This window comes from Engystomops pustulosus, chromosome 3 (genome assembly GCF_040894005.1).
Source record: "Engystomops pustulosus chromosome 3, aEngPut4.maternal, whole genome shotgun sequence".
NCBI classification, from domain to species: Eukaryota; Metazoa; Chordata; class Amphibia; order Anura; family Leptodactylidae; genus Engystomops; species Engystomops pustulosus.
This window is the reverse complement of record NC_092413.1, coordinates 145076467-145220645: the sequence shown is the minus strand read 5'-3', so window position 1 is coordinate 145220645 and position 144179 is coordinate 145076467. Positions and strand designations below refer to the sequence as shown.

Here is a 144179-nt window from a genome sequence, read left to right as displayed (position 1 = left end):
CGACATTCGGATGGTATGGTCCGGATTTTTTGGCGTCAACAACATGAAAGCATGGATCCATCCTGCCTTGTATCAACGGTTCAGGCTGGTGGTGGTGTCAAGGTGTGGGGAATATTTTCTTGGCACTCTTTGGGCCCCTTGGTACCAATTGAGCATCGTTGCAACGCCACAGCCTACCTGAGTATTGTTGCTGACCATGTCTATCCCTTTATGACCACAATGTACCCAACATCTGATGGCTACTTTCAGCAGGATAATGCGCCATGTCATAAAGCTGGAATCATCTCAGACTGGTTTCTTGAACATGACAATGAGTTCACTGTACTCAAATGGCCTCCACCGTCACCAGATCTCAATCCAATAGAGCATCTTTGGGATGTGGTGGAACGGGAGATTCGCATCATGGATGTGCAGCCGACAAATCTGCGGCAACTGTGTGATGCCATCATGTCAATATGGACCAAAATCTCTGAGGAATGCTTCCAGCACCTTGTTGAATCTATGCCATGAAGAATTGAGGCAGTTCTGAAGGCAAAAGGGGGTCCAACCCGTTACTAGCATGGTGTACCTAATAAAGTGGCCGGTGAGTGTATATAAAAGGAGGAAAGAGTGGCAACAAGTATAGTAGATTCCCTAATGTTTTAATCCATTGTGTAACTGTATATGGTGTCCATACAAAATCCATACATTTTTTTATTTTTCGGTGTGGAGCTGTATGAGGGCTTATTTTTTGCATAAAAAATTGTACTTCCTAGTGATGATATTTAATATTACATGTTGTGTTCTAGGAAGCTAGAAAAAATAACCAAATGCCAGGAAATTGACAAAAAAAAACACATTTGCACAATTTTCTTTTGGACCTTGGTCTTATGGCTTTCATTGTGTGCTCCAAATGGAGTTTTTGTAGATCTAAAAAAATCTTCATTTTGCCTATTCTAAGGCCATTAACTTTTAGGTTTTTATTAAAATATTTCTGTGAAGGAAACCGTGATGTTCCAGACCCCTGAAGGGTACACAAGGTCACTTAGTTATCCTTTTATAGACAATCCCAGAACGCACGGGATATTGTCCACACAACTTCTGGATATGGCACAACAATAAATCACAACCCTGAACCCAATATAACCCTATATAATTCGGACCTTTAATATAAGCCCGGTCCGGATTATATAGGGTGAGGAACCAACCAGGTGGCATGTATAGAAGTGAGAAACTCAGACGTGAGATTTGTAAATCGAGATAAAAGAGCGACACAGGTTAAATTATATATTTAATTGTCTTAGGGGCACATTAGACAATACAGTACACACAATAGATACATACAGTAAACAGAGTACAAAAGAAAAAGGTAGCACTACAAGTCTCAGCAGTCTCAGCTAGTTACCTTCTGTGTGGGCCTAATGGGGATGGATAGTCCATAATTTAAGATCCTCCATGCGCTTGGTGATGGAAAGATTTCCCCCAGGTGAAAGACGATGTGGCCTTAGAGGTGCCGGATTATATCAGGTGCAGACTCACCTCTACCGACCCAACAGGGCCCCTCCTACCTGATATCACATTCTGAACACTGGAGAAGCCGTAGCTTCTCAAGGCTCTTTGTCTCATGTTTGAAAATGGGGGAGAGATGCATGGAGATTATTCAGCTGCAGAGGTCGTGAAGCTACCCCTCCTAGTGTAATGATAAACAACCTAGCTCAATGAGGCCAATTAAGGTGAGGCGAGGGGGAAAGTGAGGAACTTTAGTAGGATAAGGCCCCCTGATCACAATTTCATATATTTTTTTTTTTTTTAACTATATTTATTGATTCCTAACAACAGTATGGCAGCATATGTGAATCGTCTTAAAGAACATCTACCATCATTTTACTGGTGCTAGAGTGTCCCAATTAGACTGCTCCTTCAGTCGAAGGGATGGGGGGGGGAGACCATTTTTAATTTTTTTTCGGGCATCTTTATTAATGAAATATGAACTTTGTGCCAGAGGTGCTCAGGCTTATGGCTCCTGAGTGCCTCTTGGCTTCTCTGGCTTTTAATTTATGCACGCCCCCACTGCAAGCCTCCTCCTGCTCCCAGCCGGGTAATTACAATCCGGCAAGTGACATCAGAGTCTAAGGGCGTGAAGACAGCGGGGTGTGTGCTCTCTCCTAGTTACCTGGCCGGGAGCAGGAGGCAGCGTGCATATTAGCCGAGAGACGCTTGGGCACCGTCAACCTGATCGCCTCCGGCATTTTTACAAAGTTCATATTTAAATAATAAAGATGCCTGAAAACATGTTAAAAATGGTCCCCCTATCCACTAGACTGAACGAGCAGTCTAATTAGGACACTCTACCACCAGTAAACTGGTGCTCGATATCCTTCATTGATCCATAACAGTGTCCTGGGGGGGGGGGGGGGACAATCCGGCCCAAGATTCCGGCATTTTGAATGGTTAACACCCCATGCAAACACCCAATGGGGCACATTTACTTACCCTGTGCCGTGGAGTTCACGAAAGTGCATTGTCCGACGATAATGCACTGTGCCACGATTCACTAAGATCGTGCGCTTGATGTCCTGCATGTGTCACTTCCCTGCTCAGGTCTTACAGAGTTCACCTTCTTCTTCCTGGTGCATGTAAGTGCATGGTCTTGTCATGCATGTATTTTTAGGTATAGGTAACTGTTCATACATAATATATGCCGTAACAGACATGTACAAGTCCTGGGCTATATAGAAAGGAATGGGGTGCTGCCTGACAGGGGCAGAGACAGGGGTACATGGCTGTTAGAAATAGTTGGAGAAAGGAACAGCTCCTGAAATATAATAAGGCCTGTTTCTCCTCTAAAATAACTATTGTTGGTATTGCTCCAGGACCTCCACTGGGCAAATTACAGCTCCTGAAATTGAAATTTATTTGAAATGATTGATAAAGTAAATCTCGTGTGCACATATACAGATTTCTTTGCTTTGGCCCTGGAAAAGTATAACCAGTGGCCAATATGCCATACACATGACCAGATTTTTAAGCAAGTCCAAACAAAAGTTTCTTGTGACATGGAAGGAGCATAAAAGAATCATTGTCATGACAACAGGAATAAATCCCATGAAAATATGCTTGAACACAGTCCAAAAAGCAGTGAATGCTAAATTGTCTTCAGGAAGACCGTTGATCTTTTACGTTGAAATTCCCTGCACTGTTCTGTGACATATTTGTTATTTGCTTTCTTTAGAGAGGTTTTCCAGCCTTCTTTACTAGTAATGATCTAGGAAAAGTAGTTGAATTGCAGGGGGTCCACATCGAGACCCCTGTTGAATAGCTGAGTGCAGCAATGCTGGATTACAGCGATACACTATGGTTAGAGTAGTGCAGACAGCTTTACTTATACTTCCAGTATCATACCCAGATAAAAAATTTTGATTTCTGCAAACTTTACATGCAAGCGATAGGTAAATAATAATTTAATGTGTGATCTGATTACTGTATATACTTAAATATAAGCCGACCCGAGTATTTTAATACAAAAAAACTGGGAAAACCTATTGACTCCAGTATAAGCCGAGGGTGGAAAATGAATCGGTCATAGTCTTCCCAGTATAAATCCTGCCTGCCCCCCCCCCCCAAGTATATAGCCAAACCGTGCCCACTAGTATAAAACCCGTAACTCCCTGCCCCAAGTATATAGTCAGGAGCCCCCTTGTATACAGCCAGTGCCTGTCCCTTTTATATCGCCAGCAGCCCCCTTGTATATAGCCAGTGCATCTCCCCCCAGTATATAGCCAGTGCTTGTTGCCCCCCCTTGCCTTGCCGTTAGTGGAGTTGGAGGAAGGTGAGTAGAATTTTATTATTTTACCGAGGACTGTATAGTTATTATGGGTGGGGATTTATTTTGTTATAATAGGGGGACTGTATGCAGGCATTATGGGATGGTGTATATAGTTATAATAGGGGAGCGGTATATAGTGATTGTTGGGGGGCTGTGTACAGCAATTGCTGGGGGGGAGGTGTATACAGCAATGATTGCTGGAGGGGGGAAAGGTGTATACAGCAATGATTGCTGGAGGGGGGAAAGGTGTATACAGCAATGATTGCTGGGGGGAGAAAGTGTATACAGCAATGATTACTGGGGGGGAAAGGTATATACAGCAAGGATTGCTGGGGTGGAAGGTGTATACAGCGATTGCTGGGGGGGGAAGGTGTATACAGCGATTGCTGGGGGGGGAAGGTGTATACAGCGATTGCTGGGGGGGGAAGGTGTATACAGCGATTGCTGGGGGGGGGAGGTGTATACAGCGATTGCTGGGGGGGGAAGGTGTATACAGCGATTGCTGGGGGGGGAAGGTGTATACAGCGATTGCTGGGGGGGGGAAGGTGTATACAGCGATTGCTGGGGGGGAAGGTGTATACAGCGATTGCTGGGGGGGGGGGAAGGTGTATACAGCGATTGCTGTGGGGGGGGGAAGGTGTATACAGCGATTGCTGGGGGAAGGTGTATACAGTGATTGCTGGGGGGGGGGGAAGGTGTATACAGCGATTGCTGGGGGGGGGGAAGGTGTATACAGCGATTGCTGGGGGGGGGGGGAAGGTGTATACAGCGATTGCTGGGGGGGGGGGAAGGTGTATACAGCGATTGCTGGGGGGGGGGGGAAGGTGTATACAGCGATTGCTGGGGGGAAGGTGTATACAGCGATTGCTGGGGGGTGGTGTATACAGCAATGATTGCTGGGGGGGGGAGGTGTATACAGCAATGATTGCTGGGGGGGGAGGTGTATACAGCAATGATTGCTGGAGGGGGGAAAGGTGTATACAGCAATGATTGCTGGAGGGGGGAAAGGTGTATACAGCAATGATTGCTGGGGGCGGGGGAAAGGTGTATACAGCAATGATTGCTGGGGGGGGAGGTGTATACAGCAATGATTGCTGGAGGGGGGAAAGGTGTATACAGCAATGATTGCTGGAGGGGGGAAAGGTGTATACAGCAATGATTGCTGGGGGCGGGGGAAAGGTGTATACAGCAATGATTGCTGGGGGGGGAGGTGTATACAGCAATGATTGCTGGGGGGGGGGGAGGTGTATACAGCAATGATTGCTGGGGGGGTGGGGAAGGTGTATACAGCAATGATTGCTGGGGGGGTGGTGTATACAGCAATGATTGCTGGGGGGGGGCGCTGTATACAGCAATGATTGCTGGGGGGGGGGAGGTGTATACAGCAATGATTGCTGGAGGGGGGAAAGGTGTATACAGCAATGATTGCTGGGGGCGGGGGAAAGGTGTATACAGCAATGATTGCTGGGGGGGGGGGAGGTGTATACAGCGACGATTGCTGGGGGGGGGGGTGTATACAGCGACGATTGCTGGGGGGGGAGGTGTATACAGCGATGATTGCTGCGGGGGAAAGGTGTGGGGAAGGTGTATCCACCGATTGCTGGGGGGGGGGGAAGGTGTATCCACCGATTACTGGGGGGGGGGGGGGAGGTGTATTCACCGATTGCTGGGGGGGGGGAAAGGTGTATTCACCGATTGCTGGGGGGGGGGGAGGTGTATTCACCGATTGCTGGGGGGGGGGGAGGTGTATTCACCGATTGCTGGGGGGGGGGAGGTGTATTCACCGATTGCTGGGGGGGGTGTATTCACCGATTGCTGGGGGGGGGGGGGGAAAGGTGTATTCACCGATTGCTGGGGGGGGGGAAAAGGTGTATTCACCGATTGCTGGGGGGGGGGAAAAGGTGTATTCACCGATTGCTGGGGGGGGAGGGGAGGTGTATTCACCGATTGCTGGGGGGGGAGGGGAGGTGTATTCACCGATTGCTGGGGGGGGTGTATTCACCGATTGCTGGGGGGGGGGGGGAAGGTGTATTCACCGATTGCTGGGGGGGGGGGAGGTGTATTCACCGATTGCTGGGGGGGGGGGGGGAAGGTGTATTCACCGATTGCTGGGGGGGGGGGGGAGGTGTATTCACCGATTGCTGGGGGGGGGGTGTATTCACCGATTGCTGGGGGGGGGGGGAGGTGTATTCACCGATTGCTGGGGGGGGAAAGGTGTATACAGCGATTCTTGGGGGGGGGGGTGTAAACAGCAATTGCTGGGAGGGGCTGTATATAGCGATTACGGGGGGGGGTGTATATTGTTATTGCTGGGGGGGGGGCAGCATATAGTGATTGCTGTACCTTGTCTGGACTACATTCAATGGGGGCCTCCACCAAACTTAATCCAGCCCTGTTAGGGGTTCTGCGAACATGATATGGCACTCCAAATCCAAACGAATGAAAATTTTGCTCCTTCCCTTCTCAGCCCTGAGAAGGGCTCATGCAACCCCACATTAATTCCTTGAGGGGTAAATGAGAATTTTCTCATACAAAAATTGAAATGTAAAAATTTCCAATCCATTTTTGTTTGATTCCTGAGCAAGATTTAAAGCGTTAACATCTCAAACTATTCAAGTCAACAAATCTGTTAAGTTTAGAAAATGGTGTTACTTGTTGGGGTTTATAGTACATAAGCCTTTCTAGGGTACTTCCAAACTAAATTGGTCCCCAAAAATGTAGCTTTATTTAAATATCTTGATCTGCTTCTAAAAAGGTAGAATATTTGAAACTTTGAAAATTGAAATTTTTTTTCATGTTTTTCCTAAATTACTGATTTTTTTACCCCCCAAAAAACTAACTGATCAGTGAAATTATACTACTTACATAAACAGCAATGTCTCACGAGAAAACAAACAAATCTTAAAATCACAGGGAGGTATAATGGAAAAAAATGGCTTTTTAGACTTTGAGGCAATTATTGAGTTGCATGTATTTTGATATGGAAAAAAAAAAAAAAAAGCCAATATGTATTTATTCAATGTTTGGCTTTTGTCATAAGTATATATGATGGGGAAGCCCTTTACATTCTAGCATACAGCTAGGACCTCCCAGGTCCCTTCATTGTACAGAACAGTTCCAGTTGTCAACTACAGAGCAATACCTACAATGAGGCAAAACTTGTAGGGAAAGTGGATAGGGGTTTTGACTGAGCAGCTTTCTGGCACACACAAAAAAAATGAACTGTCCAATGGAGAATCCAGACTGCTCCAAAATCAGGTTACTAAATAAGCTTTCTTTGTAGAGTGACTCACACCCAGACATGACCTTTGTATTCCTAGGATATATATTTTATTTTACTAGAAGTTTCATGTTAACAAGCACGTCAGTTCTGCATCACATGATCCTGTAGTACATCCTGGAATGTATTACTACTACACCCAAGTCATGCTCACTACACTTTACAAAACTAACTTTGCTGTAATCTATTTCCAATTGTAAAAAGGTTTAAAAAAAAAAACTGAAATATTTGCGCAGTTGGTATACAATTTATTTCCAACATATAAAGTATATACTATACACAGCCTAGATATGTTATTGCACCTCAGAATACACGTCAGAGGTGACAATTTTCCAACTATTTAAACGGGCTGTGAAACTATATTTTCTTTTATTTACAAGCTTTACTGCATCAAAGAAGAACCAGAATCCAGTACTACCAGTAAGCTCAAAAGGGAAAAAACAAAATGCTTATAGCAAAAGTACAATATCTTAGCAGCAATACTTGGTCCATGGCAATTCACATACAAACTGAAGTAGTAGGTGGTCTAACGGAAAACAGTGGTTGCTGTCCATATCCAGTTCAGTAGATACTGCGATGTTGTCACAGCCCTCGCCTTATAGGTCTTTATGATAAAGTGGCAACGTAGATTACTTAGAGGACAGTTCTGCAGATTAACACTTCATTCATGGTCCTCCCAAACAGAGATCTCAGGCATCAGCTGTATTCTCAGAACAGTCTCCATTAGGATAGTTCAGGACAGTCAAAGCTGTTCCTTCCTCTAGGTGCTCTGAAAGGATAGGGTGATGATACGGTTACATTTTCCATAGACAGAGGTTTTAGCCAAAATTTGTATTTGCATCAGATCAGCTTTGGCGAGCAGAGGCCTTACTCCAATTGTTTCTTCTGATTAGGTTATTACTCTATAATGTCTTGTTTTATTTGTATATGTACCCCATGATCTTTACAGCGCTGCGGAATATGATGCCACTATATAAATAAAGATTAATATTATGCATCATTATTCACACCAATCTGTATTGGATGAGTCTAATAAAGAGCTGGGATTCTACAGAAACTATGTACACATCACATAAAGGCCTTTTGTACGTGATTGCATAAAGGAATCGTCAACTTGCCATTGTTTCAGTGACTAGCACACATCCCCATTAACGTCTATGGGCTTATGCCCTGGACAACTGCTTCTCCTGACACTCACATGTCACTGGCGGACAGGACGCAAACAAAGGACCACAGGCCTGTGTGCATGCGCTTAAAGAGATACTATGTAGCATGAAAGTTAGACAAGGGCGATTCCTGTGAATTTCATTCTCAAAAACAGTAATAACTGAACTTCAGATTTCCACTGTTTTCCAGTATTATTACATACACACACATCCCAAAAACTGCTCTGTATGCATATGGTACCACTCTACTATTTTCTTACATGAACAACTCCTGTCCATATTCCCCATCATGGCTCCCATACTCGGCTCTGCTCTATTAGCCACAAAAAAAAAAAATTGCCCTTTGTGTTTATATCTTAATTTCCATCATGTAATGCAGCATTTCCCCTGTCCCTCTTATGACCATCACACACAACCTACATATGCAGCCTGTGCTTTCTTTAAGGTCTATAAACACAATGATCTAACAAAGTGATTTGAAACCACAACATGTGGCGGGTCATGCATCATACCTTTCTGAACAGTGTCCTCTTGTCTCCATCTTCTCCATGCGAAGCATCGGCTTTTCACATTTGGCTTGTTCCGTCGTTGTTCATCTATAGGAAAGTAGGAGACAGAAACTTGTGTTATTAGTTAGGGTGCATGAAGAGGCACGTGAACCATTTCCAAATTTATATAACTCAAATGTTACTTAATATTGAATGTGACCGGACTGATCGATTTGGACCCTAACCAACCACAGGTTCTAATGGACGTATAGTTTAGGGTCCCAAATCGACCTGCGTGAGAAAAATTAAAATAATGTACTTAGATGAGAGTCCGATGAGGCACAACTCCAGGACCTGCGCAATAATCCATCAATATCAAATATGTGGGTTAGCTTTGCGATTTTATGGGATATAGAAGGGGTTAATACTTACAGTCGGCCGTATCTCCAATCATGGGTAATATACAGCTGAAATCCGCGGTTCTAGCATCATCTCCCATTGGGAGACGTTGCCAGAAGCTTGACGTAAGAGTACTGCATGGGTCGGTAAGTCACTTCGGCCTGTGCAGTGCTATTATATCCTGTGCCAGGGATGGGTTAAAGGAAATGTACCAGATGGAAGCAGTGCTCCTAAACCAAGCACACTTGCATGCTGGTGTGTGCCTCCTGAAATCGAATTTGTTCTTTTTGCTTCTATTAGCTTAGTTTTTGAGAAAAAAGTCTTTCAAAACTATGAAAATGACCCAGAAGGGTGAGAATAATTAGCAGATGATGGAGCCAGAAGGACTCTTGTGTCAGATAGGAGCACCTGACGCTCATGTACGTAGTTTTAAAAGCCATTTTTCTAAAAAACTAAGCTATCAGAAGCAAAAAGTAGAATAGATCCTGTTTCAGGAGGCACATGCCAGCATGTAAGAGTACTTGGATTAGAAGTACTGCATGCATGTGGTAGATTTCCTTTAACATAGCCAAAACGTTACGTATAATCGATTTGCACATGTGTATGGATACTTCACAGAACCAGAGATATCCACTCTTACATTTGTAGTAAAAACTATATACAGCTTTCTATTTCCTAACTTTAAGAGTGGAGCCTCCATACAAAATCCAGATATTGTATTCAAGGTTTAGTACGACACCTGGATTGTGTTTCTAGGTACCAGGGTTCAAGAGATATAAGCTCCAGCCGAAGGCAGAATGTAGGAGTAGCTGCAGGAAAGAATAAGCTTACAGAAATACATGCAACCTCTGCATCTGAGCTTGTGGAAATGATGATGGAATGATATATGAATATAACAGTACACATCTTCCACAGCATGAATCGGCAGCTCAGATAAGAAAAGTTGTGGGTGACAGAGGGGAAAGCGAAACAACAGGACTAGGGATCTCATATCCAATTGCTGCCGTCTACTTCCCCTATGTGGTCAGCAGCTACTGGGATGGATGTGTGTAAGTGTATAAATGTATATATTAGTCCATAAATGTATGCAACAGTGTATAAATGTTGGAGTATACAAATATGTATATTTTCTGAGGGGATAGGGGGCCCCATTCAGAAGTCTGCCATGAGATCCCATCTCTCTACCCTGTTTTTCCCCCCACTCACCGATCTCCGTCAGCTTCATAGAGATTAAATGGAGCAGAACGGTCATGCGCAGCCATCTGCTCCATTAGTCTCAGGAGCGGCCAGGGGTCGGTCGGACCCCTCGTTCTGGCAATCCGCGGGGGTCTCAGCACTGAGAGACTGATCAGCAAGTTGGGCCCTTTCTCATGGATAGGGACTAGCTTGCCTTCATGGGAAAACTCCTTTAATTCAGTCAAGTCAGTGGTAAGGGAAGGTCTTCTGTTTATCATCAGTTTTAGGCATCTGTTATTCTATTTCATAAAAAAAGCAATAGGAAAATCAAAAATTGGACGGTTCCTTGGGCAATATCTCCTAGGAAGTAACCAAAATACAGATTCAGGGGTGCTCACCTGATTGCCACTTGGACATAGGCCAAATGCTCCAATGGGGGTAGCTATAGAATCCACAATGCCAATTTTAGCGATAAAAGACATTTTCCACCTGCCTCTTTTCCAACAAACACAGTTCCAGATATGGGGATAGAAACAATGTAGTGAAAAATCTAGGCAGACTGCAGAGCTAATGTCTTTAAAAGTGTTGTATCTACATCAAGATACAGGACTCAACTCCGTATAAAAGGACGATTCTAACGTAAAATAAAATCATATAGCAAAAATCTGTTGTAATATGGTCATTGTTAACACATTTCGGGGTTTAACGCCTTTCTCAAAACCTCGGGAAGCAAGTGATACAAAATATTGATAAGCTTATAAATACGAAAGGTCGTTCACATCAATAGCAAATAACCAATAAAATAGCCAGATGCTTAAAGGATACTCCACAAAAAGTTAGCACAGCCTACATATACAGAAGTGTGTGTGCACTTAGCCTTACAGTGCATTGTAGCTGCTGTCACTGCAAACAAACTTTTCACTGGTGGCTGTCTGGCAGCGCGAGATCCGCAGAGGACACGCATGGTGTGCACACTGACTAGCAGCCATCATGGCTCTGATGGCTTGTTACACAGCTCTGGTGTGTACAGAGGATGCAGCAGCTGCCAATCACATTGGAGCTCTCTTGTAACTCAATGAATGAAGCAATCTGATTGGCCAGTAATGGCATCTGCTAGAAGAGCCGGGGGAAGGAGCGGTGCCGTACCTGCCGCAGTGAGCGCCTCACACGCCGCTCTCTGCACGTCTCTTCTGCTTTCCTCATGTCCCGGTAAGAGCGCGGCAGCCCGGACCTCAGAGCAGCGTCCTCCCTTACTGTTCTCCGGGAAGACAGAGCGCAGCAGAGAGAGCAGAGCGGAGACCGCACACACCGGGCTCTCCTCACCATTCACTTTATCAGCGGGCAGCATGACCACCCCGACCACAGCGCCCCCTGCAGGGAGGCGCTTGCGGATGTCTCTCAGTATCTCCCGCAGCTGGCGCTGTGATGCCGGCAGTGTCAAGGACTGCGGCCGGCACAGGAAGAACACTAGTCCGAAGCGGATAGTCCGGTTTGTAGGTCGGTCGGAGGCCGGATTCTCGCCTTTGCATGGCCGGTCAGGCTCCGTGGCCCCATGCGGAGGGGGCGCCTTATTCTTGAATAGATCTCCTCCGCTGAGCAGCTCGGCCGGGAAGAGCTCCCGCAGAAAGTTCTCCAGCAGAGCCCGGCTCTCCGCCCTCTCCCACAGCTCCCCGACCAGCAGCACCTGCTGCGCGCCCCCGTAGCGCTCCAGCACCTCCCTGAAGCGGCTCTCCGTGCAGTCTCTCGCCATGCCGGCTCCTCCGGCCAGCAGCATCCCGTGCGGAGAGCCACAGCTCCAGGCACACAGCTCAATGGGATCCCTGCCCCGGCCATAGGACACACGGGACACGCCCATCGTCCAGTCCGGAGCCGCCTATAGGCCGGGACCTGACCACACCCCGCAGCCTAGATCCACCTGTCACTATCACAGAGGGACTGCCGTTCCCAAGTCATCTACTCACTAGTGACAAGTACCGCAGGTTGTGAACACAGCAAAAGGGTGTCCTGCAGGGTCAGACATGGTGCTGACCTTGGGATGTGACTGCATGTTCATGGTCACATAAATATGTGCTCCAGGTGTAAGGAAGAATAGGTAGTGCTGGAATGTCCTTTTAACATTACAGGCGGTCCCCTACTTAAGGACACCTCACTTACAGACGGCAACGGCCCACTGTGACCTCTGGTGAAGGTCTCTGGACGCTTAACTTTGCCAATAAAAATCAATTTAGTTGGTGTATTCTATGATGCTTTATTATAATACATTAGATGGGCCACACAGTGTATGTTTTAATATAGTCTAGTTTAGGATATATACTATTTAGGGGCCCTGTTATGCAGGTGATGTTATGTACCATATGTACTTGTGTATAAGCCAAGTTTTTCAGCACATAAAAATGAGCTGAAAAACCTCACCTCGGCTTATACACAAGTCAATAAAAACATACCTTACGGCACCCCCGATGCTCGTTGCGGCTCCTTTACTGTCTTCTCATCTTTTTTTTGAGTGCGGGGAAAACTGGGGGCTCGCTGGCTACTAAAGGGTGCTGGCTGGCTGTATACTACAGGGGGCTGGCTGTATAATACTGAAGGCTTGCTGACTATATACTGGGAGGCTGTGACCAATGTATTTCCCACCCGCAGCTTATACTCGAGTCAATAGGTTTTCCCAGTTTTTGTTGGTAAAATTAGGGGCCTCGGCTTATGCTCGGGTTGGCTTATACTTGAGTATATATGATAAGTGACTGTGGTATGTTTAGGCGCACAGTGTGGGGGATTTACTGCACAAAGCTGAAGACATCTGGTGACGAATTCAGCATTGATAAGTCACATCTGAGAGAAATTGTAGCAGATCGTCACCTGTGAGGTACTAGATGCCACTATTGTCTGGATCACTGATTGTTACTAGTATGTGAGACATTATCAGCCTGTTTAGTGTCAGTCACAGGGTGTCAGTCATCTAGTGGTGCAGTGTGGGGATCTTTCTAGTGATGTTAGCACATTTTAATCATGTTTACACATCTACCAAGAGATTACCTGATGATGGTAGATGCTTCAACTCACCTCCCCGTCTTGTCACCATCGGCAGTCACCTTCTTTTTCTATCTTTTAGAAGTGGTAGATTTTTTAGAAATAAAGCTTTATAAACTATAGACATTTGTGCCTAAGGTGGAGCGCCTCTTGGCTCCATGATAAGTAATTTATGCATGCTCCTAAGATTACAGGCTCTGCCTACATCACTGGTCCTCTCACTGCTATTCTAGCGATATGTGTGATCATATCATAGTGTATAGAGTGCGTATGAGTGTGAGAATTGCTGTAGTAGTGCCGGTGACGTCACCAGCTCTCATAGCTTAGTGTAGGCAGAGCCAGTTTGCAGAGGGATATGCGTCAATTATCGGTAGAGCCAAGAGGCCATTTATTTCAATGAAATCTGGCACTTCTAAAAGATAGAAAACGGTCACTGGGGATGGGGAGGTGAGTTGAAGCACCTCACATCAAGTAATCTGTTTGTTTAGTCTAGGAGGGTGTCCATGTTTTCAGAATTATGCATTATATAATTATACTATAATGGTGATGTTACTATGCAGGAAAACAGGCACAGCCTTAGGTTACGCAAACAAGTGTGCAAAATTAAAATAGACCAGTGATGGCTACCTATGACGCGTGTTATAGGTGACATACTGAGACGATTTAGCTGGCATCCAGCAAGAGGGGCAACTCTCCTGCTGATAGTGGCACAAACAGCAGGCATTTAGTTAAGCAGTGAAGCCTGAACTTTTTTGTGATTAGAGCTACAAATATAAAAAATGTATGGATCCATAAGTGACACAACAACCAAGCTATGCAGTTTTAAAAAAAAAAAATTTTGACATGCCAAACTCAAAAGGTTGGCCATCGCTGGACTAGACAGTCTGATACTATGCCAGATCTATCATTCAGCAGCAGACACTTATAATAAATATGACCTTTTGTGTTAAATTGTCAATTGATCATACTTGCCTCAAGCATCGGACTGGCCCATCGGTGTACTGATTAAAACACTGGTGGGCAACAACTTTCGTCTCTGCTCCCCACTGTTTTGGGACTTGAACTCTATCTGCGACCCGAAAGGCGTGATGTGATGATGTCATTAAATCTGCTGACATCACTACACACAGCAACTGCAGCAGTGGAAGAAAAGATGCTGGGAAACAGGTACAAGTATCTTGCGTTTATTATTTTTTTAAATTAAGTTGTAAAAAGGAAAGTAGTAAAGGGGCCCACAAGATGAGAGGGAGATGATGGGGGCCCAGAGGATGAGGAGCAGATGAGTGTGGCCTATAGGTTGAGGGCAGAAGGGATATGCAGAATATTTGTATGCAAGGTAGGACAAGGAGTTGAAATAAACACTGCTGGCCACTGCATACATCAAGATGCAGGAACCTCGGGCTTCAAAGGAAGAACTGCACCATTATCATACGATGGCGCACGAGTGTATAGTAAATAACTGCCTATGTGTTTGCATTGCATTCTAAAACACATTGCCACAAAAAAAACTGAAAAATGCTACTCTAAATAAAACTTCCCATCATAAATACTGAGTTTTGTGACACATTTTGCCTGATGCATTGACTAAACATGGCCTAAGAATGTACAGATAATATTTCCATGTAGCATTTGGTGGGCCCATATTTAATATAACTAGTGGCCATTAGGACCCCCAGGCCTACACTGCTGGCCTCAATCATCTAAGGAGTATTCCTAAACAGTTGACCTCCATTCTTCATGCTGGTCTAAGCCAGGCAGAAAAGAATGGGAAGCTCTGTGATCCAATATGAAAGGTTATGTCAGGGGAGTTTTTAATAGAATGCATATGGCAGCTGTCTCTCCAAAGAGTTAATTCTTTTCTTCTTCAACATAGAGTTTATTCTTTACAGGATTTGAGGAAGTGCTAATAAGTGCCTGAGGCATTGGATGGCACATCCCTAGCATATAAACACTACTTGTTTGCCAAAGACAACAATGCACATTTCCTCAGGTCCATGCACCAGTTTTCTGTCAGACTTTGCACGTTCTCTCAAGCGCAAACTGCTTGCAGAGGTATTTCAGAAGTGTCCAAACAACATATGTGTCACACGCGACCCTTTTGTGGCTGCACTATTCCTTATGCGACACAAGTTTCTGCACTGAAGGGGGCGTTCTGGAGCTCAGTCGGACCCATGCGCCAGATTTACTATGCAGAGTCAGAAACAATTGTGTTGCAAGCCCCATGTTGAAGGTGCACCACGTTTTTTTTGGTGCACTCTGTTGGAGCATTGTAGGGGTGCCAGATTCATGAAGAACGTGCCAGAAATCCTGAATCTGGCGCCCTCTGCACTGTACTGCACTGTTCTTAGTAAATGTTCCCCAACATCTAAATCTCTGTTGTCGCATCTCATGTTTGTCCCTGCTATGGTGTAGGAGCTGTACATATCACTCACTTAGATTCCTATGTACCTGCTTAAGTTGATTAAAGATATTGCACATTATTGATACTGATTAAAATTTGGGCAGGTTATTTCATTTCCATATATGGGATATTTGGCCTCATTGCAGTAAAATCTCTTTATCTTTCTACTTAGAAGCTGCTGTCAAACTATTGAGAATTTGTTCAATCTAGCAGCAGACCGTCAATAAGAAATTTTACAAGATATAATTCTACATATACTGTACTCTACCCATCCTCCCCCCAGTGAATTTTGTGGCTACCTTAGAATATCTCTTTCTCTGTCATGTGTAAACACAAAAGATCTAATCTCTCCAAATGATAGATCTAGTTTATTTACACTTTATCACTCATTAACAGAAGTAAATCTGAGAGTAAAACCTGACTCTCAAATCAGGGTCAAATTCATAACACCAGAAGTAAAAATGAAAGGTCTTCTACTACAGTTCAACGGGGTACATCTTGAAATAACAAGCTACTGAGTAACCAGATACACAGCTATGGTCTTCTCAATAACATGACAGTAGTTTAAATAGATTTGTTTTAATAATTGTTTTTTTTAAAACCCGTTACCACATTTTACTTCCAAATAGTTGTAATCGTTGCGAAATGTGTGACTGTTTAAGTAAAAACACAGTGATTTGAGATATTTTTTTCCTGCTACAGCATTAACTATATGGAATCACTATAATTTTTAATAGTTTGGGAAATTTTAGGTGTTTGATCCCTTTACAATACACAAATATTTTTAATTACCATTATAGGTTCATGGAAATTTATCGGATTATAGAGACTTTTATGCACTACCAAAAGCCATAACTGTCAGAGAGGAAGCTCCGCAAGTAAAAGGTGTGTGGTGGGAGTGCCCCTTACTAATATGAAAACATTCCTATTAACAGCCATCCCTTCTCCAGGGCCATTGATAGTGTAGCTTAAAGGGAACATTTTAGGACGATTTGAGACACTAATCCACCCAAAGTTCATTATGAACCGATGATTCAGTGTCCCAAATCACTCAGTGTTACCGACTACATTGAGGTACCAGTGGCAAGATCTCATTGGAATCACATCTAGGTGAGTAAAAATGTTTGTTTGTTTTACGTTGCACCCCCACACAGCTAAAATAAAGGTCAACTTTGGACTATACGGACCTGCTTTGGTTAAGGGTCCCAAATCAACCTGACAGGTTCTCTTTAAGAGGTGGGGGGACACTAAGCATACTATAGTAAGGGAGGAAAAGTCACCAGTAGGAACTGCTTAACAATAAAAAATAATTCTACAGGTTTTTTTGCCCATTTGCCAAAGTTCAATGTGGTATCAAAGAATTTTTTGGCAAGCATTGGTGCTGGAGATTATCAGGACATTTATCAATGCTTCTATAAAGAACTGAATTAGTTGATTATTCTTGCAAATATGCCACCTCCATACCAGGGGATACATCATGAGGGGGATACATCATGAGTTCAGGGGGGGGGGGGGTAGGGCTTTATAATAGGTTGGCGCATGGAGCATATGATAAATTTTCTCCTATGTCTATAGATTTAAATGTTAATTTTTAACCTAACAGTTCATAGAGTAAAGAAAATAGACAGCTACTATAAAAAAATACCATTTTTACTGCCTAAAAATGACCAAATCCAACTAATTGTAATATAAGTTATTACTTAGGGGTATCCATACATTTATTTATCGTCAATAAAATTAAATGTGTTTATGATTTTCCTAGAAAGTGTCAATTATGGAATTTTGAGCTGCAGAGCAGGAACTTAAAATTAATTTTTCACCAAAAATGCAGTATGAACAGGCAGCATGTTACAGAGAAAGAGTAGTTGTATATCACTTCCAATAATTTATGTAGTAATGGAAGTGAACCATCAATGATTGACTGACCTCCATATGATCATACAGACATACAAGTGCTTCTCTAGAATCATTACAAACAAGAACTTTCTCAAGTGTTAATGTTGATGATTATGGCTTACGGCAAAGAAAAACCCAAAAGTCATTATCTCAGAAAATTAGAATACTTAACCCGAAACACCTGCAAAGGCTTACTAAGTGTTTTGAAAGATTCCTAAGGCCTCATGCACAGGAACATAGCCCGGTCGTAGATACAGCTAGGTGAAGGAAAGAGGAGGGGAGCATGGAAAGCCTTGCGACTACTGTCATAATACGTTATGACTGGGTCCCATAGACATCTATGGGGGCTGTAATCCATCCGAATCATGGCCCACCATATGATTCAGGCCTTATCAGTCAAAACATAGGGGGGGGGGGGCTATGTAGGTGACACGATCGTTGGAAGGCTGTTGACTGGACAAATGTCCAGAAGGCAGTCATTGACACACACCACAAGGAGGGTAAGCCACAAAAGGTCTGTGCTGTATCAAAGCATATTCATGGAAATTATAAAAACACAGTGCAGCACACTTCCATACCACAGGAGCTAACACCACAGTCCGAGACCGATCCAACAAGTCCCACTTTAAACAATAAAGAAAGGAGTATAAAAAACCCTGACCGGAGCTCCCAATGATTCCAATACGGCTGTTGTTCAAAATTCCTTCAAAGATTTTCAATTATATTCTACCGATGAGGAAAGTTTTGCAACAAGATGTAGGTCACTATTCAGAACGTCCTTAAGGTGCAGTTTTCTCCTTAAACTCACTCAACAGTGTGGTAGCAAAAACTAAAAGAGAAAGTAGGTACCAAATCGCATAGTACGTTCTTAAAACCTTGGATTTTATTCTTAAAAGTTATACTCACAAGAGTATGTTTAAAATGCGCATAAAACAGTATACACTCGCCCAGCGAGGGGAGCAGGCGTCCCATTTTGTATACTGTTTTATGCACATTTTAAACATACAGCCGTATTGGAATCATTGGGAGCTCCGGTCAGAGTTTTTTTATATTCATGGAAAGTTGAGTGGAAGAAAATCGGGTTGGTAGAAAATGGTGCACAAGCAACTGTTCTTACTGCAGCCCTGATATAATTGTTAAGAAGAGGCCATTCAAAAATTTGGCCAGCGCACAATTGTAATGTCAGCAGCGGCTGACATCACAGTTGTGCGCCGGCCAGCCCATGCGCACGGAGCTGTCGCGAACCTGGAGCTGGCACCCTCACACATGAAGACAGAAGAGGTGCTGCCCGGGGCATCGGAATGGTGAGTTCTCCGTTTGTTTGAATGTGCTAGCCATACTGGGGGTTGCCAGGCTATATACTACAGGGGACTGTGTATATACTAAAGGGGGGTGGCTGGCTATATACTACTGAGGGCTAACTATATACTACTGGGGCTGCCTGGCTATATACTACTGGGAGCTGGCTGGCTTATATGCAGGGGCTGGCTGGCTATATACTGGGGAGGTTGTGACCAATGCATTTTCCACCCTCGGCTTATACTCAGGTCAACAGGTTTTCCTAGTTTTTGATGGTAAAATTAGGTACCTGGGCTTACACTTAGCTCGGATTATACTCAAGCATATACAGTATTTAGATCCCTTTCAATTTTTCACTCTTTGTTTCATTGCATCTAATTGGTAAGATCAAAAAAGTGCTTTTTATGCTCATTAATGTACAATCTGCTCCCAAATATCTTGACAGAAAAAAAACAGAAATGTAAATAATTTTCTGACTTATTAAACAAGAAAAATTGAAATATCGCATGGTCATAAGTATTCAGACCCTTTGCTGTGACACTTTGCTATTTAACTCACATGTTGTGCATTTCCTTCTCATCCTCATTAAGACAGTTATACTCCTTCATTGTGTCCAGCTGTGTATAATTTTACTGATTGGACCTCATTAGGAAGGCACACACCTGTCTATATAAGAATTCACAACTCACAATGCATGTCAGAGCACATGAGAAACATGAGCTCTAAGGAACTGCCTAAGGAGCTCAGAAATAGAATTGTGGCAAGGCACAGATCTGGCCAAGGTTACAAAAGAATTTCATCAGCAATAAAGGTTCCTAAGAGCATACTGGCCTCCATAATCCTTAAGTGGAAGAATTTTGGAAGAACCACAACTCTTCCTCAACCTGGCCATCCAGCCGATCTAAGCAATCGTGGGAGAAGAGCCTTGGTGAAAGGTAAAGAAGAACGCCAAGATCACTGTGGCTGAGCTCCAAAGATGCAGGTGGCAGATGGGAGAAAGTTCCACAAAAGCCAACTATGACTGCAGTCCTCCACCAGTTGGGGCTTTATGGCAGAGTGTACAGACAGAAGCCTCTGCCATATGAAAATATCAAATGAGATATATATGAAAACCTCTTCCAGAGTGCTCTGGGCCAAAGGTTCACCTTCCAACAAGACAATGACCCTAAGCACACAGCTAAAATAACAAAGCAATGACTTCAGAACAACTCTGTCACCATTCTTGACTGGACCAAGAGCTAAACCCATTTGAGCATTCAAAAGGTCTGTCAACCAATGTTCACCATCCAGCCTGAGGGAACTGGAGAGGATCTTCAAGGAAGAGGAAGAGGATCTCCAAATCCAGGTGTGAAAAACTTGTTGGGTCATTCCCAAGAAGACTTGTGGCCGTCCTAGCTCAAAAGTTGCTTCTACTCAATACTGAGCAAAGGGTCTGAACACTTATGACCATGTGATATTTCAGTTTTTCTTGTTTAATAAATAAGCGACAATATTCACATTTCTGCTTTTTTCTGTTAACCCCTTAACACCGACACTAGTTTTCAGCTCAATGACCAGACTCGATTTTTCGAAACTGACGTATCACGATAATTGGTTTGAACTTCGGAACGCTTTAACATATCCCGGTGATTTTGAGATTGTTTTTCCATGACACATTGTACTTCATGTTAGTTGTAAAATTTAAGTGATAAGTTTTGCGTTTCGTTCCGAAAAAAAATAAAAATTTGGCAAAAGTGTGTAAAATTTCTTCATTTTCGAAGTTTGAAATGTTCTGCTTTCCAGAGAGGAAATAAAACTACCCAAAAAGCTAGATAATTAACATTTCCGGAATGTTGAGATGATATTTTATGCATCCTCTCACTTTTCTAGTATGTTATGAGGTGCAGAACTTTAGGTGCAATTTTTCTCATTTTCATGAAAATCGCTAAAACTCACATTTTGAGGGAAAACTCAGCTTCCAAGTGACTTTGAAAGGCCTAAATAATAGTAAAACCCCATAAATTACCCCACTATAGAAACTACACCCCTCAACGTATGTAAAACAACTTCTATTAAGTCTATTAACCCTTTAAGTGTTTCACATGGGTTTAAACAATATGAACCTGCGATTTAGAAATTTTAGAATTTTTGGGGAAAATACATTCATTTAGGCCAAAATTGACAGTTTTATAATGAATAAAATGATGAAACGCTCTGCAAAGTTGGATGCCCATTGCTCCCAAGTGTACCGATACCCATATGTGGTGGCAAACCTCTGTACTGGCACAAGGCCGGGCATAGGATCAAAGAAGCACCATTCACAGCAGATTTCTATTGTCACAATGTACAAGCTATAAAATTTTAATTTTTTTGTAATGTGAACATATGAGGCTTATTATGTACGGGATGAGATACAATGTAAAGATAATTCATTTGGTGGGTCTGTAGCTTATTCATGAGATTTTATTAACTATTTAAAGGGGGACACAAACAAAATCCTAAATTTTTATTTTGGATTTTTAGCACTTTTTTTCCCCCCTGCTGATCATAATGTAAAGATAATATTATATCTTTATTCTCTGGTTTGTGGTCTCTAACATAGACCATAGAAAGCTTTTTAGAAAAAACTATTTATTCCACTTTACTTCATCATTAGTAGGTACAAATCATTCCTCTTGGTATCATAAAATCATTTAATTATCATGTATGTACAATATAGGCAAGCCGTCTGCTGCATGTTATGCTGTGGCTACTTTATTAGACCATACTTCTGCTTTCAAGTTTAAATGAATTCATAATTATAGACGCCAAACATTAGGAAAGGTGCAAGATAACTGATATGTTGTCACTCTTTTTCCCAAAGTGACGCACTGCAGAGGATTATTTAAGCTGCACATCCTCCCATGGGGCATGCCACAACGGTCAGCAGTACCAGTTATTCCACATACTAAAGCTCTCTAGCTCACCTCATCAATTTTAATTAGTTAAACAAGACTTGATTAACAAGGTTCCTGGAAAAAAAAGTGAAAACTGTGAAGTCTTGCTGATATTATTATACACATTACCAGGGCCAACAGTTACACACGTTGCCACATTGGCCATAGTTTTGGTTTTAACCTCTTGCCTACCCATGATGTACAGGAACGTCAAGGTGCTGCGAGGAATGTGTAAAGAAGGCTCACGGGCTGAGCCCTCTTCATACAGACTGGGTGTTTGCTGCATATTGAAGCAAACACCCACTGCTAATACCTGCGATTGGCACTTTTTTGCCATTTTAAAAAATTCAATAAAAAGTGATCAAAAGGTTGTACAGTCCTAAAAATGGTAGATTTGAAAACGTCATCAAAAGTTGCAAAAAATTATACCACCCACTAAAAATTATTATTTGATATTCCCGTGACTGTACCGACCCAAATAATAAAGTAGACATGTCATTTGGGGTGCATAGAGAAATCACAGTGAAATTTTAATCCAACAAAAAAAATGCAACAAGAAATGTGTTAATAATATATTGCACATATTCCCTCATTTTTGAAGAGGATTTTAAAACATCTCTGCAAAATAATCTAGAAAATTCTAGTAAAAAGTGGACGTCGATGGGAAACCAATCCGTCTGTTCACAAAGGTGAGGATTTTTTCTCCAGGTTTTAAAAACCACAGAAAAAAAAACAGAAGTTACATGTCAATTATTGGTGGGGATTCTGCAGGAATTCCATAAAAATTAATATGACAGGAAGGCTGAAAAAGGCTAAAAAGATCAAAAACCCTTCCAAAAAACTATTGGGAATTATCAAGTGGTGGCACATCACTCCCCACCTTGCAGGTTGCAGCAAATATGCTTAGAGTCTCCATCCTGGAGCTCCAGAGAATCCGTTCAGGCTCCAGAGAATTGTGCTTTGATGCCCTTTTTCGATTTAATGTTTCCGCTTTCTGCTTCCCTTGTTAAAAAAATCCATAACTTTTTTATTTTTCCATGTACGGAGCGTTATAAGGGCTTGTTTTCTGTGTAACCAATTATACTTACCACGGGCAATATTTAATTTTCTATGCCGTGCACTGGGAAACGGAAACAAAATTCAAAATGCAGTAAACTTGGAAAAAAAAAAAAGCTTATGCGACATTTACTTGTGGACTATCGTTGGACCTTCTTTCGGTTGGTGCTTATAAGGGGATACCAAATTTGTATGGGCTTTATTTGGCTTTAGGTGTTAAAAAAATTGAAATCTTTTGTACAAAAAATAATTTCTTAATTTTGTCTGATGCTAATGACCTTTTCATACAGTGTATGGAGCTGTGTAAGGTGTCATTTTTACCCGGACATGATAACATTTTCATTACCATTTGTTACCATTTTAGGAACTATATGACCTTATTTCACTCTTTCATCAATTTTTAAAGTATTGCAAAATGACCAAAAGTACAATTTCGGACACTTAGGTGGTATTACAAGGTTCACTGCTGGGAATAGCCGGTTTTATATATTGATAGATCAGGAATTTTGGGATGCAATGGTACGTAACATCTTTATGATTTTTATTGTTTGTTTTTATATCAGTTCTAGTGAAATTAAATGTATTTATATATTTATGTTTTTACTGAATTTATAGACCCCTGCAGTGCTTTAACCCTAGAAGTTCTGATCACTTATACAATATACTGCAACACTACAGTATTGCAGTATATTGTATATTCACTAGATCTGTAAAAGAGGAGTCAGACTGAGAGCTAAGCCATCTCCTGTGGAAGTGTGAAAATCCTTATGTTCACTGTTTACAGGATCTGCTATGACTGTTTGGAAACCAAGGTCCCCCCTGGTAGGTTGCAAAGAGATTTTATGCCAGCCTAGCCTAGGATTTGTAAATTAGGATTGCAATTTTGGCAGGGCACAAAAATAAAAGAGAATACAATTTCTGTAATATAACCACAGGGGGCAACAGAGAGGGTTGCAGATTAGCACAGCGTTCTCACTTAGTAATTGCTATGACTATAGCATCAAAAGGGAAACAAAAGTGTTTTTGCTACATTGACAATGAATCGTTTGATGCTGCACTCTTTGCTTCCTTTGAAGTTAATAGTGATGAAAAAGAATTATGGGAGTATCATTGAGGATGACATGTGCTGACATTTTATAAAGCCTATAATCTGCCTCAAGCTTAAAGGAAGAAAAAATACATCAGTAAAAGGTGTGGCTCCTGTCAGAAAACGCACCTTTAAAAACATATTTAATATAACATTTCAGTAATTCTCCATATCCCACCTTGTCATGTCTCCTCCATTCTAGGCATGCGCACTGTGCTGTGTAGTGCTGAGCCCAACATAATGATCAGTGAAGGGTTTTTTTTCTATGAACTGTACCCTAATATTTAAATATATTTATGGTTTAAAAAAAACACCTACAAAGTAAACAAGCTACTTCCAAACAAAAAAAGTAAAAATATAAAAGTTGTCCTTATTTTGTACTCTTCATTAAATAAAATGAGGAATTAATATCAGGGAAATGTGAGGACATCACAAACGGACACACAATTAATCATGGGGACACATACCAAATAGATATGCAACATCCCCCACCGGGGCCTAGCCTTTTTCTCGGAGCCTGGAGTCAGCCGGGGGCCCGCAGTACCTGAGTGGCGGGCGGTTGCGGCCTAGGCGCGCTAGTGTCACGGTGCTTTGTATGGGGAACCGGAGGGCTGTCCTACAGCCTGGCAGGTCTCCAGTAGGGTGGTGTTGGCAAGAAATGATGAGGGAGAGGCTGCTATAGCGGATCTCCCTGGGGCAACCCTTTGGTGTCTAGAGTATAAGTCTCTGTGTAGTGGACAGGGTGCCTGTGATGATGGCAGCCGTAGTAGCAGGGACCAGACGGAGGCAGAGGTTGAACAAAAACAACTTACAGTTCTTTATTGGAACCGACAGGAACCGCAGCAACGTGCCTTTAACAGAGTAGTGGAGTGCTGAGATGCAGTTGGAGGGAGCCACAGGATGTAGAGCGCCATCCTGGATGCAGAGGGCAGGCTGGGAGGTAGCTGTGTCCTAAAAGGAAGCTTTAGCTTGTCCTGGGTTGCTTCAGGTATCACCCTTGAAGGTAGGATGATACCCCTTTCCTCACTAAACTAGCTATTAGTTCCACTCTTCAGGCAGGGGCTAGGCTCTTCCTGCTCTGGTCTGGTATGCTAGCTGTACAGAGTCTGTACTGGAGTAACTCCAGTCTGCTTCTGCAGACTCCTAGTCTGACTGCTCTCTACTAGTGTCCTGCAGACCCTCTGGTCTGACTGGAACTGCGCTCTAGAACATTCCTGGCCAGGGGTTTTGTTACTCCCGCTGGTCAGGTGGTGGCTGCTCCTCCAATTACATCTCAGCTTACAGAAACAGTGTGTAACACATGTGATTGGATGACACATCTTACATCACATAAAACAGTTAACTCCTGCCTTGCCAGACAGGATCTACCACTGCCATGTTCCCCTGTATCCTATAAGGACTATGTAGTGTGATGTAGTGACATGCTGTGGGGCTGACTAGACCCTACACAGGCTGCAAGCTACATGGTGGGACGTATTCGCAACCACTCCTCCGCCTTGCATCGGCGAGGGTGTTGCACATACATGGGCAGTAACTTGTAGTATAAAAAGGGGCCAGGAAGATCATATCATAATGACACATGGTATATTATCTCATGCAGCAAAATACATAATAAAGGGGCAGTGCATACAAAACAAACAATAAGCTGTTGGTTAATAGCGCCACAAATTGGTATGTATAAAATTATTGCTGGGTGCTGGTTTAAAAATAGCAACCTACTCCTAAATCACTTGGGCTAAAGGCTTTTCAAAATATTAGGTCAAAGTATACAGTCCAGAATCAGAGATCAGATTCACCTATAGTAGTTTAACTACTACAATATATACTGGTGATATGTGCTGTGCAGATCCTATGTTAATCAATATTTAACTAAATCCCTCCTGTATAGAAACTAATATGCTGCTAAAACCTCCCGATCATCAAGTTACAAATCTGCCTTTGATACCTCATATTAAATTGCCTTTACAAGGCTGCCACAACAAAGCTATAGTGTAAAATCCAGTTAACTGCAATAGTTGGCCTCTTGTCATTGGGTGACCCCCCCTCCATTTGAAGTAAATGTGATCATACACATTACATTAACATTGGACAAACTCTTCAATTTTGACTTAGGACAGCTGCACACTAGAAGGAACAAGCTTGATTGTTTTAATTTGGATAGTTACAGTTGGAAACACTCACAGCATATGCTCAGCAGAGGCTGGGGATGAATGTTATTAAGTTGCATCAGTCCCCTATCGCCTCTACTGGCCTCCACTAAGCTTTTACTACGCTCTTCAGCAGGAATAAAAAACTGCATGCATAAACATGTGAAGACACAGAAAAAAGGTAACATGATGAATATTTGATTGTATGCGTTTCTACATTACTTTTTAAACCACATTCACTTGCAGAGGTCTGCAACAAAATCTGCATGTAATTTTCCTTTTGTTGGAATTCCATCCAGCATATGATAAGAAATACAAGTGTGTATAAGGACTTTATACCTAAACCAAGTGAACACTGAGAGGTGACAACTCAGCTCAAGCAAGGAAGGAACTGCACAGAACTGTCCTCTAGTGGTCATTCAGCAGAACTGCATAACAAAAAAATCTAATAGTAAATGTAAACTAAATAATCTACCATCAAAATGTAGGCTGATAAACCAGGGACCAGGGATCGGGGATCTAAAATCAACTTTTAAAATTATGTTGATTCTGAGGGGCTTGGTAGGTGATTCCAGAGCCCCTCAGTGCTGTATTTATACAGACAGCTGCAATAAGCCAAAGGGTTTTTTTTTAAACTGTCCTTTACTGATTAAAAGGAAAGTTAGATGAAATATTACCTTTCTCTCTGCAGAGCAGTGTCCCATGGGAGCGGCCAGAGAGAAGCAGCCCCCATCTTCAGGAAAACAGTCATGCAGCTATTTTAAATTTTAAAAACACCCATATGTCTCCTATTTCAAATAGACGCATGATGGAGCGGTTTCCCGGGGGGTGGGTGAAAGGTAAACTTTCATCTGAAAAAAATCCAGCTTTATTGTAAAACACTTTGGCCATGTGCAAACTATACTTCATGGCAGTGATGGCGAACCTTTTGGAGTGCCCAAGCTACAACCAAAATACACTTGTAAGTCGCAAAGTGCCAAGATGACAATTTAAGCAGTAACTTATTGATCCCTTATTAATCACAGGTTTTAATCGTATTGGTGTCCTGAGTTCACCAATACAATAGAAAGATGGAAAAATTTGGATTGAAGCTTCCCTCCAGGACCCCCTGAATAGGAAGAATCAGGGGACCCAGAGCAGGAGCTCAAATGACAATCCATCTCTATCCACACCTTCTCGCTCCTCCTATAGTCCTGGCAGGCAGGGATGTTGCTTTAAAATAGTGCTGAGCATGGCACGCCCTGGGCTGTATTGGATCACAGGAGAAAGAATTGAGTCCTAGCTGGCAAACTCTTTGTTGGGGTGAAGGCCTGGGTGCCCACAAAAAGGGCTTTGAGTGCCACGCCACCTCCGGCACCCTTGCCATAGGTTCGCCACCACTGCTCTATGGGGACGACAGAAAAAGGGCTCCTGATGACTGACAGGTTCCCTTTAAGTATCAAAAGATTCCTTTTTCACCTACAAGCCCCTCTTGTATACATATAATAATGAGGCTCTTGAAGAGATTGGCATTACCTACGTAACTCCCTTCAAGTTTTATTCAAAAAAATAAAATTGCAGCATGCCCTCTAACCACAGCAGAAGGATGTCACTTGAAAAACAGATTTTGTCAGCCAAAATCGGGGTTGGATTGACATATTGGGGCAGATTTACTTACCAGGTCCATTCGCGATCCAGCGGCGCGCTCTCTGCGGTAGATTCGGGTCCGGCCGGGATTCACAAAGGTAGTTCCTCCGACGTCCACCAGGTGTCGCTGCTGCGCTGAAGAGGATCGGAATGCACTGGAGTTCACCATTTTTTTAATGGGGTTTTTCCGAATCCATCAGGTTTTTTTTATGGTCAACCGACCCCCCCCCCCCCCCCCCCGATTTCCGTCGCGTGCATGCCGGCACAAATCGGAAATATTCGTGTAACACGACGCAAAAACGTAAATCGGGCCCTTTATGACCCCCATTATGGTGAACCATGTAGAACCTACTAGCTGTCTGGGATGGTGGGCTTTTATAGTGTCATTTAATTTCCTTATGTACTTTATTGCCTTAACCCCTTAAGGACGCAGGGTATTTTCGCTAATTTCTCGCTCTCCATCTTCAAAAATCCATAACTTTTTCATTTTTCTGTGTATAGAGCTGTGTGAGGGCTTATTTTGTGCGTAACAAATTTTACTTTACCATGATGTTATTTATTATTCCATGCCATGTAGTGGGAAGCCGCAAAAAAATTCCAAATGTGGAAAAATTGAAAAAAACTGCATGTGCGTCATGTTCTTGTGGGCTTAGTTTTTACGACTTTCACTCTGCGCTCCAAATAACACCTCTACTTTATTCTTTGGTTCGGTACGATCGCGCTGATACTAAATTTATACAGGTTTTATTGCGTTTTAATACATTTTCAAAAAATTAACGAATGTGTACAAAAAAGAAGAAAATTTTTTTGCCATCTTCTGACGCGAATAACTTTTTCATACTTTTTTGCAAAATGATGCGACTTTTTCATTGCTACCATTTTGAGGTCTGTGCGACATTTTGATCATTTTTAATTTCATTTTTTATGTGATGTAAAAAGGTGTAAAAGTCGCATTTCGGACATTTGGGCGCCATTTCCCGCCTCGGAGGTCGTAACCGTTTTTATACCTACCTGAGTGAAGTTGGCCCCCCACACCTTGTTCAAATCATACAAAATTGGTGTGAAACGTTTGTGCAGCAAAAATTTTCGTTTGTGCCTCTATCGTTTTTAAGATATAAATGAAAGTTCCCAGAGGTCTTCAGAGGTCAACCAGCCCACCCCCCACATTGCCCAAACCAAACCAAACTGGTGCCGAACAATTCTGCTATGTTTGTGCTGCTCAAATTTTTGAATATATGAACAAAAAAATTTAAAAGTCAAAAGTTCAAGCTGAATCAAACAAAACTAGTGTCAAACTTAAGTGCTACGTTTGCGCCTCTATCATTTTTAATATATTCATACTTTTTTCCAGAGGTCATCAGAGTTCATTTCTTCCAAAGTACAATGTGTTTGCTAGCTCCCCCTGGTGATCAACCCAGGGAAGTGTCACTAGGTTTGTTTTTTACCAGTTCATCCTAACTCCTCTCGGACCGCCCGCTGACTTTAGGTCCGGAGTCCGGAGTCTGCAGCGACGTCTTTAGACGTCGCTGTAGTTTCTGCTGCTCCCACGCTAATCTCGGGAGCAGGACCCGGTCTCAGGGTGTCAGAGGCACCCGTAGACCCTAGGGAGAAGGGAGATGCTGAATTAGCACGATGCATAGAGGAGCTGAGCGGCGCGGCCGGCGACTCCATAGACTCGGCGGTCACGTGACCGCCGGGTCTAAAAGGGTTAATCAGAGCTGTTGGGCCAAATTAGACCCAGTACAGCTCTAATCACCTGTCCCCAGTGACAGGTGATCATTTCCCCTGTAACTGAGGCTCTTATAGATGCCTCTTCTGTAGAAGAGTAGTAATAGCATGGAGGAGTAAGCGTTCTGTTGTGGAGCAGGCGTAGCGTGGAGGAGCAGGCGTAGCGTGGTGGAGCAGGAGTTCTGTGGGGGAGCAGGCGTTCTGTGGGGGAGCAGGCGTAGCGTGGGGGATCAGGCATTGCGTGGGGGAGCAGGCGTTGCGTGGGGGAGCAGGCGTTGCGTGGGGGAGTAGGCGTAGCGTGGGGGAGCAGGCGTAGCGTGGAGGAGTAGGCGTTCTGTGGAGGAGTAGTAATAGTATGGAGGAGTAAGCGTTCTGTGCAGGAGTAAGCGTTCTGTGGTGGAGCAGGCGTAGCGTGGAGGAGTAGGCGTTCTGTGGGGGAGTAGGCATTGTGTGGAGGAGCAGGCGTAGCGTGGAGGAGTAGGCGTTCTGTGGGGGAGTAGGCGTTGTGTGGAGGGGCAGGCGTTGTTCTGTGTTGTTCTGCGTAAGTTGTGTACTACCCCCACCATGTCCCAGAAGTCATACACTGACTTGGAGGTATATAATTATATGGCCTCCGATATGGAGTCTGCTAGTGGGGAAGAGTGTGGGGACGTTTTGTTTGTGCACCTCTTCCTCATAAAGCGACTCTGAGGAACCCCCGAGAAGTCGCTTTCGTAGTAGTGCTGAAGTACCTAGGTACAAGGACAAGAGAGAGGTTGCATCATGATTCTTGGGGTGTTTGTCTCCCGTGGCAGGAGCTGGGCACAAGATGACATAATAGATATTTTGTACTATGCACTATCCATTATGCATCATCCTTGGGGTTCACCTGTGGGGTTAAAATGCTCACTACACCCCTAGATTAATTCATGGAGGGATATCATTTTCAAATAGGGTCCGTTCTCAGGGGTTTCTACTGTACTGATCCATAAGGGCATCTACAAATGTTTCATGGTGCCAGAAAAAATGTAAATGTCGGTACTCCAAATGCCATTCTCTTCCGAGCCCTGCCCTGTCTCCATCTTTGAGATTATTGGCATGTACCCGGGAGAACTTGCATGATGATTTTTGGGGTGTTTGCCTCCAGTTACATGAATTGGGTTAAATACTTTTAACACTACAATTACAAATTTAGAGAAATTGCAAAACAAATTTTACTCAACACCGTTCAATTTGTGTTACATTTGAGCCAGGATCTTATGGGTTAAAATGCGCATACAACCCTAAATAAATTCTTTGAGGGTTGCTCTTTCCTAAAATGGGGTCACTACACGGGGGTTTCTATTATACTGGTAGCTCAGGGGCACCCCAACACCAGTCTAGTGAAACGGGTGCTCCAAAAGCTAGATTTTGCTTGTCCCTTCTCCGGCCTGCTGTGTCCCCAGCCTGTAGACTATTGCTACACATGGGGCATTGCCATACCCGAAGTAACCCACTGAATGATTTTTGGGGTGTTTATCCACAGTGGGATGAGTTGGGCTGAATACATTTCTTCCTATTTTGGCACATTTGAGAAAACAATGCAATTTTTACACTGCCCCCATCATTTTGTATTACATTTGACCCAGCATCTCAGGGGTTGAAATGTTCATACAACCCTAGATAAATTTTTTGAAGGGTGCCCTTTCCTAAAATGGGGTCAATACTTTGGGGTTTCTATTGTACTGGTACACCCCAACACCAGTCTAGTGACAAGGGTGCTCCAAAAGCAAAATTTCGCTCCTTCCCTTCTGTGCCCAGCCTGTCAATTTTTGGCACATGTGTGGTATTGCCGTACTCGGAACAACCCAAAGAATTATTTTTGTGGTGTTTGCCTGAAGTATACAGTATATTAGTTGCTAAAATGACATTTTTGAGATAAAAACTCAATTTTTAAAATGCACCATTTACTTTGCATTAAATTTTGACCATCATGTTGGGGGTTAAAATGCGCACCACACGCCAAGATAAATTCTTTGAGGGGTGTAGTTTCTAAAATGGTATAATTTCTTGGGGGTTTCTATTGCACTGGTACCTCAAGGGCCCTGCGAACATGACATGACCCTCTAAATGCAAACGCGTGAAAGCGGAGCTGCAAAATCCAAATTTTGCTCCTTCCCTTCTCAGCCCTGCTGTGTGCCCAGCCTGTCATTTTTTGGCACATGTGTGGTATTGCCGTACTCAGTACAACCGAAAGAATGTTTTTTGGGGTGTTTGTCTAAAGTGGCATGGGTTTGGCACAGTATATTAGGTGCTAAAATGACATTTTTGAGATAAATACGCAATTTTTAATATGTACCATTTACTTTGCATTAAATTTTGACCATCATGTTGGGGGTTAAAATGCTCACCACACCCCATGATAAATTCTTTGAGGGGTCTAGTTTCTAAAATGGTATAATTTCTCAGGGGTTTCTATTGCACTGGTACCTCACGGGCCCTGTGAACATGACATGGCACTCCAAATCCAGACAGGTGAAAATGGAGCTTCAAAAGCAAAATTTTGCTCCTTCCCTTCTCATCCCTGCTGAGTACCCAGCCTGTCAATTTTTGGCACATGTGTGGTATTGCCATACTCGGGGCGACCCGCATGATGATTTTTGGGGTGTTTGTCTAAAGTGGCATGGGTGAGATACAATATATTAGGCAGTAAAATTAAATTTTTGAGATAAAAACACATTTTTTACTCTGCACTTTGCATTAGATTTTGGCCAGCATGTTGGGGGTTAAAATGCTCACCTCCAACCCCAGATAAGTCTTTGAGGGGTGTAGTTTCCAAAATGGTATAATTTCTCGGGGGTTTCTATTGCACTGATAACTCACAGGCCCTGCGAACATGACATTGCACTCTAAATCCAAACGTGTAAAAACGGAGCTGCAAAAGCAAAATTTAGCTCCTTCCCTTCTCAGCCCTGCTTTGTGCCCAGCCTGTCAATTATTGGCACATATGTGGTATTGCCATACGCGGGACAACCTGCAGAATGATTTTTGGGGTGTTTGTCTAAAGTGCCATGGGTTGGGCACAATATATTAGGCACTAAAATGACATTTTTGAGATAAAAATGCATCTTTTACTCTGCACCATTTATTTTGCATTAGATTTTGGCCAGCATGTTGGGGGTTAAAATGCTCACCCCCCCCAGATAAATTCTTTGAGGGGTCTAGTTTCCTAAATGGTGAAATCTTTGGGAGTTTTATATTATACTGTTACTTCAGGGGCTCTTCAAGTACACTGTGGCACCACAAAACATTTGCAGTCAAATTGGCCTTCCAAAAACCCAATGGTACAAACTCTGTTCTGGACATTACTGTGCGACTGAAGAGCAGTTGACATCCACATGTCTGGTATTACCGTACTCGGAAGAAGCAGGGCAAAAATTTTGGGATGTATATTTACCTCAAATTCCTTCTGAATTTGTCCATTTTAGGGCTAAATGAAAATAATCTTATTCAAAAAATGAAATTTCAAAATTTTCAATCCATTTTTGTTTGCTTCCAGAGAAAGATTTAAAGGGTTAACAGACTTCTCAAATGCTGAGTTTGAGATGTTAGGTTCATAAAATGGTGTCACTTGTGGGGGTATATAGTACATAAGCCTTTATAGAGCACTTCCAAACTGAATTGGTCACTAAATGTATCATTTTTCAAATCTCTTGAAAATCTGAGAAGTTGCTACTAAAACTTCAAACCTTCTCAGATCCGTAAAAAAAATGGAAATGTAAAACAAATTATGATAATAAAAATAAGACCAATGGCAAAAGGTTTCTACAAAAAAAAAATAAAATTGTGGTATGACTTTTTGTCTAAAAAGTATAACATTTGAAATTTGAAAATTGTCATTTTATTTCAAATTTTTCCTAAATTATTGAATTTTTACCCCCCAAAAAAGGAAAGGATCACCGAAATGATAATACTAAAATAAACTACAATATCTCACGAGAATACAATCTCAAAATCACAAGGTTATCAAGGAAGCGTTGAAAAGTTATTACCACAGGAAGAGAAACTGGTCAAATTTTAAGAAAAAGGTCTGAGCATTAACTTAAAAACCGGCTGCATCATTAACCCCTTAATGACCGCCCGTATTAATCTGTACAATAAATCTAAATCAATATTGAACCCGCTCGGTGAACTACGTAAAAAAAAAACCTCAAACACCATCACAAAAAATGTTCTAAAAAGTGATCAAAAAAAGTTACGTTCCCTAATATGATACGACTGAAAAGAACAACTGTTTTCGCAAAAAATAAGCCCTCAACGAGAACTGACAACAGAAAAATACAGAAGTTATGGCCCTGAAAAGTTGTCAATAGTAAAAACAATGCGATTTTCTCCAATATTGGTTTTGCTCAGGAAAATTGAGCAAAAATAAGAAAAACTATATAAATGAGGTATCACCGCAATCGTAGTGAACCAGAGAATAAAGATAAAATATTATTTTTACGTTACGGTGAGAGGGGGGAAAAAATTGCTGATTTTGTTTGTGTCCCCCTTGAAATAGTTAATAAAATCTCATGAATTAGCTTTAGACTCCCAAAATAAATTATCTATACATTGTATCTCATCCCGTACATAATAAGCCCTCATATGTTCGCATTACCAAAAAGAAAAAAAATGTATAGGTCGTACAATGTGACAATACAAATCTGCTGTGAATGGCGCCTCCATTCATTCTATACTCAGCCGTGCGCCCGTACAGCAGTTTACCACCACATATGGGGTATCAGTACACTCCGGAGGAATTGGGCATCAAGCGTTGCAGTGCGTTTCATCATTTAATTTATTCTGAAAATGTCAGTTTTGGCCTAAATGAATGTATTTTCCAAAAAAAATTCTATAGTTTCTAAATCACAGGTCCATATTTTTTAACCCATGTGAAACACTTAAAGGGTTAATGGACTTAATAGAAGTTGTTTTACATATGTTGAGGGGTGAACTTTCTATAGTGGGGTAATTTATGGGGTTTTACTATTATTAAGGCCTCTCAAAGTCACCTGAAAGCTGAGTTTTCCCTCAAAATGTGAGTTTTGGCAATTTTCATGAAAATTGCCAAAACTCACATTTTAAGTTCTGCGCCTCATAACATCCTAGAAAAATGACCGGACGCATAAAATATCATCCCAACATAAAGCAGATATTCTGTAAATGTTAATTATCAAACTTTTTGGGTAGTTTTACATCTTGTCTGGAAAGCAGAACATTTCAAACTTGGAAAATGAAGAATTTTTACAAACTTTTGCCAAATTTTCACTTTTTTTCAGAACGAAACGCAAAACGTATCACTTAAATTTTATAACTAACATGAAGTACAATGTGTCACGAGAAAACATTCTCAAAATCACCCGAGTAGGGTTAAAGCGTTCCAAAGTTATAACCAATTATCGTGAGACATGTCAGATTTGAAAAATCGAGTCTGGTCATTGAGCTGAAAACTAGTGTCTGTGATAAGGGGTTAAGGAGCTAAACACCTTTAACATATGTAAACACCTGAACATACCTTTAAAAATGATAGCGGCACAAGCAAAAATTTTTGCTGCACAAACGTAGCACTAACGTTTGACACCAGTTTTGGTTGTGATTGTGTGTGTGTGTGTGTGTGTAAGAAGAGGCTGCTTGAACTTTTGACCTTTAATTTTTTGTACATTTATTCAAAACAAAAGCAGCATAACCAAAAATTTGAGCAGCACAAACGTAGCAGAATTGTTCGGCACCAGTTTGGTTTGGGCAATGTGGGGGGCTGGTTGACCTCTGAAAACTTTCATCAATATCTTAAAAACGATAGTGGCAGAAAATTTCTGCTGCACAAACCAGCACAAGCGTTTGACGCCAATTTTGTTTGATTTAAACAAGGTGGGGGGGAGAGGGGGGGGCAACTTCACTCAGGTGCTAATGCTTCCTTAGGCAGACTTCAGCTAATGCTCTTCTACACATTGCATGGGATCATTCAGAGGGCCGTCTGGGGGCAAGTACACACGGCCGCAAATTTGCAACATGTATGTCCCCATAGGCGGCAATGGCCGCCCGCCACCGTACACCTGGAAAAGATAGTGCATATTTTATCTTTTCCCAAGTGCGGCCGTGCACTGCTGTTTGTTATGGAGGAGAGAGGGGTCACCTCCTCCTCCTCTCCAGTACACGGCGGACAACTGTGGTTCCTATTCATCTGATGCCACATAAATGCTGAAGAGGCGGCAGTGCACGGCAGCGTTTACCTATTCCTTAGAATAGTGATGGCGAACCTTTTAGATACAGAGTGCCCAATCTACAACCAAAACCTACTTTTATGTCTCAAAGTGCCAACATGGCAATTTATGGAGTAACCTATTGATCCCAGCTGTATCAATTGTGTTGGCGTCCTAAGGACACCAATACAATAGAAAGATGGAGAAATTTGGATTATAGCTTCCTTCCAGGGTCCCCTGAAGAGGAAGAATCAGGGGACCTAGAGCAGGAGCTCCAATGATAATCCATCTCTGTCTAGACCTTCTCGTGTAGTCCTGACAGCCAAGGAGGTGTCGTTTTAAAATAGTGCTGAGCATTGCTTGTCCATGTCTGTCTTAGACCACAGGAGGATCTAGCAAATTCTGCGCTGGGGTGAAGTTGTAAAGTTAGATTTTGTTAAGTTTTTGCTAAAATGTAAAAAATATACATGCTAGTAATTTTTTTTATACTTCAATACACAGTTGTATCAGAAATCAAAACTGTATTGAATTATACTGCGAATATACAGCTTTTCTACAACTTCCCTTCAGAAGACTAATAGAAAGTGCTCTACGAGAGCCTCCATGAGATCATGGCAACTCAGTGCTCAACATTAAGGGACCAAACATGGCAGGTGTCTTCGGCATAACATGAGCCCTCTCGATACATCCTTAAAGGACACCTACCACCAGGATGAAAGATTGTAAGTTAATGGAGCCCTCAGGCTAATTTGCAATAACCATGTGAAGGACCCGTTTATGTGTTGTGGAATGCCTATCCAGAATTTGGCATGTTAACCCCTTAAAGACCACACCCCTTCTCATTTCTATTTTTCACTGCCCACTTTTTAAAATTTTTCCATGTAAAGAGCTGTGTGGGTTTTCTGCGTAACAAATTGCACTTCATAGTGAAGGTATACTCCATGCCGTGTATTGAGAAGCAGGGAAATAAAATTCTGAATGCAGTGAAAATGATGAAAAAAGGCATTGGCACCATTTCTTCTGTGCACCCCAAATGACATGTCTACTTTATTCTTTGGGTCACTACGATCAATGAGATACCAAACTTGTATAGGTTTTTTAATGTTTTCATATAGTTACAAATTTTTAAATTTGTGGAAAAAAAAAATCTTCATTTTGCCATCTTCTGCCGCTAATAACTTTTTCATACTTCGGTGTACAGAGCTGCAGGTTGTGTAATTTATTGCAACTTTGACGGTTTCAATGCTACCATTTGAGGACTGTACAACCTTTTAAGTACTTCATTGATTTTCTTATATTTTGCAAAAAGGTGCCATTTCGACTTTGATATTTTCCCTTACAGGGTTAAACGCCAGGAAAAACATTTCAATAGATCGGACATTTTGGGGCGATAGAGAACATGTTTATGATTTTTACTGTTCAATTATATCAGTTCTAGGGAAAGAAGGGTAATTAGGATTTTTAGGTTTTTTAAATTTTACCTTTTTTTAAACTATTTTTCAGGCCCCCTAGAGTACTTTAACCTTAGGATATCTGATCCCACCATAAACTGCTGTACTACAGTATGGGGAATTTGCACAACATTACAATGCACAAATCACACATCGTAATAGATAGCATGACAGCCTCTGTCTTTGTATGACCCAAAGCTGTCATGCCAAGGGATCTCCACTCCCACAATAACGTAACAATGCGAGCCAAGATGGGGTTGCCCACATGCAGCCAGAGGCAATGAAAGGGCTAGCACAGATCGTGGGTGTTTGCTCCTCTGTGCAGCAAACACCTGCTGAGTATGAACAGGGCTCAGCCGCTTCATACTTCCCCCTCCACTACAAGACATACAGGAATGTCCAAATGCAGCAAGAGGTTAATACAGTACCGGTGCTGCAGTTCTGCCAGCAGACAAGAAGTCCTTAAATCCCCCTATACCTGCTAAGTAGGTTGAGGGTATTTGGAGTGCAGGGGGCACTTATTGAGACCTTCAACTCTATAGTGGCATCAACCATCTTCTTTGGTGTAGTCTGTTGGGGAAGCAGCATCTCAGCTAAGGAGAGGAGCAGACTTGACAAACTGATAAAGAAAGCCAGCTCCGTCTTTGGGGTGCTATTGACAGTGGTAGCTGAGAGGAGGATACTGTATAAGGTGAAATCTATTCTGGAGAATAGTTCTCATCCCATGCATGAGACTGGTGGCATTAGATAGCACCTTCAGTGACCAACTGCTTCACCCCAAGTGAAAAAAGGGAGCATCATCGGAAGTCATTCCTCCCGGCTGTGAACAGGCTGTTCAACAAACAAGGCCCAAACAGAAGTAATCTGTGCTCAACCACATAACCAGTACCTGCAGTTCCTATCCACATACTGAATACCTAACTGCTGATTGCTTGTCTTTTTATCCCTTTTTTCTTTGTTTTATTTTTCTTTATTTATCCCTAATATTATTGTTCTGCCATTGTTTGTACTGCACTCTCTTTGCTGCAACACTAAATTTCCCCACTGTGGGACTAATAAAGGATTATCTTATTTCTGTATAACGCAAAGACTCACGTCCTGTGTAAGGTGTGCCACATTCATTACAGTCAACCATTAATGAGCTGAGAGAACAAAAGCCACCAACATAAAAAAAGATCCAGAACTTTCTTTTATTTGTACAGAATGTTTAGATCCTTGAAGGGTACAACATCTGCAAAACAAAGGGGAGAAAAATGCATTAAAACCAATTGAAAACATTTAGTTACTTTTAAAGATCTAATAAAATAGGAATTTAGTATCAGAATACGTACAAAAAAATATAATAGTACATCCTGGTGCGCAAAGGAGTTAATTATAAGTATAAATCTGTACAGTAAGGAGAAAGCTAAAAAGAATCTATTATTGATAACATTAAAAAGCTCATCCATGAATAGCCGCTGTACAAAACTTCATTCTGAAGCTCCACCCTCAAGATGTATTAATAAATATTTTGAGTCCAGCGCATGATCAACAACCCTGCTGCACTTCACATACACCCACTGCCTATTTAGATCCTTCCTTCATTTGGTGACTAAATCCTTTCATTACCCTGCACCAATGCAGTAGATCCAGAAGTCTGGTGCATGCACTTGAACAATACTTCCAGGAGTATATTGCACTCTGAAAAAGCTTAGGGGCTCTGACATTGCCTTAATCGATGCAGAGTCCACTACATAAGTAATAACATTTTTATCTTCAGAAGGGATGCCAAATACTCCAACTTATATGTATGACTTGTACTCACCACACGGATTCTATGTCCAATGGCCTTGGCAGGCAGGTTAGAGCGGAACTTGGCACGCACCATGCCACTGTTTCCATGGGCTCTGGTCACCTTACCCCAGATGACACGAGTCTTGTTTGGTTTGCCTCCTGGGGTTACCGTGTTGCTTAAAGAAATAAGGAGAACCACTGTTTAGTACATCCTGTCATTTATCAGTACGCATAGAGTGCTGACATCCTTAACAAACAGACAAGATTACCCCGGTGGTCTTAGCAGGATAGTATTAAGAAATCTGCTGCCATTTCTGCCTTAAAGTTTAAACCATGCTTTAACAAATCTGAAAAATTTGAATAGCAAAATTGTGGCATTGGCTGAATTATTGCCAATTTATAATAGACTGTGTAATTTGGTTTCCCACTAAAACTTCCCTGGACTTTTAAAACTAGAAGTATTAAGAGATTTTGCAAATGATCTCGCATTCCCATTGCTTGTCAATTTCAGTATAAAAAAAAAACCCTGAAAACATTGAATTCTAAAGATTTTCCACTCAAGTGAAGGGTGCTATGTGAGCAGAGGAGAGGTGTCTGACCAATTGACCCTTAACTGAGGCCTGAAAGTGTTCTATACCACTAGAGCAGGGTCTGGCAACATGCAGCCCGCTGAGTATTTTGAAGCAACCTGTGTGAGCGCTTCCCACGATTGTGGTCACATTCCCTGCAATCAGGCGAGGCGGTCAAGTGGGGACAGGGGAACGTACAAGCCCTACTACTGTATGGCACATGTATGTATGCTGCATCCGACTGCTGTTCCGTGATAGAGTAGGAATTAATTCCTGTTCTGCCACTAGGGACTGTACCGCACCACTCCCAGCGCCGGCAACGTAACCATGTCACTGCTGGCTGCCTTACTTCAGCAATGTAGAGGGCTGCCACCAGGTAAGGATTTTTTTTTTTTGCAAAGGGCTTAAGGAGAAGGGGCCAATATAAGAGGGGGAATAAGGAGATGATGACATTTGGTTTTGTATAGAAATTAGTATATTAGTCAGACCCTCAAATAATTCCACTGTGTCATGTGGCCCCATAGGAATATGAATTCCCAGCCCCTGAATTAGAGTGTGGCTGCTCATTCTTAACTAGAGCACACTTCTAAGGGATGCTGCTGATCAGACATATCCTCTATGGCAATCACAAAACCAGGAACCTATGTATACCAGTAAAACAGAAAATAACCGGAGCCATCGCAGTAGTCTCCTAATATCTGGCCATGCAGCGCACCTTCATGAACATAATTACAGGACAGGCACCAATACCAAGCTCAATTTTCACAAGACAAGTGAAAAAACTTAGAGGACTTGTCACCCATATAAAAAGGCACTAGGAGCTGCTTACTAAAAGTCTGGTGTTTCTATCGTACAGCGCGGCAGTGTCTGCTAGAGTTAGAGGTTTCCGATAACGCTAGCAGTGTAACACTGCTACATCTGTTGCTAACTCCTAGTGCCTTTTATATGGATGACTGGAGATAAAGCAACACCATAAAGGTAGCATAAAGAAAACCTTACAAAACAAGCTTTGCCTTCAACAACAGTATGTGCCAAAAAAGTGTGTTAACATGATGGAACATTTACTGGTATTAACTCAATATTAAATCTGGCTACTCTAAGTCCGCAAAAACAAAACAAAAAAAAACTGCAGCAAGTTCCAAACTTACAGGGAATGAAAATTAGAGGGCAAAATCCTGTCCCCAGAAGAACACAGGGAGAGATTCAAAAGAAAATATGGACTGACTTTCCAGTTAAGGATCTATGTATAATGGAGTCTTACGCTTGGTCTGATTTACACTTGAGGACATGATGCTTACTTTTTTGCTTTGTACACATAGGCACATCTCTTGCCCAAGTAGAAATCTGTCTCAGGACGAGCATAGACCCCTTCAATCTTCAGGAGGGCTGTGTGTTCCCTCTGGTTGCGGAGGCCTCTCTTGTAGCCAGCAAAGGTTGCTTTGCACCACAATCTAAAGGATGAAACACACATTAGTCCACTGTTCAGAAGAGAAAGCAATGCAAGCTATCACAAAACTGCATGCACTTACCTGCCGCTAGACATTTTGAGTAGTTAGTATCCAGATGCCGGCTGGACTGCAACAGAAAGCAAACAGTGGGTCAGACAGATTTACTCCATTACTAAAGCCATCGTGTACATATTCAATGGACAGATACCAAGCACTTAAAATGGTTTACAACCAAAGCCAGAAGTGAATTTAAAAAGTAATGAACATAGAACTTCAGGACGCGTTCATACACACAATGCAAAACACCCAGGGACATGGCTTGGTCCAATCGGATTTCCAGTGAAACCCAGAGCGACAAAATCTGCACAACTCATTAATATGCCCCATACCAGGCACTGCATAACCCTGCCTGCTGTTCACCAGTGGCTTCTTGTTTCCACCCTTATAAATAATGGTACAGAATGGTCACATGTGGCAGCTTTGGTAGCATTACTACATTTAGCGGGATTGAAAGCATTTTTCTTCATTGCTAAGAGAGGAAGCAGCTGTATCCCAACCATAACACAGGCGCCTTCCCTTCCAGCAATAACGAAACTTTTTAATAATTTGATTTAATAGCAATCTCATGTTTCAGATGTGATTATAAATGCACCACATCTGAATGCACCTTAACGGAAGCCACTAGCAAACTTTACCAGTAACAGCTCCATCTAATCACTGGAGCCTACAGCCAAAGACTGAGGGACCCTGAACTGCAGCAATGGATCACAGGGCAGTGAGGTGACAAGTGGCACTTCTACAGGTTATAACACATCTTACAGCACTTTATAGGCCACATAGAGAATGACAGGCAGGGGGCTCACGTACTACAGGCCGGGTCCAAAGGACTTGGCCCAGTCATTGATTATTAGACTAGAATACTCCTTGTGCAGCCAGTAAGAGCCGCACGCGTAACGCAGTGCACTGCAGCCGTGTGTACGATGAGATGTGTACTAGAGAAGCCGCAGTGACAGCGCTTCAGTCAGCACCGCCCGGCCGGGGGCTCCTCGGGGCTACCAGCAGGACACGGCCTCTGTAGCACAGGGCCGCCGCAACCGGGCAATACACACTGCACTACCCGCAGCAACAGCAGCTCAGCCCCTGCCGGAGCCGGCGCTCTATCCACCCGATATCACAGCCATCGCTCCGCACACCGCAGCGCTGCACCCCTCAGCCCAGCAGGCGGGGCCCGCCGCACCCTCCTGTGCCACTATTCCGCGGATTACACGGCCACCCACCACAAAACACCCGACTTGTAGCAGACATACAGATCCCCTCACCCGCTCCGGAATCCAAGATGGAGGAAAAGGAAGGGAAAGCGCGCAGCACGCCGGGAAATTAGAAGCGTCCTGTACGTGAGGTGTCTGTGGTATTGCCTGAACGGATTATACGAAAACCACGGGGAGTCATGTAGTTGCATTTACAAATAACGGGTTATACTCGGCCCGCATATACCGGACAATAACCGATATACCGAGATGTATACAAAATAACCGGCGCTAGATAGAGAAGCTATGAAAGGCCCAAGGGGCGGAGCATCGGTGACCATGGAAACAAGACGCGACTTTGTGACTACGGCGGTGTCCGGGACAGGTAACTCACCATCCTGTGGTAGAAGAGCAGTGTCACCCCGGCCACATACTGATAATGGGGCGGAAGTTTATTATTCATCAGTATTTATTCACATGTGTAATTGTCTCTTATAAAGAAACCTCATCTTGATGATAGAAAACTGTAGCCATTATTAGGATTAGCAATTATTATTATTATAGCTGTTATTAGGATTGAGCAGACCCTGCCATCGCATCAAATTTCACTACAATAAACTTGGTGGCTCCTGGAAAAATTTCGTCCGGGCAGGGACTATATGTCCTCCTCCTGCGCTGGAAGACGAATAGGATTAGTGAAGTGATATTCTTGTACACAAACATGCTGAATATGGGCCACAAACAACGGATCCACGTTTTGGCCCACTTGTCATTAGCTGGTGAGGGTTGTGCCACTAACTCAGGCAGGAATAGAACCGGCTCCATAATATATGGTCTGCATTGTCAGCTCATATACGGGGTTGCCAGATGGCTCGATAATCAAAAACTGATGCCTTCAGCTATCACCAGTTACTAACACTAACATTCCTGCACTCTGGACCCATCCAGTGTCTGACACCACTTTCCACAACTTTCTGGGCCATCTTTCTTGAAACAAAGCATCTCCGTGTTTAATGAGGACCTGGAAAAGCTTCTATTAAAGGAAATCTACAATTAAAATCAAGCATGATAAACCAGGACTCATAACCCAGACACTGTTGTAATCTTATAGGCCTTAAAGGAAACCTACCACTTGAAGTGGCAGGTTTCTGATGGCAATACCGAGCACCAGCTCAGGGTGAGCTGGTGCCGGAGCTTATTTTAATTAGTGTTTTAAACCGCGGTATCGCGGTTTAAAACACTTTTTAAACTTTATAGCCGGCGCATGGAGGTACGCGCTCGGCGCTTACCATGCGCGCGGCTCTCATTCACTTCCTATATAGCCGCGCGCACGGTAAGCGCCGAGCGCGTACCTGCCTGCGCCGGCTATAAAGTTTAAAAAGTGTTTTAAACCGCGATACCGCGGTTTAAAACACTAACTAAAATAAGCTCCAGCACCAGCTCAGCCTGAGCTGGTGCTCGGTATTGCCATCGGAAACCTGCCACTACAAGTGGTAGGTTTCCTTTAAGCTATAAAATGGCTACGTCAAGAAGGGGTTAAGTAAAGGTCCTTGAGATACCATTTTGTATATAGTTTATAGGGTTTATAGTTAATTTGTAGGTACTGGGCACCATTGTGTATTGGTATTAATTGCCTTTGATAGACTGTTTGGAAAATGGGTACATCAGTTTCTGGAGATTGAGGGGGAAACATGGTATCCTGTTGCATAGGATGAAGTGTATTGTTAGTGAGCAGTGGAGGTATTGATGAGAAGTGCAACCATATTTAGTGAGATAGATCATTAGGTGCAGTTCACTAAAAATAGTTCTCCTAGCTATATTAAATATATTGTAACATAAGCATTAATATTGCGTTAATTTTGCGTTTTGTAAATGTTAACAGAAATGTAATTAAGCAAATATCAGCTGTTTTATTGCGTAAAAAAAGCAATGAAAATACCAAGTGTGAACATAGACTTAAGGTGCCCCCTATATATTGATGTACTCTGAGGGTTAAGTATTGTTGTTATTGTCTTCCTATATAGGTGTCATAAAAATACAGAAAAGCCCTAGAAGAGATGGCATCATTGCCTGTGATGGATGTCCTGCGGGTGTGCACAGTGCTGGAGGACAGCTTGGATCAGCTTTCTGTCCTAGGATATATCATGCCAGTTTCTTACCAAGGGAGAAACAATGTAAGTAGGTACCTGAATATAAAAAGGGAAAAAAGGCTGAAGTATATCCTTGAAATATCATTGTATTAAGATTCTCAACATCAATTACAAGAGCTCCCCAATAGCCAGAACTAAGTGCACACTATATGTCCCTTGAAGGGGGTTGAGCATGAAAGAACATTCTCAAATTTCAGTCCCCTAGTGATGTTTACACAATAAAGAATTTTTAACCCCCTTACTTTACTATTTTACTCAGTTACATTGCTGTTTTAGCTCCTATAACTCAGTGTAAGATTCCAGAGTGTGGATGGGGACGCTCTAAGCAGACACTTCATGATCCCTCTGTGCTGTGAGATGATGTGTTCTGACAATGTGCTTAGATTATCAGGGTACATGTTTATATAAACTTTAATTTAGCATCTGGACATACTATTAGAATTTGATACATAGAAAAAGAGAGAAGACAGATCAGATATAAACAAAAAAATATAGCAATAACAGCTATGTGCTGCACACCTCTCTCATGGAGCTACAAACAGTCAAGGGTTGATCCAGTAAACCCAAATTGTAAAACATAGAAAACGAGTTCTGACCGGAGCTCCCGATTCCCTTGCTTCCGTGTGTCTTTTTCTTCCAATATGTCACTCACAAAATAGAGCAGTTCACACTCCTCCAGCACAAATTCCTGAATCCTCCGATAAGAATATACCGCTATTCAGACCAACACTCTTGCGTTTTTCTTGTGACCTCCTCCGTATGCAACATATGTTGCGGTAGATCGCTGGAAGAAATTCACCTGCAGATAGCGTAGTACAGTTTACATTCAGGATTTATTTAGGTTAAAAACATACTCACAAAAGAGCGATAAAAATGTGCATATAAAACTCCAATATGGGACGCCAGCTGCACGTTCTCGTCGAGAAACACATTGCAAATGCCTTGGGATGGGGCTCAGCCCAATCGTAAATGCGTTTCCAAAACATGCAATCAGTAACAATCAACAAGTGATTTGTGAGGAAAGCTTTTGTTTATTACCATATGTACTCGAGTATAAGCCAAGGCACCTAATTTTACCACCAAAAACTGGGAAAACCTATTGACTTGAGTATAAACAAAGGGTGGGAAATGCATTGGTCACAGCCTCCCAGTATGTAGCCAGCCCCCGTTAGTATAATGACAATATACGACATGACAAGTGCTCAATCACTATGTGCATTGAGCTTGTATAAGACTATAACTCTGTGGAGATAAAATCCTTCCATTGACAACTAGTAAGTCCATACTCTAGTGCAGTGATGGCGAACCTTTTAGAGACCGAGTGCCCAAACTACAACAAAGACCCGCTTATTTATCGCAAAGTGCCAACACAGAAATGTAATTTGTGATTTATACTCCCTTCTCTGTCACAGTTTTCATTGATACCAGCCCCTGAGGACCCCAATAAAGCAGAAAATAGTCCCAGGTACAGCTGTCACTTTAAAATAGCTCTGTGCACAGCAAGTCCTGGGCTGTCTGGGACTGCAGGAAGATACCTGGAGTCCTCTCTGGTGATGGCCTGAGTGCCCACAGAAAGGGCTCTGAGTGCCACCTCTGGCACCAGTGCCATAGGTTAGCCATCACTGCTCTAGTGGATAGAGACTCTCTCTATGACAGGTAGAGATTGGAGGTTGTGAGTTCAAATCCTGACTGGGCAAAATAAATATTTAATTGCATAACATGAAATAATTTAGAGACCATGTGTCAGGGGAAGCCCTGGGAGATGTAGAAACACCATATTTAGACAGTTAATGATATTTCCCTGATGACATGATCCCTTTCCTACCTCTGATCTGACACAAAGGATTCCCCTGCAGACAACTACTAGGAGTCTGTACAACAGCCAAAGTTTTTTAGTACCAAAAATGATTCTGAGCTTGAAAGTATTGAACAAGTACAGAAGTTTCGATACATTGTACAACCCTAAAAGGTTCTGACAAAACGATACGGAAGAAAATACTAGTGGATGTAAATGTTTCCATTTTTGTACAAACTTGTGTCAAATGCAGAATTTGTACGAAAGAGATCATGACCAAGTTGCATCCCTCCCTTCTGGTGGTTGGTTGCTTCTAACCAGTTATACAAGGTAGGTACCGAAAACCACTGTTCATCCACAGAAGTAGTAGAACTACATCAGTCATAGCAATATCATTTATTTGTTGTCTTAGATTGTCGGAAGTGAAATTGCTAAAATTTTGAAGACTCAGAGACAAATGGAAGGAAACTTTGAAGAACTAATGGCAACACGTGCAGATGTCCAGTTAACACCACCACCGCTCTTAAGCAAGTTGCAGGATCTAAAGGAGCAGGTGCATGAAACTAGTGAAAAGCTGAAAACAAGCAATGTGAAATTCACAAAGGCTGCAAGACAAAACCCTTTAACATCTGACAACCTAAGGAAGGTCCAGGCAGATAGGTAAAGACCAGATCCCTACTGCTCCAGGTTATAGCACTGGTATTTCAATATGGTGAGCTCCGTTATGAATGCTAGTTAATGGATGTGGATATGTTGTTCCATAATCATTTCTTATTTCTCCTGTAGACAGTTTGCTGCGGACATCATTGCAGATCTGTTAATGGAGCTTGGAAAGTCTGGATCATTTCAGAGTCTTCAGGATGCTGTGGCAATTGAGAAGGAGAAAAAAGCAAACCTCTACAGTACCATAACAAGGTGATAGTGGATAATACAGATTGGTTGGCAAACCACAGTTCTAATGTACTAACCTCACAACTTTATGTGCTTAAAGTACAGTAGCGGTCTGGCAATTCAGAAGCTCAGTGCATCATAAATCAATATAAGTACACACAATCCCTGATCACAGACTGTGCAGAGTCCTGTGCTGCAGGAACACGATTTGTGGTGTAAACAAAAAAATTAGGATACCTACTGACTTGTCACATAAGACCTAGCCCTGCTAATTCCGCTAAATATAGCCCACTAACCCAACAGCCCGGTGGACATCTCGAATCCAATAACATCGTCCTTTACCCATATAATATACCTATATATTTATCCTTATTATTTCAGAGAACAGGAGGGCAGAAAGAAGATTAAATTGCTACAAAAGCAGTTACAAGACGTGCAACAAGAAAAGAAAGTGGAGTTGCAGGTGATACATTTTTATATGAAGGATATCTTATATTATGGTTCATTCGTCAAAGGATTCAAAAGGAGTAGAAAACGCGTCAGATTAATTAGACATATGTTCCCAGAAATGACAACAACAGTCAATATAACAAGCAAATATAATATACTTTAAAAAAAATAAATAAATATATCTTATGTACAGAGGGTCAGACAGACGTCATATGACAACTCACAATGGATGTTTAGGCATATGTCGTGTCTCCTTGTATAGCAGACAATAAAACCAGGCCCAAATAAAACTTGTATGTTACATATATCTCTTCTGTTCTATTTCTCAGAGCCGCATTGAATTGATTGCCCATCTAAAGGATCAATTGCAGGAGATGAAAGCTAAAACCAGCATGGAAGGCAAATACATAAAGAAGGACACCGAACTTCAAGTGTCCCAGACACAGAAAAAGTGCAACATAGCGGAGTCTGACCTACAGATGGAGCTCCAGGTGTACATTGAAGAATGAGGCTTACTGAAACGCATGACACGTAACCCAATCATATTAGAGCAGGGTTTATAGGGTACTCTGTAAGATATAATAACCCAGAAAATGCCTGCGGATTACAAATACTAAAAAGACAGTCACCCAAATGAAGCCAGAGCCAAGTAAATGGACAATAAAAAGTTCTGTTTCAATCTTGCTTATGGCTTATACAGGGATTGTTATCACAGCTGGATGACATACTATCTGGGTACAATAATTGAGGCTTTTTTTCCCTTACCCAAGGCTGTTACCCAGTGTCAGGAAACTGCATTCAACAAATCTTGCATCACTGTACATCACATTTTAGGGATAAGAGGTTGATGCACACTGCATAACACCATATAAAATTCACATATCTTGCCATCTCATCACCAGAACCGCTTGCATTGTAGATTTGCTCCTCCGTTATAGCAGTATTATAGCAGGATGAAACCCGTGCAGGAATCCTCTCTTTGTGGGAATTTCTCTTCACAAAGAAAATTTGGTAAATCTGCAACAAATGGAATGTTTTCCACTGCAGAAAACCTGCAGCATTTCAATCCAAATAGAGCATACTCTCAGGATGCCTGTACATGAACGTGTGTACAGGCAGTCCCCGGCTTACGTACGTACAAGTCGGAACTGGTATATTTAGTAGGTATAATTCTAGCCAAAAATTTTTTTGTCCATGTGACAATTGGATTTTCACAATTTTGTGCTGTCCTGGGGAGAAGAGTTATCAATACTTTGTCATTTTAGACACCTTACAGCTGACAATTGCAGCCTAGGACTAAAGTAAAGCATCCAGAAAGCTTCACCAGAGGTCACAGTGGGCAGAGAGATCCGTCTGTAACTAGGGGTTGTATGAAGTCCTGTCCTGTTCCATCAGAATGCGAGCTCTGCTTACCAGCTGATGACAGGAGGGTAGACTACTCAAGCCGCAACATGGACAGGAATAGGATCTGCCGCAAAATTTGAAACAATTGCTAGCACATGTCAAAAACAGCATTTGTATGCATGAGCCCTTATGCTGGCGGCACACGTGGCATTTGGAACCCGTTTTGGGGCCGTTAAAAAAAAAACCCATGTGTTTTTTGACAGGTTTTACCAATAATCTTAATTAAAACTGGTCAAAAAACGCATGCGGTTTTTAACAGACTGCTTAAACGGCCCAAAAAATGGGCTCCAAACGCCACGTGTGCTGTCGGCAGACAAAGCCGCGCCCCGTTCGCATCAGCGTTTCTATGGAAACGCCTGCAATCGGGAACGAGGCGCTGGTGGTTTGCGTTAATTTAATGCAAAACACCGGTGGCTTGTTCCCGATCGCAGGCGTTTCCATAGAAACGCTGATGCTATCGGGCCGCGGCGTGCTCCGGTAGGCGCGGCTTTGTCTGCCTTTGCGTTTTCAAACACAGGCAAAGCGATGCGTGTGGCACCGGCCTTAGGCTGCTAACAAATGGGAAAACAAGAAGCAGGAATTTATTCTTTTCTTTTATGGCAATACAAATCCAATAACCAGTTTCTGAACTGTGACAAATCTAACCTCATCCAAACTGTCTTTTTTCACAGAAAATGAAAGAAAAGATGGATGAAGAGATAAGAGTCCATGTCGAGATCGAAAATTTCCTAAGGCAGCACCAACAGGTGAGTAAACCATTACTTACATTGGTGATATTACTCAAACATAAGAGTTTTGTGTAAAGATTCTATGGGTTTGACAACTATTGCTTTATTAACAACATAGCACATGGAAAACAAATCAAAGAATTGGACAATTTAGTGTTCAAACTCTACAGGACACCACCAATTCGTTCACAGAGCAATCTTTCCGTTTTATTTTTAACATCAATTAAAAGCCCTAAGTTATTATCCTGTTAGTATTATGGGCTTGTTTTTGAGACTAGTTGGCTAAATTTTTTCACCATCCACCGTAAGATAAAAATTACAAGTTGCATTTATTCTGCAAGTAAGTACAATTCAGACAATACCCAATACAGGCAGTATCGGGGTTACTTACAGGATAGTTTCTTTAGGTTTGTTCTCAAGTTGAATTTGTATATATTTGTATTTGTAACTGTATATTTAATCATTGTAACTCCAGACAAAAAAATCTTTTTGTCCCTGTGACAATTGGATTTTCTAGATTTTGTGCTGTCATGGGAACAAGGATTATCAACAAAGCTTCATTACAGACACCTTACAGCTGATCATTGCAGACTGGGACTAAAGTAAAGCATCAGAGGTCACAGTGGGCTGAGAGGTCTGTCTGTAACTAGGGGTCGTCTGTAAGTCCAGTGTCCTGACTTGCAGGGACTGCCTGTATACGTCTTCTGCAGCTCTATGGTTTGACAAAGGCCACTAGAATATTAGAGTTCTTTCTGAGGGTGCATTCACATGTGGTGTTAACGCATGCGTTTTCAAATGCATCACAACAGCAGTGAAGAGGAGATCTGCCTAATTACACTGCTGTCAACATTGCGTTTACTTATCTGTGTTTTCAAAGTGCAATGTTTACAGCAATGTAATCAGGTAAATCTACTGTTGTGATGCATTTGAAAACGCATGGTTAACACCACGTGTGAATGCACCATCAGAGGGAGCCCTCAGATGTAAAATCTCCACACATGGACAGGTCAAGTGATTTTCCGCGGTTACGTTGGTTCCTGATCTTCAGGGCTGACTCAGAGAGGATTTTCTTAAGCAGTGCAGGAACCAACAATGTCCAGCAGCTACTACATCAGGAATCCCTAGAACAACATAGTATCTAAAAATAACATGGCACTGCTATTGAAAACTTTCCAGTACTGAAAAAGTAAAAGTATTGAAGTTTTAATGCCTTGTGCAACTCTGATGTGTATAGGTTCCAATCCATAATATGAGGATAACATGTTGGTTATTATGCTTTGCCATCATCAGGAGCTGGAAGAAAAGTTGGAATACTGGATGGAGAAGTATGACAAAGACACAGAAGAAAAACAGGCCGAACTGAACACACTGAAGACTTCTAGAACAAATGACCTTTCACTACTCACTGATTTAGCCAAGCAGGTAAGGTTAACACAAAAATGTATCTCTTAGGGGAGTTTCACGTAGGTGTGGTCTGTCTATGAATCACAGACCAACCCAACTGCTAAGGATGGGACTTCTTGAGTCATATTTAATTAAGAAGGATGCAAGGAGTCCCATTCACCGTAAAACAGCAGTGCCATAATAAAACCATGATTACATTGAGAGCAATGTTGTTTAGTGGGGAAACTGGCTGCTTGCATTATACACTCACTGGCCACTTTATTAGGTACACCTGTCCAACTGCTCGTTAACACTTAATTTCTAATCAGCCAATCACATGGCGGCAACTCAGTGCATTTAGGCATGTAGACATGGTCAAGACAATCTCCTGCAGTTCAAACCGAGCATCAGTATGGGGAAGAAAGGTGATTTGAGTGCCTTTGAACGTGGCATGGTTATTGGTGCCAGAAGGGCTGGTCTGAGTATTTCAGAAACTGCTCATCTACTGGGATTTTCACGCACAACCATCTCTAGGGTTTACAGAGATGGCGGATTAAGCTGCCGCTGAAAATCACCTCCTATTTTATCCAATTGTACTTGAAGAAGGGCTGATTAGCCCGAAACGAGTCTACTATGGAATAAAGCATTTTAACCTTCTTGAAGACCTTTGTCCGAATAGCGCCGTTCCAGCCCTCTTTTGGTTTTCTAAACCACCCCTTCTGTCTATTGGATCACTGGTTTAACTTAGGTTAAACACCAGCACGCTGAAGGGCAGCTTACGGATACTTTAAAAGCGCATTAACTTTATAATAAGGTGAGCACACCTCTAGGGGGGTTCACTACCCTATTTTCTGCGTGGTTCCATTGGATACCATACGTACCTCTTTCCCCTTGTCCTCACAGTATCACACGAGGCGCCGTCCTCTTGTTTGCCTTTGTTACAACCAAGGTAGGCAGAAGAGCATCTCTGAACGCACAGTACGTCGAACTTTGAGGCAGATGGGCTACAGCAGCAGAAGACCACACCGGGTGCCTCTCCTTTCAGCTAAGAACAGGAAACTGAGGCTACAATTTGCACAAGCTCATCGAAATTGGACAGTAGAAGATTGGAAAAACGTTGCCTGGTCTGAGGAGTCTTGATTTCTGCTGCGACATTCGGATGGTAGGGTCAGAATTTGGCATCAACAACATGAAAGCATGGATCCATCCTGCCTTGTATCAACGGTTCAGGCTGGTGGTGGTGTCATGGTGTGGGGAATATTTTCTTGGCACTCTTTGGGCCCCTTGGTACCAATTGAGCATCGTTGCAACGCCACAGCCTACCTGAGTATTGTTGCTGACCATGTCCATCCCTTTATGACCACAATGTACCCAACATCTGATGGCTCATTTTAGCAGGATAATGCGCCATGTCAAAGCTGGAATCATCTCAGACTGGTTTCTTGAACATGACAATGAGTTCACTGTACTCAAATGGCCTCCACAGTCACTAGATCTCAATCCAATAGAGCATCTTTGGGATGTGGTGGAACGGGAGATTCGCATCATGGATGTGCAGCCGACAAATCTGCGGCAACTGTGTGATGCCATCATGTCAATATGGACCAAAATCTCTGAGGAATGCTTCCAGCACCTTGTTGAATCTATGCCACGAAGAATTGAGGCAGTTCTGAAGGCAAAAGGGGGTCCAACCCGTTACTAGCATGGTGTACCTAATAAAGTGGCCGGTGAGTGTATATCCCTACGATGCACATCCTGTCCTCAGCACTGTGGAGTCCTGTCTGTGATACATGACACTGCACTCTTTGTGACCGAACATGCCAGTGTGAAATGACCCTAATGTGGTAGATTTTATGTGGTAGTCCAGTACTATATTTGGGTAGTCCAGTACTATATTTGGGTAGTCCTGTGGATATGTCAAATACTCAAGATAGGAAATCCTCTTTAACCCATTCCCTAGGCCTTTCTGAAAGAAGACCCAATTCAACATGAGTTTGGATGATCCCAATGAATTTAGACATGGGGAGGTCATTCCGTTTTTGTGATGTTATTTCAGTGCGTTTGGGGACTTGATTAATCTGATGTATGTGATTGTATAAACATGTGTATTATTATGCAATTAAACACTCATTTATACATTTATAGATACAGTTCTACAATCATATTCACACATACATTCATTACACAGACATATACTGTATATACATACACACACATACGTACATTATATACACACACCATGGGTGACATTTATCAGGGCTTCCATGCCTTATGAGCCAGAGTTCATAGAGTACATCTTTGAAACTGATATTTCTGGGGTTTTCTAACATGCAGTGAGCAGAATACAAAGTGAAGCTATGGGGGGAAAAAAAAACCCCCACAGACATCACTAAGAATAGATGCGCAGCCGTGAATATGTCTCCCTCTATTTTTATGTAGTTTGTTATTCATGAGGTTTTTTTCGTACATGGAATTGTGTAGCCTGCATCATTATGTTTTTCCTGTAGTATGAAGAGTTTGATACTGTGATTACTGAAGATCGCTTAGAGAAAGAAAAGGCCGAGCAACAGAAAAACCAGGAGAAGATGGAACTAACAAGTGTCATTAAGGTAAACAGTTTAGGATACCTACCAGAAGTAACAGAAAACATTTAACCTCTCCCCACAAATGGACATGCTATCTGATGGCGGCCATGTTTAGATTCCTCTGCTGCCGCTGACAGGAGAAGGAGAGAAATCCCTGCCCATGGTGCGGTGGTTGTCATGGCAGTCTGGGGTCTTAGGAAGGTCCCCAAGGTTCCCCCAGGGTTGCCTTTCTAGGCTTACATTTTAGCAAGAAGTTAGAACAAAAACCTCAAACACCAAAAACTTTTTTTTTTTTTTTTGTAAATATGAAAAAAATGTCATGTCATACACACACGTTTTGCACCACTGAATTTCTTCATGGTTTGTCTTTCTTTACAGATACAAGCCTGGTGGAGGGGATTAATGGTTCGGAAAAACCTGGGACCTTACGCCAAAACAAAAAGCAAAAAAGGGAAAGAGACAGGCAAAAAGGGAAAGAAAGGAGGTAAAAAGAAGAAATGACTGTACTTAAGCTTATGGTGCTGCTGCAATAAAAGACTTCAGTTTCATTCAGATTATTTTTCCTTACTCATTTATACAACATGCAGTGAGAAAGCACAAAGATTATTGGTTACAGTTTAAAAGCGAAAACTAGTGTCTATTATAAAAGAGGAGAATAAATTGTGTATGTTATTCCTCTATCAGTACAATCCTGGCTTTAGTTGTAAAAACGTATGCTTCTACCCGGGTGATTTACGCATTGTTTCAGTTTGCATGTCCTTCTTGCATTGGTAGTTTTGCAAAGGTTAACATCTGTGCCAGAACTTACAGGAGTAATTGACAAGCTCTGGATGGAAAACTAGAGAAAAATCCTGCAGGACAGTACAGTTAGTGCTGCAGGGTTACTTCTGTATCCACTACATTGGGATTGTACAGCCATCAGAAAAGCTTAGCTGTGTGCACTGCAATTCTGACCAATGGTAACCAAGTACCACGTTGGCGCACCCCAAATTATAATCCAGAAATATTAAGAAACACATGCTTACAAATTATTACAGTAAGGATGTACTGGCCATACCAACCAATTAGGGCTCCAGGATTTGGGCAAAAATAAAAATTTTCTCAAAATGCTTTGCGTTTCATCAGTGACCTCCCCATCTTTTCTCTATGTTGCATCTTTGTCTCTCTAAGCTCAAAGCTCTCCGCTGCCCACCACTCACATCTCTATTACCCCCCCCCCCCACCATACAATTCTGTTGGCCCTCTCTGATTTATTTATGCTTCCTTCTATCTTTACTAAATGTCTTACCCCATTGTCATCTATGCTCACATCTCATGTTGTTGCCCCCCATACTTACTCTATGCTCCTTATCATTTTTTAGTTACCTGTAGCTCAGTAAAAGAAACAAAGCAGCTTCCAGGAGCTGGAGGGGTGTTCTGGGCATCGGCTCCTCCTGAGGAGTGCATGTAACATTACCCCGTATAGCATAATTTTCTCAGTTTATTACAAGCACATATTTAATCAGTCAGTTTTAGCTTTTTTTTTTTTTTTTTTTTTGTAAACGGAACTAACCGACTCCAAAATACTGGTCCCATTAATGATAAATCTGGCCTTATCAATACCGTTAGTAAAAAGCAGAAACACATATTACTTGAAAAGGTACATTTTATTCAGTTTACCACATGTATCACACGATAGATCAGATACAGAACAGCAACAGTTGACATCTGCGGTGAAACTACTAGATGTACAGACATGTATACTTTTAACAAATTTAGAAATATGGAATGTATTTACAAAAATTAACAATAATGAAAGCTTGTAATGTTTACAGAGTTACAATTCACCGTTCTATCTTGTCCATCTGTACATTGTTCATGATCACAATAAAAGGCACCGAGACACTGGTGACTGGTGGTGGAGCTCATCACCATTCAAGTGAAGCGTTATATATATACACATTGTACACTCCCTAAATATCCATTGAAAGTCTGATCTGTGTTCCATGGATAATCTTCTCAAGGTCTGAACCACCCAAAGATCTGTATGTTCCTAAATAAGTGCACATTTGCTGCACAGAATATCTATTTGCTGTCAGTCTGAAACCCCATTTACAGCAGAGCTTGTCCAGGATTAGAATAAAGGCATTTTTTCTGGAGATATTGAGACACATTTATGTCAAGGTGAATAGTACTGCGCTGCAATACTAAGCTCGTGTAGCAGGTGCTGGAAAACAAACTTAATAAAGCAGATCTCATTGTAGAATCCTATGCATCCCCTTTAACAAAAGCACAGTGTTATTACAGACCAGTAAATGTGCTCGTCTTGGCAGCGATCTCTAAAGGTTTCCACATTCCATGCAGACTCAGTCCTACAAACTTCCATTGGCTACTTTAGGCCTAGTTCCCATTTTTTGAGGAAGTTTTTCTGTCCAGAGGGTGAATAAGAATTAAGTCTCCATGTTTCATTCATTTTCTTGGCTACAAAGATGAATCAAATTTAAAGGTTCAAAGTTAAAGGGTTGTATAATATTTCAAGACAAAGAAAAGTTCTTATAAGCCTCCATTGTCTTGTATTATACACAGTTTAGTGCTTCTGTATATCTGACAGCGCACTCTTCATCCACAGTAATGACTTCTTTAACAAAAAAAAAAAAGTTTCTGGATGCCTCTGTATTGAACAGGGTCTATGTTTTTAACATAACGTAGTTTTAAAATCAGAAATGAACCCAAAAGGCCACTCTTTCAGGACACTTGGATCAATGTAATCCTTTGGACGTGTTTATTTTGTGGACACCAGGACCGCCAAAAAGAAGCATGAGAATTGAAACTTGTAATGCATTTGAAAATACTGCATTTAAAAGGGGTTGGCCACTTTTTTTCATGTTTTTTGTAATGTGTGTAAGTGTGGAGGGGCAGGATATCAGGTAATTTACCAATATACATTTCAGCTGTCTTGATATGACATCCCTGTACATATAATGGCTGCTGATGGAGGGCCACATGATCTCTAACTGTCCATGGGCAAAAGCCCTGCCAGGACTTTATGATGGTATTCATGGACATAAGATCAAGGTCCTGGCAGGGTGATTGCTCATGGACACACAAGATCACATGACCCTTGATCTCCAGCCATTTTATGGTCAGGAATGTCTGGGTAATGGAGGTAACGGACAGGAGGCTTCACTGTACAATGTATATTGGTAAAATAGCCAATATCCTTGCCCTCCACACTTACACAAGCTAATTTTGCAGACATTAGCAACCAGGAGACGTAATGATCTCCATTCATTATGTGACTTGTAGTTAGTTTACAGCAGCTCCTATCTATGCCGCCTTGTCTTAGTTTTGCAGTGCACTTATTGTTTAGGGTGGGTACTGTGATGCCTTGCTCTCTCTATCTCCTACATAGAGCTTTATTGTATAAGGACATCCCTGCGAGCTACTGTTTTGCAGCTTATAAAATGGATTTCACTGAAATTCCAAAGTGAAAATCAGATTTGGAGGGAGACTGATAGATGGACCTAACTCTGATAAGGTATACTACAAGGTTTCTTGTAGTCACTTGTACAAATGATTTTTTTTAAGTTTGTTAAAAAGTTGTTCACCATTTAAAAAGTTGTACAATTCTTGTACAATTATGCAACAGGTGGCATTTTCTAACACCTTTACCTTTTCTGCTGCATTTCGTAGGACAAATAGGGTATTACATTATAATATACACTCCAGTTATGACAGTGTATTACCAAAGCCCATTTTAGGGCTTGGTTACAGGGATTCAGAAGATGTTATTTTGTTGGTTACATTTAATGTGATTGAAGCTGGGCTGCGGTACCAGACTTTCACATTGCATTAGTATAAGGCCAAATGGGTTAAAAAAACTGAAGAGGTACACTACTTTTCATTATACCTTTTCTCTCTTTATATTCCACTCCTGATGCTAAATACCGACCAAAATGTGGCCAAACCGTCCTTAACGGATTGTGGTAAGAAGAGACATTTGTCACCAATGAGTACCGGTATCTGTAAGGCTACGCCTAAAACCTGGTGCAGCTAAAACTACCTCGGCAGGAAGCTATATTCATTCGGTGGCAATAAAACATAAAATTATACATAGACTGGGGCTTCTTAAATCACAGCAGCAGGTAAGGGACTTAATAATTGCATTCAGTCATAGATTCCACAATGAACAGCTTGTAGCATTCAAGATTGTGGGTTATTTTTACATTTTTTGAACACTTTACAATGGAAATAAATTTGACAAAATTCTCTGCAATATATTACATCAAGAAGTTTCCAATAGAACTAACTCTCTTTTACAGTTATATCTAAGCAAAATATTTAGCATATTAATATAGTAAAATCAGCAGTGTGTATCTGAATGAATTTACAAGGGCTAAAAATATTGTAGGGCAATAAACCCATCAATGTAATATCCATGGTAAAGAAATATAAAGATATTTACAGAAAAAACATAAACCGTCTACTATACATTGTAATGCGAACCCTTCATGGTGTATGGATATCAGAATTATGTATTAATAGTTACTTCATGTGTATATACCGTATTAACTAGTAGGTATCTGCAGTGACATACAGAATAATAAAAAAAACTCCAACACATTAAAAAGGTAATCTGCCATCAGAATCCATAATGATAAACCAGGGACACTTACTCAGACCCAGGCACCGTGACTGTGGTAATCTTATATTTGTTATCCATGGCCTCCTTCCTTCTAAAAATAAACTGTTAAAATTATGCTTTCACCTCCCCCTGTTCTCAGAACTGTGTAACAGCCTGTGAAGCTACAACACTGACTCGGCTATGGTAACAACCCCAGAGCCCTTCTGGTTTATTAGCATAATTTAAAAAGTTGATTTTAAAATAGGAGAACATGCATAACACACATATTCAAAAATTACCACAGTCACTCTGCCTGAATCTATGTGTCCATGGTTTATCATGATTTGCTTTAAAGGAAATCTACAATCAAAATCAAACTTCTCACTATGAAAATAACAGTGTAGCCTTCTGGAAGCATGTTATAGAGCAGGAGGAGAAGCATTTAATTTTGTTAGAAAGATTCATTGTCAAATATATTTTCTAAATCCACATTTCTGACCTTTCTTTGCTGAGAACATGTAGATTATCCTATCAAAGAGTAAAAAAGTCCTCTGTGTATCAGTTTGCATACTGATAGGGGTCAATCCCTGACAGCTCCACCTCCATGACTCCTCAGCCTAGAAAGAGCATAGATGCATAACAGGACAAAGTTAAACTAAATGTTCTGCTCTGTTCCTTCTGCTCTAGAACATGTAGCCTTTAGAGAACACTGAATTTTGAAGGTGGGAATGAGACTTTAAAAACCCAAATAAGGGATAGTTCACATACCAGTTATTTCATCAGTTATTGTGAGTCAACACCAGGGGACAGAAGTAAGGCAGTTCTGCCTCACCTGCTTTTGACTCAATATAGCAACTGATGCAAATAAATGAGATACATATCCTGACAAACACCATATGCACTTACTGCACAAATTAAACCATGACGACAAATCTGTATAAATTGTTTCATTTACAAGGTATTACAGTATTAAAAGTGGCACAGAGAATAGCCTGCAACTGATCTACTTAAGGCATTGGCCACCTTTAGCTTGTGTAATAAATGGGATAATAACGAATTCTCCCAGACCCAATAGTGTGTGCTGAACCCGCTCATCCATCACTTTGCTCTGGTCCCTGCTAGGTTCCCTGGCCCTTTGCAGTGTCTCTTGAGTTAGAGGCATCAGCAGGTGCCATAGCACAAGGCTACGTATATCACAGCCCGCTGTCATCATTGTGTGCATGTCCACCAGAGAAGCGCACACGACTGACAGAGGAGGATCACATGTTCCTCCAGTGAGGAAGACAGGAAGGACAGCCATGTATTGTTAATATTGGCAAGATTGATAAATTTGCCAACTATGGACTGGGGGCAGGATGAGTTTTATACGAATGTGGCCAACCCCTTTAAAGGAAATCTACCAACAGGACGAAGGATTGTGAACCAAGATAACTGACATACTGGTGTGTTCCCCCTCTGGCAGGATGTGCTCTTTTAGCTTTCTATGCTCTTGTTTTTAAGAAAAAGAGCCGGTAAAATTAACACCTAAGAAACCTAGAGCCCCTCAGGCTTATTTGCATAATTTAAAAGCCTTTTGTAAAAACAAGAAAGAGCATAAGAAGCTACAAGAGGAGAAGATCCTGCCAGAGGGGGGCACACAGCAGTATGTCACAGTGCTTGGTTTACAACCCTGGTGGTAGATGTCCTTTAACTTTCAGCTGGGGACCCACTTAAGGGTGAAGTATAACCATTTGTCCTACTGCAGACAGAACACAGCATAGGGCTTCTAGCTTCAGCCTGTTGTCTACAGGTTGTCCTAGGTCTGCATAGAGGTGGTTCAAGTGGTACATGGTATTTAGTTATATGAAGCTATTCCCCCCCCCCCCCTGTGTTTAGGGACTCTAAACAATCGCTCAATGTTTAGCATGGGTAGAAATAACAATAGTATCCTTCAGCTTCAGATATTGACCTCACTTCTATGACAACATACAGAACTGTTTTATATTAAAAAAAGAAACCATTCTAAAAGTTTAAGTTTGTATAAAGGAGGAGGTATAGTGGCTCATGAAGCTTGGAGCAATAAATAGCTGATATTTTGTTGTTTTCGGTTGTACAACACTCTTAAGTGCTTTCTAAAAGAAGTCGCCTAAAAAAGTATTTTTAAAACATCACTTAATGAATACTGTGCTATAATAATTGTACACGGGGAGGCTGAATACAATATTTAAACTGCAAATCTCCTTTGAAATCTTCATCATTGCTGTAAACCATTTATGTTAATGTCTACAAAGGAGATTACAATTGCCATGACCAAATATGGTGGAACAGTCTATCCAGGCAATAACCAAGCTTTGTATAGTTGCTTGTGAATTGCCATATGCCCATCTCTAGGATCTAGACATCTTTATTGCATGGATGGTCAATTTAGATATAGAACGCAGCCACTTAATCTTTCCGGCTATCAGGGTTACACCAATTTACTACAAAGTGATGATGGTTGTGCAACATGTAATATTTACAACACCACCTATCAGCTAAAACCGTCCTTTCCCTGTAAGTTTGTTCAGAGTGACCAGATACTGGAATTATCAGAGCTTTAAAAAAAAAAAACTTTAAAAAAAATAAAATAAATAAAAGCATAAATTAAAACAAAAGCACAAAAATTATTCCACTAACTTGAAGGTCAATGAATGAAAATTCCAAGCACATTAGGTCAACATGTCCATACAAGGAAAGGTTAAGTCAATTTAGGAGTCAGTTTGTCAGATTTTATATTCAGCTTCTTCCAATAAAACCATGAAATATTTTGTGTATGGTGGCATTCTATTATTTACATCAGTCAGTCATCTTCAGTTGTCAGGCCTCCATAGAAGTGCGTAATGGTGCTTTGCCTTGATGGCTTCATATTCTCAGCATTTTAGTGCAGAATATGTGCCTTAGATTGTCCTTGCAGACTGTTCAGGGAATTCCTCAGGCACACTGCAGACTTCCTCCCATTGGGATGAACAATAAAAGGACCTCACCATAGGCAGGAACAAGGAAAATTAAAATAAATAACTTGTTCCTTTGCAGGGCTTTGAATTTGCTTTCCCTCTTGAGTCACAAATGTCAGTCATGTATCTAACAATTGAATATTGCACTTTTTATCTTTGTAGCCCTTTCATTGGTTGGGGATGACTTTAGTTTTAAAAAGTGCTCAGAAAATTGATAATGAATGCAGAACATTGAGCGGATACCAAATTAAAACCATTAGTAAATAAAAGTGGAGGATGTGTGTGTAAAGTCCGTTGCATGCTGGTCATCTGCAGGCCTCTGTAGTGAAAAGCAGGATGCAGAAGTGGCACACAGAAAGAGGAGTCGGTGGGTAACATGGCATTCACACACTGGTGGGGGAAAGTGGTTTTGGTGGTGCAAGATCCAGCAAGGCCTGCACTGTTCCTGCTACTTCCACTAATCCAGTTTCCTCAAGGATATGCGGAGGCAGACACAAACGACCCTGGACGTGAAAGTAAGGGAGGAGGAGAAAGAAAGAAAAAAAAAAAAAAGGGGAGGGGGGGGAAACAAAACAAAATTATAAAACAAATAGTAGGCTCAAAACAATACTATGGATATCATTTAGCAGGAGTCTATGCTCATGGAATAATCATTACCTCATAATATAAGACATTTCAAACAGCCAAGAGCATATATGTAGTGTATGGAAATATGAGAACCCCAGGAAAAGAAAGCAGGAGATAGAGAAAAGACTTAAATCAGTAGCAAAATTTATTTACAAAGTTCAGCAAAAAAAACAAAGTGCAATTGATAGAATAGCATGTTATAACATCCGTGCTCTGCATTCCTGCTTATTTCTAACAGTCTCTGATGCTACGCATGAGCCCTATAAAGAAGGCAGGGGTTACATAGCAATAAAAGCCAGCACTCCTGCCCCGTTACCAAATATTGCAGCGTCAACATTTAACAACCTAGCAGTGTAAGGTCCCTTGCACATGAACGTATGCTGGCCTGAACATACAGTGGGTGCAGGGGAAGGGTGAGGGCTCCTCACCCTTCCCATCTCCATTGAAAGCAGAGTGGCTGCACTGTAATACAACATATTTAGGACATGTCCAAATTTTGTGGTGCATCCACCCGACTCAGTCATGGGGCTGTGATGCGGCCATAGCAACGACCATCCATTTGCTCTTGTACAAGGGGACTTAGTGTGTAGTGAATTTTTCAAGTGTCTCAATAGACAAACAACCTTAGATTTGCAGCACAACCCTGTCAGAGACAGAGACATCTTTGGTTAAAATGCCGAGTTGCGGCCAAAACGGCTCAATAGTCCCAAAGGAATTTTTCATGGACAATGGAGTTGCTATGCATATTGCCAACATGATCAGAAAATATTGTGTAAGCCCAGCATAAAGCTTCTATACTGATGTTGCAGCATTTGTGGGATTAGAATAATGGACACAAATCTATCAAATTTGTCTCTGTGCAGTATAATACTACTTTGTGGTGGAAACATGAAAATCATATGGGCCAAACTTCTTTACCTACAAGCAAAGTTGATCTAGGTTTACATGCTACAATGTCTTCAATCTGACAAAGCAGATTATGTAAATTGTGTCCTTTTAGAACACTGAATAGCATTACTGTTAAAAATAAATGTTATTATGATGAAAGGTAGCTTTACAGTATTCTAAGTATTAAGGATAGATGCAAAAGAAAATGCAATAGAATATGAATTTAAAAGAAATCCACAGAAAGCTAAAAACTAAATAAAAAATAGACAACTAACTACTAAACTTTCAGGATATCATCTGTTCAAACTAAAAAACCCCTACCTTTTACTTTGCACTCTGTATAATCATAATGACCACAATCGCTACAATTCTATTAGAAGCAGATATTTCTAGACAGGACTGATTTGTAGCATGTAAACCACAGATTTTGCTTGCCTTGCCTTTAGGAATACATTAATTCTAATATATTGTTATTTAGCTGTAAGAATGAATATCTAAATAAAACGATATAGCAACACTGTTCTTTACATCAGTTCTCAGAGGAGGTGGAGCGCAATATAGAAAGCAGCCAGGTAAGAATGCTGTCTGCCAAACCATTTTAGCATAATGTACTTTATGAGTAGTCTCCATTGTTTTTCTGTAAACATTCCAGAGTTTCAGAGGTTAACTCAATAGCTGCCAGTATAAGCATGGCAAGGAACATAACACAGTACTTGAAGGAACCTTCTATATTGCTTCATATAACTTACGATAAGGTTTTATTATATTTGTATATGTTCCCCAGAATCTGTAAAGCACTACAGAATTTGATGGCGCTATATAAAAAGATTACTACCATCAAAATCCAGTATGATAAACCAGGGACACTTACTCAGATCCAGACACTGACTAATAATTCTCTTATTTTTAATCCTTCCGAAATGAACATTTAAAATTTATGCTAATGAGCCCAAGGAGCTACCCTAGCCCCTCTGTGATCTGACTAAATAAGCTGCACTGCGGACCACCCACTGCTTCCTCAGCACTTTTGCAGTGAACACTCCCAGCGCTGAGGTAGCAGGGGGAGGGCGAGGGTGTGGCAGCGGGCCAGGTAAACTTTTATAAACTTTTAAAAGTGAGTGAAACCAGTAACAATTATAAAAGCAGATTGGGAATTAGTATTAAACAGGCGGTGGGCACCTGTCATTGGGTGAAAATGTGAAATCCTTATGACAGGTTTGCTTTTATGAAATTCAACTTTTTCTAGTCTTTTCCCTTACCTATTTAATTTTTTTTTCTCTCTGCTATACAGCAGGCACATAAGAATACATTTTGATTTGGAGAGGTTTATTGGTCACTGGTAAAAAAAAGCGGAAATCTCTTAAAAACAGTAGGGTCAGCAAAACTATTAAAACTTTATTTAAAAGTAAGCAGAGTTCTTACCACATATTCTCATTAAGAGGCTACAGAATACGTCCATTTGACAAAAGGACAGTAGTGGCTTTTCAATGCAAATTTCACCTCCGCTTAAAACTATTTTACCAATTCTTTCCCCTTAAGGAGTCAAACTCAAAAGAAAATTGGACAAACTCCCTTGAAGAACGGTTGTAATTTTAAAAATATAAAAAGTTTCTGAAATCCTAAATATGGGGCTTCCACACAGGCAAGACTGAGTATCATATCTGTCACTTTTGAATTTTCCCTGAGAGGAAAAAAAGAACAGACATCATAATTGTAGAATCTGACCCATCTGAAAGGAGATTTAAAAAAGACCTTTAGACTTAAAGTGAACCTGTCACCAGGAATGTAATTTTAAGCTGGTGACAGGTTCCAATTGCCTATGCGATGCCGGTTTTAAAAATGCCTTTGTCAGCCTTCTGAATCATTTCAGTAGTTTATACAAGTATAATTTACATTACCTGGCTCCCTGCCAGCAGCACATAGTGAGTTTTACTTTTAATAGATGTATATTGGGAAATTAGCTAAAATCCTGCCACACTCACAAGACAAAGAAATGAAATAATGTGACCATCACCTTTAATACCTTAAAGTTCATTTCCAGGACCTAATTTTCCAGGGGGGAAAATTAATAAATAATGTACGGGCCCTGCACCACCTCCCTGATTTAGCATGACTCCTGAAGCCTTTTCTAAGACAATCCCGATGATTAGGCCCACACAAATCTTTCCAACCCAAACAGCAGTATCAGCTAAGAGGCGACAGGAGGGACACTTCAACATGCATGGAATTTATAAGTTCCACCCAATCAAAAATACTGAAAAGTATATTGGGGAAATTATTAAAGGTGTTTTTACAAAAGTATTATGTACCCCTGCTATTCCAACAACGGTTGCTCTGGTCCTCCCTGCCAATCTCTGTATACTAAAATACAGCCATGACATTTAATGAAAATGACGCCCATTTCTGGCATCTGCAGCCTTCTTCAGAATGTGACTCATGACAAATATAGACCATAGTGGTCCCAGGGCTACATGTCACCACTGCATCCAAGTAGACACATACCAGTAATGAAATGTTGGGGGTAGGGTGGTAAAAAGGAAACGAATGCTTTCTTTTATTATTTCATCACTTTTTCAAGCTGTAAGATAAAACCTTTTAATTGAGGTTGTTCCATTTCATAAGATGCTCACTGGTGGAGACTATCAGCTGGAATCACCACCATTCATGACACCAAAAAGAACAGCATTAGTCCTGGGACTTTCCTGGTGGAGAAGTGGAATACACGTTCAGCTTGCTGTTATATTTACTTAGGAAAATAGGCCCTTCCATCCTGTGCTCTAGGGAGGTCCCAGTAGTTGGATACCCACTAACTAGCATATTAACTTGATTAAGGGATAACATATTTTGATATGCCCTTTAAGGACAAAACAATGCCATTCATTGTGAAGTGACCACTAAGAAAAAGCAAGTGTTACATGCAGGTCATTCAAATGAATAGCTGGCCATGTACTTAATGGATGGGTCAGGTACATCTTTAATTTGGCTCATAGAGGGGGTGCTTTTTTTAACCCTGAACTTCACACCTGGTACTTCTTTAATGTCACTGAAGTCCTGAGGTGATGGCAATTTCTCACATCAGTTGGAGCTCAAGTACTTATAAGTTAGCCCTTGTTTGTCTTGTAAAAAAAAGTCAGACAATTGAGACTTTGGTATTGGGTTTTCCCACCTCCTCAGAATGCAGCCAATCTTTTATATGCGACCAAACTTGGAACCTAACAACACTGGCATGAAGGCACATAAAGGGTGCAGAGTGCTCTGAAAAAAAGAGACCTTCTTGTCCAGCCGTTCTTTTTTTTAAGGGGTCAAGCAGTGTTTCCATTATAACATTTAGCAACCGCCTTAAATAACATGTCGCCACAGAGAGTGGCATGAAGCATGTACTATGTACTGGTAAAGCTGGCATCTCACAGGAAGCTCATAGGCATAGAGAATGTAATAATTGCATCCCCAGATATTCATGTTTGTTGGCTCTGGATTATTTCACAGTGAAGGGTTAATACTGATGTTGTGCTTCAGAGAGAGTTTTTCAGAAGAATTCAAAGTTGCAGGATCAAGAACACACACAACCCTAGCAACAGTTATTAAGATGATCCCCCAGCCTCTTCATGTCTGGGTCCAGAAGGTAAGAAACCAGCGATAGAGCATGAAGAGAAGAAGCATAAGGGTGCAGTAGAAAACCCCAAAGCCCAGGAGGTGGGAGGTAAGAGCAGGTGCTTGTGAGCCTTCTCCAAAGGAGAGTAGACTTTCCAGAGTCCCCTTAACGCTGGAGAGGTTTAGCTGGAGAATGTCTGAAGGGAGACAAACTTTGTCCTGTCCAGAGGGGGTGTGCAGCAAGGGAAAAACAGAAACCAGAGTCAGTCATGCAAACACATCATGCAGTTAGACACTTGCCTGTTGTTGACAAGAGATATAAGGGGAAAACTGGAAAATCAACATGAAGCTCTGTAGAAAGATCTGTCTTAGGCGGGAGCTCACACTGCTATTTTCTGACAATGCTATAAATGGCAATTATCCTGCAGCAGGGATAAACCTTTGAATCTCTAGGGTAAGGTTTCACAGCTAATAACTGCAGCAGAAATTCACCAGCAGAGAAAAGCATTTTCCTCCACAGGTTTTTTTTTTCACATCATGTTAAAAATAAAATAAGATTGTCAGGATAGCCGGAAGCCTTCTTAAGGATTGCAGGTCACCATTACATTAGTTCTTAAGGTAGAAAACCCGTATTTCATAGCTATATGAGCCATCAAATAATTTTATGTTTATGGCTGTGAGGAAAAGACAATATACACAACATATCACTTGTTTTTATACTTCTATAGCATAGGGCAGCCAAATTATTTTTTTGCACAACAAATGCGCTTTATATTTGTTCTCACACCAGTGACCAAAAAAATGGACCTTATGCCAGGTTATTCTTACCTGGGGAACACCAATTTTTCTGCAGGCTTCCAGAAAGTTTTCAACATTTCTCCTGCATTTTGCCATTTTGAGCTTTGGCTATTAAAGACAGACATAGCTTGTTACTGTTGAAAACCAAAACATTATTCTTACAGTGTTTAGGGTATAAAAATTGCCCCATACTTACAACAGCAGGCGAGGGAACATGTATGCTCGGAACTGATCTTGGCCGAACATGGTTGGCTAAATGACACAATACCACACCATCTGTAAGAGCTGCTCCCAGGTCACTTGGAAGTGATACTTTTAACCGTGATTCTATATTCTATAAGAAAAATAAAGGGAAAACCTTAAGATCAAAACAGTTCTACCGGAGGATTTTAAAGACACAAACCTTCTATGTTTTACTGCCAGTAAGCTCTGCAAACATATGACTCTAAGGCTGCATTCACACAAATGTATGAAGGATGTATATCCGGCTGCAGATTTAGGTCTTCCATAGCATCCATGGCGCTGGGGCTCGTTATAGAGTGCTCACAGTTCCGAGCCATGGCCGCAAAAAAGATAGAGCATGCTCTATTTTTGGTTGTAAGAACGGCCGTGCGGCTTTATTTTTTGTGGAGGGTGGAGGGGAGAGCAGCACTCACCTCTCCACCGCGCCCAACATGAGCCCGCACACGTTCAGGTGAACGCAGCCTAGGGCATACTTTGAGTGTTTCCAGGTTGACGATATAGCTAGTGAGTACACTGTCTATTTCAATGTTGTGAATTCCTCATTCATTCTAGAATTTGTACCAAAAATTCAAACACTACTAATTGTGCACAGTTTTGTGAAGAGAACAAGGATGACGTTATGACTTGGTACCTATGGTAAACAATTTAACTTTATTTTGAACGTCATACCTTTCATTCTAATCTTAAAAAAATGTTTTTACTTTTACTATCTTGACAAAGGAAAAATGCCAAGATAAAATGTTTATAGAATCCACAAATGTAGAATCTTCCTGGTAGGTGAGCTGGTATTTTTGATATTACAGACCTTTCTGAGTTGCTCTATGACTTCTAATTCTCCTTGTCTAATTTTGGAGCCGTTTTCTGATCTGGAGGTTTCACTAGATATAGCAATGGGAGGAGGTGGTGTATTACCTGGTGACAATAAAAGAAATGGTAGAAAAGCCTCTCATTACAAAAGACAAATCATGTAGGTTTTTTTCTGTATGAACTTGTAATGAACATTGAATAGTAGAGATATGCAGAATTAACTGGATACATATGATGTAATTTAACATAGTAATTTTGTGTGGACAAGCAGATCTAGCAATTTTACAAGAATGGCCAAAAATGTCCATATACAAAGGCTCGAAAAGAAAGGTCTCGCTTACTTCTTTTGATTTCTTCTCGAACAGCGGCCCGGAATAAGAAGCTTTCTGGACGCTGAGGAGAGCTTCTATGTAACGTAACAGATGCTGGAGAGGATAAATGTACTATAGAAAATAGAAACATTTGAAGCATTAGTCTAGTGCTCCAAACTGTGAAACTACCCGCTTTATCAAAATCCGCAGTGCACATATACTATATACGTTTGTAGAACGTGGTCAGATTTAAGTTTACATGTAATGGTGGGAGGGGGGGTATAATGACAGTGTCAATGGAAACAGGACCCAACTAGACTGAATAAAGACCACTAAGACATACTGACCCTCCTACTCACTTACCTGTGGCTGGATCAACAGACATCATTTAGATCTGGTATTTCAACCCTGCGAGACACATCAGCCCAATAGTTGCCTTTCAAGGGTAGCTTGTACTTGTCAAACTATACTAAAGTAATGTTCTCCTCTCAACCATTCCTAAATACTCCTTTTCCCCAATGACTCGCACCCAACCAACCTGGGATTTTAAAGACAGCAAGCTAGTTTTAAGTGCGAGGGCAGCAAAACGGGATATCCAGCTGACGTCGTTTGGCCCGACGTCTAAAAGCGGAATCAGCTGAATGAGCTATGGGGCTTTTTTGTAGAAATGTGTGGTCCAGACAAAGCTAAGCATTTTAACTAAAGCCATAGACATGAACATGGAGACACTGTGGTTAGGCATTTCTGGATTTGTGTTAAAGTGATTTGTAAATTCATATTAGAGGGTTTAAACTTGTCATAACCATGCTCCTCAACCATTTCAATGACAAACTTACCAGTCTGAGATGTAGGAGATATGGGAGTCAGCGATGACCTCTCATCACTCTATCAAATGGATGAAAAGGAAAACTTAATAAATGACATTCACACAAAAAGTTGAAAGAAAGATGAAAAAAAAAAAAAATTCTAGTAACATGCATGGGGCAACACAAACTTCTGAACTCTGTAACAAAAGCACTTATTGTTACATGTTAACAGTATATCAGCCATTCTGATATACCAGCCGAAAGGCTTGCTAGACAAGCTTTCAGTCATATGTTTACTGGATCATAGATTAAGCTTACAATAAAGCATGGTAAAAAAACAAAACAGAAGTGAGCTGTGTTATAGGAGAAAAATAATAATGGAAACTCAGAATTTTGAACATGACCACCACAAAATTTTCTACATAGATCACTAATATTTAGCAGCACAAGCATTAGTAAACCTGTATGTCCCCTACTTAAATAGCAGCGCTCTACAAGAAATGGGGCAGATTTATTAACAATGTCTAATTAGTTACACATAGTAAACATAGGCTAATCTTAAAAAACACTAGATATATCATAGTGACTGCTATAGGGTAAGCATCTTTAGTCCAAGTTTATACCACCTATTAGGTATTTTGGTTTACACCAAACGTTTGTCTTTTTGTAAAGTCAGGACCCTGGTTAAGCCACTATTGTGGCAAAAATGTGTCTAAAAAGATAAAATGTTTACAAGGTCATATAAGCACATCACTTCTCCAGTCACATGTGCCGCTCAATGACTTCAGTCTTGTGATTGCTGGGGTCCTAGCAGTCAGACTGTGAATAGAGTACAAGTATGATTTGTGGGACAAGTCCTTTAAGATATTCATATCTTGTAAAACTGGATACCAACAGGGCAGATGCATTACTAAAAAAAAATTTTTAGTGCCCATTACTAAAAAAAAAATTATCAGCAGGAAAGCTGTAAGTGGAATATGAGACAACAATGGGAGAAGGAATATAAAGACCCCAGTAGCAGCATGCATTATTCACCTGTATATGACTTCCCGGCCTCCTTTTAACGGTATTGGTGTTATTGTCAATCTCAAAGAAAAAGTGAGGCTCAAAGCCATTCTGCCAGCAGCAGCAGAAAGAAGACAGAAGAGGAGAGATAGAAACAGTGTGGTTCAAGTAAAAGCGTTTTAGATATCCGGAAAATAGTAGAGATAAACAGGCACTTCCCCCACCACAGAAAGGCAGCCAAGTGCATGCAGAGATTTAAAAAAAAAAAAAATATATATATATATATATATATATATATATTAATAATAATAATAACAATAATAATAATAATAATAATTATTATTATTATTAATAATAATAAAAAAAGATCAGAAAGTAAAGCTGCAAACACGTACACAAGCCTGCACCTTACTATACATTAATGAGTCTACACATACTGTAACATTTATAGGAATATATCATTTATGTTCACCATCACGGATACTAGAAGACATTAGGAACTATACATTAGCACATTCAATATTTCAGCAGTATAAGCACAAAGCAACTTGCTCTTTTTAACTATTAGTAAAATTAACCACAAAAACTATGCATCATTTTCTTTTAAGACTTTAAATGGAAACATATTCATTTTTTAAACAGTAATCCTTATGACATATTAACCCCCAGGTGATGTGACAGATTTTGACCAGGATTCTGGAAGACATTAATATGTTATTAGCTATCTGCAGATGGGTGTTTAGCAGCTGGCAAAGTTTATTTTTACCCCCCCCCCCCCCCCCCAGGCTACTCTCCATTTGCCATGCATTCTGGTAACCATGGGAAACAGTATAGAAAAGGCTTGGAGGAGGGGCTGTATGACCTTTAGTGATGTCACAAGCATGTGATTCATCACATGCTTCAGATTGGCTAGTTACAAACATGCTGTCCTGTTTTGGGTTCAGTGCCCTGAGTTTATATCACAACCTGGAAGCACCCAACCACATCAGGAATGGCTGAATTTGAGTTAATAATAATGTTAAATATACCAGATATATCTCAAGCTGGAAAGTATCCAGCTGCATGATACAGCCATTGTTGGAATTGTTGTCAAAGGGTCTCTCAGCAACATTACAGTTACGCTTCAAGTAAAAAAACTTTACATGTTGCTCAAAATAATTTTATGAAAGATGGAACCAGAACTTTCCAACATACTATTATGTCTGTGCAGTACATAATGTACAGCTATAAGGATAAAAGCGGATTTCATTTTTGGGAAAGTTGCTGTTGACACAGTTAATAGGTAAAATGTCTAGAGCTTTACTTAACAGAAGTACCATCTAGCAAGTTTCCAACTTTCACCCAAAAATTTGCATTGGGGTGAGGTTTGGTGCAGTTTATGTATTCTTGCAGTATGTCCATTCTCTCGTCAAGTTGTTGGCCCTACTAAAACGTTTGGCTCAGTTCATATCCGCATTTGGTAGCTTCAGTCACACCCTTATTTAATTATTTAGAATGGAAATTGATTCAGCTATAAATAACAAAAGCATGACAAAAGATACAACAGCATAATGAAAACCTAAGACACAGATGAGAACTGCACCTAAGGTAGTTGGATTTAGGTGAACTCTAATGAAGGGCAAAAACAATTAACTCTGTGCTAAAAGTATTGTTATTGCATTATTTGGACTAAGGAGCTTTTGGTGCAGTCTCAGAAAATAAACATTACCACACGTGTATCAGCATAGGGAAATGAATAGAATCAACACTTATTACTTGAAATTTTGCTTTCCTAAAGAGTAAACCATCACATTTCCCCACACCAATATTTTAAATTCTGAAAAAATACTGACTGTAGACTGCTTTTCTTATGTAGAATAAATTATGGATTGCCGCTATAAGGCTACATTCACACAATGTATGCCTGCTGTACCTGCTGCATACATCGGCGCCAGGGAGAGGAGGCTGTGGCACCGTATTCCGGCGAAAGATAGGTCATGACCTATCTTACTCCCGGCTACGGAACGGTACAGTGCAGCACGTTGCTGCAGCGTACCGCTCCCATAGGGTGCCTTGCGCTCATTGCCGTGTATGGGGGACGTATAAAAGCTGTATATATATCCCCCATACATTCGTGTAAATATAGCCTAAGAATTACAGTAAAATGTAACTATGAGTTTTTTTTGGATTCTAACAATGTAAAGCTTTTACAGTCATCACTGCTTTTGACAGTCAGCAAGCTTTTAATTTCCAGACTAAAGCTAGCCATACACATAAGATGATGATTGAACAACAACATTGTGACCATTTATTCATCATTACAGATAAGACTAACCAATCAGGAAGCCCGTGTACATAACATAATCAAAAGAGTGGGCTTGTAAAACCAACAATAGGACAATCATGGCATACACTTGTATTTTCACATTATTGCCAGACAATAGTCTGCAGTTATTACTATGAATGATAACTTATGTATAATTGCTTAACCATGTGCGGCCTTACAAAATTAGGTTATAAAAAAACAAAATCCACCTGTGACCAATGTCATTGATGCCACAAAAAAAACCCACAGCATTAGGAGTGTGAAGACACCAATAAACTACTCCAAAAGTCACAAGTGAGACAGAAACCAGAGATGAGATCTGCACTGGACATTGATGGCACAACATGTGAATATGTCATAAATGCCCAAAACAGGATTTTAGAGCCTTATTGACAAGTTTTCCTTGCTGTGACAATAGCACATAACAGCACACAATAAGTGTATGTGAAAAGTGAAACACAATCATGAGTGTCCAAAATAAATTGAATCATATAATTGTTTTACCAACTAAATATTTCAATAAGAAGCTTCTGTTTTAATACTGGGATAGACAGACTAAACTACAGATGAATCCTATTGTAAGCAGTTTATCATTTATAGCAAATCAACAATTGAGATGAATCAACTTTCCCCCTAACAGCATAAACCAGGACTCAGCGTGGTACAAATGATCATACAGCACTTGGGATATCAAATCCATTATACAAGAATGATATTTTTAAAGGAGACATGCAGCATTTCCAGATATATGCAGGGTAGCTAAAAGACATTAAATGAGCTACCAAAACTTATGATTACAGCAAAATCACACTTGTGGAGGCTAGAACGCCATGCAAAGCTTTCAATTTCACATTCACAAAATGTGAAATAAAATGCTGCAAATGACCAGGGAAATCATGTTAGAAGAGTCATGGTTTATGCTTCCCACATGCACCTTCTAGAAATGATTCTAGAGAAATTGTGTCATGCTGAAGTGCCAGGTCATTCCATGCAGGGTTCTTACCACTAAGAGGGCACTATCATCTGTATGCTGAGAGCGTCTGGATGGGAGGGAACACTGAGATGGAGGCAGGGAGAGATGGAGCAATGTCAAAAAAACACACAAACTCACAAAAACTTAAGAAAATTGATTAAATGCAAATGTTCAGATACCAGATGGTGACACAAATAAAGAGAAGCAGATTTGTTATGGAAAATGGTTGGGATACGGAGTGGAAAAAAAGAGCACCTCCTATGAAAACTGTAAAGAAACAGTATCAGAATCAGCAAGACGATGCTAAATCTGTCGTGTAAAATCTATTCCCTATCTATTCTATGCCCTATCAAGGGCCCTTCTAAGATTAGAAATATGTCGCTTTTACACTCAAACTTCTGATTGAAAGTAACTTCATCAGGTTAATATATACAACCATGGCTTAGGGTTCCATAAGAAACTTCAATCTGTCTTTAGGTTAGCATGTCTTTGGTGAAGACTGATAGCTGCTCTTAAAATTATGGTGATAGTTGGACCCCCTGAGCAGCTACTTATCGCCTATACTGTGGATGGGTCACAACATATTTAAGAAAATTGGATTATAATTGGGAGAATGAGTATGCTTATAAATCTTGCTCCTGGTCACTGTCCTTAATGGCAGTGATCATCCTTCAAAGGTGAATATACTTATATGAATGTCCATATTTTTTGCTCTGTGCATGGCAAGAGACTTTTTAAATGAGATAAGAATTTTCACTTGTTAGGATTGTATAATGTATTTTATTTAGGTAACTGTATGTCTTTGTTTTGGAATGGTTGTGAGGAGGCAACAAACGAAGTTGCCACACTGGGAACCATCAAACTCAAGGCCCGCTCTGTGTGTTGGATATTTTGAAGATCTGCCTTTTACATCTGTAATGGCAATTGTGGAAAAACACAAATAATCAACAATACAAACAAAAGAAAATACATGCATTAATTATATTGTCATACTGAAGAATGGAATATGATAGACAAAATATACTTGTGAAACCTATAAATATTGTAAGTATTAACGGTCACTCTGCATCTCAAAAAATTATTTTTACATGTTTACTATGATACAGCCTAAAGCCTATATAACTCTGATGAAAACACCAAAATGCCCTGTGCCATGACTAAAAGGAGAAAGTGTTTTAACGTAATATTATGATTCTGACAGCAAGAACACCCTAGTGACAGGAGGTGACATGACTGTTACTTATACATACACACACACACACATATATGATACCACCAGTTATAAACAGTCATTCAACAAATATATTTGAAGATTAATATTTTATGCAACACAAGTATAGTATTGCTTTGTTGTGTGCAAGGATTCTGTATAGGATCACGTGGCAGTGGACACAAAGTAGACACTTAAAGCAGCACAGCATACAACAGTAATGTTTACAGAGAGCAACATTTTTGTGTTCGATTTGAAAGAAACAGTAAAGTAATATTGTAAGACCACTCCTTTGAGAAATGCATATGTGTAGACCAAGACACAGACAACACTTCTCATTTGAAAAACATTATAGTAATATGTTCTAAGAAACATATTTCCTTTTCATGCACATACAACGTATAAAAAAAAACCACGGGGGAATTTATCATACATCAGAGGCTGCACCCCTCCTCGGCCACAAGGCATGGAGACAGCATAAGAGCAAAAATAAGCAAAATTTCTTGCAGTGGTTAAAAATTGTGATTTCAGCGTTTCTACACTAGACAACTAGCATAGAAGCAATGATAATACTCCACTATGTCTTTATTATCCTCTGTGAAAAAAGTAATGTATAGGTTTTTATATACGGCACCCTATGACAGTCTTATAAGTTAACACAACTGAGGATATTAAAGGTACGTCACAGCCCCTTACCTCAGTGTCTAGTGGGCTCTGTTTCTCTGGACTCAATGGTTTCTGCGAAAGAAGGAAAAATAATGCGGTTACTGAAATGCGAATACAAACTAATTTAGCTGTGTACTATGAAAAAAAAAAATAAAGAAGAAAGTAACCGAACATGACAGAATTTATTCAAAACCAATTTGTCAGACCAACTCTAGACAATAGGACAATACTGACAGCAGTGACATGACACATAAGAAAGCTACCAGACATTGCATACTTTACTCTGCACAGAAATCTATGGTATGCCAAGTATGTCTACAAGTATCAATGGGCAGGGTCCAAGATCTCTCCTGACCACATTTATAGTACAAAGAGGTATAATTGTATAAATAGAACTAACCAACAATTAGTAATGAGATGCATGTTCACAGTGCAAATGTAAAACATAATTCTGCTTCTTGCTAGTAATACTCGAACAATTTTTCTTAACATGTTGATAGAACTACAGGAAAGCACAGAGTAGGCACATGCTTTACACTGCGAGGAGGATGTGGACACTACTCAACAATTCAAAGATCGGGCATTTAACAATTAGGGAATTATTTAGAGACCAAGATGGAATGCACATATTATAGTGAATTAGGAAATGTTTCTTTTGTAGACATAGTAGATGGCAATTATCACCTATCTGCTAGATGAGCAATACATGAAACATTGGTGGGGGACCAACAACAAAGATCTAGATCAGTGATGGTGAACCTTTTAGAGACTCCGTGCCCAAACTTCAAGCAAAAGCCACTTATTTATTGCAAAGTGCCAGCACAGCAATTTAAGCAGTAACGTATATCTCTTTGTTCATTGACAACTTTCAATCGTTCAGCCTCCAAAGGACACCAACGCAGTTGAAAGGAGGAGGGCAAATTCATCTATCATTGTAGGAAGATTCTGCAGGCAGATTCTTTGAGTCCTGTCTGATGAACTTCATTCTGGGGTGATGGCCTGGGTGCCCACAGAGAGGGCTCAGAGTGCTGCCTCTGGCACCAGTGCCATAGGTTCGCCACCACTGATCTAGATGATAGAAGCAAAGCAGCCTCCAGCCACCACTCCATTCTCTCAAACTCTACAGGAAGTCTACACCAAATAGCAAATGATGGCAGTAACTAGACCACCGGAGACTTCACTATTCTTAGCTGGAAAACACAATACAAAATGCAAACAACATGTAAACCAGCGTTGAATGCTGGATTATTTATGTTTACATTTCAATAGAAAACATGACCAAACACAACTACTTCAATCCCCCCAACCAACCTCCAAGCTTATGAGATGCAAGCACTGACAAACATCGTTCAACATGCCCGCATAATCCAAACCAAACGTGGCTTTAAAATCATCCACCAATGTCCAGATATACTGGATTTAAAAAATAAAAAAATCAGATTGTTGGTGCACTCAGGGCATTAGATTTGCTCCTACAGCATCACTATAGCCAAGTCCACCATCCCATTCATGTCCCACAACACTCTGTTCTTCTTCCTCCCCTTCGACTGATTGAATCAATTTTTTTTTTTTTTTTTTTTTTTTTTATTGGTGGTGATCACCAGCCTGTGCATTTTGCAAAGCTGATGGTCCTCTACTACCCAGTGACTGGGGAGTAGCACAGACATGCATATTTTTTCAGAATATATTGAGAAACAGGGAGGCCGTGTATAGTGGTGACAGAAGCATATAAAATATTAAGGTTGCGGAGGACTCCCTTTACAGTTTCAGGTTTACCCATAGTTCCTCCCACCAGCCTTTTTGCACTACATCCTGGAACTTACTTTTAAAGAGTCTGGATGTGCAAGCCTGTCCCTTATCCTCTCCTCATCATACTGCTGGGCTGCCAGCTGTGCCTCCCTCCTTGTGCTTTCTAAAATCTCTCTTTTACCTCTGTCTGTTTTTGTCTAGAAAAAAAAAACAGGGTTATAAAAGAGAAAGGACGTGGACACAAAAACATAATTAGTTCATGATAACTCATTACCTGGTTTGGACTATTTGTCAGTGATATAAGATATGATGCATCTACTTGGGATCTAAAAACACAAAAAGGTAATTAATGTGAAAAGTTTCCTTAAGTAATATATTCTATAGTAATTTATTGCACATTGCTGGTAGGCAAACTGACCCATTATGGCACATTTAAAGAAGTTTTCTCACAATGAAGATACAGTATAGTACAATGATATGCCATAAAGTGATAATTGAGGTAGGAGGGAATATTCCATAGTAAAAGGGAACCTGTCATCAAGAAGCTTAGTTTTACACAACAACAGGTTCTAATACCCTGTTGATTTTAAAATGCAATGCTTTATAAAACTTTATTTTACATTACCTGGCTCCCTGCCAGTAGCATGTGGAGAGTCCTGTGGGGAAGCGCAACAGCCATGACTCCTGTTAACTCCTCCCCTCTCACTCATCCCTTGCGGCAGTGAGCTGAAGGAAGCAAAGTAACGAGGAGACAGACATGGCCATGGAGCAGCTCCCCTTCCCGCAGGACTTGCAACACACTGATGTCAGGTAATGTAAAATAAAGTTGTAGTAAGCAGGGAAAATGTTCAGAATGCTTATAAAAAGGTCTTTTTGAAATCAACATGGTTTAGCTTAATGAAGCCATTCAGAAATATTAAACAAATACCATGTATAGATTTCCAGTGTATTTTTACAATATGGATGGAAACATGTGCTTAGAACAAATCTTTATAATAGGTACTTGTTAATGTACTTACCTGTCAATTTGCCTACGTGGTGATGGCTGTCTCTGCTTATTTTGTGTTAAGCTCAGAGATTCAGGTCTTTTAAGTTCTTCTTGAGTTCTGCAGGTTGACATTTTATAGTGGTAAGTAACTTTTTAATTTGTGTTACAGAAAACATCCCACATGTTTTGTACTTATTTTTGCTTGGTTTACTGCTTGCATACTGCCTATACTATATGGTTCTGCCACTGTCCAATAAATGGGCTCTAGGTGGAGAATTAGATGACTTGGCAGAATGATATGAGATTAAAATCCTTAAGACAACTATGCTTTTATTATATAAATTAGCTGTCTCCTTCCTTTAAAAAAAAAAAAAAAGAATGTTACCATATTTTTCGGACTATAAGACGCACCCCAGATTTAGGCATCCAAAAAAAGGAAAAATATATTTTACACCAATTTTAAATATCCCTGTTGGTGGCACTAAAGCACAGCACACACAGCCAGCCCCGCATCATCCATCCATAGTTACACAGCCAGCCCCGCATCATCCATCCATAGTTACACAGCCAGCCCCGCATCATCCATCCATAGTTACACAGCCAGCCCCGCATCATCCATCCATAGTTACACAGCCAGCCCCGCATCATCCATCCATAGTTACACAGCCAGCCCCGCATCATCCATCCATAGTTACACAGCCAGCCCCGCATCATCCATCCAGATACACACTCAGCCCCGCATCATCCATCCAGATACACACTCAGCCCCGCATCATCCATCCAGATACACACTCAGCCCCGCATCATCCATCCAGATACACACTCAGCCCCGCATCATCCATCCAGATACACACACACACACACACACACACACACACAAACACAAAACACACTTTCCCCATTCCCTTTCTTCTCACTCTGTCCCAGCTCAGCATGGCAGTATCAGACCTGTGGTGATGTAAGCAGCATGTGATCAGTCACGTGATTCTGACATCACCGCAGGGGTCCTGTACCTGTCGGCAGAGAGCAGTACAGAGCCTCTCCTCTTTGGGAGGTGCAGCTCTATATCAGGGCATCAACCGATCTCCATTACAGCAGTCAGGAGGGTCTGGCAGTACTCCGGTCTATAAGACGAAGGGATTTTTCAGCACGATTTTTTCTTGCTAAAAAGTGTGTCTTATAGTCCAGAAAATATGGTATATTTATGCAAATGTGGCAGAAGAGCCTGCTGCTTCCTCTGGAGTGGTCAGAGGAGGTAGCAGGCATGGTAGCAGAACAACGGGTTTGGATGATACCGGAGCTCAGAGGGAGCAAAGCACTTCTGACATTTACTTAACTAAAAAATATTTTTAAAAGAAAAAGGTGGCTAATATATAGGTATAGCTGCACTAAGGGTTTTAACCTCTGCAAAGCACCGGTGGGGCTTTGTAGAAGATAAATTAAGTGGTAGATTTCCTTTAATACATATGAAAATTATGATTCCATTAATACTGGAAATGCAACATATTTAGAACTGATAGAGGTGTGCCCCTGAAATAATTGCATGAACCGTGAAAAAAATGAAAGCGAAAAAATTAAAGTTAGGAATCCCATACAGTTCAAAAATAAAGTTAATAAGTCCGAAACAAACTTCCCATCATGAAAGCTTGCAGCAAAACACTCAAATAGGATTATTTTGACAATGACCTGATGGTCTAGAACTGAGGAACTGCTTAGAGGTTCATAGAGGATCAAACAGATTTATAAATATCTACCATAATATGTATTACATATGTGCAAAATGTGCTGCTTAAGCGTGCAAAAAAGTTTGTGTGGGTGTGAACATGAGTTATTGGAATTTACTGAAATTGATACTAAAGGGCACAAGGAAATGTCTAACCTGTTATATGGTCCTCTAACGTCCTCTGATCTTTGTTGTTCTCTGGCTTGTGCATGTTTAAAGGGTGAACTCTTAAGGAGAAAAATAAAGTACACAATGTCATAGAGGGAGGGGAAAAAAAAAAAAAAAAAAAAAGACACCTGTACAATATTTTAGAAACAACAGCTATTCCGGTGCTTTCATGACTTCACTCCTTTAAGAATATAGCTGAAAGACAGTCATCGTTAAAATAGGGCAATGCAGAAATAATCGCTTTATACCCGATCAGATCACAAATTATTTGGCCCTCCATACCCAGAATATTTAATCTACAGCTTTACACATATCTTAGGGGCTGTATTACTTTGACCTGGCCCAACAATGCAATATTTATTGCAGACCCCCTTAGATGAGAATATGACTAACTGGCTGCAACTGGGTAGACTGTACTAAAATAGCAGTTTTTAAAAGCAGGGAAATCTATCTAGTGTCCTACTGGCCCACTTAGTTCACCAAAATTCTACTTCTCCTGCCAATTTATGGATAGCCTCTGAAACTGGGTAAATAGTAACCGACAGTGCAGCCATTAGAGACCTCTCTCTATGTAAATTCGTCAGCCAACTCATTTAATTATCCTTCCTTCACCAATGTTACCTGAACAGAGTTTGATTATATAGAATGGGTAGGAAACAAACCACTGGATGCCTTAGATGCGCGTCAAATTACTTATATTTTTGGCATATGGTGTGGGTGTGAAAGATAATTTAATCCTTTTGGCAGGAGCTAATCTCTTTACAATAAAAGGGTTTCCTATTGCACCTGCTCCTGAAATATGGCTATTAGGGGTCCTTGAGGAGGAATCGTGGCATCACCACATCCGTATTCTCCTACAAAGAACTCAGTTCTTTCTTTACATGATTTAATATACAGAGGCCGTGGCTGTCTAGATAATTTTAATAAAATTGAGGTGCCTGCTGCAACTCCCCAGTTACCTTGTATTGCAACTCCTTTGTTATACAACTTTAGATATTACAAGATTAATTTGTTGGGTTGGGAGAAGAGTTGTTGAGGGAGGGGGAGGAAGGGGATTTTATGTAAGACTTGGGTACCACAATGTTTCTTAAACCATTGTGGTTGTTTCATATTTCCTATTATTTCCGGATGTATGCATGTTTCGTCTGTACCACTTGTAGAGAGTTGTTCAGTTTGACAGTCTGTCTAATTTTTCTGTTTGCCAGCTGTGCAGCTTGTCGTATAGTTTGCTGTGCATTATCCTTGGGAGGAGGGGGAGTGGTTTGGAGGGTCGTGCCTGGGACTAACAGGGGAAAGGGGGGGGGGTTCAGGAAGCTTCAAGAAGGTTCTTGAGGTTTAGGAAGGTTCCAGACTTTTTGGGCCAACCTGTAGTTAAATTTGACACAAAAGGGCTCAGAGCTGTGGACAAAGTATTTTTTTGATGAGGAGCCATTGAATTTAATTGTAGTCCAGACAAATCTCTATGTTGCACAGCATATTGCCCAAAAGCCCACCTCATTTTATGCTCAACCCCACAGATGGACCCCTGTCACTGCAGCAGAGATGGAGAAGTATTGGGACATAATACTTCTTATGGGGATTGTAAAGAAGCCACCGATCAGGGACTACTGGTACACTGACATACTGTACCACACCCAGATGTTCCTTATGGCGATGAGCAGGATGCACTTTGAAGCCATCCATAAGTTTATGCACTACACCGACAACACACAGTGCCCACCCAGAGGTGACCCCAGTAACGATCGTTTAAGGTCAGGCCCATATTAGACCATTTTAGTGCCAAGTTTGCCCAGGCATATACCTCTGCAAAACATGTGTCCATAGAAGAGTCCCTGGTACAATTTAAACCTGCCCAATAAGAGGTCAAGGTAAGGCGCGAAGATGAACAAGCTCGCCAAAAGTACATCAGGGTATAAAAGTGTTCCCCTATTTAAGGACACCTGACTTACAGACAACACATAGTTAGACTAATCTCTTAACAAGCTGTGACCTCTGATTTAGTTCTTTGGATACTTTAGTACCAGGCTGCAATGATAAGCTGTAAGGTGTCTGCAATGAAGATTTATTGATAATCCTTGTTCCCATTACAGCAAAAAAAGTGCCAAAAAACTGCATCCTTAAGGAAATACTCTGCATTTCTAAGGTTTATTATTGTGTTTGATGTAAACTCTTAATAAAACAAAATGAAAAAAATAGGGCAAGGCACGTTGCTGTGTGGTAAAGAAACAAAAACAATTTTAGATTTAGACTTCTTCTTACCCGCCTTTCTTCTATATATGCCATGAACTGTGAGCTTAGACTGTCTCCTCTGGAGTGCCTCGCATCCTCCTCCTCCTCTTCTGTAGCATAGCTATCAATGTAATCTATCTGATCCAAGTCATGCTCCACTATTATTAAAAAAAAAAAAAATCTTTAAGACCAACACATTATTGGAAATCACAGTTTTAGCTGTCAGTTTGCTGTGAGGAGCAGCATGGACCAAGATCACACTCCAGATCTTGAACTGAAAACCTCACTCAAAGATTAAACAATTTATCCTCCTTTTTGCACTTACCTCCTCCATTTGCAATAAGTGAACCAGCCCGGGAATCTTGAATATGGTGATCTCGTCTGAGCCTTTGCTCTTTGTTTGCATCAGATGTCCGAAAGGAAACTTCAGTAAATTCATCTGTGGGCTGCAGTTGCCAAAAACATTGAAGAAACTAGTTTGGTGATTTGACAATGCTTACATTTCTAGCACAGGAACACTCGCAGGAAAGAGATTCCAACCAACTTATCAATTAGGTGGAAAGTGAAAATAAAAGGCGTATACGTTACCTCATTCCCAGACCATCTCTTGTCACCACTGTCAACACTGTTAAACCCAGAGTCCAGAGCCCCGTATGTACGGCCAGGATACACATCATCATGACTGTAAAATATCAGTTATTGAGAATAGATTTTTGTCAACGAAATTACTGTATATGAGGTTTTTTGTATGTTTTTTTTTCAGGAAAAAGACAAAGCATCTATACTGGTGCCCTTTTTGGAAAGACAAGAAACCCTTTAAATCCCTTTGAATAACCTTTTGTTTAGGTAAAGAAACAAAACAATTATGTGCAAGTTTTTATTTTTTAATTTACAAAACATTTTTGAAGGGAATTTACTAATAGATTTATAGGATCATTTATAGGACTTCAATATCTGATCAGTGGCCTTTACTGATCAGATTTTTCCAGCTGCTCCAGTGCCTGAATGAATACACAGAAAAATTAAGTCAGAAAAAACTGCTTTGTTCACCGTTTAGCGACCAAACCAGTTGAATGGGAGCAGAATTGCAGAAACACAGCTCAGACTTATGTGTTAATACTGACTGCTGAGGCATCTTGGAAAAACAAAGACCAGCACAATATTTCTCTAGATAATATTTCCCTTTTATAACACATGAAACATGTAGAACAGAAAATATTCTAGGTCTAGGCATAAGGAACAGCAAACTTACCAAGTAGTAAAACCTAAAGGTCTGCGCTCATACTCTGGAAGGTCCGATGCATTCTTCAAAGCTTCTATATTCAGGTATTTGAATATATGGATTTTGCCTTTTATACAAATCTACTTGAAAAAATAAAAAAATTATAAACATAGTATAGTCACACTTCTGTTGAAAACACACATGGGGAGATTTATGATCAAGTTCGAGGTTTGAGGTAAAACTGTTCTAGTTGCCCATGGAAACAAATCAGAGCTCAGCTTTAATTTTATAAATAGCAGTGGGAAAATGAAAGCTGTGCTCTGATTGGTTGCCATGGCTAACTAGAACGGTTCTGCTCTAAGAAACTTACGATAAATCTCCCCCAAATAGTCTATTTAAGATAGCCAGGAAGCAATTGGGTACGGTACAGACTATAGGTAAGTTATGGCGGAAGGGGAGGTGACTCCTATTACACATACCCCTATACAACCTAATGTCATCTTATCCTGGTTTAGGCAAGCTTCCACACTTTGAACATTGGAGGACCTACAACTTTAAGAAGTGTATTAGTCCTTTAGATGCTTCACAGGGGTTAAAACAAAATGGAGGTGTAATTTACAAGCTGTAATTTTTTTTAGACAATATATTAATTTTGGCCAAAAATTAAACCGTCACAAAGTATTAAATGACAAAAAAAAAAACGCCACAAAGTTTGATACCCAATTTCTCCCCAAGTATCAGGATGCCCCATATGTGTTGCTAAACTGCTGTATGGGCACACGGCAGGGCATAGAACGGAAGGAGGTGCCATCCAGGGCAGATCAGCATTGTCACATTTTACAGGCTATAAAATGTTCCTTTTTTTGTAATTTGGACATTCTTGTTTACAGATTTTAGCATATTTTTTCACAGATATTCACCGTACCATAAAAATAATGTGTTATCTTTATTCTATGGATCAGCATGATTATGGAGATACCCCATTTATATAGCTTTTTTATGGTTAACTTGTTTTACAGAATATAGAATTCATTGTGAGAAAAGTACTTGTTTTTGCATCGCCATGTAACAATGGGCAGAACATTTATATTTTCTTTGTTTACAGATCTGTTGTAGAGCTTATTTTTTGCAGGACAAGCTGTACATTTTCTTGGTATCATGTTTGATCGCTTTTTGGGAAAATTACATAATTATTGTTAATTTTTTTTTGCCTTTTTTACGGTGTTCCCCGTACGGGTTCAGTGACAATTTTATTGTACGGGTTGTTACGGACATGGTGATGCTCTATATGTTGGGTTTTTGGGCGTTTTTCAGTTATGTTTTATTGGATTATTGAATGTGATGGGACTTCAGGGGACTTTTTTTTTTTTTTTTTTTAATAATTTTTTTTTAATTACTTTTTTTTCTGCTTTATTTTGTCCCAAAGTGGGACATGAACAAGTAATCATTTGACCGCTTGTTCATTGTAATGTACGGCAATACTAATGTATTGCAGAATATTACAGTCAGCCTATGTTTTCTGCATAGGCTGACAACTGCACTGTTAGATCCTGCTGTAAGCACGATTTTAATAGGCTGCTACTGAAGGAAGCCACAGGGTTGCCATAGCAACTATGGGCACCTCCATGCCCCGCACAGAGGGTGCCAATAGTCGCGGCAATGCACTGTAACCGTACTGGCGGGATCCTGTGATAATCGCGCAGGCTCAGCTTCTCAGCCTGGGCGATCACCATGACGTAATTCTACGCCAGGGTGCGGGAACTACCCGCATCCTATGACGTAAAATTACGTTAGGGTGCAGGAAGGGGTTAAGGATTTTGACTCCTGTTCTCATTGTGTGGGGCGGTAGATGGGTTCTATTTGATTGTTTTGGGTTTATGAATGAAAATTCACTTCAAGATACCAAGCACGTACCTGTGCTGGAGGGGATTGTAGGGGATTATTGTCCAAGATAATGGTCTGGAGATGACGAAGATTTCGATAGCACGCTGGGATACTGGTCACTTTGTTGCAAGAAAAATCCAATCTTACCAGTGGCAAATCTGCAAGTTCTAAAAAGAAGCAAAAACACAAAAACTTAATGTTGCATACTAGGACACTGTAAATCCATATACCCATTAAAAGATATGGTCCTAGATGTTTAACTGCTTCAGGATGCAGCCAGTTTGTACATTAAGACTCTTATTTTGTAATCGCTTTATATGGTTACAACTTTTGAACACTAACTTACCAAAGTGATTTTGTGAGTGTTTTTTCATGACACATTGTACTTTATGTTAGTGGTTAATTTTGGTTGATACGTTTTGCATTAAGAAAACAAAATACTAAGAAATTCTTCATTTTCAAAGTTTGAAATGATCTGCTTTTGAGACTCAGTTTTCAGTTTTACCACCGAAATGAGTTGGCTGCTAACATTTCCCATATTTCAACTTTATGTTTTCATCATTTTTTTTTTTTTTTAAAGTCCTTTTCTTTGTTCGATTTGTAAGCTGCCTACCGTCCTATACAGAGATTTTCTTTTCACAATTTCTAAATTGAAATATTTGGAATCATCTTTTTAAATCCGTATGAAATACAAATTACTACAATCCCCCCACTTCCAAAAGTACACCCCTCAAACTGCTAGAAAATGCTTTTAGGAATAATTTTAACCCTTTGCGCACCGCTTATTAAAACAAAATGCAGGCGAAATTTAGAATGATCTAATTTTGTCAGTAATATATTCATTAAGCCTTAAAATTACACATTTCCAAAAAATAAAAAGTGAAAACCCATCTTAAAATGTGTTATGTAAATACAGAGACACCCCACAAGTGGGTATTTTTATTAATTTGTTAAATTTATTTAGGTTTTTTTTAATTTATTTTTTTTACTTTATTAGTATTACCATAGGACATGAACAGGCAATCATCTGATTGCTTGTTCATGATAATTCTCTGCAATACTGAAGTATACCACTATAATACGATATGATGCAATACCACTATTACACGGTGGTTTGGAATGCTTAACATATCCAAGTGATTTTGAAATAGTTTCCTCGTTCATGTTAGTTGAAAAATTTTGGTGGTATGTTTTGCAAGTAATTTATAAGAAAATCAGATATTTGGTGAAAATTTTATTGGCGATATTTTAGGTTTTGTGCACTGGAAAGCTGGGGAAAAAATCCTAAATGTGCTGAAATTGAAGAAAAGCATTTGCGCCAATTTATTGTGGGTTTTGTTTTCCCAGCTTTAACCACACTCCCCAAATAACACCTCTCCTTTATCATTTACTTCAATACAATGACAAGGATACTGAATTTACGTATGTTATATAGAGAGGGAAAATAATTTGTTTCGCTATACTCTGACACCAATAACTTTTTCAAACATTACACTGATCTGTGTAAGGTGCAAATTATTGTGGATGAAGCCAACATTTTCATTTCTACCATTTTTGGTACTGTATAATCTTTTGATCACTTTTTATTGAAATGTATGTGTGTTTTGAAATGGGAAAGACTGTTTTGAAATGGGAATTACAGGATTCAACTCAGGGAATAATCTTTTTTTAATATTTTGAGAGAGCAGGATTTGGGCGATACCCAACATGTTTATGTTTGTTTCATTTTATTTGCGTTTTAGGGGAAGGTGGGTGATTTGACTTTTTTCCTCTTATATTTTTTTCTTTTGCTCTGGGAGGACTTTGATTCTAAGGAGTCTGATGACCTGTACAATATAGTGTAATGCTACGGTACTGCCGTGTATTGTACAATTACTGGAAATGTAAAAGTCTGCTAACAGCAGGATCTCTCACAGATACTTGTAGGACAGCCATGGATCTCTTAGTTAGGGTCCTGTCTGTCTGAGCAACCTGCTGAGGCCCTCCGATGACATAATGGGGTACACCTGCCAGGTCAAAGCAGGTGGCACTGTCAAATAAGTGTTTGATGCCAGTACTGCATAATGCAGCTAATGCCCACTGTGTATAGAACGGGCTCACTGACTCAGTTAACTGACATGTGACCTAAAGGAGTTGAATATGTTTTTTAGTTTTCTTCCAAAAAGAGCACCCCACCCGACCATGGTTTGTGCCAGTATTGTAGTTCAGTTGCATATAAATAAGCATAGTTCAGGAGGGGAGCAATTTTTGGAAGCAAGCAGTCCCTTTTTTTACACCTCCGAACAACCCTTTTAAGATTCTGGGGGCCATTGCTTCTAAACGGATATGCAGGTAATAAAAAGCAAAAAATTGATCAGAGTCATAGGGGGCATAAGATATGTTAGTCAGCATTTGGCAGGATCTGCTTCTTCTCCCCTCAAATAGTGCTGCATCTGTCTGGATAAAAGGACACCACTGCTAAAAACAGATTTCACAAAACATTCAATGCAAGAAACTAGAAAAGTAACTGGGTCCAAAGTAAAGCTAAATCAACCCAGTTCTCCTAATGCAGTTTGTTAAAGAACACAACTGGAAAAAAAGGGGGGGGGGAAAAACAAGCTACAGTTTGATGAATGCCAACGATAGAATATTACCACAATAAGCACAATACATTGACTATAGTGTCTATGGTTTTAAAAATCGGTTTCTCATTTCCGCACTTTTAGCAATTTAATAGTTATTAGGAAGGAGTTAAACAGCCACATAGGTAATACTTTATAGTGCTGCTTATTTTATGGCATTGGTAACATTTTACAATAAAAAATATGTAGTTCCCCATTTTTGCCTATTTAACTAAGAAATTAATGTAGAGACAAGAAACACTGACTTATACATGCTTACATGCATGCAAAGAAAAAAAAAATTGCTGAAAAGGGTCAAGACATTTAACAACTAGAGCAATATACGCTGCTCCCGCAAGTTAACCCAACCCTACTTCAACATACTATGCTGCAGCCATGCAGGTGGTGAAGAATGCAGCTAAACAACATGTGTATTTCACTGGACTATAAATGTATACACAGCACTACATGTCCTGTACTGTGTCAAGAGGTATTGCTCCTATGTTCAGGTGACAGTGGCTGAAATGCTTGTATTCTGCTACCTCGTCTTATTATTCGAAATGTTTGATATGGAAATTGCGGATATCTCAGCTCTGTAAACTGGGTATTTTCTTTGTTTTTCTTTTATCATTAAATTCTTATAGGAAACCTACCACTTGTAGTGGCAGGTTTCTGATGGAAATACCGGGCACCAGCTCAGGGTGAGCTGATGCCGGAGCTTCGGTATCGCGGTTTAAAACACTTCTTAAACTTTATAGCCGGCGCAGGCAGGTACGCGCTCGGCGCTTAGGAAGTGAAGGAGAGCCGCGCGCATGGTAAGCGCTGAGCGCGTACCTGCCTGCGCCGGCTATAAAGTTTAAAAAGTGTTTTAAACCGCGATACCGCGGTTTAAAACACTAACGAAAATAAGCTCCGGCACCAGCTCACCCTGAGATGGTGCCCGGTATTTCCATCAGAAACCTGCCACTACAAGTGGTAGGTTTCCTTTAAATCTTATTTTTGCCCCATGGAAAGCCACCAAAAGATTGTTATTTACCAAGTATTATTGTGGAATTGTGGTATTGGGTGTTTGTTGCATGTATGCAAATTTTTTGTGGTCGTGTTTTATATGGAGTCATTCTAATGTCATATTAAAAAAGGCAATAAAGTTTGTATTGTTAAAAGATATCCAAGATCAAAATCCAGCATGATAAACCAGGGCCACTTACTCATCCAGGCGATGTGACTGTGGCAATATCCTTACTTTTGAAGTGCCCAGGTTTATCATGAATAACACTACCACCACTACCACTACTAAATGATAGTAGTAATAAAACTACTACTAATAATACTAATACTACTAATACAAATATAGATTTCCTTTGACATCAAAAAGATATATTTGTGCCAAAACTTTGGTGCCATTAAATATTATGACTTGCTGAAAAAACAAGCTCTAAACCAGTTACACTGAAGGAAAAAAGGAAAAAAACAGGACTGATGATACTCTATTTCAAATGGAAAAGCACAAATTTGGTCTGGTCACACAACGATTTGAAAAAAATGGGGGTCATTAAGTGGTTAAACACAAAAAAGGAAATTTCTGCTGACCTTCTGGTAGCCGCATCAAGTGATTTCTCCTAATATTAAGATCTCGTAAAGATTCTAATTTCCCAATCTGCTGTGGAAGTGTTTGGATTTCATTACAGCTTACATCCTGTAAGGACAATAATTTACATGACATCAACATACAGTTTACTCAAAGGGATCCTGCCATGAGGATGATTTTTTAAAAGGGTAAAAGGGGTAGTAGAAGGGACTAGATGACAGATAAAATGTAACTTTTATTATACATTCAGCGGCCACTTTATTAGGTACACCTGTCCACCTGCTCGTTAACACTTCATTTCTAATCAGCCAATCACATGGCGGCAACTCCGTGCATTTAGGCATGTAGACATGGCCAAGACAATCTCCTGCAGTTCAAACCGAGCATCAGTATGGGGAAGAAAGGTGATTTGAGTGCCTTTGAACGTGGCATGGTTGTTGGTGCCAGAAGGGCTGGTCTGAGTATTTCAGAAACTGCTGATCTACTGGGATTTTCATGCACAACCATCTCTAGGGTTTATAGAGAATGGTCCGAAAAAGAAAAAACATCCAGTGAGCGGCAGTTCTGTGGGCGGAAATGCCTTGTTGATGCCAGAGGTCAGAGGAGAATGGGCAGACTGGTTCAAGCTGATAGAAAGGCAACAGTGACTCAAATCGCCACCCATTACAACCAAGGTAGGCAGAAGAGCATCTCTGAAAGCACAGTACATCAAACTTTGAGGCAGATGGGCTACAGCAGCAGAAGACCACACCGGGTGCCACTCCTTTCAGCTAAGAACAGGAAACTGAGGCTACAATTTGCACAAGCTCATCGAAATTGGACAGTAGAAGATTGGAAAAACGTTGCCTGGTCTGATGAGTCTCGATTTTTGCTGCGACATTCGGATGGTAGGGTCAGAATTTGGCGTCAACAACATGAAAGCATGGATCCATCGTGCCTTGTATCAACGGTTCAGGCTGGTGGTGGTGCCATTGTGTGGGGAATATTTTCTTGGCACTCTTTGGGCCCCTTGGTACCAATTGAGCATCGTTGCAACGCCACAGCCTACCTGAGTATTGTTGCTGACCATGTCCATCCCTTTATGACCACAATGTACCCAACATCTGATGGCTACTTTCAGCAGGATAATGCGCCATGTCATAAAGCTGGAATCATCTCAGACTGGTTTCTTGAACATGACAATGAGTTCACTGTACTCAAATGGCCTCCACAGTCACCAGATCTCAATCCAATAGAGCATCTTTGGGATGTGGTGGAACTGGAGATTCGCATCATGGATGTGCAGCCGACAAATCTGCGGCAACTGTGTGATGCCATCATGTCAGTATGGACCAAAATCTTGTTGAATCTATGCCACGAAGAATTGAGGCAGTTCTGAAGGCAAAAGGGGGTCCAACCCGTTACTAGCAAGGAGTACATAATAAAGAGGCCGGTGAGTGTATATTAAAATGTCAATTCTTTTTATTTCAACATACCTTGAAAAGTTATAGGGCAAGAACTGGAGGTATTCTCCTCCTACATGCAAATACTGACCCCTGCTTTTTAAATGCATTTGTTTCCTTTAAATTGAGGGAGGGACTACAGGAGGGTATGGTATAAAGGTTTCAACTGTTAGATTGTTACCAGTATTACCTTTTGTTAGATCTGGTTTGCTAGATTTCAATTTAGAGTGGAACCTTGGATTATGAACTTAATTTGTTTCGGGAACATGCTTGTAATCCAAATCGCTTGTATATCAAATTAAGTTTTCCGTAGGAAAGCATTGGAACCCAGATTGATTCGTCGAAGGCCGGAAGCATTGGATTAGAAGTAGAATTTGTCCTCAAAATCCAAATTTCTCATATATTAAACTAAGTTTTCCTAAAGGCAGACAATTCGTTCCACACCCCAAAAATATTCAGTCATGTATAGTACAAGATCTGGCCCTTTTATTTCTTCTAATTCAAAATTGTGTCATCCAATTTTTGAGAGAGGTACAGTACATTTGAGGGTGTGTAGGGCTCACATAATGCTTGCATTATGAAACTGTTACAGGACATTGAATTGATGTACGTATACAAACATGAAGGTGCCATGAAAAAAAAAAAAAAACTTATTGGGTCAGCTCAACCCACCCTTGGCCCAAACCAGGACCTGGAAATAGTGACCAGTGAGGACCCAAAAAAAATCTGAAACAGAGGAAGTTGGTTACACAACTCACTGACACCCAAGCTCTCCTAACATTCCCTTTAAGTTACAGTAGGTCACAAACATTTGAGCCCCAAGTGGATCAAATAGTTTTCTGAATCAGCACAAATTAAAAAAATGGATGTGCAAATTGAGTTCATGAAATAATATCTAGAATTCTGACAAGGAAAAAGGGGCTGGTAGAGTTTATCTATAAAAAATCTATACATTGTTTTGTCTAAGTGGAATTTGTACATTTAACTCTAACAATGATACTTAGATGGACTTTCCATAAGATAATGCATTTCCCTAAGTAACAGCACTTAGCTGGATATAGATTGACATGTACCAGATGACATAATAGGTAGTCATGGAAATATTTGTTCTTGTGTACAGTGTAGGGCAGGTCTGGCCCATAAATCACTGCACACGTAAGCTAAAACTGCATTATCGTCCGTGCACCTACCAGCTCAGTCAGATGCCTCAAGTGACAAATCTCCTCCGGTAACGAGTCAAGCTTGTTGTTACATGCTATAAGAACTTTGAGGGGAAGGCTGCAGAGGTGTCCTGGAAGTGAAGTCAGTTGATTTCGACTTGAAAGGAAATGAAATAACAAGAACTTTATTTTTACTGGAATAATGCAAATAAACCAAAGTTATTTAAATTTACAAATATTTTTTTTCAGGTACACATAAGCAGTACAGGAAGCATATCTCACTTTACTGGACATAGTTTTAGGTACCATATATACTCGAGTATAAGCCGACCTGAATACAAGCCGAGGCCCCTAATTTTGCCACAAAAAAAACTGAACATCTATTGACTTGCGTACAAGTCGAGGGTGGGAAATTCATTGGTCACAGCCAGCCCCTTTTCCCCTTGTAGTCAGCCAGCCCAATTCCTTAATTTTGACTTTGTTTTTTTTCTTGCCTCGAGTTTGTGCTGAAAAACTCAGCTTATACTTGAGTATATACGGTATATAACAAAACTTCACAAATTAGTTCTACAAGAAAGTAGTGAAACTCACTCATAATACATTATATTATTGCATTTCCTTCATTAAAATACACAGTAGAAATGCAAATAACAGACTGTCCATAGAAATTAAGAAGCTAACCAAATACTATAGATAGGCATATTTTCGTAATCTAAAACTAGAGAAAAATCTGCCTTAAAGAGAACCCGTCATGCAAAATAACCCCTCTAATCTAAATAGATTTTCATAAACTACAGTTAGAAAGCATTGTCTCTATCCCTTCATGGGATCCTTGTGAGCTGCTCCAACAGGTAGTAGTGACAGGACTAGTGGCAGAGACCTGATGACAGGTGTCCTTTAATTTGTGACCAAAACAAAGAAAGTCTTAAAAAAGCCTTGTGCCACATTTATCAAGATATTTTACCTAGTATGGGAAAAGAGGTGAAACCAAATAACAGGGGCTTGCAGCAACACATATGCAAATGCATCTACATTCTGACACTAAGATGAAAAAAAAAAAAACCCCTACACAGTCATCCGCTACAACAGATTTATCATTCAGCATTAGAACAAAATAAATGTGGTGCATTTTAAGGGCAGATGCACATTTTTAACCGGATGTGTGTTATCCAGTTAGCAAGGCAAATGGCTTCATTAAAGGAAACCTACCATTTCAAATGGTAGGTTTAAGCTGTAAACACCGAGCACCAGCTCAGGGTGAGCTGGTGCCGGTGCTTAGTTTCGTTAGTGTTAAAACCGCAGTATCGCGGTTTTAACACTTTTTAAACTTTATAGCATAAACTGCTTCGGCGCTGCGTGCGATACCGCGGTTTTAACACTAACGAAACTAAGCACCGGCACCAGCTCACCCTGAGCTGGTGCTCGGTGTTTACAGCTTAAACCTACCATTTGAAATGGTAGGTTTCCTTTAAATTCTATACTTTCCAATGGATGAGTTACTATAATGGACCATGCAAGCAACCAGTTAAAGGGAACCTACCACCACAAATCTACCTATAAAGGTAGATTGGGTGGTAGGTGGATCATTGGGACGTGAGGATAGCCCTTTTAAGGGCTAATCCTCACGTCCCTGCACTTTTTTGAGAACTTTAATTTGATATTTATTCAAATGTACTTATGTGGCTACCGGGGCGTGGAGTAGCCGCTTATGAGATTACACGAGGCGGCTACTCCACGCCCCGGTAGCCACTTTACTCCTCCTACTCACCCATCTTCGGCGCGCAGCTCCGCGTAGCTGCGCGCCCTCGTCCGGCGAGCCTGCCGTCTGCGCATGCGCAGAAGAGCAGGTCCGCGCCTGTTTCGGAGTTGTGACCGCGCAGGCGCGGGCCTGCTCTTCTGCGCATGCGCAGACGGCAGGCTCGCCGGACGAGGGCGCGCAGCTACGCGGAGCTGCGCGCCGAAGATGGGTGAGTAGGAGGAGTAAAGTGGCTACCGGGGCGTGGAGTAGCCGCCTCGTGTAATCTCATAAGCGGCTACTCCACGCCCCGGTAGCCACATAAGTACATTTGAATAAATATCAAATTAAAGTTCTCAAAAAAGTGCAGGGACGTGAGGATTAGCCCTTAAAAGGGCTATCCTCACGTCCCAATGATCCACCTACCACCCAATCTACCTTTATAGGTAGATTTGTGGTGGTAGGTGCCCTTTAAAAGGTACACCTGGTCTAAACAGTTTTTCATGGATCACTCATATAGACTAAAGTTTATGCAGATTTTTGCTACATTCTTGTGCAGGTAGCCTAAAGCAGTCCAACTTTGCACACACTCACTTTTATATTGTGTGTTCAAATATCACTTTTATCTTACATCATACACAGTGCACAAGCGCCCAGGAATATGATAAATTCCCCCACATAGTCCAAGATTTATGGTCTCCATTAAGCAAAGCTAACAGGATTTTCATTTTTTGTGGCTTGCCACAAGCCAGAATGTAGAACTCAGCCTACACATATGACCCCATTCAGCTTTAGAATGCCAACCTCTTTTAGGACAACATCATTCTTCAATAAGACGGAGCTTTATTCCCAATAAAGTGCAGAAGCTCTTTTCACATTTCTATAATATCAGCAGGGGTGGTACCTGAGATTGAGGAAGGTTAAGGCTTGCAAGTTGAGCGTGGCCTCCGGCACATAGCGAACACAGTTCTGGTAAAGATTTAAGCTCTCCAAAGAAACATAGTTGCAAATTTCCGCAGGAATCTCTGACAATCTATTCCGAGACAGATCTGAAACAAAAGTCCAATTATTACTTACTTTTATAGGCTGCAGGAGAATAATAAAGCACAATTCATGTCAGTTAGTCGCAACTCCTGCTGATAAAGTATGGTCTGTGCCCTTTCTGCCTATTACAACAGGCCACTGTTATTCACTAGAACTGCCCCTTGTTATACTAGAACAATTGAAAGCCCTGCAGTTCAGTTTTGTTGCAGGCTTAAATTTTTATTTTTTTTTTTAATTGAAAGTTTTGGTGACATTATTCCAATGGACATTAGACTACAAAAATACAAATTTACATGTGTGTAGTATAATTTGCGATGCGGACATATGAGGTACTCCCACCAAGCAGAGGTCGCATTAACGCCTCACCACGCGTCATAGACGCATGATGAGGCGCCATTACCCCCCAAAATAATTGCCATGCGTAAAGATACGCTTGGCAATTTTTCCGTGTAGCGCGCAGGCTGAGCGGCCCGGCGCCCACTGCATAGGAGGGGAATGGCAGTAGCGTGATCGCATCGTGCGCGGGACCGCTCAGCAGGATGCAGCGATCTCTGGCATCTGTGAGCGCCGGCCCCACGGGAGACGTGTGAGCCGCGGAGCCGCTGCTGCGGGCAGAGAGAATTGGAGCCAGCAGTTATGTGGTCCCGGGTGAGTGTGAGCCGCGGCCGGGGTACAATGCACTCTATGTGGATGTGAGTGTGTGCTGTGCGAGTGTGTGCTGTGCTGGGCGAGTGTGTGATGTGTGTGCTGTGTATGCGAGTGTGCGCTGTGCTGTGCGTGCTAGTGTGTGCTGTGCCAGTGTGTGCTCTGTGTGCTGGGCGAGTGTGTGATGTGTGTGCTGTGTATGCGAGTGTGCGCTGTGCTGTGCGTGCTAGTGTGCGCTGTGCTGTGCGTGCTAGTGTGTGCTGTGCATGCTGTGGGAGTGTGTGATGTGTGTGCTGTGTATGCGAGTGTGCGCTGTGCCAGTGTGCGCTGTGCTGTGCGTGCTAGTGTGTGCTGTGCCAGTGTGCGCTGTGCTGTGCGTGCTAGTGTGTGCTGTGCCAGTGTGTGCTCTGTGTGCTGGGCGAGTGTGTGATGTGTGTGCTGTGTATGCGAGTGTGCGCTGTGCTGTGCGTGCTAGTGTGTGCTGTGCCAGTGTGTGCTCTGTGTGCTGGGCGAGTGTGTGATGTGCTAGTGCTCTGCTGTGCCAGTGTGTGCTGTGCTGGGCGAGTGTGTGATGTGTGTGCTGTGTATGCGAGTGTGCGCTGTGCCAGTGTGCGCTGTGCTGTGCCGCTGTGTGTGCTGTGCGTGCTGGGCGAGTGTGTGATGTGTGTGCTGTGTATGCGAGTGTGCGCTGTGCTGTGCGTGCCAGTGTGTGCTGTGCATGCTGTGGGAGTGTGTGCTGTGTGTGCTGTGTGTGCTGGGCGAGTGTGTGATGTGTGTGCTGTGTGTGCGCTGTGCCAGTGTGCGCTGTGCAGTGTGTGCTGTGTATGCGAGTGTGCGCTGTGCTGTGCGTGCTAGTGTGTGCTGTGCATGCTGTGGGAGTGTGTGATGTGTGTGCTGTGTATGCGAGTGTGCGCTGTGCTGTGCGTGCTAGTGTGTGCTGTGCCAGTGTGCGCTGTGCTGTGCGTGCTAGTGTGTGCTGTGCCAGTGTGTGCTCTGTGTGCTGGGCGAGTGTGTGATGTGTGTGCTGTGTATGTGAGTGTGCGCTGTGCTGTGCGTGCTAGTGCTGTGCGAGTGTGCACTGCGCTGTGCGTGCTAGTGCTGTGCTGTGCCAGTGTGTGCTGTGCTGGGCGAGTGTGTGATGTGTGTGCTGTGTATGCGAGTGTGCGCTGTGCTGTGCGTGCTAGTGTGTGCTGGGCGAGTGTGTGATGTGTGTGCTGTGTATGTGAGTGTGCGCTGTGCCAGTGTGCGCTGTGCTGGGCGAGTGTGTGATGTGTGTGCTGTGTGTGCGCTGTGCCAGTGTGCGCTGTGCAGTGTGTGCTGTGTATGCGAGTGTGCGCTGTGCTGTGCGTGCTAGTGTGTGCTGTGCATGCTGTGGGAGTGTGTGATGTGTGTGCTGTGTATGCGAGTGTGCGCTGTGCCAGTGTGCGCTGTGCTGTGCGTGCTAGTGTGTGCTGTGCCAGTGTGCGCTGTGCTGTGCGTGCTAGTGTGTGCTGTGCCAGTGTGTGCTCTGTGTGCTGGGCGAGTGTGTGATGTGTGTGCTGTGTATGTGAGTGTGCGCTGTGCTGTGCGTGCTAGTGCTGTGCGAGTGTGCACTGCGCTGTGCGTGCTAGTGCTGTGCTGTGCCAGTGTGTGCTGTGCTGGGCTAGTGTGTGATGTGTGTGCTGTGTATGCGAGTGTGCGCTGTGCTGTGCGTGCTAGTGTGTGCTGGGCGAGTGTGTGATGTGTGTGCTGTGTATGTGAGTGTGCGCTGTGCCAGTGTGCGCTGTGCTGGGCGAGTGTGTGATGTGTGTGCTGTGTGTGCGCTGTGCCAGTGTGCGCTGTGCAGTGTGTGCTGTGTATGCGAGTGTGCGCTGTGCTGTGCGTGCTAGTGTGTGCTGTGCATGCTGTGGGAGTGTGTGATGTGTGTGCTGTGTATGCGAGTGTGCGCTGTGCCAGTGTGCGCTGTGCTGTGCGTGCTTGTGTGTGCTGTGCCAGTGTGCGCTGTGCTGGGCGAGTGTGTGATGTGTGTGCTGTGTATGCGAGTGTGCGCTGTGCTGTGCGTGCTAGTGTGTGCTGTGCCGCTGTGTGTGCTGTGCGTGCTGTGTATGTGAGTGTGCGCTGTGCTGGGCGAGTGTGTGATGTGCTAGTGTGTGCTGTGCCAGTGTGTGCTGTGCTGGGCGAGTGTGTGCTCTGTATGCGAGTGTGCGCTGTGCTGTGCGTGCCAGTGTGTGCTGTGCATGCTGTGGGAGTGTGTGCTGTGTGTGCTGGGCGAGTGTGTGATGTGTGTGCTGTGTGTGCGCTGTGCCAGTGTGCGCTGTGCAGTGTGTGCTGTGTATGCGAGTGTGCGCTGTGCTGTGCGTGCTAGTGTGTGCTGTGCATGCTGTGGGAGTGTGTGATGTGTGTGCTGTGTATGCGAGTGTGCGCTGTGCTGTGCGTGCTAGTGTGTGCTGTGCCAGTGTGCGCTGTGCTGTGCGTGCTAGTGTGTGCTGTGCATGCTGTGGGAGTGTGTGATGTGTGTGCTGTGTATGCGAGTGTGTGCTGTGCCAGTGTGCGCTGTGCTGTGCGTGCTAGTGTGTGCTGTGCCAGTGTGCGCTGTGCTGTGCGTGCTAGTGTGTGCTGTGCCAGTGTGCGCTGTGCTGTGCGTGCTAGTGTGTGCTGTGCCAGTGTGCGTGTGCTGTGCGTGCTAGTGTGTGCTGTGCCAGTGTGCGCTGTGCTGTGCGTGCTAGTGTGTGCTGTGCCAGTGTGCGTGTGCTGTGCGTGCTAGTGTGTGCTGTGCCAGTGTGTGCTGTGGGAGTGTGTGATGCGTGTGCTGTGGGAGTGTGTGATGCGTGTGCTGTGTATGCGAGTGTGCGCTGTGCTGTGCCAGTGTGTGCTGTGCCAGTGTGTGCTGTGCCAGTGTGTGCTGTGCATGCTGTGGGAGTGTGTGATGTGTGTGCTGTGTATGCGAGTGTGCGCTGTGCTGTGCGTGCTAGTGTGCGCTGTGCTGTGCGTGCTAGTGTGCGCTGTGCTGTGCGTGCTAGTGTGTGCTGTGAAGTGAGCGCGCTGTGCGCGGTGAGTGTGTGCAGTGAGCAGACAGATGATTTTGTATAAATAGTGTCTATTATAAACGGCTATGAGATATGTATATGTATTACCAAAATTTTCATACTCCTCATCGGCTAAAAATACTCCTCAAAAATAGTAAGAGGAGTATTATTACCCTTCGGGAAAAATGTTAGTGCGACCTCTGCCACCAAGTGAAAATATTCAGGGGTACGATGACACAGTAAAATATCAATAGCTACAGGTTACACACTACTCAATAGCATCCATGGAATCCATTGATTGCCTGGGTCAGGTAATGGGTAAGCATCCTCTATAAGGGTTGTCAGCACACAATCTGTAGCATGTTGTACCTTGTATATGCCAGCAAAATATAGCTTGTCAGGAAATGATGGATGCAAAGACTAAGTAAATATTATTATCCATGCAGAAGCATAGGATGTACGGTAATTGCTGTGTGCATGACATTATTTAAAGTACATTCTAGTGCACTTTATTTATGCACATTACCCTCAAAATGGTGACAGAAAACACAATTTTATTTTAAAACAGTTTATAAATAAGGTATCAGTATAATTATACTGTTATTTATGACACATTGTAAATGATGGAAGATGACCATGTGAAAGTGTAAACAATAGCATGTGTTCTATAATCCCGTGGCCTGAAGGTTTGCCTTTTTTGCTAAATTAAACAACCCTGCATGCATGTGTCTAAAATGGGATAAAATCTGGGATGGAGGTTCCAAACACAGTTGTGAACTGAGCCTTATTCATTTCTCTATCATTTTACCGTTTAATGCTCAGACTATAAGCTCCTGTCAGCAGGGTCCTCACTCCTATTATTCCATATGACTGTTTCTACTCTAATGTAATATAAGATTTGTTTTTGTCCCCGATGCCATGGAATTTGATGGCGCTATATAAATAAAGATTATTATTAATGTGGATCTTGGCCATTGCTCCACGCTATGCTACTGTGTCAGGATGAGCAGGATATTGAGACCACCACATATGGATCAATGCAAAAAAGAATGTAATGTACTTGCTACAGTTACCTTTACTACCCCATGGCAAAAATTATTTTAACCTGCAAATAAATTTCTTATAAACCTCCATTAAGCCAGGGTAGTACAGTATATTGAAACAATTTGTGAATAGCATTTTTTGCTTTTAGTTCTGGCTGAGCTGAATTCTATACTCTTTCACCGCCATGTCCCGTCAGACTACATTCTGCTAAAAATATTTGACTTGGCGTATTCTATCCCTAAATAGCTTGTCTGTATGTTACATTCCTTAGAATTAAGATGCAGCAATTCTTCTTGACACCCTGAGCTGACAGTTTAGTGGCGCTTCAATGCACATAACACTACATATCTACTCATGTAAAGAATGAGACAGGAAGTACATACATACATAAAATGTTCAAGCCTCTTTAGTGCCAAATTCACTTAGCCATCACACGGTAGGAAACAGTCCAGTTTATCTTTAAAAAGAACCTGTCAGCTCTATTTATGAACATGTAGTTCCTATAGAACCATAAGTAACTAAGTGATGCCCTACTTTTAGCTAAAAATTAAAAATTTCCCTTACATACCCATAATTCAACTTTATGTTATATTCCCTGGCATCAGAGGAGGCATGTCCTGCTTGATCAGCTCCTCCCTCTGCCTCCTAACTATTCATGAGTTCATGTCATGTTACCAGGGTAATATCAAAGGTCCTATACCCTTACATTTGCAAAATGTACTACATGTATGCATCTGATGACATGAAATCACAGCAGCCTTCATGGACTTCTACGGCTGCCCATCCTGCATGGAGGCTGCTGTGATTTCGTATGATCAGATACATACATGGGGTACATTTTGCAAATGTAAAGAGAATAGGACATTAGATTATGTCACTCTGGTCACATGACATGAATGTTACATAAGGTTCTGTGTAAAAAAAATTGACACTATATCTCATAATTAAGCTCATAAATAGAGCTTTATGTGTGTGTAGTTGAATACTGTCAGACAGTAAGGAGGCAACCTGGAGATGAGAATCAAGAAGGCTAATCTGCACATCAGAAAAATGGCTGTGAGGTACAGCATCTCACTGGCAGCTAATTTTAGGTCATATGGGAAAGACTTAACCTTTTACCAGCAGGCATTGTTGGTTTGGGGGAAAATTCTGGTGAAAAGTCTTCTTTAAGTGTATGGCATTACTAAACATGTTGCAGCATAACTGAGCTAAAGACTTAAAGCATAAATAAAATAATACATTACAAAGTATTATAAACAACAGCATATTCTTATTGCAGATAAGAACTCTTATACCTTGTGTCACCCCCTTTATCCTCAGTCTGTAAAATCTTGTGAGCAGGGCCCTCACTCCTATTGTTCCATATGACTGTTTGTACTCTGTAGCATAGTATGTTATTTGTATACGTACCCCATGATTTGTAGAGGGCTACGTAATTTGATGGTGCGCTATAACGATTATTATATTATTTTCCCTCACAAAACATATTTGCTAATCAAAAAGAATATGTAATTTCCTCATCAAAGTCTATGGAAACCTGATAAACTGAAAACATGATGTCATAGTGTACAAAGCTTAAAAAGACTGTATAAATGTATTATGACAAATATTCAGGATATGCCAAGATGGCTCAGGTGGGAATATACCTTTAGACCTCAGACACGGCACAATAGAAATAGAAATACTTTCCTTGCAGAGAAATTGCAGCTGGGAGAAGCCAGCCACTTTGTCTATTTATTCCCGTCAGATTCTTTGTCTGAAGCTCTAGGCTAAGGGCATACGAAAGTACTGCAAACCAGGGGTAGTCTCCTGTCCCCTTGGAGATTGGAAGGGTAAGTGCATATCACCCATCCTATCTCCATAGGAGCTGTGCAGCCTTATCTATAATTTGTGGCGTGACCGCAGAGGTCTGCTGAAGTGTGGTTAGATCGTTTGCTTACTGCACCGTGTATAATTTAAGTCAATGAGCGGGCTGCAGATTATGCAGCTAGTTCAAAGCTGCAGTATACGGCCATCTGCCCTTGCCTTTAGGCCCAATTCACACGACCAATGGGGCAACGTATATCTTTACGTCCACCGTAGATGGCTATGGCCCGAGTGCTCACCGTTCCAAGTTGTGGCCGCAAAAAAAAGAGAGCATGCGCTATATCCTCTGTTGCGAGAACAACCGTGTGGTTATATTTTCTATGGAGAGAGATAAAACACGCTCCCCCTTCTCGTCTCCAGCACGCCACTCTTACGCCTGCCCCGCTATGTTTGTGTGAATGCACCCCTAGGCGGATTTCATACAAGCTAGTTTGTTCCATGAAACTCATTGTGTGCCTGCAGCATTAAAGGGAACCGGTCTGCGGGAACTGACCTAATAAACCACTACTAGTAAGTTATTAAGTAACCTCACAAATTTCTTTAGTTTTTTTTTTTTATTACAGTGCGTTGTGGCAACACCCAGAAAAGTGAGATGCAAACTGTTTAAAATCATGGAGTAAGAGAGCTCAGCACTGAAGTCAAGCTCTCCTTGCCTCAGAACATTCCCTTCTGTTAGGACTGACAGATTAGTGATGGCCCTTAGTACTAGGCTGATGTCTCTACCTCCTTGACTTTATACAAACAATTTACAGCAATTTACGCTTCAAAGTTGCCTTTTTGGATGATGGCACCACACTGGACCATGGAAGAAACATCATATTAAGCTGCTTGAAAGTAGAACCAGCAGTTAACCAGCAGACAAATTCAGCGAATTTGAAAGAAAAAATGTCATTGTTTGAATACAACCATAACATACCAGGGGCATATCCCAGATAGGCGACTTTGGTAATCATCTTATATTTGTTATGGATGGCTTCCTTCCTTTTAAGATTATGCTTATGAACCTGAAGGACTCTAGAGTGCATTACCAGAGTCAGCTGAGACGTTCCACTAATTATTTAGGGCGGGGTACAAATACTCTTAGCGTTTGATGTATATTTTTAGTCTAGGAAGAGTAGGAAATTTTGTAGTAACATGACTGAGCATTAAATGCAATATTTGATAGATATTTGAGCTGTCTTTGCAGTCCAGGCAGTCTTTTCCTATCGATTTTCAGCGGCACTCAAATACCAATGTCAGAAGGGCCACAAACAGGGGATCACGTTTCCCCACTTGCAGCCCACAAGGTGTACATGATGCCGAAGATGCACCTGGAAATATGAAAGTTCATACATATACACACACACTGATAATAAAACTCTCAGCTTCTTACCGCATTAGTCCGTCATGTAGTGGAGAGCACGGAAATCGCCTCGCCTTGGCGTGGTGGTTGTATGATGCAAAATGTTTTCTCCAGCTCAAATCCACCAATATTCAGTCATGGATGACTAAGGACGCAACAAGCGTCTGAAACGCGTTGGATTTACCTGATGTATTTGCCTACTTTTAACATGATCGAAATAAAGAATTCATTTTACTACAATACCGTCTGAATATTGGTGGATTTGAGCTGGAGAAAACATTTTGCATCATATACACACACACACATTAAACTAAATACATTACTTGCAGGTATATTCAAGTGACCAAAGAGGATTGGTTTCTGCTGCATTGTATATACATAAAGTTACCTGTGTGTTTATACATACATAATCCTGAATCAGGATGCTGCAGATCTGTACAGAACACTGCACTGTACTATTCAGCCCCATTGAGTGCAGGTGATCATGTGACCACACTTTCCTCAGGGTCTAACCCTAGCTGTGTAGCCTGCACAGTAGGCATCTGCATGTAAAAGGTGACCTTTGCCAGAGCCCTTTCGTGCTATAGCGGTACAATATCATCCTCCACCCTGCTGTCATCTCACTGCAGCAAAGGAAGTTTCACCACACATCGGGAGGGGGATTTTCGCTGCACCGTGTAACAGCGTATGAAGCTGCTGCACGAAGGGCCTCTGGTAATGCCTCCTGAAGCCGTTCAGGCTCATAAGCATACTTTTAAGTTGATTATAGAAGGAAGGAGGCCATGTACAACACATATAGGAAGATTACTACACAGTGCCTGGATCTGTGAGTAAGTTTACCTGGTTAATCATGCTTGATTTTCATGCTGATTTCCGTTAATGCACTATTATATAGAGATTAAAAGATATCTCTAAATATCACTATATTGTCCCATTTTAGTAGAAATCCCCTGGAACTGCATTTCAACCTCCAGCTCAAAGCGCCTTTGCAGTTTTGTGGAGAAAAAAAACCTCTTTTTTTGTGGCTTGTAAGCTGCAAGTAACATGAGCTGTGATGGTCTTTCCTATTACATGTCCTGAAGTACAGAGTCCAGCATTAATAAAAGTCATTCACAATTCATTGGCTTTTTTAATGGCTTTAATTGCTATGTGATAAATACACTCATAGCAAAGATGAGTGCTGCTGGAATATACACAGGCAGCTGCTCGGTTATTTCTTTTCTATTCTCACAGATGACCTGGCAAAGCTCCAAATAATTTGAGTATTAATGTACAAGAGTGGCCTCTTCATGCTAAAAATGTGACTGTTCCGGTCTCGTCTCTGTAGCACAATGATCTGTTTCAGATGATGTCATTGTGTGGAGGATGGCCTGGAGGAGTTATTACAAGAACACAGGACTTTTTATGGACATCACATCCCCCCTGCTCACACAAGTAAATGGATAGATGTCTAGTAGACAATGTGGCTCTATACAAAACAGCCAAAACCTACATGTCCTGCTCCTACAAAGACACATATGGATTGTGAATACAGGCAGCGCTCGACTTTATTACACCCAACTTAGAGACGGATCTCTCTGCCCACTGTGACCTCTGGTGAAGATCTCTGCATGCTTTACTTTAGGCTACAATCACACAAACATATGGGAGACGTATACATGGCATATAAATGTCCCCCATACATGGCAATGAGTGCACAGCACCTGCACCTTACTGTTCCGTAGCCGGGAGAAAGATAGGACATGTCCCATCTTTCTCCGGAATACGGAAGCCTGCCCAGCCCCCTGTAGTATACAGCCTGCCCAGACCCCTGTAGTATACAGCCTGCCCAGCCCCCTGCCCGCAATATAATTCCTTAGGAAAAAAATAAACACGGTACTCAACTTTCGACGCCCCCCTCTTCTATGCTCGGCTCTGTGTCCCTGCGCGGTCCGTCACAGGGATCGTGGTGTCACCCACTTGCTGACATAGTGTGTGTGTGTGTGTGTGTGTGTCTGATGTCTCAATCCCTGCGACAGACAGCGTTTGGTTTTTCTCATGACTCGAGTATAAGCCGAGGAAGTTTCTCAGAACTTTTTTGTGCTGAAAAACTCTGCTTATACTTAAAGGGGTATTCTCGTCTGGGCATTCACATTCAGTTTGATTAATCTGCCATTAATAAACATTTCTTTAATTAGATGTTATTAAAAAAAATGTTCCTATGTGAAGATAATTTTCCATAAAATGTAGTTATGTTGTCCCTTAGAAACGAGGTAGCTACCTCGGATACGGCCACCTCTGCTGGAGAGATTTCAGAAATTAAAAAAAAAAAAAAATTGTATATGAAATATCTGGGAATTATTACATGTCCCACAGCCATCCTGTAGTAATGATCGCTGAATGCATGTGGTCAGGCAGGGCTCAATAGCACATGTCTGGCCACTGCTGCCTAAATGTGAGGTGGTCATAACCGAGGAAGCTATCTCAGTCCTAAGGGACAACATGGCTATGTTTATGGGAAATTATCTTCACACAAACATTTTTTTTAATAACATCCAATTGAAGAAATGTTTATATATATGGAAGATCAATGAAACTGAATGTGAATGCCGAGACGAGAATACCCCTTTAAGTAAATATGGTATCCAGTATGTAACATGGGGCCTACCTATACACAAGAGCATTGTTCTTTGATTAAACTTAAACCCCTGACTAACCCTCACAGTAATAGTATGTATGTCACAGTGCACAGGTGTATCATACAACCTAATATGCCACAACAATTTAAGAGAAAATACATAGAACTATGGAATGCATAAGGACCTAGTAACTTAAAGGAAACCTACCACTTGTAGTGGCAGGTTTCCGATGGCAATACCGAGCACCAGCTCAGGGTGAGCTGGTGCCGGAGCTTATTTTAGTTAGTGTTTTAAACCGCGGTATCGCGGTTTAAAACACTTTTTAAACTTTATAGCCGGCGCAGGCAGGTACGCGCTCGGTGCTTACCGTGCGCGCGGCTACATAGGAAGTGAATGAGAGCCGCATGCACGGTAAGCGCAGAGCGCGTACCTGCCTGCGCCGGCTATTAAGTTTAAAAAGTGTTTTAAACCGCGATACCGCGGTTTAAAACACTAACTAAAATAAGCTCCGGCACCAGCTCACCCTGAGCTGGTGCCCGGTATTGCCATCGGAAACCTGCCACTACAAGTGGTAGGTTTCCTTTAAAGCACCAGAATTCAGATCCTGATTCAGTTACAAAATGTATTCCTTGTAATGCGTCTACTCTAATCGATGTAAAATGAACTACACAGGTCATTTGTCTATATTACCGGATTAGCAGCCAAAAAGCCAATACGGCAAATTGTTGCCACATTTGGCTGTTTGACCCTCAATCCAGCAATATGTCAGGGTCAAGCATAGCCGTGCAAGAAAAAACTAAAGATTTTTGTGGAGCATATCATTTTGTCATGTGGAGCATATCATTTTGAGGCGCATATAGATGTGTGAACAGACATTCAAAGTAAAATGCAAGCGCAACTCTAAAGTTGACAAAAAATTTTTTAGTACAGCTGGAGAAAGCCTTTGACAACAATTTCAACAATACTTCTATCATGATGCCAGCTTCTTCCTAGCTGTAGATACAGCCTGGCATATTTATCATAATTGTTTTATAAAATGATATTCAGCTATTCCTGGCATTCCTGACATGAATCAGGACAGCAGGTTTGTAATTGTTCGACCTGAATCATGTGATGATCACATTCTTGTGACATCACTCCATGTAGTATTTTCTTGCACTCCTCCCCTATAGCCCCTCCCAGCAAGCCTCCTGTTGTCTCTAGCTGTACTATACAGTTTCCCTTGGTTACTAGAAAGCATGACAAATGAAGAATAGCCTTGGGGGAAAGGGGAAAGCCTCTGTTAGCAGCTAAACACCTGCAGATAGAGAATAGCTTATTTTATGCTCAGTCCAGAGGTGGCAAAAGTTATATATTTTACAGTTTTACTTTAAGACAGAGGCTATGAAGAGTCAATAAGGAATGGAGTGCTCACCAATCAGGTGAGAGAGCTTTGACACAAGCTGCCCCATAGTTTATCGAATTTGTCTGGGTGGCCCCTATTTTTTAATAGAATATGCTTATAAGAGTCTAAAACATTTACTACGTTTTTCTCCACTGTGACAGAGTGGGGTCATCTATTCATCCATCGAACAGCCATTCCTCCTCATCCAACAACCCTAGAAGGAAAACCTTGGGAGTTAATTGTATCTGCAGCTCAGTCAATTATATAAAGGAGGTCTATTAGCAGTCTCCAGGAAGCCGTAATAAATTAACAGGACCATATAAGAAGACAGCCATGACACAGGAAAGTAGGGGTTCTGCCCATTCAATTTTTTTTTTTTTTTGCCAATAGATCATGTTGGTCAGTTACTGCATACGAGTTGAAGAAAGTAAGTTCAAAAGATAGTATGAGACCTCTCTATTTAGCACCATCCAACAGTTGCATCCAAACCATTTGTGACAATGGTAATGATTGCGGATCCTATGGTACAGCTATGTCACATCATAAAGGTGTAATGGAGCTGAAATGCTGTTAGGCAACCACTACATACCAGAAAAATATTTTACCCCTTCCGACATGTTCCAGCTAGTGAAAATATTTCAACAATAACTCAAGGGGAAATTCCAGTTTCTTCAACAGAAATACAAGGCTGATGATGGAGTCTCAGAGGAATCCTGCACTGAACAATCTTTAGGCCTTTCAAGGAGCAGATTCTTGCATAAAAGATATTCATATGATTTAAATTACATAATGATTTTTGCTGTTCCAATGTATTCTGCTCTAGAAACTCCGCTTCATGCACAAAGATTCTATGAGAAAGAAATTGGATTTTATCCCAAATTTCCATTCAAGAAATACAGCAGCAGTTTAAAAAAAACCCCCCAAAATTATATATTTTTGTTTTATTTTCTTCTCAAGAAAGGCTTAAAAGGAGTTGTCCAGTTTCAAGTAAAAAAAAAAAAAAATGTGGTTTGTATACGTAAAAGTTTTCAATATACATTTCAGTATGGATTCCTCAGTTTTCTAGATCTCTGCTTGCTGTCATTTTATAGAAAGCTTCTATGTTTCTTGTGGATAAACAAGTCTGTGACTTCGATGTGCTGTCCAAATGTCAAATGCCTTTTATTTATCAAGATAAACACAGAGGGAGGGTGTGACTCTACATAAAAGGTGTACATAATTAAGCAGCTTCTTTGTCTTAACTATACGTACTATTATGTCCTGGTGCTGCAGGGTTCTATGGAGAAGGATAATACAGCTGATAGCCGCCTGGTGCTGCTGGAGCTGGCACCAATCAAGGCAGTTTAACCTGTTAAGTGCCACAGTCAAACCCGACCAAGGCACCTAACTTACCATTCCATGGGTGATCGGTTGCAATGGCTCCCTACAGTCTAATTGAAACTTGTAGGCTTGCCATGTGTACTGATCTCTAATAGCCAGCAGATGGCAGGCTATTGGAGATCAGCAGTAATATTGCAATATAATGCAATATAGTAGTATTGCATTATATAGTATTAGCAATCAGACCCTTAAGGGTTGAGTTACCCTGGGGGGTCTAAAATAATGGCGAATTAAAATAAACTGTAAACAAAAATAAAAAGTTTAAAATTGCTCAACTTCCCCTAGATCACATATAATAAACAGTAAAAATCATAATCATCATAGGTATCGCTGTGTCCCAAACCGCCCGATCAAAATATATATAAAAAAAAAAAAAAGATTCCAGGCTGTTAACACCATGACGGAAAAGAGCGCCCAAGCATCTGAATTGCCACTTTTTCCCCCATTTTTCATCCATGAATATTGGAATTTAAAAAATTAGCAATCAGTCAAGTAGGTCCCAAATTGATATAAATTAATATGCCAGATACTGCAAAAAATAACAAATTATACAGGTCCGTACACCAAAGTGTGAAAAAGTTATTGGCTTCAGAATTTGGCCAAATATTTATGTATAAAAGTTTTTTTTTTTTTAATCTAATAAAAACTATATAAAATTTGGTATCCGTTGATCATAGCGACCCAAAGAATAAAAGAGAAAATGTCATTTGGAATGCAGACTAAAACCCGTAAAAACAGAGCCCACACAAATACACCACAAATGTGTTCTTTTGCACTTGGATTTTTTTCCAGCTTTCCAGTACATTGCATACATTACATGAGCACAATTCTCTATGGTCCCATTGGTTGAATGGGTAGTAGTCCCAATTTTTAATTTTGACCATTTACATTTTAAAATATGTGTTGTTCATGGCTCTTAGCCAAAAAAGTTCCGGACCCCAGTTCTAGAGTATATAAAAACAACAAGGGAGTTTGATTCATAAACAAAATGTTATAAGACTATTAACAATTAGTTAATTTATTGACAAACTGTCTAAATACTGGGTTTTGGGTCTTATCATAGTGGTGTCTTTGTTGCAATGTGAGACATTGGGATCTCCAGATAAAGTGTCTGGGGCTGCACTCATTCAAGCTTTATCTGCATTTCACACCTCAGTATTGGGGAGAATCCTTTCCTTAGCACCCAGATAGGGCCGCAAAAGAACAGGTCTGTGGTTTGTGGCCATGTGTTACCCACACAGGATTTCTGATCTGAGTTTTGTGGGGTTTTTTGACGGCTTTGCAGGAATATTGGAACCAAAAGCTGTGTTCCAGTACTATAATAAAGCTTGCAACCAGGAATGAATGATGGGAGCACAACACCACTGTCTGCATCATCATAATAATTCCACAGCTCGTAAAAAAAAAAAAAAAAAAAAAAAAACTTTGAAGTTCCCATGGCATGTTTTTAAGAAGGAAATATGCTGTCAGAGACTTACCACCATTTATTTTTTATTATTTTTTTAAATCTTTTTCCTCCAGCATAAGATAATCGTCTGCTCCTGATTGAGCCTAGTTTTATCTAATGTATGACATCACATCAGGTGGCGAAATCCTCAACAGAAGGGACATGTTGCAAGTGTGAAATTCTAATCTGCATCATTTTGCAACTACTGCTTCTTGCAGCTTCCCTGGAGAGGTTCAATGCGCACTCACATACCACAAGCATCAGTACAGGTATATACAAGTACAGCTACAACTGTATTTGTTTGCTTATTGAAAATCGAGCATCTAGGATGAGCGGGGAAAAAATCCAGTTTTTCCCTTTTTGCAGCTCATATAACAACAAGCGCAGTGTTCTGTACTAGAGCAGAGCACCAGATAGCCATAAATACAGTGTGGCCACAGTTCAAAGCATGACATCAACAGAAAACAAGCCATGAGGTTCCCTGTAAGCCGTCTGCCTGCTTTGTAGAATATGTAGCTTCATACAGATAAACAGATCTTCTTTCACAAAACACACTGGCTGCTTTATAATGTAATATATAACAGCAGTATATGAAAAAAATCCTATGTCTTCAATAAGGGCTTATTAACATAAATGTTCTCAGCCTTGGGCAATGTCTACAATCTGCAGTAGAAAAGGCATTGCGCTTCAGTTTTATGACCCACAGCATGTATGCGATTGCTAGAATCCCAATGCAGAAACTGCTGCATAAAACACCTCAGGATCCAGAATCTGAAGACCTCATGCTCTTCGCAATAGAAGGCAAATAGATATTGAGCAAAGATAACAAATTATGGAGCTGTACTATGGGCCACACACTAACACCCCCCCCCCCCCCATTACAAAGTTAGGCTACATTCAGACGAGCATGCGGCCGCCGGGTATGCATGCGCCCCCCCACCAATGGGCACACAGCGCCATATGGTAGCGGTAGGGTGCAGCACTGTATCATCCCGCAGCCGGGACATGTCCCTTCTTCCCCCGGAATATGGCGCCGTGCGCCATATATTACTATGGTGAGGGGCAGAGTCGATGTATGCCTGCCACACCACGGTACGGCGGGCATACATCATGTCAATGTAGCCTTAGTCAGACACAGATATGTATTCTATATTTTCACTACAGGAATAAAAATGGTATTTTGTCAACATAAAAACACATTACTTAGGAAATCCCAATTACAACACACAATCATACAAGGCAAAGAGTCCAAGACATAATTACCACGAGCCACTGAAAACTGAGCCATCAACAAAATTATTTTGAGCAGATCTTTAACATTTTTTTCATTCTAGAAATGATAATTTAAAAAAAAATCCACATCCATAGCCATCTCCATGTATTAGCTGTTTCAAAATTATAAGAATATAAACTACAATAGCGAAATTCTCAAAGAATTTACTTATCTACCAAATATGTAATGTCTCATAATAAAACAACTTGCGGTTCAGACAAAATTCATAAGGCATAACTGGAGTATTCAAGGATTTTAAATAACTGAATATTCGCCTCCATATTTTTTTTCTTAGCATTAAAGTATAATAAAATCCAGGAGAATTAAAAATAAAAATATTAAATGTAGAATAAGAAACACACACCCTACGCTTCTGATGAAACAAATAGTTGTCAGCTATCACAAATTCTTCTGAACCTTTAAAATGTGTATCCTGAGGGTGCAGTCACACGCCGCATCTAACGCATGTGTTTCAAAATGCATTGCACCAGCTGGAGAGAGATTTGCCTAATTAAACAGCAGTTAACATTTGTGTTAACACAAGTGTTAACGTTGTCATTTTGTAAACATGCGTCAACAGCCGTTTAATTAGGCAAGTCTCTCTTGAGCTTTTGCAATGCATTTTTAAACAAATGCTTTGTGACTGCACCCGAATGGCCAGGAGTAGTAGGTCCACTGCATACTAGAGAGTGTCATTAAATAAGCAGTTAAGAGTTGTATGGTAGTCTTGAATTTTCTAGGATTATTAAAAAAAAAAAAGAAAAAAATATGAAACTACATACAACAATATTAAATGTGGGCATCTGAACATCTGTTTTTGGAAGAATTTTCATGAAATGCAATAAAACTAGGGAGTACTAACACTAACAAGGCTTATTCAGATGATTATTCAAATGAACATACAATAGCTATCTTACATGCAAGCTGCTTTTAGGTTATCATGAGAACATCCCCCAGATTATATGCAAATTCTCTATATCTACTGAAGTTAGCCAAAATATTTCACTCTTTCCCCAAGTCACAGATGCTTAGAAAACTAGAGATCACCATTTTGTATTCAAACCCAAATAGTGTAGCAGAGCAGGGCTGAGATATGCAGCGTGCGGTGTACTGTTACACAACACGTTATATTTAACTCTGGAGTAATTTGTAGCATGTGTAAAACTAGCCATGGTTCTTATGGAGTAAACTGATGTAAACAGCAGAGTTTAGGGAAATAGCACAAGTAGAAGCAGCGAGTTAAAAGGCGAATTTGCAAGTAAAAACTGACCCCCAAAGAAAACTTTATTAAAAAAAAAAAAAGGTAAGTTTATTCTGCAGAAACTCCAGTTCTGACAAAACTGACTCCAAGCAAAACGTAAACCCCATAAAGGGCTTGGAATTCTTTACAAAACAAGGTGCATATATTTGGTATTTTAGCCCATTAAGCCACCATGACGTTCCCCAACGTCATTAGCATCAGTGCATAAAGACACCATGACCATGGCTTCTGTCATCCTGACAAAAATGCAGGGTAACAGGATCAAAAGGTCCTGTGGTTTCTGAGAGCCAAGACTCTCCGCAACATGTCAGGGGAAGAATAGACGTTCCCCCCTCAAGTGATTGCTGTGATTGGTCATTTGGTACAGACTGACAAATCACAGCAAAAAGTAGGCTTTACCCCTCTGAACTTCCAGGATCAGTATCTAATGATCTTATTATCCTTCACAGAGAAAGGAGATCAGATGCCTACAGTGACCCTCCACACCATAAATCACACCACATACAATTAACCACTCACTGCTCAGCTAAATACCTCTCCCCCTCTGTGCTCTCCTCTCCATTTTGATTTAAGTTTGAAGAAAACCTAAAAATAGTTAATAAAGCTCTTAAAAGTCGTTTTGAACAATTTAAGGGGTGTAGTTAAATTATGCCACTTTTTCGCCATTTTGAAAAATATAAAAATAGAACCATTGAAAAAAGTCATCTAGAGACACAAAAATGACACCACCCACAGTTCCGTGCACCAAAGTATGAAAAAGTTATTTGTGCCAGAAAATGGCAAAATAAAAAAAGACTTTTTTTGGACAAAAAGTTTTATTTTTTTGTACGTGTATGAAACCATTATAAAAACTACAAATTTGGTATCCCTGTGATCGAACCGACCCAAAGAATATAATAGACATGTCATTTTGGGCACACAGTGAAAGCTGTAAAATTCAAGCCCACAAGAAAAACAGAGCAAACAGTGCATACCTCCTAGAAAATACCACAGAGGACCAAGGCTATTACAGATGAATATTATGGCCCCAGCTTAGCAAGGTTTCTTTATGCACTCAATCTTAATGTTTTATTCTTTTATAGGAATAACTACTTGTAGGACAAGTATATAAAACAAAATATTACTAATAAGCAGTAAGTATAGGGGGAAAAAAATCATAAAAGTGAATTTTTAAAAGAATAAAACATATACCGTATAAGCCGACCCGAGTATAAGCTGAGACCCCTAATTTTACCACCAAAAACTGGGAAAACCGAAGGTGGGAAATGCATTGGTCACAGACACCCCCCCCCCCCCGTATATAGCCAGCCAGCCCCCTATAATATACAGCCAGCCCAGCCTGCCCCCAGTAGTACACAGCCTGTCCCCAGTAGTACACAGCCTGCCCAGAATAAAAAAAAAAAAATAAATAAACTTATATACTCACCCTCTGGTGGCCCCGATGTCATCACAGCTGGTCTTCTGGCTTCCCGGCTCCTCTTGTGTAAGATCCTGCTGGGCGCCGCCATTGTTCTCTCCCGGGCCGCAGGCGCTTAGTATGACGTGCCGCTGCTGACGTCATACTGACGAGTATATACGGTAATAAAAATTATTCAAGTAATTCTGGATATGAAAGACTCTTCTTGGTCAACCATATAACACACAGAATCTTGGTCACTAGTGGAATAAATTTTCATGTGTTATCTGTATGCAAAAAAGTGTTTGCATTTGGTGTCCCCTTACCCCAGTACCTCATCCATTAGATTTTCACACATTTCTTATTGATGAGATCCTTGTTAAGAGCCTTGGGTGTCAAATTCCTGCGGTGATTATTGGAAACCTAAAGCTGGGTTCCCAATGGTGTGTATTTAGAGCAGGGTAAGCAGCACAGATCCACCAATACACTGCTATGGTAGTTGTAAAGTGGACAATAGCAATGTTTTGGGTTTTCAAGGTTTGTGCAAAACCGAAATACTGGACAGATGTGAGAATACCACATTTTTTGGGCCACCAGCACTCTAATAAATTGTATCAGCATTTAGAGGCAAGACACAGATGGGCTGTAAATCTTTCCATGATACTTTTTGTGTGTGTTGCTTCCCATGCTAGTTGTGGCTTACAGATGCGAATGTGGAAGTAACCTTGGGCTTACACCTATGGCCCTTTTCCTAATGGCCACACCCGCACATCAATGTCATGGACAGGACACATGGACTGGGGATTTTTGTGCTGTCCTTTAATCATTTTTTACAGACGGGAGGCAAACAATATCCATTAACTGTTCTAAGAGTCTCCTTAAGCTCCATCAAAGAAAATAAATAGAACTGCAACTTTCTTAATGCTCCTAACCATTTATTACTTGTGAAGAAAGGATTTACAATAACAATACCAAAAAAAAAAAAAAAGAAGAACAAAAGCTCAGGAATATTGCCCTTCTACATGATGTCAAACAGATGAAAAAAGTCTAAAGATCAATAACCTAATATCTCAAATTTAAATACCGTAGCCCCTTTATTGAGAGTCAAAGCTGCATCTCCAGTAAGAAATGATTGTTTTAGTAACACATGCTTAAGGATCAGTGTTTTCTAATGTTGTAGCTTACAAGACATGGGCTTACCTGATATTGTACAATCTACAGCATAGCACCACATAGTGCTCTTTGTCTGGAAAAGGAAGTGAAGGCATATAACGCGGTACATTTCTATGACAAAGAGGAAGCATGTCTTTGTGAATAAGCAACGCCTGGCAAGCAGGTGGAAGGATGTCATTATGCAGAACACTATTTCTTCTTTCCTTCATACACTCACATGCCAAAACAAAGTGCAATCTCTCCTGGAGCACAGCCAGGTTCTACTTCCAGAGGTTCGCTGGCACACTGAGCGGATATCAGACAACAGCTGCACATCTGTACACCAGTTGGCCAATTCACACATGAAGAATCGCGTGAATCGGTCAATATATTTTTCAGTTTACATTTTTTACATTACAGTAGTTAAATAATAGGTTCAAACTCATGAATGCAAATGCAAAATATGAAGCTTTACAGCAAATATAGCTATGAGTGGTCTCTGCTGATCTAATAAAAGGTAATCTGCCCATAAACTCCAGGAAGTTACAACAAGCCACTGCAAGGTTTCTCTACAAATACACCCAATAGATATAAATGGCACCAATGCTGCTGTCAGGACCATGTGTTATTCAAGCAAACACACGAGATGCTTGAAGCTCATCACCACATCAATTCAATATTGTTGTTATTATAAATCCCATTTTAAAGGAAACCCATCACCATGGACCTACCTTATAAGGTGGATCTGCTGGTAGGTTCACACTGAAACCCCCTTGACTCTGCCGCTAATTTACATAATACTAAAAATTGCTTTTTAGCATTTTTATACTTATTTGGTTGCTTCGCAAAATATACTATATGAAGATGCTTTTAGCATGAACCTACCAGCGGTTCTATCTTATTTGGTACATCCACTGTGGTAGCTTTCCATTAAGTTTAATTAGGTAACAATGCTCCTTTTACTACTGAACTACTGAAAGTATTCTAAAGAAACCACAGTACAAGCACACCATGTACCACATCAACATCACTGTGCAGAAAAATTAGCTCAAATTTTTATCAGTAGCTTTGGAATGAATGTGATTCCTCGTGACATCAGTGGTGAAAATGATAGTAATGCTACATGAGGGATGCTCTGCCATGTTTACAAATCAGCAATGACATCAGGGACATTAATTTGCACCGTACATCACTGTTTGAGCTGGTGACTGCTGGGGTCACATGGTGAGTGACAATCTCAGAGGGACCATGAAACAACTGGCCCATGTGTACTGAAGGGTATGGGAACATTAGTAATTTTCAAGCCTATACTGGGCAGATAATAGGCATGAATTCGGCTGCAAGTGAATGAAAGCTGCAGAAACCTTTTGTATCACAAGTTTGACCCAGTTCACAACTGTGTTCCGATTGCCATTAGCACTAGAATGATAATGGATGCTTAATGTTTTTGTACGATTTCGATTAGTGATGAAATAATTGAAGCTCTGGAAGAAGTGCTGCATGACAGTTTGTACTGTATAATGTAATAATATATTTAACGTATGTCTCCTATGATTTGTAAAGTACTGTGGAATTTAATGGCGCTATATAAAAATTAAGGTAAACTGTTCTAGTTGCCCATGGAAACCAAGCAAAGCTCAGCTTTAATTTCATAAATGGCTGTGGGATAAAGAAAGCTGAACTCTGATTGGTTGCCATGGGCAACTAGTACAGTTCTGCTCTAATAGACTTATGATAAATCTCCCTGACAACCCATATGTAAACTTTGCTGCAGTATCGCTCAGACATATATTGATCTCCACTTTGTCCTAAAGATGTCCTTATAAACAAATAAAAATTTAGTTGGTTTTAGTGGTACAGACTAACTCTCCTGTCTTAACATGAGAGGATCCTCTCCTCCACTGAGAGATAATCCACTCCCATTGGTTTCCGACTATGGTTTTCTCTCCCGTCCCCACTGAAAACACATGCATACTTGGAAGAACCGAGAGTGCATGTTATATGGTGGAGTTAAGAGAAAAAGCTGTCAGCTGAACAAATGCAAAGGCATATAAGCATCTTAAACTGTGTAATATTTAAAGGAAACCTACCTATTAAGGTATATTTGATGGTAGGTTCTCATGAATATCCTAAGCACTAATCTATTTCCCTAACACTATAATACTTTCTAACTAATCTACAGTTTAGCTAATCTGCAAATTTTCTGAAGAGGCTACTGTGGCCTCTCTGGAGAACAGGAGGAAGGCTACTCCATGCCCCAGTAGCCTCTGCGATCCTTCACTACTTGCACACTGCCAAGTTGAAACTGGCGAGCTGCCATTGTCGCTCGCACGTGAAACTGAAGCTACTGCTGTTAAAATTATGCTAATGAGTCTGAGGATCAGGAAGTATTCACTGCACAATTGCTGAGGGCGCAGGTTGAGACAGTGTAACAGTCTTTAAAGCCAGATCACTGAAGGGCTAGGGTAGCCCCTCAGGTTCATTAGCATCATTTTAACAGTTTCTTTTGGAAGAAAGGAGGCCATGGATAACAAATATCAGACAATTTCCACAGTCACAGTGCCTGGATCTATGAGTAAGTGCCCCTGGTTGATCATGATGCATTTTGATGGTAGATTTCTTTTAAGAAACCATCTGCAGTCTGTTTTAATCAATGAACCAATGTTTATTTCCAGAGAATAACTCAACCCATAAACACTCTGAAACTAAGCAAGGAATAATTCTATCATGTTATGAGATGATAAAAAAGGTGCCTTGACTGGCTGACAAGTGAGGAACAGTGTGGTTACAATCAGAAGGAGGGTGAATAATGTTGGATTGGTTTGTTTTGACTGTTCTTGGTCGGGTCTCTTTATTTCACCGATTCCCACATCACAATGTGACATTAAAAGGGCTGGCCACCTTTGGCTTAAACTTACAAATAATGAGCAATAGATTATTAAAGGGGTATTCCCATTTCAGTTAATGTTTTTATAATGGAAACTTAGACACTTTTCCAATATACTTTCTGTATCAATTCCTCACGGTCTTCTGGATCTCTGCTTGCTGTCATTCTATAGAAAGCTTCTGTGTTTACGTCCAGTGGACAGAAAACTGACCATGGTCACACAGGTGCACAGCTCATTAGTATCATAGTGTAATCAGAGTTGTGTGTCCTGTGTGACCATGGTCAGATTTCTGTCCACTGGAAGTAAACACAGAAGCTTTCTATAGAATGACAGCAAGCAGAGATCCAGAAAACAATGAGGAATTGATAAAAAAAAGTATATTGGAAAATTGCATAACTTTCCATAATACAAACAATAACATTGAATTTGCAGAATTGGGAATACCCCTTTAATAACTTATTCTTCCAGTCCTAGAGAGATGGGGAAAACAATCAGGAAGATAAAGAAGAAAGAAGAGGATTGGGACAACACTGAAGAATTGGTAATGAAAATTAAAAAAGATTTGTAAGCCTGCCCCAGGCCATAGTTAAGGAGATATATTAAAAAGGCATCTACCACCAGGAGGAAGGACTGTATGCAAATGAGTCTGAGGGGCTCCAGGTTCCATAGGTGGTAATTGAGTCTGGTAATCGCATACAGTCCTTCATCCTGGTGGTAGATGTCAAAACTTGGCCAACCCCTTTAAAGTAGTAGCAATGCAGCCGCTCTGTCATTCTGGGTGACATCAAGACATGTCAAACAATTCAAAGGACATCAATTAAAGCCATCAACTTTAGCAGTATATACAGACATGGCTGTGAGACGCTGTCCAACAAGTATATAGCAGCAATGTAATGGGCATCACAAGGCTGAGGATACAAGGTGCCCCAGCACCTGGGAGACACCTGCTGTCACTGCACAGCACCAGGGCGTCAGCACTGCCCCCAGCCCCGTCCTGTCACCCGCAGCTTCCTGGGCACTGCTCGCTCCTCTCACCAGCTTGTGTTGTGTCACTTAGGTCCGGGCGCGCGGCGCTCCGCGGAAACTCTCTCAATTTCCTGCCGCTCAGATTCAGAGAGCCGGTCACCGCAGCTTCCTCGAGGGCCCTTTCTAGTGAACGGTTCCAAGCTGCAGGGCCCACCCCAGTCCCGGACGTAGTGGGCACTCCGTGTCCGTTATGAAGTATGCCAGTGTAAGCGGGCACCGCCGAGCCTTCGGCCAACACCACGGCCGCCATCACACCGACTCGTCAGTGAGCCTGCGCAGCCAAGCTGACGGAAAGCGCGAGCCAGGGGCAGGGACTGGACGCAACGCGCATGCGCTGCATACTAGTCATAGTCTGTCTAAGGCGCAAGCGCACTTGCGGACCGGATGTGTTCGCAGCGCATGCGTGGTGGGTAGTCTCCGATTTATGGAGCGAGTTTAGACTTCTATACAACACAAAATAATGCGGAATGCAGAATTAAAGATGCTTCTATAGAATAAAAGTTCCTCACTTATTTTACAGGCATAAAGATTCAGTGAAGGAAAAAATAATTACTTACAAAGCTAATTTTAGATTTTTAGTATTAATTTTACACCCAACATTTTAAAATTTTCTTTTTTTGACAAATTGTATTTCCTTTTGGTGCCATTTAAAGGGCTTTGCTCATGAACGAAAGTTCTAAAATTGTAATCCCTAGTGATGTTTAGACAATAAAGATCATTTTTTTTTTAGCTCCTATCACTCAGTGATGGTCATTGTAAAATTCCAGAGTGTAGACGGGGGCTCTCTAAGCAGACGCATTGGGGCTCATTTACTTACCTGTCCAACTAAGTTCCCCAACGATAATGCACTCTGCCGCAATTCACTAAGATCATACGCCCAATATCCTGCATGTGTCGCTTCCCCGCAAAGGTCCTACGGAATTCACCTTCTTCCTGGTGCATGTAAGTGCTTTGTCTTGCGACACAATTTGAAAGTTAAATCTCACACTCAGTCCCAATCAGTCGGATCGTCCAACGGCACGCCCCCCAATTTCACATAAAGGCCAGCAAGTCTGCGCCAAAACCGATTGCGTGCAATACAATCCCAGCACAGACGCCTGTTAAATACCTGTCACAGCCGTGCAAAACCTGAAAACGTCGGAAACAACGAAAGTGCGGTCTGCGACCCTTACTAAATAAGCCCCATTTACTAAAAATAGTGAACACTTTACTAAATGCATTTTGCCTGTGCAGGCACATTCTTCATGAATGTGGCTCCCCCTGCACTCCTCCAACAGAGTGCACCAACTTTTTTTGGTGCACCTTTAACATGGGACGTGTGACACAATTCTGTCGACTTTGCTTGTTAAATCTGGTGCACTATCTGACTGAGCACTGGAACGCCCCCTAATTTGTGTCCAAAGATGACTAGTGCAGTGGTGCCACAAAAGGGTCGTGTCCGATCGACCCCACTCCAGAGTTAAATACCTGTGCAAGCAGTTTGCTCTAGAAAGAATGTGCAAAGTCCAACAGAAACCTGGCGCACGGCCCTTAGTAAATGTGCCCCAATATGATTATTTTGTACTATGAGATGCTGTTTGCTAACAATGTGCTTAGATTATCATGATACTGGATATAGCTACGCTTTTATTTAGCTTCTAAAGATTTTACTAATATCTGACACATATAAAAAGAGAGATGAGACAGAGTACAGTCATGAGATGGATAAATAAAAGGATATTAACACTAACTAAGATTATATGTACATTGTTTTATGTACGTGTACAATAAAAACATTTGAGTTAACACCTTAGCACTCCACGCCATACTAGTTCGGTGTAGGCTCCCGGGCTTAATGCTCAGCACTGCACTAGTTTGACTCTGAGCCGATGCTGGTTTGGTTCTGAACCGTAGCCGCATCGGCAGCGGGAATTGCGGGGTGTCAACAGTAATCTAACGATGACATCCCCAAGTATCACTTGCGGTCGGAGCGAGCTTTGATCGTTGGGTGTTAACACTTTAAATGCCGCAGTCAGGGCAGCAGGGATATTTAAATGGCTGCAGGGATATCAACCTGCTCGATCAGCGACTCCCACAGCGCTTTTGGGAGGTACCGATTGTTGCTGTGGCAACCCCAAGGTCTGAGCCAAGACCTCAGTGCTGTCCATAGTAAGTGCCTGTAAGGTCCTGTTACATACAGGACCTTGCAGGCAGAGTGTCAGCCTATGCATCAGCATAGGCTGACAGTGCTAATACCCTGCAATACATTAGTATTGCAGGGAATTACAATGAACAAGCAATCAAACAATCCAGAACCCCACCCCCCAATGTGGCCAAATTAGAGCCAATCCTAAAGTGAAAAATGAAATGCCCCCCCCCCCCCCATTAAAAATAATAAGAAAGAAATATAAGTGACCATCTGCTATGGAAACATCTACAATAAGGCCTCCCAGCCATGAATATAGCGTTAAATAGAAAAATATTACCCCCCCCCCCCCCAAGGAAAATACCAGCGATGCTTACACCAAAAATATAAACTGCAAAGAATGTACACATAAACATATAAATATATTCCAGCACTGAATATACCAAAAACATACATACTAGGCCGCGCACATAAATATTTACCAGCAATGAATAAACAGCACATAATAATATCCTGCACTTATAAAAATATAGACCAAAAAATTATATACTACATACATCAATATATAACAGCAATACATGTACTGCACATTTGAGCTGCACTCGGGCAGAGACTTCACTTACTGCTAGCCTGCTGCTGTCTCCTTCTATGTCTGTGGTGGTCTTGTCCATCCCCCTCTTCTTCCTGTAATCTCCTTATAGTTGCCAATCCTTCTCCATCAGGTAGAGAAAGGGGGGTCATGGAAACTTCTCCAGGCCATGACACTTATCACTGCAGAATTTGCAACCCGGTTGACTGTGGCCTCTGGATAAAATCTCCACACTACGTTCCTAAAAAAAGAATCATAGTCAATACAATGTTCCCTAGATAACAGCTAAGTGCTCCCCGCATATACAGATAATACACTGCAACCCATCAATATACTATGATATATAGTACTATATAATTTCCCCCTCATTAATCCAGTAGCCCCAGCACACTTCCCCAGTTTATAGGTTGCCCATGCCCTTAGTATATAGCCAACCAATATATATCCAGCCAGCCCCATAGTATATAGTCAGCCAGACCCTGCACCCCAGTATATAGCCAGCCAGCCTCCCAGTAGTATATAGCCAGCATTCCCCCATGTAGTATTTAGCCAGCCTGCCCCCCTAGCCATCGCCCAGTAATATATAGCCAGCCTGCCCCATAGTATATATAGTCTCCTGCCCCCAGTATATAGCTAGCCTTCCCCTTTCCTGTAGTATATAGCCAGCCTGCCCCCCCATGTAGCCAGCCTGCCCCATAGTATATAGCCAGTCTGCCCCACTGTAGTATATAGCCAGCCCCATAGTATTCAGCCTGCCTTCCGTTTTCCTCAGTATATATCCAGCCAATATATATCCAGCCAGCCCATAGTATATAACCAGCAAGTCCCCTGCCCCCCAGTATATAGCCAGCCAGCCCCCAGTAGTATATAGCCAGCCTGCCCCATCTGTTTAATATATAGCCAGCCAGCCCCATAGTATATAGTCAGCCTGTCCCTCTGTAGTATATAGGTAGCCCAGGCCCTCTGTATATAGCCAGCATACATATTTCCAGCCAACCACCAGTAGTATAAAGCCAGCCTGCCCCCTCCTGTAGCAAATAGCCAGCCTCCCCCCCTGTGGCATATAGTCATCCCCCTGTAGTATATAGCCAGTCTCCTCTGTAGTATATAGCCAACCTTTCCCCCTGTAGTATATAGCCAGCCTGCCCCCCTGTATTATAGGTAGCCAGCCCCCTTGTAGTGTATATAGCCAGCCTGCCCCCCCCTGTAGTGGATATGGCCAGCTTGCCCCCCTGTAGTGGATATAGCCAGCTTGCCGCCCCTGTAGTGGATATAGCCAGCCTTCCCCCCCATAGTGTAGATAGCCAGTCTGCCCCCCTGTAGTATATAGCCAGCACCCAGCAGTATATAGCCAGTCCCCTGTAGTATATAGCTAGGCTTCCCCCCGTAATATATATCAAAGCCCCCCAGAGTATATAGCCAGCCCCCTGAAATATATAGCCATTTCCCCCCATAGTATATAGCCAGCCAGCCCCAAAGTATATAGCCAGCCTGCCCATAGTATGTAGGTAGCCCATGCATATATATTTCTAGCCAGCCCCATAATATGTAGATGGCATGTCCCCTGCCCCCCAGTATATAGCAAGCCTTCCCCCTCCTGTAGCATATAGCCAGTCTGCCCCCCGTAGTATATAGCCAGCCTGCTCTGTAGTTTATAGTCAGTCTGCCCCCCCCCCCCCGTAGCATATGGCCAGCCTGCCCCCTGTAGTATATATGAAGCCAGCCCCCCTGTAGTGTATATAGTCAGCCTTCCCCCCTGTAGTGTATATAGCCAGCCCCTAGCAGTATATAGTCAGCCCCCATAGTATATAGCCAGCCCCCCTGTAGTATATAGCCAGCCCCCTGTAGTATGTAGCCATCCTTCCCCCCCGTAGTATATAGCCAGCCCCCGTGTGGTATGTAGCCAGTCTCCCATAGTATATAGCCAGCCTGCCCCCTGGTGTGGTATATAGCCAGCCTGCCCCCCTGTAGTATATAGCCAGTCTGCCATTCTGTAGCATTTTGCCAGCCAGCCCCCATGTAGTGTATAGTCAGACAGTATATAGCCTGCCCCCCCCCCCCTGTAGTAATAATCATAATAATCTTTATTGATATAGAGCCATCAAATTTCAAAGCACTTTACAAATCATAGGGGACATATACAAATATAATAATACATTAATGAGTACAAACAGTCATATGAAACTATAGGAGATGGGGTCCTACTCGCAAAAGCTTAGGGGGTGGGTATTAGTCTGAGAGTCTGGGGAAGGGCATTCCAGAGAATTACTGCAGCTCTGGAGAAGTCCTGGAGATGTGCATGAGAGGTTTGAATTAAGGTAGAGATTAGTCTAATATCACTGGCAGATCGAAGAGCTGAGATGAGAGAAGAGAGGAAGGGAGGTGCAGCATTATCCAGAGCTTTGTGTATGAGGTTATTATTTTAAACTGAATTCGGAATGAGACATTTAACTAGTGACTGGCACAAAATGAAGGCATCCATGTACCCTATGGTCTGAAAGACAAGCCTGGCTGCTGCATTAAGAATAGATTGTAGAGGAGAGAGTTTAGTGAGTGGAAGAGCGATTAGAAGGGAGTTACAGTAGTCTAGCCAAGAGTGAATCAGAGCAACAGTTAGCATTTTAGTAGCTTCATTTGTCAGAATTGCCGGATTCTGGATATGTTTCTGAGATGCATGCGGCAAGAGCGAGCAAGAGATTGAATATGTGGGGCAAAGGAGAGATCGGAGTCCAGGACCCCAACCCCAAGACAGCGGGCCTGCTGTTAGGTCGTTTAGTAGATGGTGGAAAGACAAGAAGTTCACTCTTAGAAATATTACGTTTCAAGAAAAGAGACGACATGATGTTAGAGACGGCAGAGAGACAGTCACTAGTGTTCTGGATTAAGGCACGGGTGATGTTACATGCAGATGTATATAGCTGGGTATCATCAGCATAAAGTTGATACTGGAAACCAAATCAACTGATGGTTTGTCCGATGGGGGCAGTATAGAGGGAGAAGAGAAGAGGACCTAGGACTGAGCCCTGAGGAACCCCGACAGTAAGAGGAAGATGAGAAGAGAAAGATCCAGAAAAGGAGACACGGAGTGCGGTCAGAGAGATAGGAAGAAAACCAAGAAAGTGCAGTGTCCTTTAGAGCAATGGAGTGAAGCATCCTGAGGAGGAGTTGGTGGTCCACAGTATGTAATGCTGCTGATAAATCCCGAAAAATTAGGGCCGAATAGTATATAGCCACCCCCCATATAGTATATAGCCAGCCCCATCTGAAGTATATAGCCAGCCCCCCTGTAGTATATAGCCAGCCCCCACCCCCTGTAGTATATAGCCCACCCCCCATGAAGTATATAGCCAGCTCTCCCTGAAGTATATAGCCAGGCCCCCCTGTAGTATATAGCCATACCCCCACCTGCGGTATATAGCCCCTGACCATTCTAATTTTCATCTACATTATGATTTAATTACTATGAAGATCTCAAGGGGTTAACAATCTTCCCAAAAGCTGTTTCTGATAGTTTGAGGGTTGCAAGATTTGGAAATGGGTTGATATATAGGGGGTTTCTATTTTTATATTTTTCAAATTTCCAAACAAGTAAATTCTGAAATCTCCTTGAAAATACGGAAAACCGATGTTGAATTTGGAAGCCGTGCAACATCATAATAAATTATCCAGACATTTCAAAAATTTTGAAAATGTAAAGCAAGCATATGGGAAATGTTATTCTGCAACTTATTTAGGTGGTAACGCTATCTGCCTGAAAATGAGATGACTTAAAAAATAGCACATTTTTAATTATTTTTATAAATGAGCGCAAAAATTATCAGCCAAAATGTATCACTAAAATGAAGTAAAACATGTGACAAAAAAAAATTCTGATAAGTGCTCAAAAGTTATAACCATTTAAAGTAACACATGTCAGAACACTTATAAACACTTGTATATAAATGTTCTGAAGGCATAATAGCGGAATAAGCATAATGGTTAAGACCGATAGTTATGGAAAGTAAATAAAAGTGTATAGATTGGATAGCATACAAGGTGTGCAGCGAACATCCGCTGTGACTCACTGTACCCATTGTGGCTAGTTCATCCTGCGTGATATTCCGCCGTCTCGGAACTTGGCCAATTTCACGATCCAAAAAGCAATACGCAATACAATTTAGTCCATTTATTTTATTTACTTATTTATTTTTGCATCCTGAAAAAAACCTCTGAAAAGATCTTTGCAAAAGATATTATCGTTGCTTCAGGGACATCGGAATATCACAAGCTAGCAACAACGGTTACAGTGAGTCACGGAGGATGTTCGCTGCAAACCTTATATATGGTGTATATGTTTAATTTATACAGCTTATCTACAAACAGTTATATACTTTCCTTAACCCCTTAAGGACGCAGGGTTTGTTCGCTCATTTCTCGCTCTCCACCTTCAAAAATCCATAACTTTTTCATTTTTATGTGTAGAGACCTGTGTGAGGGCTTATTTTGTGCGTAACAAATTTCACTTTCCCGTAATGTTATTTATTTTAACACGCCGTGTACTGCGAAGCTGGAAAAAAATTCCAAAAGTGGAAAAATTGAAAAAAAACGTTCTTGTGGGCTCAGTTTTTACGACTTTGACTGTGCGCTCCAAACAACACCTCGGCTTTATTCTTTGGTTCAGTACGATCGCGGTGATACCAAATTTATACAGGTTTTATTGCATTTTAATACATTTTCAAAAATTAAACGAATGTGTACAAAAAAGAAAAACATTTTGTACCATATTCTGACGCTAATAACTTTTTCATACTTTGGAGTGAGGTGTCATTTTTTGCAAAACCAGTGATGGTGAACCTTTTATAGACCGAGTGCCCAAGCTACAACCAAAATCCACTTTTTTACTCTGAAGTGCCAACATTGCATTTTAAGCAGTAACTTATTGCAACGTGTTCTTCCACATCTTTCATCGGCCGCCTAATGCCACTAATACAGTTGGAAGAAAGATGGCAAATAGCTTCTCTCCAGGGTCTCTCTGTACAGGAAGAATGGTGGGTCTAACAGGATGACCTCCAAAGATAATGCAGTTCTGAAACACCTTCTTACTTTTCCCGCAGATCCAAACTGGCAATGAAGTGTCGCTTTAAAATAGCGCTGAGAGCAGCTTCTTTTAAGTTGCCTGCGACTGCAGAAAGATTTAGTGGATTTGGTCCTATTTGGTGAACTCTGTCCTGATGGCCTGAGTGCCCACAGAAAGGGCTCTGATTGCCACCTCTGGCACCTGTGCCATAGGTTCGCCACCACTGTCTTAGACCATCTAGGGTACATTAACCCTAGATGGTCAGATCGTTCCTACCATATACTGCAATACTTCTGTATTGCAATATATGGAATTTTTGCAGGCCACTGGCTCATTGTAACGAATCTGCAGAAGCAATGTAGCCTCGGGTCAAACAAAGACCCGAGGCTACCATGGCAACCGATCGCTGCCCCCCAATGACGTTCGGGGGAGCGATGATCGGAATAAAGATGGCGACGCCCACACGATGGAAAGGTTAATAACCGCGATCGGTGCAAGCACCAACCGCGGTTATTAGCGGTGGGAGTTTGCTGCAATATGCAACAACCCCCGCTCTTGTATGGAGAGGACTCAGGCCGTGAGCCCTCTTCATACATTCCCTGCACCTCTGCGCTGTAAAGCTACGGCGCAGAGCGTTAAGGGGTTAAAGCTAAAGTTAGGCCCTATCCTCCGTAAGTGCCGTTGAGATATATCGAGAGGAAAGTGCATGAGCCCCCATCTTCTATTTATTTGGGGGCAAAATGGAAACCCTGTTCTTGTGATACAAAGTGGGTCTCTCTACTAGGACCCCTATCTGTCTGCAAGCTATTCCCTACCTTGTGCATATGGGAAAAATTGTAGTGAACGGACAACCCCTTTAACTCACCAGCATTTGACCCATACACAGGATAGGAGTTAACATGTTGATCACTGCGCGGGGGGCAGACTGCCAAAACACTTACGCATAAGAAGAATGGGGGTCCTATACGAACTTGTGATTTATTAGAGATGTCCGGTGATTACTGCCCTCGGCTCCTCCTCCTGCTCCAGTCTCCCATCAGGTAGTTTGTTGAGTAGATGGAACAACAATGTTTTGCCCCTACCAGGGACTAAGCGTGTAATGTGCAGGGTACCCGGAGTTGATATTATGACGCACCTGTGGGTGCAGCAAATGTAACTTTCTCTCTCTATCGTCTCCAATAGTCATTTAGTAAAAGGCGTCTTTTAGCATCAGAGTTAAGGCCTTTAACATTTTACGGAAAATAGTTCAACCATTATCAATCACTGTCCGTTAGCTCTATAGGTAAATTGTACAGCAGACAGAAATTTGGCCACAGGGCCTCCCAGGGCAGCCCGGACGAATGCTGTTTCCACTGTGCGTGTGCAGGAATTGGAGATAAACCTAAAGAGAGATGCAAGGGTTATTAGAGAATATTAGAATGTGTATGAACATAGTCTTTAGATGCACATAGAGAAATTACAGCTCACTACTGACAGTATGAGAGAAGATTAGCATAACACACGCCCCCAGCTCCAGTCCCAACTCCTCCTCTCTGACCAAACACAGATTATAATGGTCAGATCTCGGAACTAATAACTCTGCAACCGTGGGGACTAGAAGGAAAATTCTAAGTGCCCGTGAATCTATGTAGCAACCCCTACAGAATGATGTGCTAATCTCCATAAAGGTGAGGTAGTGAAAGGTCCTCTTTAAGTGGCAGGGGATTTTGGTAGGGGCCAACATTAACTAAATTTTAAAGAATATCTCAAGTACAGATCATTACATAGCTACTGTAACCTGTGCCATGTCCAGAAAGCATATTGAAGCCAGTAGAGTAACGGTTATACATATTGCCCTGTCGGGGATCTGCGTTCCAAGTATGGCGTTCTCTGACGTTTCTTGGAAGGGCAGACAGGCTACCATGTGGGAGGCAGTTTTGTAGTGGGCGGCTGCTCAGGCGAGTCCGGCACATCAGGAGGGTTCAGCTTGAATTTGTCACAGAAGGTAAGGAGTAGTGATGGGAATTCCGGCTCTTCTTAGTGAGCTGGCTCATTAGGATCCGCTCACTGAGAAGAGCTGGCTCTTCTAGCTGCTGAACGGCTCCCTATTAAATACATAATAGGGACCCGCAGGTCAGTCAGTCACCGGATGCCACTTCACTGAGACTCGCTGAGGGGAGCCGGCTACCGTCGTTCGCGAACAAGAACAGGCTCTTTGTGCCAGCTTGTTCGCGAACGACACATTACTAGTAAGGAGTTCTTCACGGGAATCGTAAAGTTGCGGAACGGCCATATTTTCTGTCTGTTAGACTGAAGGGAAACCCCCAGTGATGCGGAATCCCCTATTTTCATAGTAAGTCCAATAGTGGCCTTTGAGCTCTGTGTTGTTGAAGCATGATCCATGAAAGATCTTGGTAAAGTTGCAGGCAAGAGCCCAAGAAGGACACTGATTTAAATTGTCGGGATTGTTTAATAATTTATTCCTTAATCTCCACATCAGTAATGTGGCAGATGATGTCCCATTGGGGGCCATTGGTATAGAGCTCTGTGGGTCCTGTCTATTTTAAGCAGGGTCTCAGGTGGCTGATCCAGGATTATGTTAAATACCCGCTGTAGGTAACCCTGGACGTCCTCCTCACCCTGCTGTTTAGGGATGATCTGTACCCTAATACGGTATGCTGACGGCGTCTGTTATCAACGTCTTCTATATGCCACATTAAGTCACTGATAGTTGAGGCCTGCTTCACCATCTAGTGTTGAAGAGTCGACACTACAGCACAGGCTGCATTATGATCATCTTCTAGCACATCCACTCTTTGCACCACCTACTGTACATCCTTGCGTACTGCAGCTATTTCTTGTCTGCACGTCTCTTCTACGTCTCTTAAGCTCCCTGAAGTCCTATTTTTTGGGCATTTGCTGAATACAGAGCCACAACTGATCATGTAGTGGTGGAGAGAGCTGTGATGCAGGGGCTGAATGTTTGAATGTTGAAGTGAAAACCCTGGGGGCTTGGACATTGGGTTATAGTGCTGCTGTGTAGCTGGAGCCAGAAACAGGGACTATGGGAGAGATCTCTGGGGGGACACTCGGGGCAGGCCGTTCTGGTATGTCACTGCCTATCCTAAGCTTTCAGAGCTTTTCATCTAGCTTTTCATCTGGCTGTGATGAGGGTGACGGGGGGCAGGGAAGGCTGAGGGCCTGGGGCAGCCAGGTCCATTTCAGGGAGGGAGACTCTCATTTCCCCTTCAGTAAACATGGGGCCTGGTGTTGGGGTGAGAGGGAGGGATTCGAGGGCTCCTGATGTTGTCCACCCATATACCGCTCATGGCTGTGGACATGAGGCTTCTGGAGGCAAATGTAGGCATAGCAGCCTGTACCTCTGTTGGGCTGGGGCAGCTCATGTTAATACCCCACTCTGAATTCCTCTGAGAGCCCTCCTGTCCTTCATCGGGGATTTTACAGCCGTGCTGTATCCTGGCGGTGCGTTGGTCTCGCCTGGCTCCTGGATTGCCTGATAGTTGGCCCCCTTCTGTTGCCCATGGTTAGGTAAGTGGAGGCCCACTATTTTGTAGCTAATTAGGCTCGGGTAGTGCTGCGCTTAACAGCTACACGTTCACACTCATATATCATATACCAGTAGTATTGCGTGGTGCTGCACCTTCTCTCCTATGAGCTATCCACAACGGTCCTAGATGGATCCAGCAAACATCCACTATTAGGTAATCCAGTAGAATAATAATTCTTCTTATGACCGGAGCTCAAAACCCAAATGACGATCCATGCACGATTCCTCCTTATTTATGTGCCAAACACAAGGGATCACTTTCAGGGATAAGTCACCGTTCAGACCAGAAACCGCAAATGTTTTCACTCCTGTCCTAGTCTCCTCCACTCACTGTATATGAGAGACATATCTAGACATAGTGTAGACAGTTTCACATTTTTAAAACTTTTTATTCAAGTTCTACTCACATATATAGATAAAAATGCACATTTTTATCTATATATGTGAGTAGAACTTGAATATGCGCCGGCTATAAAGTTTTTTTTTTTTTAAAGTATTTATTTTTGCAGTTTTTGAATTTTTATACAAACATAATAAACAAAACCAGAAATCAAGATTGTCTGTCACAATCCTTCCCCCCACTACAGGATTATTATACAACAGCCATGGTAACAGTCAGGTTCTTACTGCGGTTCAAAACTACCTGAGGGATATTACATAGTAGATAACAGTAGGATACTGCAGCCAGACATCTTGATACAACACAAATAACTATTGACACAGGGACAATCAGTCACACACACACACACACACACCAGCACGCTCAGTCTCCTTCATCATGGAGAGGAGTATAGATCACATGTGATTATAAGGCTGTATGGGGAGTCGCACACCATCTGGACCAGATGCGGTCAAACTTCTGGGGACACTTCCTGTTGGTATACAGGGACCGGTAGTGGGGAATGACACTATTAATGAGCAGTATCCATCTTTTTAATGGAGGGGGCTCCTGGTCCTTCCAGGTCATCACCACCACTTTTCGGGCGTAGAATAGGACAAACCTAAAGAAAATTTTGTCATAGTGGCCATTGACAACTTCGTTTATGATGCCGAGGAGACACACAGAGGGAGATAGTAAGCGTGGGAAATCAAAGTGTAGATTAAGGAACTCCAGCACTTCGGACCAGAAGACATGGACCCTAGGGCAGGACCAGACACAATGCAGGAAGGATCCGACTTCAGCCTGACAGCGAAAGCAAAGATCATTAGGCATTGCTCCCATGCGAAATAGTCTAGCAGGGGTGAAGTAAACTCGATGGAGGAGTTTAGATTGGATCAGGAAGTCCCTCGCACTCACAACAGATGTGAAGTAGGACAGTTCGACCTCCCTCCAGTCATCATCTGACAGGTCAGGGATATCCTGTCTCCAGCGTTCACAGGCTCTATCAAACGGTCTAGACTTTTGCTCTTGTAGGAGAGCATAGCACTGAGTGAGTGGCTTAGGGAGGTCCGGGGTACTCATCAGAGTCTCTAGTTTGGAGAATTTCACTGTCAGGCTGAAGGAACCGAATTGGGCTTTGAATGCGTGCCGCAGTTGCGTGTAATGGAAGCTAGCCGTATTGGGTACCGTATGTCTCTCCCTTATCTCGTTAAAGCTGAGTAATTCTGCTTCCGGGGATAAGAGCTGGCCTACAAATTTCACCCCCGCTGCCCCCCACATTGTCCAGCCCGGGAGGGAGAGGAAGTGAGAGAGCCACGGATTGAGCCACAATGGAGTCCTAGGCGAGAGAGGGGGAGAGCTGCTCGGTTCTACCAGGGATTGTGCCCTACGCCAGCACACCGCTACCGTACGTAGGGGAAGTGGGGTATCAGATGGGGACTTGTATCTGTACAGCAGGTTTGTAAGGGCCTCATAGGAACCCACCAGGGCACCAGCCAGTGCAGTAGCTGCATTACCCATGTCTATATCTATCCACCACTGGGCATATACTAGCTGGGAAGCCAGGTAATAAAGATACAGATCCGGGGCAGCCAGTCCACCCCTAGACTTGGGAGCCTGAAGCAGCGCTAGACTGAATCGCGGGGCACTACTCTGCCAGTAGAAGGACCTGAGAATGCTGTCTAAGCGTTTAAACAGGCTCTTAGGAAGTAGTATAGGGCAGGCATGGAAAAGGTATAGAAATTTTGGGAGAAAAATCATTTTAAATATATTAATGCGCCCGTACAAAGACAAGGGGAGAGTGGACCAGGCTTTTAGGCGCGATTCCGTTGCAGCTATCAGGGGTGTAATGTTTAACTCCGTAAATGCCTGGACCTTGCGTGACACCTGGACTCCCAGATATTTAAAGGTGGACACCACCCGGACTGGGACGGGGAGGGAGTGTACCCCTACATCAGATAAGGGAAAGAGGGCCGATTTGTCCCAGTTAACCCGAAGGCCTGAGAACCCCCCATAACGTTCTATCAGGGACAGAAGGGATTCCAGAGAGGGGCCCACATCCCCAAGATATACAAGTGTATCATCAGCATAGAGAGATACCTTTTCAATAATAGTACCTCTAGTTATGCCCTTAATGCCCTCAGAGTGGCGGATCGCCACAGCAAGGGGCTCAATGGCGAGTGCGAAGAGGAGGGGAGATAGTGGGCAACCCTGTCTAGTGCCCCTAGCCATAGGGAGAGTAGGTGAGATGTTAAGATTAGTCCGCACCCTAGCCTTGGGATCGTTATACAGTAGCTTAACCAATGCTGTAAATCGAGGGCCAAAACCCATTCTAGGCAAAAGGGTCCACAAATAGGGCCACTCCACAGAATCAAACGCCTTACAATTGTCTAAGGATAATATAAACCCAGGGTCTGGAGACCGCTCTGCCTCTGCAATGTTCAGGTGTAGTCTTTGTATATTTATGTCAGTTCCCCTCCCAGGCATAAAGCCTGTCTGGTCCGGGTGAACCAATGATAGTATTACTTTGTTAAGCCTTGTTGCCAGAATTTTTGCTAGTATTTTAACATCTGAGTTTAGGAGGGAAATTGGGCGGTATGAGTCGGGAAGCAGGGGATCCTTGCCAGGCTTAGGAAGAACTACAATAAGGGCCTCTCGCATGGAGTCGGGGAGGGAACCGCTATCAAGCGCATCGGAGTACAGGCTGAGGAGAAGGGGGACCAGAGTCTCACAGTTATCCCTATACCACTCACCTCCCAGCCCATCAAGTCCAGGTGTCTTACCGGGGGGCAACGATTGGATGGCCAGTTCCACCTCCTCTGCCGAGATCGGAGCATCAAGCTCCGATGACTGTGCCTGTGTGAGCCTCCAAAGTGGAAGACTGTCAAGGAATCCGGAGATCTCGACGGAAGAGGCGGACAATCTGGAGCTGTAAAGAGAAGAATAGTATTCATGAAATACCATGTTAATGGCCCGGGGTTCTGTGATCAATGCTCCGTTACCATCAATAATAGAGGGAACAGAAGCACAGGGGCGTTCAGCCCGCGATAAATACGCAAGCAGCTTCCCGTTTTTATCTCCAAATTCAAAGATGGACGCTTCCCTGGCTAGCAGGCGTTTGCTGGTGCGCTCCTTCACTACAGCTAGATGGTTCCTCTGCGCCTGAGCCCAAGTCTTTTTATTCCCCGGAGTAGGTTTCTCTAGATCAGTGGTTCTCAACCTGTGGGTCGGGACCCCAGTGGGGGTCGAACGACCAAAACCGGGGGTCGCCTAAAGCCATCGGAGCCGAAATTTTACTGTGTTTTTACTGCGAGTTGCATGGTGCATGGGGTCACCACAGCATGAGGAACTGTATTGCGGGGTCACAGCATTAGAAAGGTTGAGAACCACTGCTCTAGATAATCCTTTTCTGCAGTCACCAGTACAGCCGTCAGCCTTTCCTCCTGGGCATTTAAGGACTTCCTATGGCCAGCTACCCCCGACATGAATGCCCCCCGCACCGAGGACTTGTACGAGTCCCAGACTAGAAGAGGATCAGGATGGGTTGAGTGTACATCCCAGAACTCGCTGTGCGCTGCCCTAACAGTACTCTGGACCGCTGGGGATAGGAGCCAAGCCGGGTGCAGGCGCCATAAGCGGGAATCGCTGGGGGGGCCTATAAGGAGACTAATGAACAAGGCGGAGTGGTCTGACGCACTGCGCGGGCAATAGGATATCTGGTCAACGTGCTGCATCATATCAGGGGAGACAAAGGCCAGATCAATCCGAGAGAAGCTCTTATGAACAGAGGAATAAAATGAATATTCTCTCTCTTGAGGGTGTTTACTACGCCAAACATCGGCGAGGTCTAGAGAGGTGAGCCACTCGTTCAGACGGGCCGAGCCTGTGTCAAGACCACTTGTGCGATCCAAGGAGGGGTTAGGGACTGCATTGAAGTCACCAATACAGAGTAACGGGCTTGGAGGCATAGCAGCCAGCTTACTAGATATTAGATGCAATACTGCTGGATCAAAGGGAGGGGGGACATAAATAGACGCAATAGTAAAGGTAAAGCCCCACAAGGCACAATGTATGACTACATAACGGCCAAAGTGATCCGGTGCTACCTGTATGACCTCTATGGGAAGCGCTTTGGATATGAGTATGGATACTCCCCTGGCGTAGACAGAGTAGGAGGAATGGTAACCTCTAGCCACCCAGGCCCGCTTCAGGGAGAGGACCTTCTGACCCGTAAGGTGTGTCTCTTGGATACATACAATATGGGGGGCCTGACGCTTAATGACATCTAACATCAGAGCCCTCTTGAATTTGGAGTTAAGTCCCCTCACATTCCAACTCATTACCTTAAGTGAAGACATCTTAGCGGAAGGGAAAGGGGTGTGGGGGAGGAGACGTGAGCAACCAAGCATTCATCCTTTCATACCACAAAGACATAGACAGACAGACAACAGTGAGCATAACAAATATAACAAAGCTGAACTAACAATCCCAAGAATACAAACCCCCTGTCTAACACCCTAACAGCAGTAGTGTAGACCTATACCCGCTAACAGTCAAATAGTAGAACAGTGGTCCCTAACTCAAGACAAACCTACACCATTTGTCCCGGGACCTTCAACCCTTAATGAATAGATGATCAGGAGGTTATTAGGCAGCCATATTTAGAGAGGACCAAGAGGAAATAGGGGAGGGGGGGAGGGGGGGGGGAGGAGGAAGACGCAAGGAGGTAATGGTAGGGGGAGGTAATGGTAGGGGGAGGTGGGGAGGTGGGGAGGTGGGGAGGTGGGGAGGGGGGGAGGGAGGGAGAGAATGGAGTGCCATAAATGGCGCACTGGTCAAGATGACCAAGAAGAAAGCGCAAATCAATCACAGGGTACATTTGTGAGGCACGTAAAGTGTAAACAAATATTAGAAAACTGTAACAGTGATTTGGGACCCCTGGATAACTATTCAGGACTAAGTCCAGCACCGTCATTGCATATCAGATAAAAGGATATGTGAGTCCAGTCACTCAGGAGGTGCGGGCCTTGCAGCTGGAGCCCGTGGAGCTGCATCAGCCCAGTGAAGTGCTTCGGTTGGGCAAGTGAAGAATCGAGTCTTCTGACCGTCCACTATTCGGAGCTTGGCAGGATACATCATGGAGTATTTATACCCCTTGTCACGGAGACGGGCACGGACCTCGGTGAATTGTGCTCGCTGTTTCCTGACGGATGCAGAGAAATCAGGGTAGAAGGACACTCTGCTGTTGGCATAGAGAATTTCTCCCTTGGTACGGACAGCCCTGAGGATAGAGTCCCTGTCCCTAAAGTGCAGCAGCCGGGCCAGGAAGGGTCTTGGATTGCCCCCTGGGGGGCCAGGGCGGAATGGCACACGATGGGCCCTTTCTACTGTGAAGAACGGGGAGAAGGTATCTGCAGGAAGCATATTTTTGAGCCAATTTTCAAAAAAGGATACCGGGTCAGACCCCTCCACTTTTTCGGGGAGGCCAACCACTCTGACGTTGTTCCGTCGCAGGCGGTTTTCGAGATCATCAGCTCTGTCGATGGAAGCAGACATTTGGCGCTGAAGCTCTCTTATCTGTGTCGGCATAGGCCTCTGGACATCCTCCACTTCAGATATTCTGCGTTCAGTTTCTGTTATTCGCTCTTTGGCTTTGTGAACATCGTGTCTTAAAAGAACAAAGTCCTGTCGCAGCTCATCCACCTTGGTAACCAGTTTGGATTGGCACCCATTAATGGCCGCCAGCACCTCTGCAAATTTGCGGTCCAGTTCAGTGGCCACGTCAGGCGGATCGGCGCCCTCTTCATAGCTTTCAAGCTGCGGCGGGCTCTGGGAGCCTTCAAAGAGGGAGGGAGAGGAGTTTGGGGACCCCTGAGGAGAGCAGGGCTGTGTGCGGGAGAATCTCCCCAACTTTTTGGCAGCGTTTGACTGTATCTGTGCAAGAACGGCTTGTGATGTGGAGCATTCCTGCGCATCCAGGGGTTCCAGGGACTGGAATGGAGGATCTTCATGGATGGATTCATCATCCGATGGAGGCGCAGACACCCCGGACGCTGCTTTGTGCACTTTAGCCGTTCTCCTCCGGTTACCCATGGCGTCTGAACAGGGGGGGCCAGTGATAAACAATCGAGGAGCCTAGCGTCCAGTAATTAGCAGAGATACAGTCCAAACCCACGTGGAGTATTGCAGCGGCACTGCAAGGGTTAATATAAAACAAAACCCAGGAGCAGGGGATCACTGGGAGTATGGTGGGCTGCACAGCTTGGGGTCCCCAGGTGAGAGAAGGGCAGCAGCAGGGGAATTACTTCCCTACCTTATTCCTGGCTGCAGTCCGGCAGTGACAGGGTTAACCCTGCGCGCCTAGGCCTCAGGCAGCGCAGGGGAGTCCAGCAGGATGGCGCCTCCGGCCGGATACAGGGCTGGCTGGAGCGCTGCCACGATCCCCCGACAGGGCAGGTCAGCAGCACAGCGGGTCGGCGGCACAGCACGGGGGGGGGGGGGGGTTCCCGTCCCCGGTATTCAACACCTCTCCGGTGTACAGCCGCGATGTCGGGCGGCTATGGTCCCGCCGCCGCGCGGGACACGTGGGAGGCCGCAGGAGCCGAGGTGCTGGAGGGGACCGCACGGAGCCGGTGACCGCCGCGATACCGCCACCGGAGTATGGGGGCAAGTACCCGCGGCACCGGGGAGCAGACTGGAGGGGGTACAGGTGGAGGATGGCTGCCTGGGAAGGGTGATAGGGTGCCAGGTCCCGGGAGCTCCGCGGTGCACGTCCTCCTAGGTCGGCATCAGGCCACGCCCCCCCTATAAAGTTTAAAAAGTGTTTTAAACCGCGATCCCGCAGTTTAAAACACTAACAAAAATAAGCTCCGGCACCAGTTCACCCTGAGCTGGTGCCCGGTATTTCCATCTGAAACCTGCCACTTCAAGTTGTAGGTTTCCTTTAAGCGGTAACTTATTGCTACCAGTTCTTTCACATCTTTCGATTAAAAGAAGGAGGGCAAATTCAGATTATCATTGTAGCTTCTTTCCAGGGTCTCTCTGTAAAGGAAGAATGGTCGGGTCCAGCATGATGACCTCCAAAGATAATGCAGTTCTGTCAAAACCTTCTCACTTTTCCCGCAGCTCCAAACAGCCAACGAAGTGTCGAAAAGAACTGAGAGCAGCATCTCTTAATTTGCCTGGGACTGCAGAAAGATTCAGTGTTTGGTGAACTTTGTCCTGGGGTGATGGCCTGAGTGCCACCTCTGGCACCCGTGTCATATACTCAGATATCTTTGAGAAATGTCTTTCTTCTTGCCACTCTTCCATAAAAGCCAGATATCTGCAGTGTACAACTGATTGTTGTCCTATGGAGCAACAGCACTGTCTAAGACTACGGAGGAATTTGAAGGGGTGGGCAGATCTGCATTATCATTGTCGTTCCGGCTCCAGAGATGACAATTCTTAGTGTTCTCATTGTTTCTACTGTACTGATGTCCTCAGGATACTGACCTGATAGAAAGCAATGACAGAGAAGGGAGCAATAAGTTTACTGCTTTAATTGCCATGTTGGCACTTTGCGATAAATAAGTGGGTTTTGGTTGTAGTCTGGGCACTCTCTGCAGTACATATAGAGCAGTGATGGCAAATTTTTTATAGACCGAGTGCCCAGACTACAACCAAAACCCACTTATTTATCGCAAAGTGCCAACATGGCAATTAAAGCAGTAAACTTATTGCTCCCTTCTCTGTCATTGCTTTCTATCAGGTCAGTATCCTGAGGACATCAGTACAGTAGAAACAATGAGAACACTAAGAATTGTCATCTCTGGAGCCGGAACGACAATGATAATGCAGATCTGCCCACCCCTTCAAATTCCTCCGTAGTCTTAGACAGTGCTGTTGCTTTAAAGGGGTTGTCCAGAGGTTGAATAACTTGACTGATTTCTTCCAAAAACAGCACCACACTTGACTATGGTTCGTACCATTATTGGGACTCTGCTCTATTCATCTCTATCCAGCAGAGTTGCAATACCGACACAGACCATGGTCAGGTGTGGAGCTGTGTTTGGAAGAAAGCAGCCAAGTTTTTCAACTTCTTGCCAAACCCTTAAGATAGCACTAAGCGTGGCAAGTCCTTGGCTGTCTTGGAATCCATGAAGATACCTTTTGCCCTCTTTGGTGATGTGCCATATGCCCCACTCGTTACCTTATGCTCACGATGGAGCCTCTTTGCGCTTCCTCCGTGGCACCTGTGGTGATGGGTACCCACAGAGAGGGCTCTGAGTGCCACCTGTGGCACCCGTGCCATAGGTTCGCCATCACTGATCTAGAGTGATCATGGGCCTCTTTGCAGTGGTCTGATACTCCTTCCATTTCAATATGATGGCTTGCACAGTGCTCCTTGGGATGTTTAAAGTTTAGGAATTCTTTCTGTATCCAAATCTTTTTATTTTAACTCTCCCTTTTGTAATCAATCCTATGTCCTCTTCCTGTCAGTTATCTGGAAAACACCAGATATATAACAGGCTCCAGGCTTCTCTGCAGTCACTTTTACCATGGAAACATATATAAGATGTGGGCTGATGGCTGGTTCAAGCAGCAGAATTTTTATTAAATTATTTTATGCTGTTCCCTTTCCCTAGAATGGCTAGACCATTATACAAGCTCTTATTCCTCTTGTGTCAACCCCCTCTTTCTCATAGACTCTAGGCCAGTGATGGCGAACCTATGGCACGGGTGCCAGAGGTGGCACTCAGAGCCCTTTCTGTGGGCACTCAGGCCATCACCACAGAGGTGACCAAATAGAACAAATCCACCAAATCTTCCTGCAGTCTCAAGCAACGTATGAGATGCTGCTCTCAGCGCTATTTTAAAGCGACACTTCATTGGCTGATTGGAACTGCAGGAAAAGTGAGGTGTGGACAGGGCTCCATTATCTTTGGAGGTCATCCTGCTGGGCGCACCCTTCTTCCTCTCCCTTTCAACTGTATTGGTGGCCCTAGGTGGCCGATACAATTGAAAGATGTGGAAGAACACATAGAAATAAATTACAGCTTAAAATGCCACGTTGGCACTCCACAGTAAATTACTGGATTTTGGTTGTAGTTTGGGCACTCAGTCTCTAAAAGGTTCGCCATCACTGCTCTAGGCTCTTGGAGCAGGGCCCTCACTCCTTTTGTTCCATATGTCTGTACATATGTGTGTAATATTATATTTGTATATGTCCCCTATGATTTGTAAAGCCCTACAGAATTTTTGGCACTATATGAATAAAGATTGTTATTATTATTTGTTTCCAAATCTGGCTTTTAACTCCTTATCACCGATGCTTGTTTTCAGCTCAATGACCAGACTCGATTTTTCTAATCTGAAATGTCTCAAGATAATTGGTTATAACTTCCGAATGATTTAACATATCCAGGGGATTTTGAGATTGTTTTCTCGATACATGTTGTGCTTCATGATAATGGTAACATTTAAGTGATAAGTTTTGCGTTTCATTCTGTAAAACAATGAAAATTTGGCAACATTTCGGAAAAAAAACTTCATTTTTAAAGTTTAACTAACATTTCCGGAATGTCTGCTTTATCTTAGAATGATATTTTATGCATCCTCTCCTTTTTCTAGGATGTTATGAGGCTTAGAACTTTAGGTGCGATTTTTAAAATTTAAATGAAAATTGACACAATTCACATTTTGAGGGACAACTCGGCTGTCAAGTGCTTTTGAAAAGCCTAAATAATAGTAAAACCCCATAAATTAATCCACTATATAAACTACACCCCTCAACGTATGTAAAACAACTTCAATTAAGTCTATTAAACCTTTAAGTGTTTCACATGGGTTAAAACAAAATGGACCTGTGATTTAGAAATTTCTAACTTTTTTTGGAAAATACATTGATTTAGGCCAAAACTGACATTTCATAATGACTAAAATTATTAAATGCTCTACAAAGTCTGATGCCCAATTTCTCCCGAGTGTATGGACAACCCATATGCGGCAGAATGGATAGGATCCCCCGTTCAGCAGACCGGGGGTCCGATTCTTGAGGGACACACTTACAAGCCGCGGTCATGCTTGACTGATCCGATTTTCCAATCCCGGGTGTTAGTGTCGGGTCTCGGCTGTGATGTCACTGCAGTTGCAAGGAAGACTCTGTTTTCTTTTGTTTGGGTGAACACAGCTATAAGTATGTACTGGAAACTTTTGCAATGTATAACTGATGTAGTGTATGCAAGCAATGTGAAAATGATATAACAGACAATTGTTTAGCATACCTCAGCAACACAAGTAAATGTTTGATGACTTCTATTTGCATGAGAACATGGATACCATAGCATGTTGGACCCTTACATAATTTATAGTCATAATGTAACATAGCAACCAGGTTACCATGTTTCCTGAAAGGAATAAATAAGCATTGTGTTATACTGTAGACATGTGCCTTTGTTTTGTAGAGTTTCAGTCCCATAGTCACACTCAGAATAAAAATTATAGCGCCTTCTGCATTCCAAAGTAGACATCAAAACTTTAAGTGTACAGAATGTTCTAACAAAGGGTAGAATATAAATCTAACTTACATGCAAACACTTGTAAGGGTCCCAATAAAGGGACACAACAAAGAAAAGAATAGAAAAGGAATAAAAAAAGAGGGAAAGTCATATGTACATGAAGGGTTAAAGCAGATGAGGTGGAATTATTGGTTAGCTATGTGTCCAAGACCTCTAAGGCCGGCGGCACACGTGGCGTATTGCACCTGTTTTTGGGCCGTTTTTAAGCAGTCCGGTAAAAAAAATGCATGCACTTAAAAACGCATGCGTTTTTAAAACGCATGTGTTTTTTGAAAACTCACCCGTTTTTTAAATCGGTTTTACCAATTATCTTAATTAAAACGGGTCAAAAACAGATGCGTTTTCAAAAAAACTTAATTTAATTGTATCTTTTAGAGTTGTATTAGGGCTTGTTTTCTGCGTAACAAATTGTACTTCCTAAAGGTAGTTCCATGTAATTCCATGTTGTGTACTAGGAAACAGGAGAAAATTCCTAATGTGTTGAAATATAAAAAAGCCATTTTCTTGTGGGCTTTATTTTTACACTTTCACTTTGCAGTCTAAATTACACTTCCCCCTTATTCTTTTGTATGGTACGATCACAGAAATTTATGTATAGGTTTATAATATTTTAATAGATTTTAAAAACTTTTTGTCCAAAAAAATGTCTTCATATTCTGATGCCAACTTCATAGAACAAAAAAATGTGATGCTCCAGATTCTCAACCAGCTAAGATGAAGGTCAGTTGTATAGCTTCTCTAATCAGCCAAACTGCTCACCTGTGCTAGCATACATGAACAAGGGTTTTTATGGTGTGTTCACACGTGGCAGTAACGCATGTGTTTTCAAATGCATCAGAACAGCTGAAAAGAGGAGATTTGCCTAATTACAAAGCTGTAAACAATGCATTTACAAAATCCATATAAAAGAATTGTTGAAAATGCATGAATTGCATGAAAATGCATGCGTTACAGTCACATGTAAACGCACCCTCAAGGGTTTCCTAAACATCCATAAACATTATTACACAGTTAGCAAACACAATGTACCATTAAGCCCTTATTGACAAAGCTCTAGTGATGAAGGCACTGGTGTTTTAAAGGCAACCTACCATTTGATTTGATGCATTATTAAGCAAACCTACCTTGAGAATGCTGTAGCTACACTGATGCAGAATCATATCTTGGTTAATCCCTGTGCTGAGTGGTTTTGCTGATAAAACAATTATACAATTATGATAATGAAGCTCTGTCACTTCTATGGCTGGTTCAGGGCTTCTCCTAACACATTCTAGCACATTAGTCATTCACTGCACCACGTGGGGTGTAATCCCTGAGTTGTGCCTAAAGGCAGAATAATCAATTGCTGCACCATCCCTCAGCTGCAGTGTGTGAGTGATCCAGCTCCAGTTGATTAGTCATGCTTAACTAACCTCCATGTCTAATGAAAAGCTCCATGTGTAATGTGTTTACAGAGGCAACCCAGCTTTCCCAAGGTCCTGAATTTTATAATTGTTTTTTCAGCAAAAACACTCAAGGTATGTTTGCTTCATAATGTATGAAATGAAACGGTAGGTTTCATTTAAGGGCCATTTTTAATTTTTAGTTTTATTTGGGGTTAAAAGTGGAAAAAGGCGCTTTTTTGTAATTTATAGTACACATTTTTTTTCATTTTCAAAATTACATCATTAATGGACAAAGGACCCCACAAAGCCGGGATAGAGGTACCATACAACCCACTCCACTGTAGGGGATTTTTTGCACAACTGATTGCTGCATTTGGCAACTCCATGTCTTGCTACTGTCTCCTACCTCTCCTCCGGGGGTTTGACAGTAGGGACCTGCTACTGCATTAAATTAGTGAGAACGACCCCAGTTTTTATGAACTTTGGGGGTCCCAGCAGTCAGACCCGCACTGATCAGATTGTTATCCCTTTATCCAGAGCTTCCTGATTAAAAGGCCATTGAGTTGCTTATGGGGGCCGTTATGGGGGCTGTCATCTTGTCTTGACTGAGGTCTAGTAACATCAATTAGTCAATCAATTTACAGCAGCCTCATAGCTATAGACAGCCGTAGATTTTTATAGGTTACATGTCTATTTTTGGCTGTTATGCAGATATTTATATTGTAATAATGGTGTTTCCAACAATTATTATACATCCACAAAATAGAGAAAAATATTTTCACTATGACCGGAGCTCCAAGATTTCTAAAACTTCGATGAACAGCACCAATCTTCAATTTCTCCTGCTGAAAGTATGTCACCATTCAGACTAGCACCATCACGTTCTCATTCTCCTCCTTTATTATATTGTAACTGGAAGAAAATATGCAGGCAGATGGTGTGGTACGTTCCAACAAGGTTAAAATTTATTCCAGTTCATTATACTCACAAAAATCCAATAAAAATGCGCATATCACAAATTCACATAACGGGACGCTAGCTTTCTCTCCGCCCGACCCAGGGTTTCGCCCCGGAAGAAGCCTTGCCGGCGAAACCCTGGGTCGGGCGGAGAGAAAGCTAGCGTCCCGTTATGTGAATTTGTGATATGCGCATTTTTATTGGATTTTTGTGAGTATAATGAACTGGAATAAATTTTAACCTTGTTGGAACGTACCACACCATCTGCCTGCATATTTTCTTCCAGTTACAATATAATAAAGGAGGAGAATGAGAACGTGATGGTGCTAGTCTGAATGGTGACATACTTTCAGCAGGAGAAATTGAAGATTGGTGCTGTTCATCGAAGTTTTAGAAATCTTGGAGCTCCGGTCATAGTGAAAATATTTTTCTCTATTTTGTGGACTTTTTCAAAGACTGTGTGGACCGGTCTTATACCGTGAGTAGCTCCTTAAGGGGCAAAACTGTGCACCACAAACAACTGTGTTTAATTATTATACATATCTGTTACAATATTACTTTTTGCTACCTCCTGGTTTTTGGTCACACCATAGTCCTCAACCCTTCTTTATTTAAAAGGACACCTGTCATCAGGTCTCTGTAACTATTTCCATCACCACTATCAGAGCAGGTCACAAGGATTCCATCCCAGCCTTTATCTAGTTAATTCATACATTGATTATTCTACTATTATGCACACAAGGCTGGGCACAGAGAGAGAGAAAGTGATGCCACTGTCACGGGTGTCCCTGCGATTCACGTCTCGCATCACAGGCATACCCATGCCCCTCTCCATGGCGGAACGATCCCCGGCCCTCACTTACATCTCCACGCTCCTGCTTCCTCATCCGGTCGGCGCGCGCATACTCGCTCCCATGGCGAGCACGCGCCTGCTCTCGAAGATTTAAA

At 41.9% G+C, this 144179-nt stretch overlaps 4 protein-coding genes across 13 annotated transcripts; 1 reads left to right on the top strand and 3 right to left on the bottom strand.

Annotated features, from left to right (window-relative positions):
- Nucleotides 1-7310: 7310 nt before the first annotated feature.
- C3H2orf72 (chromosome 3 C2orf72 homolog) lies at nt 7311-12183 on the bottom strand. The gene is made up of 3 exons (XM_072142443.1): nt 11461-12183; nt 8764-8847; nt 7311-7854 (listed from the first exon to the last, which is right to left on the bottom strand). The coding sequence occupies exons 1-3, from the start codon at nt 12167-12169 to the stop codon at nt 7775-7777; spliced, it is 873 nt and encodes a 290-aa protein (XP_071998544.1). The 5' UTR covers nt 12170-12183; the 3' UTR covers nt 7311-7774.
- A 26140-nt stretch (nt 12184-38323) lies between these two features.
- RPL35A (ribosomal protein L35a) lies at nt 38324-42362 on the bottom strand. 3 transcript variants are annotated; one of them, XM_072142440.1, is made up of 5 exons: nt 42257-42362; nt 41019-41064; nt 40788-40940; nt 38952-39096; nt 38324-38378 (listed from the first exon to the last, which is right to left on the bottom strand). In XM_072142440.1, exons 2-5 carry the CDS (start codon nt 41030-41032, stop codon nt 38355-38357), a joined length of 336 nt encoding a protein of 111 aa, XP_071998541.1. In that variant the 5' UTR covers nt 41033-41064; nt 42257-42362; the 3' UTR covers nt 38324-38354. The 3 variants fall into 3 exon arrangements, with proteins under 3 accessions (XP_071998541.1, XP_071998542.1, XP_071998543.1); XM_072142441.1 differs by having other exon boundaries at nt 42245-42326; XM_072142442.1 differs by lacking the exon at nt 42257-42362 and adding an exon at nt 42215-42239.
- On the top strand, nt 42358-54127 carry IQCG (IQ motif containing G). 3 transcript variants are annotated; one of them, XM_072142438.1, is made up of 10 exons: nt 42358-42569; nt 44209-44358; nt 46542-46789; nt 46916-47044; nt 47402-47483; nt 47800-47961; nt 49546-49620; nt 50893-51024; nt 53493-53594; nt 53949-54127. In XM_072142438.1, exons 2-10 carry the CDS (start codon nt 44242-44244, stop codon nt 54069-54071), a joined length of 1170 nt encoding a protein of 389 aa, XP_071998539.1. In that variant the 5' UTR covers nt 42358-42569; nt 44209-44241; the 3' UTR covers nt 54072-54127. The 3 variants fall into 3 exon arrangements, with proteins under 3 accessions (XP_071998539.1, XP_071998538.1, XP_071998540.1); XM_072142437.1 differs by lacking the exon at nt 42358-42569 and adding an exon at nt 42581-42665; XM_072142439.1 differs by lacking the exon at nt 42358-42569 and adding an exon at nt 42630-42649.
- LRCH3 (leucine rich repeats and calponin homology domain containing 3) lies at nt 45038-119000 on the bottom strand. 6 transcript variants are annotated; one of them, XM_072142434.1, is made up of 22 exons: nt 118644-118918; nt 94768-94912; nt 92159-92285; nt 89529-89634; nt 85369-85505; nt 83485-83594; nt 82821-82914; nt 82558-82678; nt 82263-82390; nt 79992-80062; nt 78144-78230; nt 77399-77450; nt 77199-77321; nt 75406-75447; nt 73530-73583; nt 70252-70332; nt 69247-69295; nt 68441-68542; nt 68098-68204; nt 67246-67383; nt 67080-67157; nt 45038-45133 (listed from the first exon to the last, which is right to left on the bottom strand). In XM_072142434.1, the coding sequence occupies exons 1-22, from the start codon at nt 118882-118884 to the stop codon at nt 45053-45055; spliced, it is 2274 nt and encodes a 757-aa protein (XP_071998535.1). In that variant the 5' UTR covers nt 118885-118918; the 3' UTR covers nt 45038-45052. The 6 variants fall into 6 exon arrangements, with proteins under 6 accessions (XP_071998535.1, XP_071998533.1, XP_071998534.1 ...); XM_072142432.1 differs by lacking the exon at nt 45038-45133 and adding an exon at nt 55198-61648; XM_072142433.1 differs by lacking the exon at nt 45038-45133 and adding an exon at nt 65417-66470 and having other exon boundaries at nt 118644-119000.
- Between the last annotated feature and the right edge of the window lie 25179 nt (nt 119001-144179).

Coding starts and splice junctions, on each gene's coding strand:
- LRCH3 (XM_072142433.1), bottom strand. CDS start 118,884: ATGGCGGCCGTGGTGTTGGCCGAAGGCTCGGCGGTGCCCGCTTACACT. Junction 94,913..118,643: donor AAGTGACACAACACAAGCTG/GTGAGAGGAGCG, acceptor CTTTTGTTTCAG/ATCTGTCTCGGAATAGATTG. Junction 70,333..73,529: donor ATGATAGTGCCCTCTTAGTG/GTAAGAACCCTG, acceptor TGCTGCTGGCAG/AATGGCTTTGAGCCTCACTT.
- C3H2orf72 (XM_072142443.1), bottom strand. CDS start 12,169: ATGGGCGTGTCCCGTGTGTCCTATGGCCGGGGCAGGGATCCCATTGAG. Junction 8,848..11,460: donor TGAGGCGCTCACTGCGGCAG/GTACGGCACCGC, acceptor ACTTTCCTATAG/ATGAACAACGACGGAACAAG. Junction 7,855..8,763: donor AGAGGACACTGTTCAGAAAG/GTATGATGCATG, acceptor CTATCCTTTCAG/AGCACCTAGAGGAAGGAACA.
- RPL35A (XM_072142440.1), bottom strand. Junction 39,097..40,787: donor TATGTGTACAAAGCAAAAAA/GTAAGCATCATG, acceptor TATTTCTTTAAG/CAACACGGTAACCCCAGGAG. Junction 38,379..38,951: donor TTGGACATAGAATCCGTGTG/GTGAGTACAAGT, acceptor TTTGTTTTGCAG/ATGTTGTACCCTTCAAGGAT.
- IQCG (XM_072142438.1), top strand. CDS start 44,242: ATGGCATCATTGCCTGTGATGGATGTCCTGCGGGTGTGCACAGTGCTG. Junction 47,962..49,545: donor ACCTACAGATGGAGCTCCAG/GTGTACATTGAA, acceptor CTTTTTTCACAG/AAAATGAAAGAAAAGATGGA. Junction 53,595..53,948: donor AACTAACAAGTGTCATTAAG/GTAAACAGTTTA, acceptor CTTTCTTTACAG/ATACAAGCCTGGTGGAGGGG.